This window comes from Phoca vitulina, unplaced genomic scaffold, assembly GCF_004348235.1.
Source record: "Phoca vitulina isolate PV1807 unplaced genomic scaffold, GSC_HSeal_1.0 scaffold2, whole genome shotgun sequence".
NCBI classification, from domain to species: domain Eukaryota; kingdom Metazoa; phylum Chordata; class Mammalia; order Carnivora; family Phocidae; genus Phoca; species Phoca vitulina.
This window is the reverse complement of record NW_022589705.1, coordinates 81793267-81934042: the sequence shown is the minus strand read 5'-3', so window position 1 is coordinate 81934042 and position 140776 is coordinate 81793267. Positions and strand designations below refer to the sequence as shown.

At 49.8% G+C, this 140776-nt stretch overlaps 4 protein-coding genes and 2 long non-coding RNA genes across 8 annotated transcripts; 1 reads left to right on the top strand and 5 right to left on the bottom strand.

Annotated features, from left to right (window-relative positions):
* Positions 1-16758: 16758 nt before the first annotated feature.
* Positions 16759-27097, bottom strand: LOC116640748. The gene is made up of 3 exons (XR_004301057.1): positions 27000-27097; positions 21420-21538; positions 16759-16866 (listed from the first exon to the last, which is right to left on the bottom strand). It is a non-coding gene; the product is annotated as an uncharacterized LOC116640748 (long non-coding RNA).
* Positions 27098-32919: 5822 nt separating this feature from the next.
* PAFAH2 (platelet activating factor acetylhydrolase 2) lies at positions 32920-63304 on the bottom strand. 2 transcript variants are annotated; one of them, XM_032390849.1, is made up of 11 exons: positions 63184-63304; positions 56919-57059; positions 55787-55940; positions 55120-55216; positions 50364-50432; positions 49849-49990; positions 48766-48879; positions 45232-45323; positions 43030-43200; positions 40909-41063; positions 32920-34820 (listed from the first exon to the last, which is right to left on the bottom strand). In XM_032390849.1, the coding sequence occupies exons 2-11, from the start codon at positions 57006-57008 to the stop codon at positions 34726-34728; spliced, it is 1179 nt and encodes a 392-aa protein (XP_032246740.1). In that variant the 5' UTR covers positions 57009-57059; positions 63184-63304; the 3' UTR covers positions 32920-34725. The 2 variants fall into 2 exon arrangements, with proteins under 2 accessions (XP_032246740.1, XP_032246750.1); XM_032390859.1 differs by lacking the exon at positions 50364-50432.
* A 14424-nt stretch (positions 63305-77728) lies between these two features.
* On the bottom strand, positions 77729-80479 carry LOC116623583. The gene is made up of 3 exons (XR_004297730.1): positions 80226-80479; positions 79852-79982; positions 77729-78110 (listed from the first exon to the last, which is right to left on the bottom strand). It is a non-coding gene; the product is annotated as an uncharacterized LOC116623583 (long non-coding RNA).
* Positions 80463-97723, top strand: EXTL1 (exostosin like glycosyltransferase 1). The gene is made up of 11 exons (XM_032390807.1): positions 80463-82135; positions 87536-87626; positions 87898-88005; positions 89074-89193; positions 89788-89920; positions 90120-90226; positions 91002-91091; positions 91927-92013; positions 92421-92581; positions 93822-93993; positions 94149-97723. Exons 1-11 carry the CDS (start codon positions 81363-81365, stop codon positions 94317-94319), a joined length of 2013 nt encoding a protein of 670 aa, XP_032246698.1. The 5' UTR covers positions 80463-81362; the 3' UTR covers positions 94320-97723.
* An 11-nt stretch (positions 97724-97734) lies between these two features.
* Positions 97735-104280, bottom strand: SLC30A2 (solute carrier family 30 member 2). 2 transcript variants are annotated; one of them, XM_032390820.1, is made up of 8 exons: positions 104231-104280; positions 103319-103539; positions 102471-102617; positions 101580-101733; positions 100682-100838; positions 99849-99954; positions 98385-98519; positions 97735-97899 (listed from the first exon to the last, which is right to left on the bottom strand). In XM_032390820.1, exons 1-8 carry the CDS (start codon positions 104278-104280, stop codon positions 97754-97756), a joined length of 1116 nt encoding a protein of 371 aa, XP_032246711.1. In that variant the 3' UTR covers positions 97735-97753. The 2 variants fall into 2 exon arrangements, with proteins under 2 accessions (XP_032246711.1, XP_032246721.1); XM_032390830.1 differs by lacking the exon at positions 102471-102617.
* Positions 104281-117236: 12956 nt separating this feature from the next.
* On the bottom strand, positions 117237-128950 carry TRIM63 (tripartite motif containing 63). The gene is made up of 9 exons (XM_032415033.1): positions 128600-128950; positions 127571-127743; positions 124401-124569; positions 123540-123635; positions 122116-122349; positions 121320-121342; positions 120858-120982; positions 118745-118848; positions 117237-117275 (listed from the first exon to the last, which is right to left on the bottom strand). The coding sequence occupies exons 1-9, from the start codon at positions 128756-128758 to the stop codon at positions 117237-117239; spliced, it is 1122 nt and encodes a 373-aa protein (XP_032270924.1). The 5' UTR covers positions 128759-128950.
* Positions 128951-140776: the final 11826 nt, after the last annotated feature.

Genomic DNA, 140776 nt, shown 5'->3' with positions numbered 1-140776 from the left:
AGGAAATTCTGACACAGGCTACAACATGGATGGACCTTGAGGATATTATGCTCAGTGAGATAAACCAGTCACAAAAAGATAAAAATACTGTATGATTCCACTTATATGAGATGCTTAAAGTCGTCAAAAATCATAGAGATTTAGAAAGTAGAATGATGGTTGCCGGGGCTGGAGGGAAGAGGAACTAGGGGGTTATTATTTAGTGGGTACAGAATTTCAGTTTTACAGGGTGAAAAGAGTTATGGAGATGGGTGGTGATGGTGACTGCACAACATTATGAATGTATTTAATATCCCTGAATTGAATACTTAAAAATAGTTAAGGGGGCGCTTGGGTGGCTCAGCCAATTAAACATCCAACTCTTGATTTTGGCTCAGGTCATGATCTTGGGGTCGTGGGATCGAGGTTCCCATGGGGCTCCACATGCAGCAGGGAGTCTGCTTGAGATTCTCTCTCTCTTCTTCCTCTGCCCCTGCCCCCGTTTGAACACACTCTCTCTCTAAAATAAATAAAATCTTTTTTTTTTAATTTTTTTTTAAAGATTTTATTTATTTATTTGAGAGAGAGAGAGCTCATGAGAGGGGGGAGGGTCAGAGGGAGAAGCAGACTCCCTGTTGAGCAGGGAGCCCGATGTGGGACTCGATCCCGGGACTCTAGGATCATGACCTGAGCCGAAGGCAGTCGCTTAACCAACTGAGCCACCCAGGCGCCCTAAAATAAATAAAATCTTAAAAAAATAGTTAAGATGGCAAATTTTATATGTGTATTTTTTTGTTATGTGTATTTTAATACAATAAAAATAATTGGAAAAAAATGATAATAGCTAACATACAGAATGTTTACCATGAGGCAGGCACTGGTCTAAACACTCTCCATGAGATAACTCATTTAATCCTCATAACGATCTTATGAAATATTATTAGCCTAACTATAAAGCTGAGGAAAGGAGGGTGACTAACTACCCTGTCTTGCCCAGGACTGAGGGTTTTTCTGGGAGGTAGGACTTTCAGTGCTAAAAGTAGGAAAGTCCCAGCCAAACCTTGGATGAGCTGGTCATCCTAAAGGAAACTGAGACACAGAGAGACAGTATCTTCCTTAGACGTACCAAACAGGGTCCTTGCCCTAGGCCCTGCACTTTCAAGGGCTGCACTCTGACCCTCCAGCTGTGCCACTTCTCCCAGGCAAGCTTTCCCCTGGGGCCAAGGATATGAGCCCACCTGGAACCTGGGCAACCCTTTGAAACCACACTGTAGGTATCCGGGACTCTAGAATTCCCTGTCCAAATGACCTGAGTCCACTTTCAGCATCTCCGCCAGCACCTTCCTGGTTCATCCTCCCAAGGGCAAACTTCCCTGCCTGAGTGCAGGGCTGGCTACTTGTAAGGGGTAGGGACAGAACCTGGGCATGAGGGCCAGGAAAAGGAAGTGAAGGGGGCTGGTTCTGCCACGCTCTAACCTGAAACTCCAAGGAATCCAAGAATTCTCAACTTAAAACCTGACATTCTAGCTTATTACGGAGGTATATTTCTCAAGGTAGAAGGATAAAACATATATTTTTTAAAAATAGTTTGTGAGCTTGATTTATAACTCTTACATACTTAGACCTAAGGTATGTGGGCTTCTCTTTTATCCTCCTTCCTCGAGTCTGCCAAATGTTAGCAGTAGGCCTGCAGAGATTGAATCACTAGTCCGACTAGGTTACACAGAAGTGCAGAGCTTTTGCAGCCTGGCTCCAAGTCTATGCTTTTAGCTGGCTAACTCTATTATTTTCCAGACTGGGGAGAAAGGCCCAGAGAACTTTAGACATTTGTCCAAGGTCCCACGGCTAATTCATGTCACAGCAGGAATTTGAATCCTGTGCTTTAAATGATGCTCCAGGGACTGTTCAGTTATTACTCATGTGAGCATGGGCAGACGACTTCTCCCTTTTTAGGCCTGCATTTCATCATCTGTGAAATCGGGATAATGCCCCAACTTCATAGGGTTGTCGTCAGGAACAACAACCTGGAATACGAAATGTAAAGTACCTAGCATTGTGTCTGATGTGTAATAAACCCTCAATAGGTGAGAGTTATAGTGTTAGTCATCAAGCACAGCTCTGATCGCGCCACTTTTCTGCTTGAAAATATTTGATGGATTAAACTTTGGGGCACATCATCTGAGAAACATACAAATTCCTGAAATCTAAAAAAAAAAAAAAATTTTTTTTTTGATGACTCCCTTGGATTTATAGTCCCAAGGGTCATCCTTGGCATGGCATTTGAGACCCTCCATGAGCTAACTGCAGTCTACTTCAAGATCAATTAAACCCTGAGACTCTTGGGTTCTTGATGTATTTGAAGATCTGTCATCTCAAAAAAGGATAGTTATAGGGTAGCACAGTTAAGATGCATGGAAGGAGTTAGCTAACAACAGAATGGACCTCATAAGAATGAATGAGATTCTTGCTATGGGAGGTATCCAGACAAAGATTTGTCATTCAGCTGCTGGGAATGCAAGAAGGATTCTTGCATTAGGAGGAAGGTGGACTCCCTTCATGCCTTAAGAATCTTCTTTAATGAGATGGGAAAAGGCTTGTGATATTATGCTAATGAAAGAAACAAACAAAGGCTACCCAACTGCGTGTACGATATGAACTCAAGTAAGATAAGAGCAAAATAAAAGGCACCAAAATATTTGTTTGGAGGGTAAAATAACAATTGAGTTTAGTTTTCTTCTTTGTACTATTCTGAAATTTCCAAACTTCTTAAAGTGAACATACATTATTTTTATTAATATGAAAACATTGTATTGTAAAAACAGAAAAGAATTTTATCCTCCTGGCTGATCTTAGGTACTCCTGTCTCTGGAACCCCTACCCTCCCACGACCCCCTCCAAGTCTCAGTTTTATTGCACTATTCCCAGCTCCATGAAAAGTCATGCACCTAATATGTTTCAGTGTTTTGCTGATACTAATTCTCAGCCTGGAGTCCCTTGGCTTCTGTGTCTATTGAAATCCTCTCCACCCTCAAGGTCTTGATTAATCTCTCTGACTCCTCCATATTATGCCTGGTATTGAGTCGGTCCATACACATCTCTGTCCTCCTCACTAGAGAATGAGTTTCTTGAGAGCAGGATTACATACGATTTCCTCCTCGTATCCCTACAGTGCCATGAATAGACAGACACTCAGCATATATTGAATTTTTTGGTTGATGTCTTTTTGACCACTAAACAACACTTAGGGCCACGGGTCGACAGTATAACTGAGGGCTTATCCTGGAGTCTAGTCTCCTGCAACTCAAAAAGTACCATGCCAGGGACATTTAAAAATATATATTTTGAGGGGCGCCTGGGTGGCTCAGTCGGTTAAGCGTCTGCCTTCGGCTCAGGTCATGATCCCAGGGTCCTGGGATCGAGCCCCGCATCGGGCTCCCTGCTCAGTGGGGAGTCTGCTTCTCCCTCTGCTGCTCTCTCTCTGTCAAATAAATAAATAAAATCTTTAAAATATATATATTTTTTTTTACTTGTTTTTAAGCTTTTAATTTGAAATCATTTCAGATTTCCAGAGAGTTGCAAAGATAGTACACAGAATTCTCATATACCCTTCAGCCAGCTTGCCCTAACGTTAACATCTTACATAATCATAGAACATTTATCCAAACTAAAACATTAACACTGGTACAACGAAATGGCTAGCTTTAATTGGATTCTCCATTTTCCCTTTGGATCCAGGATCCAACTTAGGATACCACCTTGTTTGTAGCATCGTGTCTCCTTACCCAGTGACCTATCTTTTAATGTGGAGCCTGAGGTGACTGCTTTCTATTGTTTCGTCCAACCAACCTTTTTCCAAATAATCAAAATGTGAGCAAGAAAGATGGTGTGGGGATGGCGAGGCTGCAGCACTCGCCCTCTCCTGGGCCTCTGGCGCTTTGGGCAAGTAAGTGGACTGTTCCTCCCAAATGGGGCTAGGGCAATGGCTTTCATTTCATAAGATCTAGTCTTTTTCTTGAATGGGCACCTGTAGGCCTAAATACAGAGGGGGTTTACAGGTTACTTTTAATTCATTAAATTTCTGGGCCATTCCATAGCCCACTTCTCCATGGCCTGGCATGAGGACATGTTCCCAGTTACTTAGAAAACTTCCCAGCAGTTGGCATTTATCAGCAATCTTAGCAATTCAGTGAGAACAGAGGTTACAGCTGTCACAGGAAGCTGAAGCCAAGCCTGCTGAAATCACACCCATTGGAATGCGGGTGAAGTATAGACTGAGTAGAATTCAAGCCAGAAGGTGCGGGGGGCTGGGGTGTCAGGAGAAGGGTGGGATGCTGAAAAAGAGCGAATACACAAGGGGAAGAAACGCTCATGTGTCACTGGAACTCGGGTTGATTTATAGGCCTTCACTGGCTTATTGCTAAGCCCTTGTATCGATTAGTAAGCATCAGCACTGCCGGGCCCTGGCAGACCCCACCACGCTCCTGGATTACCACAGCAGCCTCCTAAGTGCTCTTCTGCCCGCCCCCTCCTTCAAATCCATTGCCAGCATGGGCACCAGCCAACTCAGATCTCTGGAGAGTACGGCCCCCATCTAAGCAGGAGGGTGTGGGGTGTATTACTTTCCTGGGGCTGCCTTAACAAAGTGTCACAAGCTGGAGCTGGGTGGTGGCTTTAATGACAAGAATTTAGTGTTTTTTTGTTTTTGTTTTTTTTTAAGATTTACTTATTTATTTTAGAGAGGGGGAGAGAGAGTGGTGGGAGGGGGAGAGGGAGAGAGAGAATCCTCAAGCAGACTCCCTGCTGAATGCAGAACCCACTGTGGGGCTTGATCCCAGGACCCTGAGATCATGCATGACCTGAGCTGAAAACAAGAGTTGGACACTCAACAGACTGAGCCACCCAGGAGCCCCTGACAGAAATGTATTGGTGCACAGTTCTGGGAGTTAGAAGTCCGAAATCAAAGGTGATGGCAGGGTTGGTTCCTTCTGAGGGCTATGAGGGAGAATCTGCTATGCTTCTAGCTTCTGGTAGTCTCCAGAAGGGGAAGAAGGTGCCAGGAAGAGGAAACAGGGCAACTAAATGCCCAGAAAAGAGAGTCAGCCAAGCACAGTAGTGAACCACAAGTGGTCTCAGGTTTTGACTGGTAAGACTGGATTCAAGCCTGGGGGATGGCTGGGGCAGGAGCACAAGGGCCCTTGAAAACCCTTCAGCGGGGGGCAAGGACTTCAGGGATGCTGACCTAGAATCACAAGATCACAGGCTCTTTGAGCTGAGGGACTTGACGGGTCTTACAGTCACTCTTGAACTCCTTCCCTGCATTTTAAAAACCAAAACCAACCCCCAAAAGTACAAAGAAGACAATTACTCACATTCCCCACCATCTGGAATCAACCATTGTTTACATTTTGACATATTTTGTTCCCCAGTGTTCTCTTTATGACTCTATAGTTTTAAATTCCTTGGGCAATATATGAACGCACTGTCATTTTTTTTTAAATAAAAAATCAGAATGTTATAAGGAAAGCTCAAATTCACTTTCACCTCCACTGGCTATCCCAACTCCCTGCTCCTCTCCCCAGAGAAAGCCACTCTTATGAGATGGGAATGTATCTTTTTATTTTTTAAAAAATGCATTATATATGTTTTAATATACCACAGTTCTGTTTGATATGTTGCAAAAGTTGTATTATGCTGTATGCATTATTCTGCAACTTTCTGTCTTAATATATTTTGAGCTCTGTCCATGTCCCCGCATATATAGATCCAATTTATTCCTTCTAACTGCAATATAGTGGCCCATTATGAAAACAGACTCTTATTTATACTTTCCCTATTGATGGTCATTGAACTGTTTTCAGTGCTTTGTTATTAGATATGATCCTGCAGTGGCCAGCCTCCTTGAATATACCATCTAAATATTTCTCCAGGGTAGAAACCAAGAAATAGAATTGTCAGGGCACAGGGTATAAACCCATTTCCCCACAACCTCACCAATACCTGACATGGTCTAACTCTATTCCTCATTGCATCTTTAGAAATGAGAAGACAGGCCTAGGGCTGCTTTCTCAGTTACAGAGCAGGCTGGGGGTTCAGGGCCAAGAGTAGCCCCCACACCCCCTGGCTCCACAGGGCTCAATGTTTGTACCACACCATATGGTCACTGTCCGTTCTCCCTGGAAAATTAAGGGAAAGGCTGTGGTAGAAGGGGGTGGGTGGGGAGGGAATGGCTGAAATTCTCCAGCATGCTGATTTTACTGTGAGTGGAAATGCCTCCAAATCCTCCCAGAAAATGGCTTCACTGTGCTCCACGGATCTGCTCTCCCACCCGAGGCGGTTTCTACCTGCAGCTTTCACAGCTCCACACAGGAATGTGATTGGCTCTTCCAGCCCAGACAAGGGTGGGGACAGAAATGGCGTCTCTAAGCAGCTGATTTTTCAGTGCATCAGCCCTGCTCTGGGAGGTGGGGGAGGGCAAGCCTCTTGGGACTCGTGCAGGTGCGGAGCCCACGAAGGCCACCCTGCATCCCAGGCTCGCCCAGCCGAGCGCAGCACCCAGCACCCAGCACGAGCCCCGGCGACCCCTCCCTGCCACTTGCAGCACCTCGAGGGTGGGCTGGCTCTGCCCGGGCGCCCCCCCCCCGCAGCCAGCGCTTGAGTGGCTGGAAGGGAGCGAACGCTGTAGAGAACGGCACTAACAACAAGTCCCAAGGACCACAGGGCTGCGCCCACCGGGGCAGCTCTGAGATGCTGGAGCCCGGCCGCTCGGAGTAAGAGACACAAGGCTGGGCCAGCACTTCTCACTTCCCAGGCTCCGATCGGGTCTGCGGAGGCTCTGCGACAGGGACCCCCATGGAGGATGAAGACTAACCCTGCCTGCGCTCCTCCTCCGAGGTGCACAAGGGGAAACTGGGTGAGGTCCCAGATCCCAGCCCCTCTTAAGAGCTAGTCTTGGTGTGAGGTGCTTCTCCCCAGGGGCTGCTGGCCAGATTTCCCTTTTTTTCTTCAAGGCAGGAAAGACCAGAGGGAGAATTTGAGGGAAAGAACAAAGCTGGCACCGCCCAGCCTTCTTTTCAGAGCCTGGAAGGCTCCCTTCCCCTCACACTTGGGATTACTTGGAGGGCTGGCATTTTTTTCCTTAGCAAACTTTTCTTCTTAGGGACCACGTTTTGAGCCCTTGTTATATGTCAAGCACTGTACTATGTGCATGATCTCATCTCCTCCTCTGGACAACTCTAAGACCTTAGTCTCAGAGAGGACACGCAGTTTCCCAAGATCACACATACAGAGTGGCAAAAGTGGGATTAGGACATTTTTAAAATATGTATTTAAAAAAAAAAAAACTGTTTTAGGTTTAAAAATTAACTATTTGCTCACTTCCACTAGTCTTTCACAGATCCTTTTGAAAAAAGGATGACTGAGCACAAACCCCACAAACACCGGCATGCTATTTTTACTCAGTGGGAGGAGGGAACCGAGCGCTGGTGTTTTGCTGGCAAGAGTGTAAATAGGTAATACTTTTCTGGAAAGCAGTTTGGCCATTTGAATCGAGAGCTTTAAAAACTTTCTTTGCCCTTTAATGAGGAAATTGGCACCTTCTAAGGAGACCGCACCAGCTAGCATTATGGAAAATGCACATTTCCATGGACCCAGCGATTCCATTCAAAGGAATCTATTCTATAGATTGATGCACTAGCACAGGGTCAAAATGGTATATATGTAAGGACATTCCTTAGTGCGTAGCTCCAACAGCGAAAGATGGGAACCAACCTAAAAACATTTCAATACAATTCATTATGGCACATCCATTTAAAGAAATTCTATGCAATATTTCTAGAAAATGATGCAGTTCTTTTTATATATGGACCAATCATCAAAAAATATTAAGTGAAGAGAGAAAGTACAAAAGTATGCATCTGGTATGCTATTTCTGTATGAAAACAGGAATATATATATATGTATATATTTTTTTTTCTAAGAATGAAAACAGGAATATATATATATATATGTATATATATATTTTTTCTAAGAAAGATACACAAGAAACCAGGTAATAGTGTTGCCTTTATGGAGGAACACCACAGCTGAGGGAAAAAATACGATATAGACATTTTTTTTCATTGCGTAGTGGAATAGTACCTTTGGAATTATGTACCATGCGTGCCCATTAGCAATTCAAAGTTCCACTTAAAAAAACAGATGCACTAAAATCCTACCTCTAGACCCAGTAATTCTCCTTTTGGGAATCTAGCTTAAGGAAATTACTGGATTTCAAAGATTTATACAAAAAGATATTCACTGAGGTGTAACAGTGAAAAAGATATAGGCAATTCAAAAGTCCAACAACAGAGGAATAGCTAAGGAATTATGGTATGTACATGCAATGCTTATCATGAAATCATAAAAAGGATGCTTACAAAAACATTTTAGTGACATAGGAAAATGTGTATTATGTTAAATAAAAAAAGCTGGACAGAAATGATCTCTGCAGTATGATCTGATCACTGTAACAACAGTAGGACATAGGAAATAATTGGAAGCAAACATGCCAAAAAGTAAACAATTGTGGCAAGTGGGTGGAGGGACTGTGAGTGATTTTTTTCTCCCTACACAGCTTTCTATACTTTTCCACTTTTTTGCAATGAGCATCCATGTCTTGGATAATTAAACACACATACACACACACACACTTAAAAATAAATCCCCACAGTATTTAGAAAAACTAAAGATACAAAAACATGTTAACCTAGCAATTCTACTTCTAGAAATAAACCCTAAATAGATAGATGCACAAATGCTCAGAGCATAATATGAATAACAAAAGATTATAAACAACTCAAGTGTCTATCAGAGGAGACCACTTAATTAGTACAGAATATCCATAATGGAGAATATTAAGCAGCAGTTATGGAGAATGGGGTAGGTATATCAACGTGGAAAAATCTACAGGGTAACATATATTTTTTTAAAGATTTATTTATTTATTTGAGAGAGAGAGGGCAGAGGAGGAGGGAGAGAGAGAATCTCCAGCAGACTCCGCACTGAGCAAGGAGCCTGAGGTGAGGCTCGATCCCATGACCCCGAGATCATGACCTGAGCCAAAATCAAGAGTCGGTGCCTAACCAACTGAGCCACCCAGGCGCCCCAGGGTAACGTATTATTGTGATAGGAAAAGCAACTTGCAGAAGAATATGGATGTTATGATTGCATTTATGCTAAAGAAAGGAAAGCTGAAACTCGGTGTTTGTGTTTGTACATAAATGTATGGAGGATGTTAAACTTTACCAATAGTTGTCTTTGGGGAAGGGAATATGCTGAAAAGGAGACTTCTGCTCTGGACTCTACATTTATCTGCGGTGTTTGTTTCTCTTATAATGACAACGTATTCTCATATCATTTGTGTAATTAAAACATAATATAGGGGGAACGTATACGCATAGAGAAAGATCTAAAAAGATACATAACAAAATTATGCATGGTTTTCAGCAGGAATGAGGGATTGGGGCTTGAAGTGATGGGTCATTTTCCCAATTTACTTTATATACTTTGGCACTGACTTTTTCTTCACGCCCACACATGAACTACCTTCATAATTAAAACAGCAACATCAAAAGTCCTGGCTGATGGGTAGCAGCCTCTGGATTTCTCCAGCTCTCCACTGTCCCTGTTTTAGGGCTCTGCTCTCTTAGGTAACAAGCCTGGTCACAGGCACCACCCAGGCGTGCAAAGCCCCAGATAATACCAGGCTCATTTCTCCTCTTACCAAAGAGGAAACCGAGATGCTGAGACACAACCTTCTGGCAGCTCTGCTGGGAAAGTGGATGCAGATGACCTGGATCCCAGGCCCCTGCTCTCCCACCTTCAATTTCCAGAGATAACCCATTGGAAGGGAGAGCCAGGGACTGTTTTCCACCAGGCGAGGGAGGACAAGGCTTCAAGCCACACATTAATGATCTCAGTTAGCATCAAATGAAGGAACAATAAACCCCATCATTTGCCGAGTTCCCTCTAGGCTCAGCTTCAAGCTCCCTTCCCAGACAATGACTGGTCATATCCCCACATAGCCTCTGCCAGGTTTTCCAGAGAGACTGCGACAGAGCATGGGGCCCAACTGGCCTCTGGTGGCCAACACTCTGGGACTCACCTCCAAGGAGGGAGCTGGGGAACCCTCCCAGGGCCCAGGAGCTCAGCACTGGAAGATCTGTTTGCTCCCAAAGCTGAGCAGGAGACAATTATGGTGCCGCAGGAGGGCACTGGCCTGGAAGAAGAAAAGCAGGGTTTCAGGAGCCAGCGCTGCTGTGGCCCCTTTTGTGACCCTGGCAACTCACCAGATCCTCTGAGTCTGGGTACTGGGGTGGGGGAGGTGGGGGACAGACAGGAGCCTCTGTATCTGGGGGAGAAAGGGCGGTGTCAAGCCCCCTCCCCTTCCATGGCTCTCTCAGAATCCTAGATGTTGGTGAAGCTGCTGGTCCCTTTCCCAGCGCAGCTGCTGCCTGTCTGTCTCCATGGCAACCAGGCCAAAAGACTAATTTGCCAGGGTCCAGGCTCCGGGAGCTTACCTTGGAGCAGGGTTTTAACTTGTCTTTCTGGAAGCCAATCCATTGCCACTCCCAGGAGCCTCTGATAGCATCCCCTAGCCATTGCATGGGAAGGACACTGGGCCAGCCAGAAAAAATCCTCCGTGTGTCCTTTATAAACTCCACCCACTGAGAGAGAGGAAAGACAAACAGCCTCCTGCCCAGTGGCCTTGTCGCCACTGGTGATTTGTGTTTCAGAGACCCCCGTCTTGCTCCCTAGTTGCTCTGGGCTGCTAGGAGGGATCTGCAAGAACAGATGGCTTAGGGAACAGGTTCACTTGCAAGAAGGTCCCCCATCTTACTCGTTTGCATTCCCTCAGGTTCCTCACTGCTCTCTGCTGGCCTATGGTTGGGCCAGAAGTCCTGCTGTGGCTGTCTGGTTCTAACAAGACTGAAATCTTTTTTTTTTTTCCTTTTCTAAACAAAAAATCTTGATGATCACCTTTCTCAGAAGCTCATGGAGGGTTAGGCGGGCACTCGGAAGTTTACAGATCTCTCCCGGAGACATAGTCAAATTTGCCTAACTATATTGGCTTCCCCCAGGGCCGTTTTAAATCAAACAGCTATCTTTTTTCTATTTGTGCTCTGCTACCCTGGCTGTAACTTCCTAGAGGACAGGGATTAGACGGCTGTCTCTTCCCAGGATATGACATATTGCTTCGTACACAGCAGATGGGTTCATGAACACTTCCAAAGCACAGAAGGACCTTTATATACCAACCAAAAAAATCTGACTCGAGTCAGCGGACCTGGTTCTGGGCCTAGCCTTGCAGCTAACTTCCTGTGCAACTTTGAGCAAGTCTGTTGCCTCTTCTGGGCCCCACTCTCCCCATCTGTGAGGTAGGACTGTGATCTCTAAAGATTGCTCCCCCGCTCCAACTCTCTCTGTCCAAGACAGAAATCCACACAGCTCTCCGTAGGGGAAACTGGGTCAAGATCAGGACTGAGCAAAGAAAAAAGAAATCATGAAATGGTAACTTCGGTCCCTAATGTCCCAACTGAAAAGGGCTCACAGGATAAATAACACAGTCTATGCAGATTAAATGCCATCCCTGAGATGAATTCTGGAAAGCGAAGTTACCTTCCCTATTCACAGCTCCTTCTGAGGGAGGCGTCCTGAGTTCTCTCTGTATAAAGCTGTAGTGGACTGTGATCAAAACCAGTCATGTCTGGACCCGGGATGGGATGGCTGGTGGATGCTGGACCCAAGGGAAACCAACTCCTGCCCTGGGGGCTTGGCTGAAAACCCTGCACCCTGGGGCCAGTTATGCCAGTCAGCAGCCAACCAGTGCAACTGGCCTCTCTCTGAGGAACCACCACCACTAGGAGCTCACAGAGCCGGCGGGACCCTACAGCTCAGGCTGTAACCTGAACAGCACTGCACTGACTTGGAAGCGAGGGACCCTGAACTTGTCCGGGTAGCAGCTGGGACAGTTTAAAACAGCAACAGAAAATCTGCCCCCCTCCAGGGGACCCTCATAACAAAGTTCCGTCACCGAATTTCATTTACACAGGCTTCTTGTAACCCAGAAAGGCAACCCAATACACACAGACATACCTGCCTAAACACCCCGCAAAAAGAACTCCAGGGTGACCACGAGGCTCCATTCCGACAACAAGAAACAGCCACCACGCTTCCTCGAGCAGCCCCCGCTGCAAGCACGCTGCACCACCCACAGACTCGTGCGTGTCCTTTCCTCTCCACTCCCATCCGCAAACCTTCCTACTCATCTTCCTTCTGTGGGGCCTTCTCTGGTCCCACCCGCTGCTCACCACACCCCTTTCTAAATCCCACAGCACCTTGGGACACCTCAATGAGAGGTCTCAACTGTGGACATCATTTTAAAGTCCTCACATCTAGGTCCTGTCATTCTTTGTCTAGATCTGTCTCTTCTCCCTTTGAATTCCTCAAAGCCTGGAGATTTCCTTGGGTCCTCAGTACTGAACACAGTGTCTGGCACAGGGGAAGGATTCCGTAAGCATTTTTTCCAGCACTGAGTGAGTGCAAGAGAGAAACAATCTGAGCGCCGCCAGCCCTCATGTTTGTATGAAGATGTTCAGAATCGTGCCTGGCATTTGTTACCACGCTTTTCATACTCTCAAAACATTTCTGATGTTATTTGTCATTTTGATTCTCATCATACCCAAGAGGTAGGCAGGGAGAGGGCAGAGACTCCCCACAGTAGAGAAGGACCCCAAGACTCTGAGAAGGACAGTGACCTGCTCAAGGTCACAGGAGAGATGGCTCAGACCTCCTGCCTCTGAAGCTGGGGTTCATTCCACCCCCCACCATTGGCTTCCTCATGTCCCTGTGACCTCCCACACGAAAGGGGGCATTGAGACAAGGAAGGGAGCTTTGAGGCCACACAAATCTTCGGCCCTTTGGGGGACGCTTTCCTTCTTGGCAAAAGCCCAAATCCATGGCCCTAGGGAAGGAAGCATCTAGAACTGTGGAAGCACTGGGCTCATAGCCAGCAGAGTTGGGTTCCAGATTTGGGATTTCCACATTCTAGTGATTTCATCCTGGATAAATTGTTTACTTTCTCTGAGCCTCAGTTTCCTAAGAAGTGACAGGTATTTGCTTCACAGAGGTGTTATAGAATCTGTGGGTTTCCAGTGCTGAAAAGAATTCAGACCCTGTTAAAGTATCATATGCATGTGAGGGGAAAAACAAAAATGACAGGGCAAACAAAGCACGGTGGACAAGGCCTCAAGTCTGAACCTGCACGAGGACATGCCGTCAGATGCAGCTCTATGTGTGGGCAGAAGTCACTGGCAGGGCGACAGGGCAAACTGCCCTCTGTCATACCAGTCCCACCTCTCCTGCCACGTCCCATAGGCAACCGAAGGAAGCACAGTGGAGAGGGTTCTACTTTAACCTACACCTGCAAAAAGGCATTTTCCTAAATTCCTTGACCTCATAAAAATGATCTGCTTACTTTGCGATCACTTTATTTATTTTTAAGTAATCGCTATGCCCAACATGGGGCTCAGACTCACAACCCCCAGATCAAGAGTCACATGCTCTACCGACTGAGCCAGCCGGGCGCCCCGGCGATCTGCTTACTAGATTCACCAGGTTCTGGCCAGCAGCCTCTTCCCAAATCGCCCTTTGGCCATTTTGCTACTTATTTTCCCCCCCAAGAGGTGGGTGGGGAGCCCATACCACACCAGTTCTGACCCTGCTGGCCTTTGCTGGAGGAGGGGTTGGTATGCACAGGGCCTTAGGGACAATTACTTTTATTAAGACCCTAGAAAAGCCACACTCAACGCTTCCGTTTTTCATCACCAGACTTGCCGGGGAGAAAATGAAATCACTGGTCGCTGTGACATTTTACACCCTCTCCCCGGAAATGGCCAGTTGCTACTTGCTATTATTATGATTTTTTTTACATTTCCATTATTAAGGTCATGGGTTCAGCCTCTGTTCTCACACATATAATTTCGCCTAGAGACAGGAAGATCTATTCCACCGCCATAGACAGTGCCACTCCCAATGCGCTGCGTGGTAAATGCTTGCCTGTTCCATCCACAAGACAGTCAACTCCTCAAAGGCGAGGAATCTGCCTTATTCATGTAAGTATTTCCAGTGACCGGCACAGTGTCCAGCATACTGGAGGCATTTAGTAATTATAGCTACTGTTTGTCGCACACTGCGCTAGGCACTTTTTTATGTATCATCTCGTGTAATCCTCACAACAACATCTCAAGGTAGAAATGTTATGATTCCCATTTTACAGATGGGGAAGCTGAGGCTCAGAAAGGTGAAATAGCTTGTCCAGGGTGAACACAGCCAGGAAAGAGCAGAATCAGGACTGAACAGAGGCTGACTAGCTTCAGAGCCTGTTTCCGGCCACCCACCTCCCCTGCTGGGGAAGCTTTTCCTTCAGAGGGCCATTTCTGCAGCTGAGGCAGAGGCTGGCTCTGATCCTCCATCCTGTACTCCCGACTCTCTCTGGGGCCTTCACCCTTTGTTTTCCCAGTGACCCTCAGTTGTCCCAACAACAGAATGGGGCACTTAATCTTTTTCCTTAGACCCGATGACTTCGATGGTGGGGGCAAGGATTTCTTATCACAAGTGCTAACTGAAAAGGAAAAATTCATAATGATTAAAATAATGAGGCAGTCAAGGGACACTCCAGGCTCGTCTGTCCTCAGGGGAGCCTCACATCCTAATCTGGGCCAAGCCACTGCCTTCCCCCCCAGTGGGGCTGATTTGATGGTCTATAAAATGATGATAATAATGCTGACCCTTCTCATGGGAAGGAAAAGGAGGTACGTGGGAGGAGTTAATGCTTAGACGGGAAAAGATTAGAGATGAAAAAGCATGAGTTTCAGGCTGAATTTAGAGCATGACATCATTTCTTTTTAGAATCAAAAGTCGCTTTTAAGTCATGTTTATGAAATTGCTTTTTGTGGTTCCTTGAATCCCTCATTTTGCCAATCTTCTACCTCCTATAACAGGAGTCAAAAAAGGGGAGACGTAAGTCCAGAGGGTGCTGAGACTCAAGTCTTCACAGGACAGACTGGAGATGCAAAGGCTCACAGAGCACCCACCCCCACCAAGGAGTGAAGGACAGTGAAAACAGGAGGGGACTGCTTGGAAGGTGGCTTTGGCCAGCTCCAGGTGTGGGAGGATTTTCACGGGGAGACACACAGGTCATGGGGAGGGAAGCTCACTCTGAGCTAGGGAGGGGTCCTCCGGCCCTCGCCTGGACTGCTAAAGCAGACTGTGGTCCGAGGGCTTGTGGGCTCGCAAAGATAAAAGTGGTATTTAGCAGAAGAGAGAAAAATGTATTCAACTCCCAGCCCAGTTATGATTTAGACGCAGCCGTGGGCAGAATAGCAATGAGCTCCTTATTTTAAACAAATGGTAGAGAGATGGAAATAGATCAAGGGTGTGGAATCAGTGGAGGTTTTTGCAATCAGTGAACGGATGGCAGACCACACCCTTGTCAGGAAGGGAAAAGAAAAAAATACAAAGAATATTCCTTAAGAACAAAAAGCCTCTCTTTTTGGAGAGGAGTGTTCACATTACTGCTGCAGAGCAGCGTGCATCTAAATCATCACTAGAGAAGGTTCAGACCTCCTCTTGGTGCTGGACTCAGGAAGGGAGGAGACTCCAGCCCTTCCCCTGGGGACTCTGAATCCAAGTAAGACCCTCCTCCAAAACGAAGGGAACCTGGACTGGATGGACCCTCAGGATCATGTAGCAAAAGCTAGGACAGTGGCTCCCATTCACGTATTTGGTGCCAGACATTTTATATATTCTTTTGTTCCAATCCTACAGCATTCTCATGAAGCAGGTACTTGTATCTTCATGCTGTTAAGGGAAGAAACTAAAGCTGGGTCTAGCTAAGGTCTAGCCCAAGGCCACACAGTTAAAAGTGGAGAGTCAGGATTTGAACTTGGGCCTGTCTGGCCGCAAAACCCACATGTTCTCCACTACACCACAAGAGGCCTTTGCTCACTCGTTACTCTTCAGCGAGGCCTTCCCTGACCACCCGAAGTAAACATGCAGCGCCCCGTCCCTGGCACTCTCTATGCCCTGCCCCTATTTTCTTCCTCTGCTCAGCACCTAAAAGCCTCTGACCTACTATATTTTTACTTATTTGTTTACCATCTGTTTTCTTCCCCTAAAACCTAGACTCCACCAAGGTGAAGATTTTCAGCATACCTGTAGTGCTTAGAACAGTATGTGGAAAATCAATGAATATTCAGTGAATAAACAAATGTTGAAAAGCCTCTTGCCTGACTTTCTACTGGAAAGCTAACATTGAAATGCATACCACTTTTGATAAAAAGCAACCCAATGGTCCTTCAGAAAACCTAAAGTTAGGGACGCCTGGGTGGCTCAGTCAGTTAAGCGGCTGCCTTCAGCTCAGGTCATGATCCCAGGGTCCTGGAATCGAGCCCCGAGTACCTACTCCACAGGAAGCCTGCTTCTCCCTCTCCCACTCCCCCTGCTTGACACACTCATACTTGACAAATAAATAAATAAAATCTTAAAAAAAAGAAAAGAAAAAAGCTGTGACAGCAGCGTGATCCAGGCCACAGAAGCCAAGATGGGAAGCAAGGATGCCTTAGGGAGGATGCCCAGAGGACGTGGGGCCCTCTTAAAAAAAAAAAAAAAAAAAACAACCCTAAAGTTTCTAGACTCAGATGGTGTAAAAGGGAGAGTAAAGAGACAGCGGGCCTACCTCTCGGAAGACAGGAGAGCGGAAGATGTCATCCAAGCCGCCACAGTGGGCAAGAGGGCAAGACACAGACACAAGGCACTAGTTCACAAGCTAATTTGAGCTCACACAGGGATCTGTAAATAAGAGAATAAAACAGGTAACTAGAGATGCTGAGACAGACAGTGGAGCTCAGTCTGTAGGAAGAATCAACAAAGCCATTCCACAGCTTCACTTGGCGTGGGGTGTGGGTATACTGCTGTCAATAACGTGTTCATCATTTAGGAAGATAAAAAAGGTGGGGGGGGCAGGACCTCCCTACAGGACAGGCATCAACTGTACCCCAGAAAAGATTCACAGAGCAGTGGTTCTTCGGGGCGCCTGGGTGGCGCGGTCGGTCAATCGTCTGACTCTTGGTTTTCAGCTCAGGCCCTGATCTCAGGGTCTGGAGATCAAGCCCCGCACTGGGAGTCTGCTTAAGATTCTCTCTCTGCCCCTCCCCACCATGTTCCCTGTCTCTCTCTTTCTCTCTCTCTCAAATAAATAAATACATCTTTAAAAAAAAGAAAGAAAGAAAGCAGTGGTTCTTTAACTTGCCCAAACTGATAACTTGGGGCAAGGTTCTTGACTCAGTGGGGATAACATGAGATAATGTATGTGAAACCCTGAGTACAAGACTCTGAGTACAATACCCATTTCTGAAAATCTGATACATGTACACACCCCCTCTCCAGAAAAATGCACATTTGAATATACACTCAAAATTCTGCATACAATTTCACAGGGGCTAGGAGCCTTCCAGAACCTTCCAGGTCTACTGAATAAGGGGCTAAGAAAAAGTGCCTTAATGAGATAGAAGGGCTCCAGGGTCAACAAGATTTGACTGTAATTCACTAGAATATAATCATACACCTAAAGAAACAATGTGCTAACTGGAACAGAGGTTAATCAACCTTGGGAGCACAGAAATGGCAAATATAGGCTGTCCCCATTCATTCAAGCACTGCTAAGGGAGGGGTGCCCTGGTCCAAGAACCTACTCGTCTGTCCCTGGTGGCAATGGTCCCTCCTCCTCTGTTGACATACAGATCAGTTTCGTGTGCCCACAAGGCTTCTTGGGTGATAGCCAGGAAGCCCCAGTGTGCTGAGATCGAGAGCTCTTATTTTCTACTAGTGAGTAGAAATGAGTAGATTCTAATGAGCAATTTCTCTCATAGCAATCGACCTAAAGGAAGTAATTAGAAGTTGAGACGTATATAGGCACATACATAAGATGTCCACTACAATGGATTTCTAAAAACTTTTTGAGTTAATTTTTATTTGTTTATTTTTTAAAGATTTATTTATTTGAGAGACAGAGCACACACATGAGCAGGGGGAGGGGCAGGAGAGGGGAGAGAGAATCTCATGCAGACTCCGCGCTCAGCGCTGAGCCCAACACGGAGCTCAATCTCACTACCCTGAGATCATGACCTGAGCCGAAACCAAGAGTCCGACGCTCAACTGATGTGCCACCCAGGCACCCCTTGAGTTAATTTTTAGATTAACATGCAGTTATAAGAAGTAATATTGAGAGACTCCCTATACCCTTCACCTAGTTTTCCCCAGTGGTAACCATCTCAGTCTGTTCAGGCTGCTATAACAAAAACACCAAAAAGTGGGTGGTTTAAAAAACATACATTTATTTCTCACAGTTCTAGAGGCTGAGAAGTCCAAGCTGAAGGCACTGGCAGATTACCTGTCTGGTAAGAGCCCCTTTCCTGGTTCAGAGGTGGGCATCTTGCTGTCCTCAACATGGCAGAATGCGTGAAGAAACTCCACCCCCCTGACCTAATCACCCCAAAGGCCCCCACCTCCTAACATCATCACACTGGGGATTAAGTTTCAACATAGGAATTTTGAGGGCACACATTCGCTCGATGGCAAGAATATCTCGTATAATCATCAATCCACACAACTTATTTGGATTTCGCTGTTTTATGTGTACTCATTTGTGTGTGTATTTAGTTCTATGTAATTTTATTACATGTAGATTTGTGGGACCACCACCATAGTCAAGACACAGAAAGGTTTCATCACAGTAAAAAAGTAAAAATAATAAACCTCAGCATCCAACATTAGGAGATTGCTCACATAAATTATGGCACAGTTATAGGATAAAATATTTTTCAGTCGTTTAAAAGGGTGAATACATATATCTTATAAAATGTTTATAGAGATTGTTTAATACGGGAAAATGCTTATGAGATGCAAAGTTGCATATATGATTTTTTTAAAGTATTGAAAAAAATAAAGTATTGAGAAATACTTGAGGAAAATATGCTCGAAGTTTCTAAACACTATTTCCCTTTAGTTGGTAGGATAGGTTGTACTTTTCTTCCATTTTACTTTTTTGTATTTGTCAAAAACTTCTACAATAAGCATCTATTATGGACTGAATGTTTGTGTCCCCCTAAAATTCATACGTTGAAGCTCTACCTGGGAATGTGATGGCATTGAGAAGCGGTGCCCTTGGGAGGTAATAGGGTTTAGGTGGGATTACGAGTGTGGGGCCCTCATGATGGAATTAGTGGCTCTACAGGAAAAGAAGACAAAGAGAAAGACTGCTCTCTCTCTGCCCTGTGAGGACACAGGGAGAAGGCAGCTGTCTGCAGGCCAGGAAGAGGGACCTAGGAACCAAATCAGCTGGCACCTTCGTTTGGGGACTTCCCAGCCTCCAACACTGTGAAAAATAAATGTCTGTTGTTGAAGCACCCCAGTCTGTATTTTGTTATGGCAGCCCAAGCTAACTAGGACAGCATCTCTTACTCAAAGAATAGGGGTGGTGTGTGTGTGTGTGTGTGTGTGTGTGTCGGGGGAGGGGGGCGGGAATACAAGAGGGGAAAAAGGGAAGAGAAACGAAATTAAAACCAAAAATGTTGACTCAAGGCTGAGACCCTACCATGAGGAGGGACTGCTCCCTGGGAAGCAATTGCTCTATCTGCCCCAGGACCCCAGGGCTCCGGGGACTCTAGCCTATGGCTTTCCCAGGCACCATGGGAGTGCAGAAGGAGTCTACGGGCTCTGCAGCTCTGGTTGTGAACAGGGTGTAACAAGGAGGTGAGGGCATCCTCTGGGCCTCAGCCTTTATTTATGAAAGACAAGGAGGCTGGAGAGACTTGAAGGGCAGGGGCAGGACGTGGAAGCAGCCAGTTAGCTCACCCTTGCCTGTTCCACTGAGTGTAACCCTTCCTGATCTGAACCCAGGAGGAAGAGGAAGGGGGTGTGGGGAGCGGGATACAGGATGGGTGGAGCATCTGCTCAGGCAGTAACCCACGGGAGACAAATGAGGGCAGAGCCGGGCTGGAACCTGCCCTGTCTGGGTCTGGGCCCTCTCTGCAAGGAGACTCTGCACCATCTGATAAGAGTATTGGCCTGGGAGTCAGCTATCTGAGTCTCATTCCAACTGGGCCTCAAAGCAGGGCAGTTTGGCAAAGCCAATTCGATATGGGGGACATTTTGATAGAACTGAATCAAAACAGAAAATTGCCATTAAAAAAAATCACCAAGTAACTTCTGAAAGACCTATCCAACCCTTACTTTCTCTCAGGCCCTCCCCCTTCCCCTGACCCTCATTCTACCCCCAACCTTGACTCCATTCCTGATTTCTACCATGTCTCTGACCCCCTCTCCACTGCAGATCACTCCTGACTTTCAGAAGTGAGAGCTGGTATTGGGCGGGGCTCAGAGGGGAAGCGAGGATGTCTGCTTTACATGCACCACTTGACAGTAAAAAAAAAAGTTATAAATTTAATGATTTGGTTTTTAGGGTAGATGTCCTCATAGGAATAGTGCTGTGCCAATGCATTCCAGGGTTGAATGGCCGCTTTCAAAACTGCTAAAGGCTTTGGAAGTGATTTCTAAACAAAGCGAGAGATCTCAGGGAGGGTTCTCAGGTGAAAAAGCCAGAGGTCCCAGAAGGGAAAAAGAGACCGCTCCATCCGGAAACGAAAAACGCTAGAATCCTTATGAGGGTATGGGTGGTCTGCCTGCCTGGAATTCTGCCCTTTGCGGGGCTGCCTGCCCCTCTGCCATCCCATATGGTTCTGGTAAACAGTCACAGTGTCATGCCTGCCCCAGGCGAAAGAACTGGGCCATGGCTCAAGCCTGGCCAACTTTAGTACCTATCTCCTGTCCACAGCGACTGGTCTAAGAGGAAGGTACAGAACCCAAGCAGAGTCAGCCTCCTTCCACGGGGTCTAATAATATGATGCCTAGGAGAGAACACTCTAGGATCTTCCTCTGGGATTGTGGACTATAAAGATGATGGGAGTCTGGGGCTGCTGACAGCCATCTTGCCACCATGCAGATAGTCAGCAACCCTATTTCAAACTTCCTAAGCCAATAAATTGTTTTTGCTTAAGCGGGATCATGCCTGTTTTCTGTTCATTGCAACTAACAGGCCAGTAACATATTGTTCCACTCCTTATTTCAGAACTTCGGGGATCCCGAGATTGCCTAAAGGGAGGCTTGCTTATTGACAGGCCCTGCCCACTTCTCAGCGCCCATAGTCAGACCTTCCACGCAGGAAAGAGATCCCCTGTGGAAAAAAAACTCTCATGCTTCAGAGGAACCTACGCCAGCTATCTATCTATACTAATCAACCAAGTCCTTTATTCATAAATGTCTTTCAATCAAAAAGAGATACATACCTAGGCACATATTGGTGACGTGTCTGACCTTTGAGGATAAAAGTTGGCCTCCAGAGTTCCCAGAGATAAAGGATCAAGACTTAGATTGGCTTCAGAGCTCTTACCAACAGTACTGCACGCTGGAAGACAAAGGAGTGAGGTCTTCAAAGGTCTGTGGGATAAAAATGAATTTGTACCTAGAATTCTCTCCCCAGCCAAATCAACATACACATCTGAGGTCCTACAAGGACCCCAAGTTTCCCTGTCACACAACCTTTCAAAGCAGTATGCATACTCAAGCAAAAGGAAAAAGAAAGCCCAGAAGGAAATGGACCTGAATGGGATACAGGAAACAGAGGACTAACCCAAGAGACCTATGAAGGCAATGTTTTATAAACTACATGAGTACAAGTCTCAAATTATTGAATCCAGGTGGTGTGTTTACAAGTGTCCTTTGTACTATGATTTCGACTTTTCTCTATGTTTCAAATTTTTCATAATACAAAGTTGGAAAAAAAATAGAATCACAAGGATCAAGAACAACAACAACAACAACAAATTAACGGCACGTATCTTTTGCATCAACAAGAGAAAGGGCAGTTAAATAAATGGCAGGATAAATTAAAACATAGGTTATTTAATGCTTTGTTAACAACATAGGTGGTTCCTAATTTACTATGTTCTACCACCTAGATATTAAAACTGTGCTCCTCAAGAAACATGGGATTTTTAGATTATGCAATGTGAATGCACTTAATACCACAGAACCAGGGTGCCTGGGTGGCTCAGTTGGTTAAGCGACTGCCTTCAGCTCAGGTCATGATCCTGGAGTCCCTGGATCGAGTCCCGCATTGGGCTCCCTGCTCGGCAGGGAGTCTGTTTCTCCCTCTGACCCTCCCCCCTCTCTCTCATTCTCTCTCAAATAAATAAATAAAATCTTAAAAAAAAAAAAATACCACAGAACCATACACTTGAGGGATTAAAAGGGTAAATTTCATGTTATGTATATTTTACCACAATAAACTTTTTTAAAAGAAGTGTGATTTTGAAAAATTCAGCACTTTCATTATTTTTTTAAAACCCTAGTTGGAGCTTTTGGGGAAACAATAACTTTTGTGATGAAGAAACATTTGTGTGCCACACAAATGAAACAATTCTGTATGTGTTTTTTTGTACACGTGAGCAAGGGTTTCTTTGGGTTTGCCTAGGAGTAGACTTGCTGCTCATAGGGTATATGCATCTTCCACTCTGGAAGATATTTCCAAAGTGGTTGCACCAACTGACTGGCGTGCCACCAGAAGGGCATGAATATTCCCAATGAGTATCCCCCCCAATTCCGCGTTTTTGCTGGCATTCGTGTTTTCAGACTTCCACATTTGGGGTGTGAAATCTGAGTTTCATTTTTATAGAGTAGGGGTGAGCAGGATGTGATCTGTCAGCCTGGCTGAACAGTTGGGACAGTGCCCAACATCTGGTCCAGCAGCGACACAAGCAGGTATGATGTTGGTTGAACTGAACTGGCCAGGGACACTTGTCCTTCACGGAGTCCTTTGTGTGATGGGGGAACCAGTGTGCATGAGGACCTGGGGAGGAGAAACTAACAGCCCTGAGGAGTAGATCCCAGGCGCTGGCAGCAGACAGGGCCGAGAAGATGCTGGAGCAGCTTGTGTGAGGCTTGGAGGGTGGGTTTTTCAGAGGAGGAGAGTCCATGGCAACGCTGGAACAGAAGGGAGGAACAGAATCTGATGAAGAGAAGAGGGGAAGCGGGATAGAAGAGACTACAGCCTGTTCCAAAGCTCAAAAGCAGGAGAAAATTCTACATCATTGAAGGAAGAAGATGGGTGTGCTTGGCAGAAAAGAATTTAAAGTAGAGAATAATCAGAAATACTGATGGTGAGGTAAAATTATTAAATTGCTGCATGCCTCAGTATCCCCAATCGTAAAAGCAGGATACCGATGGCACCTATCTCATAAAAGTGTGGTGAACATTACATGAAATAATCTCTCTAAGGTGCTTGGCATAATGCCTGGAGCAAGTAAATTCACTAAGTATTAGCTCTTGTTAAATAAGTCGTCCAAGATCACATAGCTCAACTCGTGAGTGGGTGTCTAGGATTTGAAGAGTTCTCTGATTTCAAAGCCCAGACTCAACCCCTGTGCTCTACCAACTACCTACCATTTATGGAGCACAGTGCTCCATACTCTACATTAGTTATCTCATTTACTCCTTATCACATCCCTGAGCTGGGTATCACCATTTTACAGAAGAGGAAATTGGGCATCGCTTAACTTGCTTGCCCAAGTTCACACAGGTGGGACTCACTCATACCCAGGCCTGCCTGGCTCCAGGGCCCTCTCGCCACCACCACACTGGGAGTCTCCTGGCCTGGGTCCTAGTCCCAGATCTGCTACTGACTAATCTGCATCACTGAGTCTGTTTCCTCCTTTTGTAAATAACGGGGTTAGAGAATGATCTCTCTGGTCCCTTTAAGCTCCACTGTTCTGGGAAGGTGGATTTGATGAAATCAGACAGTGTTCCAGGTAGGAGAGAGGGGTATGAGTCAGACGGATCCCCATCCCCATCTGACTGCACAACATCAACCAACAGAGATCCAGAGGCGCCAAGAGAGGAGTCCAGGTCTCCAAAGCATTAGTCATTGTCTGCTCCCACCCCCCAGGGGACCAGCAGGGCTGCGGCTCCAATTATAGTGGATTGATGAGGGGCCTCTAGGATGATGAAAGGGTGGGAGAGGGCATGTCAGAGGGCACACTGGGAGATCTGAATTGCTCAGCCTGGAGAAGAGAAGGCAAGAAGAGCCACTCTTCAAGTTTCCAGTCTGGGTGGCAGGGGAGAAAGAACACGAGGGTAAGCTTCAGGGTATCTGGGACCTGGCCCTAGTCCTGGCTCTGATACTAACAAGCAGTAAGACCTTCGTTTGGCAAGTTACCTCATCTCTCTGATCTTCAATTTCCATGTCTAAAATATTAGGGAAAGAACTCTAAAGAGAAATCCCACCAATTTATACAAAAAAATGTAAAATAGTACAGCTAAAAACAACTAAAAGTGGCTCAAAACCCTGGCAATGGGGAGAACTGCTAAGCAGACCCAAACGGAAGGGTGGTGGTTGATGCGATGGAATATTAAAATGTCATTTGGGATGCTGAATGGTAACAAACGTTTATTGCACGCTATGTGTCAGGCACTGAGGAGAGGTCTTGACATGCATGACCTCATCTAGTATCCTCAAGCATCTTCTGAGCAGATAGGATTGCATTTTTCAGATGAGTTAGCTGAAGCCCTGAGAGGTTCAGTCACCCAACACGTTAATAAGTGATGACATCAGGACTCCAATTCAGAGGTCCATCTGACTCAGAAGTCCCCAGCCCTAATTTACACTCTCCTGTTGGATGGGAGGACCGTGCAGAAATAGACAAATGGATATATGAAAGTGTGAAGTGGGGGAAAAAAAAAAACTCTCGAGTGATTATGTTAATGTAAGAAAGTTGGCATCCACACTAGGTTTGGAAATTTATAAATAGGTAATTTAGGATGATGAGAAGTTACTAGGGGCTGCTAAAGTTTAGATGCTTCTGCTCCATTTTCGGTAGTAAAGATGATGAAACATAGAATACCTGAGGGGGGTGAGTGCAGACGAGGGGCCTTTCTGGTTCTACTAGTAACTTTCAAGGTGAGCAGAGAGGGAAAGTACAGCTGCACTTCTTCATCCCTGAGAAGAGATGGGAAGTCTGGTCATATAACTCTCCTGCTTCAAGCTTTTCGGTTACTTCATGTGGCCTACAGCACTAGTTTTCAACCTTGGCTGCATATTACAATCACCTAAGAAACATTTTTTTTAAAGTAGGCTCCATGCCCAATGTGGGGCTTGAACTCACAACCTCAAGATCAAGAGTCGCATGCTCCACCGACTGAGCCAGCCAGGCACCCCTCACCTGAGAAATTTTTAAAACTACTAATATCCGGGTCTACTCCCAGAGATTCGTATTTAATTGATATGGGTGTAGCTTTGGCATTGGAAATTTTAAAATCTTCTCACATGATTCCAATATGTGGAAACATCTGAAAACCCTTGCCAAATGATAAAGGCTTAACTCCTTCACTTGACATAGGCCTTGATTTCTTCAGTTAAGCTCCCCTAAATCCCCATTTTTCACCTATTTTCTCCAAACCGGTTACAATGTCCTAAATATGCTATGCCCTGCTATTTATATTTCTGCATCTTTACATGTTATTTCTTGTGCTTGGAAGGCCTTCTCCCTTGGCCATCTGGAAAACTCCATCTTCAATTCTGTGGCAGCCAGCCTCCACGATGACCCTCAGTAATCCCCACATCCTGGTGTTGACACCTTGTAGAGTCCCCTCCCCCACTGAATAGGCCTGGCCTGAATAACAGTATGATACTGTGGACACGATGGAATATGACTTCCAAGGATGGGTCATGACAGACATCGCAGCTTCCATCTTATTCTCTCTTGGATCACTTGCTTTGGGGGAAGCCAGCTGCCATGTCTTAAGCGGCAGCCCCATGGAGAGCTCCTGCCAACAGCCACGTGAGCGAGCCAGCTTGGAAGTGGATCCTCCAGTCTTAGTCAAGCCTTCAGATGACAGTAATCCCAGCTGACATCCTGACTGCAACCTCAAGAGAGATCTTAAGCCAGAACCACCCAGCTAAGCCACTCCAGAATTCCTGAGCCATAAAGTGTGAGATAATGTTTGTTGTTCTAAGCTGCTAAATTTGGGGTTATTATGCCTCGATAACTAATACAAATACCAAGCTCAAGTATATGATACTCTCTGAGAGCTTTTCTCCTCTGCTGAAGTTGAACTAATCACCCTGTACCACTTTGGAGCCTTGGACAGCCCCTATTATAGCAATCATGACATGGAGTCTAACTGTTGGCCTTTCTTGCCCTCTAGATTCAGTTCCACGAGGACAGGGCCAACCATTAGTGTAAATGAACACATGTGAGAAAGGCCATCTGAGTTGACTCTGACAGACCTTTTAGCCCAGGCTTCTTCCCTACACAAAAACTCCAAGGTATGATTGCTGGAAACCATAGATGTCATAGTGAGTGGGTCCTGAGGATTTTCTTAATAATCCAACAAAACCCTGGCATCTATGGATGCATCTAAAGCACGAGACTGGAATTCAGATCTGAATTTGATTTGATTTGATTTTAAAGTAGGCTCCATGCCCAAGATGGAGCCCAACACAGGTTTGAACTCATGACCCTGAGATCAAGACCTGAGCTGAGATCAAGAGTCAGACACTTTAACCAACTAAGCCACCCAGGCACCTTCAGATCTGGATTTTAATTCAAATCTGCCGACTACTTGCTGAACTTCTCTGAGCTTTGGTTTCCTCATGCACCAAAAGGCTCTTCCAATTCTAAAATGTAATGATTCTATATTTTCAGCTAGTACTCTTGTTCCATAAAGAAGAGAAAAATAGGCTAGTAGTGTTAAACCATAACAGGGGTTCTCAAATGAGGCTGTGTATCAGGAATACCCCCGGAGCTTATAACACACACACACACACACACACACACACACACACACACCCATGGAGCCCACCGCTATACCTTCCGAATCAGCTTCTCTGGGTCTCTGGAGACATGGCCAGGGCATCTGTATTTGTATATAGTTCCAAAGTGATTCAGATGTGTGTCTAGAGCTAAGAATCACTAATCTACAATATATAAGTCAGAGATTAAAAAAATTTTTTCTGCCAGTTGGTTGGCTCCATGGTTTATAGAGTACAGTGCTAATGGGTTTGTTCTCTCAACTGTTCGCTTTCTGTGAGGTGGACAGATGATAGATGGACTCTTGGAACCAGCCCATCTCTACTACTAGAAAAGCATTCACAGGTGCACTATCAGGACTCCATTGGATCGTCAACAAAAATGACTCTTTGTATGACCCAACTGTTGAGGGCATTTACTGGAAAGCAAATCATGGGTTATTTTCGCCTACGTAGGGTAGAGAGCTGCTTTCTTTTTGTGAGATAGGAATGAACAGAAATTAAGAGCACTGGCTTTGGAACCCAACAGCTTAAGTTCAACTCCTGGCTCCAGGACTTAATCACACGCTGGGTAACTGTGGCTGAGTGAGCACAGTTTTCTGAACCTCATTTTCCTGGGCATTGGTATGGGGAGGACATGCACTACCTTGCAGGGATGTTGTTAGGATTAAATGATACAATGTATGTGAAACACTCAGCACAGAACCTGGCACAAAACAAGTGCTCATTATGTAGCAGCACACTGGCAAAAACAAAATATGGCACTTTTGTTATTAATAGCAATATATATTTGTCTAGTGCCTTGTAAATTACAAAGCGCTCTTACATCTGACACTGAAACCCTCCCCCCACCCCCAGTCCTGAGGTGGGCATGGCAGACATTAGTGACCCCATTTTACAGAAAAAGAAAGGCTCAGAAGGGTTCACTGGCTCCAGATCAAATGGCAAAAAAGTGTGTCTGGCTTCAGACCTGGGTGTGATACCATGAAAATGAGTAATTATACACGCACACTTGGCAGGCTGAGCATGTAGGGACCATCTGGTTTCGCGGGCTGAGGAGGACTGGATTTCTGAGCAGCTTCTTTTTTTAGATGAAAGCAAGATGGGGAAACTAAGCTGGCAAACTTTCCCTCGTTTTCAATATCGGTGTGATTTGTGCTCAGTTTTGCTTTCCTTCTAACTCTCAGGCACTCCACATCCATGTTCTCTCTGTTCACTCCAGCTGCCCTGGGCTGCACCGTCACTAGCTCTGCCCTGGGCCCCACAGCTGGGGTCTGAGAAAACCAAAAGAAAGGGAAGCAGCAGGGGCAGCTGGAGCCATCAGAGGGCTAGGCGAACACCAGCTGTTCCCAAGTCTGGCTGGGGAACAAGAAGCCTGCTGATGAGGGGGACAAGCGGGGTGGGGACAGTGATCCCTGCTCCCCTGTGTCAGTCAACAGGAGGATGCTTTTCCCATGCAACAGATGGGTCTTGCTCCTGGAATAATGTAATCCATTATGGCACGAATGTGTTTCTCCTGGGGAGCAGGAGGCCAAGAGATCAAATGTTAGTTGAGTCTAATCAAGAAGGCTTTCAGAGAAGAGGAGAACTCGAAAGGGGCCTAAAGGATTAGCAGTACTTGGAAGTAGAGGAAGGAGGTTGGGAGGCTCCCCAAGCAAGAAAACATCGTGAGAAAGGGCATGCGTGTTGGTTTGGGGAATGGGTGGGCATATTAGGGGGACTGGGGAAAAAGAGTGTGTGGCAAGAAGCAGAGGACAGGAGGGGTAGGGCAAGACCAGACGGAGTGAGGGGGCGAGATGCCATCCTACAGGGAAAAGGAAGTCCTGCAGATTCCTGACAACTCCAGGCCAGAGCCCCAGAATGGCAGAACCGAAGGGGCCTCAGGGATCAGCCAATTCAACCACCACCACCCCATAGCCCAATTTATAGACAGGGAAACCGAAGTCACAAGAGGAAATGCACCTACATGAGGTCACCAAGCAAGAGAGACCATGACTGAGAGACGAGACAAGAACCCCGGGCTCCATGGGGCGCCTGGGTGGCTCAGTCGGTTAAGCATCTGCCTTCGGCTCAGGTCATGATCCCGGGGTCCCGGGATCAAGCCCCGCGTTGGGCTCCCTGCTTGGCGGGGAGCCTCTTTCTCCCTCTCCCTCTGCCTGCCACTCCCCTTGCTTGTGCTCTCTCCCCCACTATCTCTCTCTCTGTGTCAAATAAATAAATAAAGTCTTAAAAAAAAAAAAAACCCAGGCTCCAGACCAGCAGTTTGGTCCTCTTCCCATCAGACCACCTTGCCAGACTGGCATTTTGATACAAAAGTAGTGTTTTAGGAAGATTTGGCAGCAGGATGCAGGGGGAAAGAGATGAGTCCAGGGGTGAGCTGCTGATGAGACTGGCCTCAAAAGACCTGGAAACCAGCAGCAGGGGGACACAGAGGAGCTGGTGGGAAATCAGAGCTGGCAGTGAGGGGGAGAGCTGAGGTCATTCGCAGGCCCTCGTCAGGCCTGGGGGGTGTTCTCCTGAGGAGGTCATGGGGCACTTGAACCCCTTTATGCCCACCTCACAGGCAGCAGACAATCACTACTAGCCTCTACTACACACTCCCCACCCCCCAGGTCCTCCTCCCTCTGACCAACGTCTACACAGACCTCTGAGTTTCCCACTCAACATTTTAGGACCTCCAGGTTACATCCGGTGCATAGACATGTGTGCTTGGATGATCAGGAGTGAAATTAAAACCCAAACTGGAACCTAAGAGTGTAGACCCTTCCTGGTGGTGAAGAGAACCTGCCAGGCTAGAACTGCGGGGTGGGTTTTGAGTTTTGATGTGAGGAAATCACAGCCACGAGAAAGAAAAACTGTCTTTTCATCTAGCTCCACCCTCGCACAATGAGAGCAGTTGGGCGGCAGGGAGCAGGCTTCTTGTGAGGGAAATACCCGGGAAACCAGACAAGCTGCATTAAGAGCTTAGGCCAGGACCACTGGGGTCCACTCAGGGAAGGGAAAGTGATATCTGACCGTACAGGCGTGTAAGGAGGACCAAAGAACACAGTGCAGGTCACAGCTAGTGTTAAGCCCTTAGTAGAGATTGTGCAAAGTTCTTTACACACATTACTTCATCTAATTATTACAACAACTCGAAGAGGTAAATACTATCAGAATTCTTATTTTGCAAACGAGGAAACCAAAGTTCATGAACAGCATGAAGTCACAGGGCTAATAGAGGTGGAGCTGTCTGATTTCGAAGACCATCTTCTCAACCCGAGCTACTTGTCTCATGTATCAAACCAACCGAGAACCCACAGTCCTTGGTGAGGGGCACTTCCCTCCCCAACCCATCTCTCAATAATGCTGAGGGTGTCACTGAGTCTAAATACAAGTCATATAGAAATTGCTGGAGTTAGACTTTTTTTTTGGAGTTTTTTTTTTTTTTTTAAGGATTTTATTCTTTTTTTTTTTTAAGATTTTATTTATTTATTTGAGAGAGAAAGAATGAGAGACAGAGAGCGTGAGAGGGAAGAGGATCAGAAGGAGAAGCAGACTCCCCGCTGAGCAGGGAGCCCGATGCGGGACTCGATCCAGGGACTCCAGGATCATGACCTGAGCTGAAGGTAGTCGCTTAACCAACTGAGCCACCCAGGTGCCCCAAGGATTTTATTCTTAAGTGAGCTCTATACCCAATGTGGGGCTTGAACTTACAACCCCGAGATCAAGAGTCACCTACTCCCCTGACTGCGCCAGCCAGGCACCCCATGGAGTTTGGTATTTTTGATTCAATTTCTCATGAAATTACATTCTTCATATCTTGAGAGTTTAAAGAGACAGAGGAAGGTGCAAAACCAAGTATGTGTATCCAACAGTATGGCTCAGTGATTAGCTTGGATTTTGATGCCAAAATGCCAGCTTTGCCAAATTCTTGCTGTGACCTCTTGATCAAGTCACTTCTCTAATGCTCTGTTTCCTTATACGTAAAATGAAGCCAACAGCACCCGAGCTCAGGGGGTTCCTGTGAGAAGCAAGCGAGATGATGTGTGTGAAGCCCTGAGCGTAGTCCTTGACTCCCAGGAAGGGCCCAATAAACACAGGCTATGAGCATCATCATCTCCGTTCCTTTGCCATGTGGCAACGGACAGGGACACTTGGCATCTGCGTGTGGTTGTGACAGGACAGAAAGTAAGCTTCCTAATGAGGATGGGTCCTGAGTACAGAGTGCGGCCTCTCCTGTCCCTCTGTCACTCTGCAGGCCCAGGGGTAAGTGGTGCCCCAGAAGAAAAGGGGAGCAGATGTAGGTCCCCACAAGGCCCAGACATGGAGTTGGAGTCCATCGACTGACATTTTAAGAGCCTCGTAGTCCTCCTGAGGATGGGCAAGGAAGCAGCTATGTCAGGACGTACACGAGAAAGGCATCTGGGGACTGTGTTGGGGGCACAGTGAGAATCCGATTGGCCTCAGCCTGACAAGTCCGGGAAGGGGGAGGGATGAGGAATCTCATTCCAGTCTGTGTTTATTAATCTTCCCTCCTCCTGCATCATCCCATGCACAGAAGGTTTAACATGTACCACCAAGAGGCTTCCATGGGTAGTCCTAGAATGGGATGGGGAACAAGATGCAAAAGAAACCCAAGACCTCTTCTTTGCTTTTGGAAAGGATTCACTAGAAGGTAATTTACCAGCAAATGCCAAATAATATGCATAATTACCTTACTTATCTAAAGGCCCATTTAGCTGATGTCTTTCGATCCCCTGGAAGCAAACAAAAAACCAGGACAAAGGACCGAAGGTCTTGTGATATCCCTTCTGAGCAGTCAAAGGAAGGATTATAAAGTCCCAGTGCTAAAGGCAGTGCATTTTAACTCCAGGAGAGTCTCTAAAGCCCTCTCTGACTACCTAGTTTTCGTTTAGACAGTTGTAAATAAGGTGGCTGATCAGAAGTCACAAACTTGAAGTGAACAGGGAGGGCCACCAGGGGCTGGCACATTTAAGGCAATGAAGGGTGATGGCTGGCAGCCCGACTGCAAGGGAGACAGCACAAGCTCTGAAAAGCAATCAAGAGAGCTCAGAGGACAGCCACTGGGGCCACAGAGGGTCGGTGCAAACAGCTCTCCACGCCTTTCCAGACCAGAGGGCAGCGCTGCTCAGACCTCAGATCTGCCCGCAGATATGTCGGCTCTCCTGGGGTGCTGTGGGGTATTAGGTAAGGCCAGATGACTTGCTGTGACTAATGAAATGTGAATGGAAACAGTGAGTGGGTGGCACTTCTGGGAAGAAGCTTCAAGAGCTAGTGAGTGCTCCATCTTGGCAACTGGCAATGAACGGTTTCAAGAGCGGCAGCTCTGCTGGTCTGGGTCCCCAAGTAAGGATAAAGACGACACCAGGCAGAGCTTCCCCAACCAATAGAGAACAAGGACATGGGCAAGAAACACACTTGTTACTTTTGGGGGCTGCTTGTTAACTACCACATAATCTAGTTTATCTTAATAGAGACATCCTAAAAAAGTTAGACGTCAGCTCACATTAAGAAAATGGGTGCATTATCTTTTTGGTAGATTGCCATTCAAAATAGTCAATATTATATTATATTTTGTGGCTTATAGGATAATTTTCAATTATATAAAGATTCACCTACTCCAGTGTTGCCAGATAAATGAGTCATTACCAGTTCATGAACTGAAAGGAGGAGATGGATCCAGTTTCGGAGTACCTTCTTTACAAAACATAGCTGCACAGACATTGGACATATTTGCTGGGTCTCATGAGCTAATGCTGCCAGGACTGGCCCCCAGCATCTGCAGAACCAGCCCCAGGCACAGGAAGTGGCATCTACTGGTTCTGTAAGTGCGGAGGGGCTCTGGTCCCCATATGGGGGTTTGAAGGCTCTATTAAATACCGTATGCACGCTCATAGAAGGAAGTCCATAATGTGCTGCTGAGTAAAATAGCAAGCCCAAAACTTCAAAATATACAGTCTTTTAAATCATATATGGAATATTTACAAAACTGACCTTACATTGGGCCAAAAAGCAAGTTTCAACAAATCTTGAAGGATGAAGACCGTAGGGGTTATTTTCTTTGACCGCAAAGCAATAAAGCCAGAAAACAAAAGCTATAAGATAAAATCTCACATAATGAGAAAGTAGGAATCATACTTTTAAATAATCCATGGGTCACACATCCTTATGCTTAAATCCTCTTAACGATTCATGATGCAGATCCCCGTTTTAGAAATTCAGGAACTGAGAATGGAAAAAGAACACAATTTGCTCAAATTTACGCAGTTAGTAGTGGTAGAGCTGGGACTCAAAACCAGGATACAGAATTCTAGAGCCCAGTGCTTTAATGAATGATATTCTCCTTACACTCCGTCTCACCGGAATTCTTCAGATCCTCCCAAGGTCCACAGTCTCAGTGGATCTGATATTTCATGTCTTAGAAAGAATAGCTGTTGAGATGGGAGACATGGTCCCAGCCTGCTTTGGTGGCACTGACCTTGGATCTACTGTGTAGAGATGCATTTCCCTTTTGCTCCTGCCTTGTCTTGGGGTCCCCTACCTGGGCTGAGGTATGAAGTCTAGAGGAGTGGAGAGGAGAGTTTCAGGTTGATGTTCCCAGACAGCTTTGAGTTAGATTTCCAAGAAGATTTCCTTTCCTTTTAAAGTGTTTTTTTCCACATGGGCATAAGTGGTAAGCGAACAAAGAAAGACAGAAGGAAAAGTTACTTCCAGATGGCTCGCCATCTTGCTCTAATGCAGATTAAATAAAGAAAATATTCCAACATATCATTAGGCAAACATGAGTATTAATATCATTCATATTATAAATGGAACAGAATGGAAATTCAGTCTATATCTTGATATACATTTGAGGCTAGGGCCTCAGAGCCAGAAAACAATTACAGCACCCTGATTCTGAGCAAGTTGGAGACTCATGATATCTGAGGTTAAGAGGCAAGACCAAAGTGTTCCTAGACATCTCCAGGGGTGGCCACCTGAATTCTAACCAACCAAACTGCCTCCCTCCTGTCGCAAGGGCCTGTTCAAACGGCCATTTAATGGTGTTAATCTACCTTCTCTATCTCTACCAACTTGTGTTGATTCTCTTCAAGGTACATTTTTGGCAAACCTCCATGACATCCAGAGCTTCTGTGATACCACTCTGGACCTCAGCTTCTCCACCTATGCTGTGAGGACAATGCTTCTGCCCTCCTCCATGGGCTCACAAGTCTGAGTCCTAACCATGTTTCATGCAATAAGAAAATAAACAGAAAATCTGATGGTGGTCCATATCCTAGAAAGTTACCTAAAGTGCTCAGAACTTACCAAGTGGCCCTGGGGAGGGAGAAGGCTGAGAGGTATGAAGGGATAGTGCTAAGCTGGGCTAGAGGTCCTGAAGGTGGGAATTTTACTCCATCCTTTGGCTTCATTTCTTCCACGACAGAAGCCACAATGGCCCAAGGGGAGGGAGTAGGCTGCTGGGTTAATACTGTTCAGCTTGGAGCTTGAAGCAACCCCCTGCCCCCGAACTCTACCCCACTGCTTGTTCCCCACACCATCAGGGTTCGGTTCCCAGAAAGCCAGTTTGCCAATGAGTAAGTGATCCAAGTCCCAGTGTGAGATTAAGATCAACAAGTCCAAGATCAAAGTACCCAGTTATCCAATCAGCAGTGTGATTATATCCTCTCAATCTGTGAAGAAGGATCACGCCAACCACTTCTTGATAGGAGGCTACGGGTGTCCCTGGGCAGGCCCCAAATGGGAACGCAGCTCAGTGACCTTTCACAAATGACTGATTGTGCCTACAGGCTGGACAGATGGTGTGGGGCCCCTGGGGTGAGCGATGGTCCGATGCCTTCAATGAGGCTGTCCCACTGGTCATAGTCCTCTTTCAGTTCTGAGTGGGGAAAAAACAGGAATGTTAGGGAAATCTTTGTAAGGTAAGATCAAAGAATAGCTACTGTGGATTTAGTGGGTCATCCTGGAGAGGAGCACCAGGGATACTAAAAGGACTGGTTAGGTGGTTGTGATGGTGACAGCAGTATGGTAACTACTGTTCACTGAGTGCTTTTATAAATGGGCTTCATACGTGACTTGCTTACCCCATAACAACTCAATAAGGGTAATAACAACAGAAGGCAGCATTTACTGAAGAGTAATTCATCCTAGAGACTGTGCCAAACATACACTGTTTCATTTAATTCTCACAATATCCCTATGTGTTAAGTCCTGTATTAGCCCTATTTTACAGCTGAGGAAACTGAGGCTCAGAAAAGCTACCTAATTCACCCAAGGTCATTCCAGTGGAGAAGTGGTAGAGACAGAATTCAAACCTGGGTCAGAAAGAGTGAGAATATGGAAAGCCTACATCTAAGCTCAGGGAAGCTGCTGAGCAGGAAGGAAGAGATCTTCTGCACGTCAGCTGGTGGAAGCACATTCAGGGCCACCTCAGTGAAGGGTGGGAGAGAACAGGATGGCAACATCATGAGGCAGCCTAACACAGGATAGGATTCAAGAGAGGGCCCTGGGGTCACAGGCAGATGGGTCTAACACAGCAAGAGCAGTCAAAGGCTGAGGGAGCAGGGCACAGCTGAACAGGCAAATGGTACTTTTGTTCAAAACAAACAAAAGCTGGGACAGAAAGCAGGGACCACTCTCCATCTTTGGATCCCCAGTGCCCCGCCAAGAACCTGGCATGGAAGAGGTCCTCATCAAGCAAGTGTTACATATTCATTAATTCAAAAACTATTGAGCACACCCATGATGAGCCAATATGTTCTTGGTGCTAAAAATACATCCACAACACAAATAGAAACCCTTATCCTCATAGAGCTCATAATCTAATAGGCAGAGATAACAATAAACACAATAAATTATATAGGATGGGAAAAGGTGATAAGTACTATGGGAAAAAACAGAGGGCCGCATCATATGGGGCCAGCGGGACACTGGACATTGGCTTTGACTCTCAGAGAAATGGGGACCACTGGAGGATTCGGAACAGGGGCGTGAGAGATCGGACTTAGTTTCTGTCAGGATCACTCTGGCCGCTTGATTAAGAAAAGACCATGTGGGGAGGCAAGGGCAGGGAGAGATGACTTGGACAGGGTGGCAGTTGTGGGGGTGAGGACAAGGGACGAGATTCCATATGTAGCCAGAAGGTAGAGCCAAGAGGATTTTTTTTTTTTTTAAAGATTTTATTTATTTATTTGACAGAGAGAGAGATAGTGAGAGCAGGAACACAAGCAGGGGGAGTGGGAGAGGGAGAAGCAGGCTTCCTGCCAAGCAGGGAGCCCGATGTGGAACTCGATCCCAGGACCCTGGGATCATGACCTGAGCCGAAGGCAGACGCTTCATGACTGAGCCACCCAGGCGCCCGCCAAGAGGATTTCTAAGGGATTGGAAAGGCGAGCAGAGACAAGAAGGAAGATGTCAGCTTGAGTAAATCGAAATCGGGTTTTGTTGGAGATGTCCTACTGGACAGAGAAACATTGAGTGGCAGGTTATACAAATGTGATGTTCATGGGAGAGATCGAACTGGAGACATGGGGCGTTGTCAGCCATGAGAGTGGATGGATGACATCAGGGGATGCGGAGAGAGAAGAGGTCCAAGCCCTGAGCCCCGGAAGCAGTAAAGTAGACCGAGGAGGAGCAGACATCCAGACAGGAGAAAACCCACAGTGGGGTGTCCTGGAAGCGAACACAGGGTTTCTTGGAGGAGGGCGTCACCAACTCTGTCAGAAGCTGCTGGGCACCCCAGCAGATGAGGAATGAGAACTCACCACCGGATTGAGGGCTGTGAGGGTCACCGGTCACACTGACAAAAGCAGTTCTCCCAGGGAACTGGGATGCAAACGCCTGACTGGAGTGGGTTTAAGAGAGAATGCTAAGAGAAGAACCAGAGAGAGTAAAGACGGACATTCTTTTGAGGAGTTTTGCTGTTAGGAGGAACAGGGAAATGGGGTGGTAACCTGGAGGGGAAAGTGGGGTCAAGAGAGGTATTTTTTAAGAGAAATTTCAGGGTGAGGGGTGCCTGGGCGCCTCAGTCAGTTAAGCGTCTGCCTTCAGCTCAGGTCATGATCTCAGGGTCCTGGGATCGAGCCCCGCATCGGGCTCCCTGCTCAGTGGGGGGCCTGCTTCTCTCTCCCTCTGCCCCAACCCCTGCTTGTGCTGCCTCTCTCGCTCTGGCTCACTCTCTCTCTCAAATAAACAAAATCTTAAAAAAAAAAAATCACAGAAATTTCAGGGTGAAATGAACCAAGTCGAGAGGGGCAAATTGATGATCAAAGATAAGAGGAAATCACTTTGAGCCCACGGAAGAGAAGGGAAGCTGTGTGCGGGTGGAGGGCTTGGCCTTAGACAGACAACTGACTGGGAGCTAGTAACCAGATGCGGAGCTGAGTGTCTGCACAAAGGTGGGTAGATAAGGCGCTGGGATTTCGAGGAAGTACTGACTACTTTCATTTTCTCAGTGAGGTGGGAGGCGAAGTTAATCAGCGGAGAGACAGGGGAGGGGAGGGTATCAGAGGTCTGCAGAGAAAGGAGAAGGGAGAGTGGAAGAGGGAGACAGAAAGCTGCCTATAGCTCACAGGACAGAAGCACCAAGAGAAAGAACATCCCGGGGTCAGTGGCAGATGTGCTCCCAGAGGTATTTTTAGGAGCGGGGAGAGGTACAGCTCACCGCAGCCCATTTTGGTTTCCCGTGTGACATGTGGCCACCAAAATGCTTTTCTCCCTTTGCAAAGCTAATTGCCCCCAAGTGGAGAGTCTTTGCCTTTTCAGACTCTGTCTCATCTCTTCTTGCCTGGTTACACCACAGCCTTCGAGCGGGGCCCTCAGCCTCTCAGACAGGCCCATCGCCTGTCCTCCATGATGCAGCCAGACCGCACACACACGTCTAATCATGACATTCCCTTGCCAGTGGACTAAAATCCACACTCATTTCAGCAAATACACGTCTTCTACATCTGGCTTCTGCCCACTTCTCTGCCGTTATGTTCTACCAGTTCACTATCCTGAGCGCCAGATGCACTAAACACAGTTTCCCCAAACTGACCACACAAGCCTCAGTGCCTTCTGTTTAGAAGACCCCTGCCCCTTCCCTGGTGAGCCAGACTCATCTGTTAAAGACAAGCATCACTTTGTCCAGGGAGCCTCCTCTCCTGACTGTCCCGTCCCTTCTGCCAGCTAGGCGCCTGCTTTCTGTGTCTCCTCAAGACTGAGTCCATACCTTGGTCATTAAGAGTCGCTGGCAGGACAGTGTATCAGCTAAGTATGGGGGCTTTGGAATCAGACAATTTAGGCTGCATTCTGGCCTTGCCACTTAGTAACCAGATAACCTTGGACAAATTACTTAAATTTCCTAAGCTTCATATCTTCATCTATAAAATGGAATTAATAATAAAAGTACCTACTGGAGAGGGTCGTCTTCAGGATTACATATGATGGTGAATCTAAAGTACTTAGTGGAAGGCCTGGCATAAAGCAAGTTCTCGATAACGTCCCTATAGTCTAAGACTCTCCTTCCCATCTCCCCTTCTGCTGGTCTCCAGTAATGAGCATTTTAGCTCAACAGACATTGCTCCTAACTGCAGCCCAATCATGCCATGGGGGGCTCCCCTGTCATCTTTGGCTCTTTACCTAATGACACGATGCTAACAGTTACCAGGGAAAGTGGGCCGAGGACCATGTAGTCAGTCCCCACTGAAGTCTAGAGTCATGGATCCATTCCTCTCCTACGAGGTGATAGGGTGATGCCCTAAAGTCTCTATTAACCCTGCAGTCTCTATACCCAGGCTGGCATAATGGCTCACAGGAGCAAGATGAAATGAACAGGCATGTAGATATGCAAATTTAGGTTAAAAAAGTCAATACATTCATAACAGAACAAATATGTTTTAAAAGCAAACTAAGGAGGGTGCCTTAGTGGCTCAGTCATTAAGCGTCTGCCTCCGGCTCAAGTCATGATCCTAGGGTCCTGGGATCGAGCCCCGCATCAGGCTCCCTGCTCATCGGGAAGCCTGCTTCTCCCTCTCCCACTCCCCCTGCTTGTGTTCCCTCTCTCGCTGTGTCTCTCTCTGTCAAATAAAAATAAAATCTTAAAAAAAAAAAAATTAAATAAATAAATAAATAAATAAAAGCAAACTGAGGGGTGCCTGGGTGGCTCAATCAGTTAAGCATCTGCCTTCGGCTCAGGTCATGAACCCAGGGTCCTGGGATCAAGCCCTGCATTGGGCTCCCTGCTCAGCGGGGAGCCTGCTTCTCCCTCTCCCTCTGCCTGCCGCTCTGCCTATCTGTGCTCTCTCTCTGTGTCTGTCAAATAAATAAATAAATAAAATCTTAAAAAAAAAAAAAAAGCAAACTGAACTCCACACCAAATTTGTTTGGCAATTGTTGGAACTGTTAATGCACTCAAGCCATGCAACTAGACGTCTAGTGTCCAGAGCACAGAGGTGACCGTCCTGCTGTATGTACCACATCCAGCATGTCACGTTCAAGTCAGGGCACCACACATTAAAAGACACCCCGACAAACAAGTGCGTCCAAAGGGGATAATAAATTGCAACGTGGGGAGCCGCACGGGGAACAGGTGCAGGTAGCATGGACATCTAGCTTACCGAACAGAAAATGCAGAGAAGACACCACTGGGGACTTCGAGTATCTAAAGAGCTGCCATGTGCAAGAGGTCTGAGGCTTCTCTGGGTAGCCCTTGTGAGGATGACCAGGGCGAGTGGAGAGGAGTCAGAAAGGATCAGATCTTGCTCTTAGGCTAGAGTGAGGTGGCCTTGGAAACTCGGGCTGGCCTGGCTCCCTTCTGAAGGGAACTGTACTGTGCACAACACTACTGAGGGATCAGTCTGGTGCACACAGTGGTAGCCGCCTCCATTCTGGCTGGTTCAGAAAGGGACATCTGGTCAGGATAGCTCCGAGCCTGGGTGGGGCAGTGGCCTACAATGTGCTGCTAAGTAAAGATGAGCTGGGAGAATCAAGTTGTCTCTCTCGAATCTGATCGAAGAAATCCAAGAAAATACGGCAGTGAGCACTGGGAGCCACAGAGGAAAGGATGCCACAAGGCAGGGAGACCAAGCCATGAGTGGTTCGAGCCAACCGAAGCTATGAGGAACCAGTAACTATGAACAAGTAGATGCTATCAGCAAGAGAAAAACTAGAGTAGAAAGGGAGAAAAATACAGACCAGAGGCAACAGAAACAGCTGTCATGAGAGGAAGAGACAGAGAGACTGAGCCCATGAGAGAGACCAGAGAGAGAGAGGTCAGTCTGTAAGTTACCTTGGTTCCCGTAACTTTTCACTTCCCACGTGGCTGGGTGCACTTTCATAAACAAACTCTCCTTTTTTTCTCAAGGTAGATGATGGAATTTCTAGTCCTTGTAACCAAAATGAGCCTAACTAGAATATCCGTCATAAAACGGAGAAGCGGAGTGGGCTGACCCTCGTAGCAGCGCACTCTCCGTGCTGCTTGACCGTGTGGTGGGAAGAAGGAAGAGAAGATCTCCTCTGGGTGGGAGGCTGGGCCAAAGACCTCTACAGGCCTTGCCATTTAGCTGGTCTGTGATGTATGACACTGGTCGTAAGCCTTCCATGCTTTGTTTTGTTTAAAGCACTTCTACAAACTTAGCCCATTTATCATCATAACCTCCTCTGCAGTACAGATAAGGTGAGTGAGAATGAGTTAGGACACAGGTCACGGAGGAAAGAGAGAGGTGAAAGTTCCATTTACAGTGAGGAAACCAAGGCTCAGAAGTTAAATGACTAGGCCTAGGTCATCTGGGTAGTAAGAAACAGAGTCAGGGTCTCCAAACTTAACAGCTAAGTGTTCTTTCTATAACTCTGTGCAACTCTCTCCTTCACTCAGGTTTTCCTTTTGCCATAAATATTCCTGACCTGGGACATGTCAGGATAGGCCACTGGGTAGGGAAATCTAAGAGACCCCCACGGCTGCCCACAAAGCCCAGTTCTCTCCTTACCTAGGTGCTTCTGCAGGAAGGCCAACATGGCCCTCACCATAATCTCCTGACCTTCATACGGGTCCAAGCTCCCACGGGTTTGAGTGGAGAAGATTTTACCAATCCAGTTACCAGCCACAAAAGCAAAGTCAGTTTGACTCCGATGAACAGAACCACTAGAGGAAAAGAGAAACAAGTAACTGGTACGGGTCTGGGGGCGAGGGCACACAAATATTTGCTAAGCACCTACCATGTGCAAGGGGCTTTACGTGCATTAGCTCTGAGTTTTCATCACAATCTCGGAAGGGAAGCATTTTCCTTTCGACGGAATCAGAGGAAATGATCTGCCCGAGGTCACACAACCAGGAAGGGACAGAGTTAGGACTTGAACACAGGTGTGCGTGGCTTCAAAGCTGCCCTGACCCCGAGGCCACAACGTCTGACAGTGCCGGGGAAGGGTGAGTTAGGCGGAGTGGGCGGGCGCAGGGCGAGGAGGCGAGGCCTGCCATCCCTGCCATTCTGCCGTGATTATAAACTATTGCACCGTGGCTTTTCTCTGGTGACTTCTGAACAGTCACAAAACATATCAGCTCCTTCTTCATCAGAACCGTGCCACAAAGTGAACAGGAAAAGGAATCACCTGCCTTTATTGAAGTAATCAGAAAAGTAAGGGCAAACGCCTATAAAAGAGGGTTTCCGGATTAGAATTTAAGTTCCTAGCTATCAAATACATTTAATTCAAAAGTGAAATTCTCACTAGGTTCATTTTGGGCTATGACTCACAGCTAAATATTTACTAGTCAATTCAATGAGGGAAGGAAATCGAAACGCTCAACTTTGGTTGACATCATGCGGAATACCTGACTTTTTAAAAAAATGTGTTGTTTAAGGTACATGAAAAAGTGTAAAGAATAATATAATGGATACTTGAGTATCCAGCAGTCGGTTTAAGAAGTAATACATTGCCGGTAGTTAAATTGCCTTTGGGTTCCCCCTCCCAACTGCTCTCACCTCCCTTCCCTCCAGAGGTCACCATTATCCTCAAACTGACTGGCCTGGGGAAACTGTCAAGCAGTCCCCTGCTGCCATAAGACCAAAAGGAAAGGGGAGGGCTGGCCCTAAGGAAGATAGCCTACCCAAGAGGAGCAAGGGAAGAAGTACTGTTTACCAAGGGGACTCGCAGCATTCCGGCGCTTTGGATTCAGCATTTCAACTACCCGAGTGATTCCAGAAGCCTGTGACATGTAGTTACTTGTTTTGTGGAAATACGACCTGGGATCCTCGAGGCATGTGCAGTCAGGCTCTGCTAGGCTCCGAGTGCAGGGCAGAAGCAAGTCGAAGATGTGTCAGTGGGCCCTCAGCCCTGCACCTGAACTCTGGGCCACTTTTTTTTTTTAAAGATTTTATTTATTTATTCATGAGAGACAGAGAGAGAGAAGCAGAGGGAGAAGCAGGCTCCCAAGGAGCAGGGAGCCCGATGTGGGACTCGATCCCAGGACCCTGGGATCATGACCTGAGCCGAAAGCAGACGCTTAACGACTGAGCCACCCAGGCGCCCTGGGCCACTTTCGATCTACGGTATGGATCTGAAGGTCACTCAAAATTTTCTTTCTGTGATAAGTGGTTCCTGAGAGAAAACCATCTGATAGTGCTAGCAAGTAAAGTGAAGAGAATATGGTTTCTCTTGGGCAGAATATATATGGTTTATGGAAGATATATGAACTGAAGTATTCAAGGTCTCCAAAAGTCTATCTTGTGAATGTCAAGAATCTATTGTATTTACATTCTTCAAAAGACTCACTAAAATTCCCAAATGAGGCTAGACATCTCTGGAGTCCATCCAGACCCATACTCTCCCTCTCCAACTCACAATCCTGCAATACCTTTTTTCCAGAAAGCAACAGGTAAATCCTGTCAGCAAGTCATATAAACTAGTAAAGGAATTGCTGTAAGTGGAGCTAAGTGGAGGAGGACAGATAGGAAATCCTAAAGGAATTAAGACTTTGCACTTTAGGAAGTATTTAAGTATTGTATTAATGGGTAGAACTTACGGATAATTTAGAAGAAATTAAGAGAGCCACAACTAAGTAGCAAATGGAGAGGACACTGGGGATCATGATCATGACCCTGGGGCTTACTCACAGGACAGTTATGATCCTGGACTGTTCGTGCTGAGCACATATCTTCTTCATCAAGTTGACACTCTCCATTGTCTGGAATTTCTCAGCATTGATAAAGAACACAGGGCCTCGGGCTTTGGGGTAAAAGTCATGTTCCAGAGGAAACATCCAAGCATCCAGAGCCACAGCACACCTGTGACAGGACCAGACATTTGGAACTGCCATGTGGAAACCCAGGCAAGAATAGTTAGGCTGGTGGGGGAGGGGCAGGGTTCTTCCCTTCAGTGGGACAAAAGCTCAGAATGCCAGGAAGGGGATACCAGGGCCCAGACCCTTCAGTTAGGATCTTGGATAGAGATCACCTTCACCTGTCACCAAAGATCCTTCTAGATTTTATTTATTTGTTTGTTTATATTTACTTATTTTAAAGTAGGCTCCATGCCCAACATGGGGCTAGAATTCACGACCCTGAGATCAAGAGGTGGATGCTCTACTGAATGAGCCAGCCAGGCACCTCAGATCCTTCTAGATTTTAAACTCGCTGGCAGCAAGGATCAGACCTTTTCTTGGGTCTACCCTCAGGCAGCTGACCTGGGTTACTCAGAAGGCACTTCATTCATTCAACATTCATCGAGTACCTACTATGTGCTTAGCCCTGTGCTGTGGATACAGAGATAAATGACATAGTTTTTGCTCTTAAGGGGCTCCCAGTCTAGAAGGGGAGACAGAACAGACAAGGTAACAAAATGGAGCTTAGTGCCCTGACTGCACAAGGAGCTATGTGAGCCCACAGTGTGCATGGCACAGGAGTCAGGAAAAGCCTCCTTGGTGGCATAGCTCAAAGACATGGCCAGAGTGTCGAGCAGTAATCTGTCACCTGGGGCAAAATTAAGGCCCCAAGATTAGCTCCTCTCCCCTACTCAGAGTTCCTCGAGTCTTCTCCATCTCAATAAAGGACAATCATCTCCCACTCAAATTCTAAAACATATCCTGACTCAAATTCGTTTCTCTCCATCCTGCCACCTCCATCCTAATGCCAATCCCTCACCTCTGACCTTGACTCTGAAACAGCCTTCCTCTAACCAGCCTCCTGGTTTTCAGTCTTGTCCTGCTACGATCCACTCTTCATACAGTAGCCAGAGGGATCTTTCATTTTTTTATTTTTAATTTTTTTTTTTAAGTAGGCTCCATGCCTAGCATGGAGCCCAACACAGGGCTTGAACTCACGACCCTGAGATCAAGACTTGCGCTGAGATCAAGTCGGACACTTAAGCCACTGAGTCACCCAAGTCCCCCCTTGAGGGATCCTTTTTTCTTTTTTTTTAAGATTTTATTTATTTATTTGACAGAGAGAGACACAGCGAGAGAGGGAACACAAGCAGGGGGAGTGGGAGAGGGAGAAGCAGGCTTCCCGCTAAGCAGGGAGCCTGATGCGGGGCTCGATCCCAGGACCCTGGGAGATGAGCCAGAGGCAGATGCTTAATGACTGAGCCACCCAGGCGCCCCCTTTGAGGGATCTTTTAATGTGTAAATAAGATTTTTCTCGGAGTCTGGCTGGCTCAGTCAGAAGAGTATGCAACTCTTGATCTTGGAGTTGTGAGTTTGAGCCCCACACTGGGTGTAGTAATTAGTTAAATGAATAAATAAAAACTAAAAAAAAAAAAAAAAAAGATTTTTCTCTGCTTAAAACCCTTAATAATTTCCCATCATACTTGGAATAAAATCGAACTCTCTTACTCTGGCCAAAGGCCGTGTGATCTAGCCCCTTTATCTCTCTGATCGTATCTTGACCCACTTGCCCCACTCACTGTGCCCTTCCCACACTGACACTGACATGGCAAGCTTCTTTCTGCCTCAGGGCCTTTGCATTAGCTGTTCCCTCTGCCTAGAATGATCTTTCCCCTAGACCTTCATATGGTTGGCTTCTTTTTAAGTCTTGGCTCATGTCACTTTCTGAAGGACGCCTCCAATTACTCCAGCATACCAGCTTGGTTTATTTTCTTCACTACACCTGAGTGCTGGGGATTTGGCTGTTAGCTTGTTTACTCATCTGTCTCCTCCCACAATAACATAATTCCATGAAATCAGAGACCTCGTTTTCTTGTTCACCACTGAGTCCCCAGCCCCCAAACCATTGTGCCTAGCACGTAACACTTGCGTGACAAATACTTGCTGAATGAATGAATGGTGCACGGAGCTCACAGAACATCGATGGGACACTCACCGAAACTGGGTCTCCTTGGCCAAAGCCAAGACCGCCGTGGCCCCGCCAAATGAATGTCCCATCACAGCTACGCGGCTCATGTTGATGCTGCCCTGAAAGCAGAGAACTGAACCAAATCAGAAATGTGGGGCTGCTTTTTCAGGAATTCTTCAGAGGCAAGAGGCAAAGAGTGAGACAATGAGGCAGAAGCACCATACAGGGGGGTGAGCTCCCGCCTGCACGGTAAGAACCTCTTGCTCACCAGAGAGCGGCCAGTCAGGCAATTCCCAGGCCGAACAACTTTCTGTAGTCAGGAATTCTGAAAACTATGTTTTTCATCTTTGTTTTTATAATCATACCACCTGTAATACCTGGACCAGGGGAGACATCCAAATATACATGAGTAAATGATTGGGCATAAGTGATGTGATTCCACACAGATGCATCCGTGTAAGGGCACGTTAGGAACGAGAACTGTCTCCAACCTCTAGATCCCTGCCTTACAGCTGGTCCAAAGGGTGACAAGGCGCCAAGTTGAGGACAAAATGGAAAGCTCCTGCTGCCTCCGCTTCCCTCTGAAGCAAGGCATGCTCGTGCAGAAACAAACCCAGCTTCAACTGCCCCTGGATATCTGTCCTGACTTTGATCCAGCAGAGTGAGTCTGCTTGCTCTTCCATGCTCTGCAAGGATCTATTTCAAGTTGTCCCCAGAAGCCTGCAGGGCATGGTTATATAAAAAGCCACTGCAGTCGCCTTCCGAGGGGCTTGGGAAATCTCTCTAGTCTTTGCGGCCCAGCCTCTGCCCTGAACCCCTGCTCTCCTCTGCTCCCCCCAGTTTCCACCCTGAGGCTCTGTACCTAAATCCTCTCCCTTTGCTTAGTACCTTCAGACCAACAACTTGGTTGATGGCCGCTTCAGCTTTTTTTTGATAGGTTAATATATTTATATATGCTGAAAATCAGGAGCATATAGTGAAGTCACCCACGTACCACATTCCCTTTCCACACAGCTGCCCAACACCTACCCCCAAAAGGGGCCAGTTTCTTCAGTGTCTTTGGAGAGCTTACTTACGCACACATAGGTAAATGTGAATCTGTATATCCCCACTTTTTACGCAAAACTTACCTTTGTGCATAATAGTATTAGTTACATAAAGACCTTCCTTATCTTTTTAAAGCTACATCTGGTTTTCCCATGGCGTAGGCGGCTGGCTGATCACCAAATCTGTCTCTCTTCTTCCTGGACATACAGCTAGACTGTTTCCCAGCAGTTGGATGTGGCCTTGGGCCTGAGTGCTAGCCAACAGAAGGAGCGTGAAAGCTATCTCTCTACTTCCAGGCCTCGCCCATAAAGAGTGTTTCGTTCAAACCTCCACGCCCTCCCCCACTCTTGGTTTAATGCACACAGTGGAGTTGGGGTTCACAAATGGAAGAGGGTTGAGCTATAAGCTGAAAGGAGCATGGATCCCTGAGTCACCCTTTGCAAGAGGAGCACCCACTTGCAACTTTGCATGGGAGAGAAGTAAATTTCTATTGTGTTAAGCTACTGAGATCTGGGATTTAAGAGTTACAGCAATTAGCATTACCAAAACTAATACATCCATTGTCCTGTAATCTATTAAACCACTTCCCTTACTAGAGAACACTTAGGATACTACCAATCTTTTGCTATTGCAAACAATGGTGGAATGAATACCTTGTACATGTATCATGTTGCATGTGCAGATTATAGAATAAATTCCCAGAACTGGACATTGCTGGGTCAAAGAATATGCACACTTTACTGTTGATAGCTATTGCCAAACTGCCCTGCGTGGGGCAATCTGTACTCTCACGGGCAACACAGCAGCTTCCCCACAGCTTGGCCAACAAGAGTGAGTAATCAATTTTCAGAGCTTATCTGCTAGATGAAAATGTTCTTAGCTGTTTTTATTCTGTATTTCTCCAAATCATAATAATCCAACTCAACTCTAGCCTGCCCAATGCCTGTCTTAGGCTCACAGGCACGCAGCCCTGCACTTCAGTGCCTGGGACCCTGCCTGTCTGCTGGGGGCTGGCAGCACACATCACATCGTTGGAAAAGTGCTTCCGATGTCTGCCTTTCCAGCTGACCGTCCAGGTGGACACTGTGCCCTGGATGGCCTTGACTTGACCAGAGCCTTTAAAAGGCATGTTCTAACAAGGTTTTGGGGCACACAGCACAGGCTTTGGGATCAAAAAGCCCCAGTATGAAGTCTGACTCTACCACTTACTTGGCTATGTGTAGCCTCTTTGATCCTTGGTTTCTTTCTGTGTAAAGAGCTAATAATGCTTGCTGCATAAGTTTGTGTGAGGGGCTCTTATCATAGTAAGTACTCATACAGCAGTAATTGTTATTTTATACATATTTATATATATGTATTTATATACATATAAACACACACACCATTCTCATTCATGCAGTGGAATACACATGGCTATTAAAAATCATGCCATAGTCTCCCTGCTCAGCAAGGAGTCTGCTTCTCCCTCTGACCCTCCCCCCCCCTTCATGTGTTCTCTCTTCCTCTCTCATTCTCCTTCTCTCAAATAAATAAAATCTTTAAAAAAAAAATCATGCCATAGAAAAATATGAACTGGCATAAGAAGACATTCAGACTTACGCTAAGTGAAAAAAAAAAAGGCCACAAAACAGCCTGTATTAAATGATAACATTATTGTTTTTAAAAATGTATACACATACATGTGTTACGCATTTTAGAGTAACTGGAAAGATGAACGTCAACATGTAAAAAAACACTTTTTTTCTTCATGCTTTTGTGTGATTTCTTGGTTCTCTAAATAGAGCCTGAGCTACTTTTGCAATTAGGTGGGAAAGATCGGGGGGGTTGGGAATGTTATCTGCATAGGTACCAAATTCCATAGCTGGGACAGTTTCTATCCTCCCGGGAGGATTTTTGGGATTCCCTCAAAGGAAGGAATTAGCCTGCTGTAGACACAGGTTGTTTGTTGCTCAACAGACCTTCCTTTGGGGAATTAACCATTTTTCCCTTATCCATGTGGCCCCGTAGGGATGCCAATCCTGGTACTTAGGATCCCCTGACCCAGAAGTGGGTGTATAATGTAGGCAGGCCAATCAGAATACCCTGTCCCTCTGGTACAGTGCCTGGTCCGGAAGGGACATGTAACCCAAGCAGGGCCACAGCCTTCCCAGAATAGTGGAAGCCAAGAGAATCTCTTTTCCTTTTAAATGTGGAGCTGTGTTGAAATATAGGCTTGGGCTGCCAGCAACCATCTTTCCTGCCTAATGGAGAGAGAACGGTGAGAATGAAGCCCACACACACAGAGTGGAACCGAGCCAGGAGAAGGAAGAGAGAGTGCCAGAGCTTTGATGACAATGTCTGAGACCCTGGATCTCGCTATGCTAGCCTAAAGCCAGTCTGCCTTTGGACTTCCTCACTTACTTGAGTCAATAAATTCTCTTTTGGTTTAAGCGAATGAGTTAGGTTTCTGTTATTTGTAACCCCAAAAGTCCTGATGAATACATGCGCTCCAGGTCATACCAATTATTGCCGTACCTTCAAGGTCATCAGATCCAACCCATCAGGCAAGATGTTAAGGACGATCTGCCCAGCAGTGACCTCTTGCAGGATCCTCAACACCCGTGTACACTCGCTTACCCTCTGGTGTACCTGCAACAGAGACAGTCACGGTGGGGGCTGGAAGACGGCACAACTGTCCATCAAGAAACTCACTCTCCAACAGAGCCAAGGGAGGACGTAGGGAGAGTGTGGCCACCTGGATCTCAGCAAGCACTGGGGGCTCCATATCCTGAGAAAGGCTCGGCAACCTCCTAGCAGCTCACATAAGCGCCACCTAACAGTCCACTGGGGTCAGCACTGCTATTCAGACTCTACCCACCTCCCCATTGTTGGGGGGGGCGGGCAGGAGGACCCAATAAGACAACATATATGAAAGCACCTTGAACACAAAAGAAGGAAGAGTGTTTTTTTTAATCAACCCAGTACTGGACTCTACTTGCCTATTTATAGCATACATCTATTGTTTTTGTCTGCCTAGCATTTACCTGCCCCCACTTCGCCCATTACCCCTGACTTTTGAGGACTGTGACCCCCTCAAATCTATCGACCTATTTCTGATGAAAATTTCCCATTTGGATACTTCTCCCGGGCCCAGGAGCCTCCTTCCAGGATTTTTCATAGCTTGAGGCAGGTGTGACAACTGGGGGACGACCACCCAAACAGCCCTATTCTCTCAGGTGGTGAGGCCAAAAACATGTGCAAACTCAGTCCATCTAACCTTGTAAGGTAAGCCAGTTTGCAGATAAGACCAACCAGCAGAGACCGACAGAGAAAAAAATGTCTTGATGGTATTTGAGTCTGGCTCCCGTGGCCCTTCCCCTCAAACTCAGCCTGTACACGCTGGGCAATTCTCCGTTTTGCCTACCAAGATTAAATTGAGTTTCTGTCACCTGCAATTGTGAAGAGTGTTGACTAATACCCCATTTCTCTGCTGTGACAAGCTCAGACCCACTATGAGTGAGATTTCAGGACAGAAGGCTAGTTCAAAGTCTTCTTAGTGACTGTAGTAGCAGGAGGACGGGCTTATTAACTCTCCCTCCCCAACTGGCACAAGCCTACCTGGCAATTCCGGACGTGGAATTCCTTCTCCCCTTCTTCAATCTGATGGTGAGGGAGCCATTCCTCCTCCAGTGGCTCATGAGTCAGCTGGCTCTCCCCTGGGGCCTGCTTGCAGAAACAGGTGGTCGCGGCAGACCCGTCCCTGAAATACACATGCCGCCAGAGAAACTAGAGGATACCCTTGAGCTTATTTCTCCCCTTTACTAAATCCTCCATTCCCACCAAAACACTGGATCATCTTTTGGCTAGCAGGGAGAAAGATCCAGGGGCACACATAAGAGAGTAGAAAAAACACGGATTTTGAAGACTGACTTGGGTTTACCCCAACTCGGCTGTGTCACTTCTAGCAAGTGAACCTTTGAACTTTGGATTCCTCACCTTGAAAATGAGTAGAATACCTGCCTTGCATGGTCGTTGTGAAGATTAAAAATAATTTATCAATAAAGGACTAGCCTATATCCTAGCCCACTGGCAGCAACCCATCCAAGAGTTTGTTATGGCCGTCACCCCCCCACCTGTGTTCCAGGACAGCAACCACAAAACCGTGGGAGGCCAGCTCCATGCAGAAGGCTGAATACAGTGTCCTAGAGATGCAGGAAGGAACAGAGAGAAGTGGTCAAAAGAATTGCCCCCCTGCAGCTCCCATTCCAACCATGCTCTGCTAGTGACCATCTCAAAAGATTGAATGGAGGCAGTTTCATCTGTAGCAGCCCTTCCTCCTCAAGGTGCTTTCTCTGGTCAGCAGACCATTCGTCTGACCAAGGCTCCAAGAAGCATGTGTAAATCGATCCATGGTGTTTTCAACCCCACAAGAACCTTGACTCATCCATCTCCTCCACCTACCCCCAATACAGTTTGGTACATTAACAATTGCATTTTTATTATCTATATATTATTGTATATCTCCCGAATTAGTTGGCCAGATCCTTGGAGACAGGCACTCTGGCTATTTCTGTAATATGCAAATATGCACCTGTGATTTAGCATGCGAATTTGTCTGTCCTCCAACTTCCCAGAAAAAAAGGAATATGGCAGACACTGTTAACTGCCTAAACACTTATTTTTCTCTCCTCCTTAGTAGCAGAATCTGATTTTCAGCTGAAGATACAGGCATCAGTTATGACATTTCCCAGCCTCCCCTGCAGCCAGGGTTATCTATGTGATTAAGTTCCAGCCCAGCAATAGAAATATAATGCTGCCCTTGTAAGTAATTAAAATTCTCTAGTAGATACATTTTTTAAAGTAAAAAAAAAAAGGTGGAATTAATTTTAATAATATATTTTATTTAACTCAATAGAGCCAAAACATTATCATTTTAACATATAATCAAAATGTCTGAGTTAGGGGGCGCCTGGCTGGCTCAGTCCGTAGAGCATCTGACTCTTGATCTTGGGGTCGTGAGTTTGAGACCGACACTGGGTACAGAGATTACATTAAAAAAAGAAAGTTGGGCGCCTGGGTGGCTCAGTCAGTTGGGTGTCTGCCTTCGGCTCGGGTCGTGGTCCCAGGGTCCTGGGATCGAGCCCCACCCATGCCGGGCTCCCTGCTGGAGGCTGCTTCTCCCTCCCTGCCCCCCTTGTGCTCTCTCTCACTCTCTCTCAAATAAATAAATAAAATCTTTTAAAGAAATTAAATAAAAAAATAAAAAAAGAGTGTCAAATTAATGAAATATTTTATTAAGTTCTTTTTTTCCCATATGAAGTCTTTGAAATCCAGCGTGTATCTTATACTTCAGCACATCTCAGCTTAGACCAGCCACATTTGTAATGTTCAATAGCCACATGTGGCTGGAAGGACAGAACAGCTCTAGTCATTGGGACGTAAGCAATTGTGTTGTATAGAACTTTCAGGGGGGAAAAAAAATAAAAAGCTTTCAGGAGAGTTCTCCCTTCCCATTGCCCGGAATGTGGATGTAATGGCAGGACCTAAAGCAGCCCCCTGAGGTCATTAGATAGCCTTAGAAATGGAAGGCACAAGGGGCAGAGCAAGATGATAAAAGAAGTCTCTGTCTACCACTAGCGTTCTTTTATCTGAGCAAGAAATAAATTTCATACTGCTTAGGTCACTATGGTTTGGGGTTTTTCTGTTAATACAACTTGCCCGGATCCTAACTGATTCAGGAAGGTCAGGAAGGACAGACATTAAATTTCCTTTCCCCTTCTCTCATTTCTCTGAGGGAGGCAGTGAACTGGGCATAAGAACCAGAGAGATCTCTGATCCCTTCCTACTTCGGACTGTGTAACCTTGGGCAAGTCTGCCTCTCAGAGCCTGTTTGGTCATCTCTAAAATATGCACCCCCATGACCTACCTCACAGGACTGGGTGGAAACCAAAGGAACAATAACACATTGCAAGCAGGGAACATTTAAATGCACATACTCCTCCCTGGGGTGGGAATCCAGAGGTCTGGAAGGATTTCAGATCCTGAATTAACCACACATGCAACAAGAGGAAACCACGTCCCTTTCCCTCCTTGCCCTCTGGCTTGGAATTTCATTCTGGTGAATGAAGAGTATTTATAACTGGCTTACCCAGGTCAACTGAGGTGCAAAGTCTCAACACAGATTCTTAGACCAAAAAGACCAGTCTCCAAAGTCATGTGCTCACCTGCTCTCTGTATAAAATACCTGTGAGCTTAGGAGAGAATGTTTCTTACTTCTTTTTCCTGCTAGACTACAGTCCTTCTGAAGGCAGGGACTCTATCTTATTCACTACTGAGTACACAACCCCAGCACGGCCCCAGAATACGGCAGGTACTAAATTTACTGAATAAGAAAGCAACATGGAACACCATCTACTTGCCTTACTGGCCTCATCTCTGCATTTACTCTCCTGCCCCAGGCTACAGTTATGTGAGTCCATGTTCGGGCTCCCCTACTGGATGCAATTCCTTGATTTATCGCCACAGGAATCATTTTCTCATGCCATGGCGCTGGGACAGAACAGGTCCTCAACAGATATTTGCTAAATGAATGAAAACCTAGCAAAACATAGCCCTTGTATTTGCTTAAAAAATATTCACTAGGAAACTACTACTTCCAGGTATTGTCCTAGGCACTGGAAGAGATAGAAGACAGATATGGTCTCTGCCTTCATGGAGCTTACAGTCTAGCAGGAAAGACAGACAATTTAGCAGGAAAGACAGACCTTAAAGAATAATCACACATGTAATTCATTCTTTTCAATTATGTTAAGTACTGGAAAGTACAGGTATCTTACGAAAGCACATTACTGGAAAACGTCATATAATACAGGGGTCAGGATGGGTGTCTTTAAGAAAGTCACATCCAAACTAAGACCTTGAGGGTGATTTGGAATTAGCCAGGCAAAGATGAAGGGGTGGGGGGCATGGGAGGAAGAGAGGAGCAGAACAGCAAATATTCCAGGCAAAGGGAATAGCCACAAAGCACAGCACAGATAAAAACTCTGAAGCAGGGTGCCTGGGTGGCTCAGTCGGTTAAGCAACTGCCTTCGGCTCAGGTCATGATCCTGGAGTCCCAGGATCGAGTCCCGCATCGGGCTCCCTGCTCAGCGGGGAGTCTGCTTCTCCCTCTGACCCTCCTCCCTCTCATGCTCTCTGTCTCTCATTCTCTCTCTTCAAATAAATAAATAAAATCGTTAAAAAAAAAAAAAAAAAAACTCTGAAGCAGAAAATAACGTAGCACCTTTATGGAAGTGAAGGTCAGTTTGTCTAGAGAGCTGGAATGGGGCAGGTAGTAAGAAACAAGACTGGAGACTTTGGGACCTGCATCCAGGTAAGACCATGAAAGGAGCTGAAATAAGTTCAAAGGGCTATTAAAAAGACCAGGTAGGGAAGCAACATTCATTCATTTATTCAATAAATATTTATTGAGCACCTGCTATCTGCCAGGCACTGTTCTAGGTGCTGAAATGACAAGGTCATATTTGCTTTTAAAACAGATCTCCCTGGGGGTCCCTGGGTGGCTCAGTTGGTTGGCCTCAGGTCATGATTTCGGGGTCCTGGGATCGAGCCCCACTTCAGGCTCCACACTCAGCAGGGAGTCTGCTGGAGATTCTCTCTTCCTCTCCCTCTCCCCCTGCTCACTCTCTCTCTCTCTCTCTCTCAAATAAATGGATAAATCTTTAAAAAACAGAACAAAAAACAGATCTCCCTGGCTCCAGTGTGGACAATGGTTTGGGGAGTGGGGAGGCAAAAACAGACACCTTTGGGAGGTGTGACACTCTAGGACATAAACTAGACTTACATGTTGGTAATGAACATATAGTCAGAATATTCACAAATTTAAACAGGAACATATGGACTAGTTATTAAGCTGTATAACATAGCAAGGTGGAGAAATCAGGATCCCCAGGAAGAATTCTGAATTCTTTTTTTTTTTTTTTTTTTTTTTTTTAAAGATTTTATTTATTTATTTGACAGAGAGAGAACACAGCGAGAGAGGGAACACAAGCACGGGGAGTGGGAAAGAGAGAAACAGGCTTCCCGCTGAGCAGGGAGCCCGATGCGGGGCTCGATCCCAGGACCCTGGGATCATGACCTGAGCCGAAGGCAGATGCTTAACAACTGAGCCACCCAGGCGCCCCAGGAAGAATTCTGAATTCTTACAAACATCAGGCAGAGTTTCCCCAAGTCTTCCAGTTCAGCATCTCATGTTCCTGATGCAGAGGAACACAGAGCACCGTGTGTGTGCACGCTTACTAGGTGCCAGTCTAACCGAACCCTCACAACCCACGCGGAGGGAGCAGCATCCCCATCTGACAGACGACGAAATCTAGGCTCAGAGAGTTCTACAGCCGTCCCGAGCTCACACGGAGCACAGGCGGTGTGGCCTGGGAGGCTGAGCTGGGCGTGCTGGGAGTGAGCCCCACCTCACCGCTACACGCATGCCACAGAAGAGCTGTCCGTCCACGGACACTGAATGAATGACTCTGACTATAAAGCTCAAGCTCCTTCTGATACTTCTGTGCTGTTATATGGAAAGAGAGCCAGAAGTGTTTATTTTATTTATAAATGTTTACTTATTTTTAAATATAACACAAACATAAAATCAATCAGGTTTATTTATCAATGCAGGAACATGAGAAGCGAAGGATGTGAAGCCCACGCGGAAAGACCCCACCAAGTGAAAGGGGCTTGGGGAAGCCTTCACGGAGAGGTGGACCCAGCGCTCCGGAATGAAGCAGGTGGCGGAGAAGACGGCTGGGGATGGAAATGTCTGTTTCTCTGCCCTCTGAGAGCAGTTGTCACTAGTTAAGGACTAGGACACGGTCTGCGGGAGGAAGCTCTTACCTGAAGGCCCCCATGCCATGCGAGAAGATGATCAGGGGGTATCCAGAGTCCTTTGTCTTAAAGGGGCCATTCCAGCTAACAGGCAGGCGACAAGATCCTAACAGAGACAGGGGCTATAGAATCTCTGGCTGCCCCAACGCCGTAATCCCAGGGGCAGCCTGGGCAGAGGCATGGGTGGGGACATGTGCCCCTCCTCAATGGAGAAGCACCTTTTGCCCCTGGAACAGCCCAGGACAATCAATCACCTTCCCTTTACCCCTATCTTCCCTAGAAAGTACAAATATGATAGAAAATGGGAAGATAAATGCAAAGAAGTACTGAAGAACTATGGGGAAAACCCCTGAGATGCCAAGACAGTTGGCTAGAGTTCCTCATGGTGGGGCCTGCGGGGGAAGTGGATGAGTCAAGGCGACTTTACCCGGAGAGAGGAGAGCTAAGGAGGAATCAATGATAAAGTCTGGATTCGAATCCGGGACAACCTAATGCTGTAACCAAAGCTCTCGTGTATATAATCCTCTCCCGACTCTCCACACCACACTGGCTAATGCATGCCCCACTACAAGAGGGCTGGATGATGCCAGCTACACAGTACTGTGCCTGCCTAGGGATCTCCCAGGAACATAACCAAGAAGCTGGGAAAGCACCTGGGGGTGAGGCCAGCACTTACCTACAGCCAAGCTGAACAGCAACCCCCCCCAGCGCTTATTAAAGCGCAGGTAACTGGCCAGGCCGGTGCAGTACTCAGAGCGGGGAATCCACAGGGGCTGCTCCATGGTCTCCTCCACCTCTTGGCAGGGGTAGAAGAGTCGAAAGAAGCTCCCCTATAGGAAAGAAGAGAGCAACTGCTCAGAGCAAGAAGCCCAAGCTCGGTTAGGTTTCCCAACAGACACATCCGGTGGGTACGTGGGGTGCCAGCAAAGCAGGCCACCAAAATGGGGCACTTAAGCTTCAATTCATACACCTGAATTTTGCATTCAGAAAATCCAGAAAGAAGCAATTTTATTTTTAGCGTGCACGTAGGCTTATGTTATTTCAAATAGCCGACTGTATTTTAAATGACATCTGGGGGACACCAAAATATTTTCAGTGCTTGGATCAGACAGACTTAAATCTGGCCCGGAGCCCAGGCCTGTAGGAGCCCTGGGAATGCATCAGCTCACAGGCCGGATGGGGTGGCAGCCGGGGGTCCCCCAGGCCCGTTCTCAAGGCTGGCCCTTAGGAAGCAGCAGCACGCTCGTTTCACATGGGAGTAGGTAATGGGTTAACAGGAGGTATGTGCCTCTCACAAGGGAGAGGGGGAGTCCAAGGGCCAGCAGAGAAGGACCTAGGAACTGGTGGAGGCCAAGTCCAGAACCAATGCAGGAGGGAAAACGGATAAAGGTAGGGGAGGAAAAGGAGGAGCAGGTCTTCCTACCCAGGCTGGGGAGTCAAAGGCTAACTGCAAATGGTCCACTGCTCCCCCTCGCACACCTTCAAATTGGGATGAGACCAGAAACCTTTCCAGATCAGGCAGCTGCTCTTAAGACCGGGCAGGGGATTTGAGAGCTGCCCTTGGAGCTTGAGCCCCCCTTTCCTCCTAGCTGGCAAAACAACCCCTCTCTGGCTACTGAGAGGTTTCTACCCGGAAAGAGGAAGAAGGTGGTCAGGGAAGACAGACCTGGGGGCTCTATCACCAAATCCAGACCAGCTGTAACTCAGTTTCCCCCCTGCTGAGAATCACACCGTCAGACTGGCTACTGCAAAGTCAGGGTGCAGAAGCAGCAGGAGGGATGTGCGGGGACGGAGCTGGAGGCACTTACCTGGAGACCCTGGCCCTCCATCACATCACCGCAGCCTACGAGGTGGGGTCCTGTGACAGGTGGGAAGCCCACGGACTGGTTCACGCCCATCTGATCACCAGTTGAAACAAACAATGAACTGGGAAGTGCTGAACTTGATGGCTGAGGGCAGAACACAGAAGAGCCTCTTGCTGGTTTCCTCTTAGCTTCCTGTTGCTTCTGTGTTATCTGTCACCCGTGTCCACAGCTCCTTATCACCCCATCTCCCTGCCAGGGACTCGCTCCGTCTTCCACGTCATCTGCTTTGCTACACTGACTTTGCCAAGGTTTAAGGGCTGCTTTGTTGTTATTGGGAACAGGGTGAAGACAGTTGGGGAAAGAGAGCTTCCATGCTCCCCAAAACCCACTGCCAAGGGGGCGCCCAGGTGGCTCAGTCAGGTGAGGGTCCAACTCTTAGTTTCAGCTCAGGTCATGGTCTCAGGATCCTGAGATCAAGCCCCATGTCGGGCTCCACACACAGCAGGGAGTCTGCTTGAGATTCTCTCCCTCTCCCTCCCCTCCCCTTGCACGCTCTCTCTCTCAAATAAATCAATCTTAAAAAAACAAAACAAAAAAACCCACTGCAAAGTGTTCAGCACCTACCACATGCCCAGCGTGGCAGTAACCTCTGCAGAGAATGTAACCCAGACCATACCCTCATGAGGCCAGGAATAATAATAAGATGTATTATTCGCTCTGTGTCAGCACTGAACTAAGCTCCTTCCATACAGTACATCATTTCATTCTCTCCACAACTCTCTGAGGAAGGTCCTATGAAGACCCTGTTTATAGATGAGGAAACTAAGGCACAGAATAGTTGAATAACTTTCCCGAAGTTATCCTGTTTCGGGGCAGCAAAACCAGGTCTGTCTCATCCAGACCTAAGCTCTTAACCCCTATTGATCCTGCTCAGATATAGGTCTACACAAACACGGACCTAAACTACTATAAAAGTGGCACTTAGGCTAGGCCTTGAGGTATGAGGAAGATTTAGAGGCAGGGGAGAGGAAGGAAAACATTTCTACACAGGACACAAGAACAAGAAAGGGCAGAGATGGGGAAGAGTATGATGTGGCAGTAGATTGACCAGGAGCCTTCTAGATCAACCAGGAGCCTTCGACATGGCAGGCGTGCGTGTTCCTAACTAGCCAACATTCCTGTAACTTGGCTGCTCCCTAAATTGGGGCCAATGCCATTGCTCTCTATCCCTCTTCAATCTCATCATTCCCAGCAGCAGCAGCATCACGACACTTACAGAGTGCCAGGAATTACACAAAGTGCTTCAATACATTATTAATTGAAAAACTGAGATGAGGAAATTGATGCTTGACAAAGTCAGGTCATTTCCCCAAGAACATACAGCTAACAGAGCCAGAATTTGATCGTGGGCAACGTGGCTCTAACAGTGGAGAATATGGTCAAACTTCTCCATATCCAGTCTATCTTTCCCTCCTATGCCGTACCCTTTTGACTTGGGTGGGGCTGACTGTGCCCCCCCAACTTCTAGACTTGGGCCTTAATTGACCTGAACCGATCAGCCCCTGGTGTCCCCTGGTCAGTCTCTAGATGAAGAGTGGGCACATGACACAGTTGATCCATTCAGAGTAAAGCCCAGGACTTTGATGGTTGAAGATGGAAACGTTCTTTCTGGTTCTGAGGTAGAGTGATGTGCAGATAGGAAGCCCTGAAATGTTGCAGCCGCTTTGCTACGAGGATGAAGCTACCCACGGAGGATGGCAGAGCAGAGAGAATCATACATATGGAGTCATATTTGTGAAGACATTAAGAATCTCTAGATCCGACAATACCTGAAAAACCTGACCCACTTCTGGACTTTCTAGTTACAGGAGTCAATAAATCCCCTTTTTGTGAAAACCAACTGACTTTAGATTTCTATTGCCTGAACCAAAAGCATCTAAACCAATACACTGCATCCCAGTCCCACATTTTTAGTCATTACACTATGCTGCTTTCTTTAAGACACTCTGGGATGGATCAGAAAGTTTCGATCCAATCGAGTCCGGGCAAGAAGAGACATTAGAAGACATTTCTATCGATCCTTGCCACAATCATCTCTCACCCTCCCCACTACACGTAGGTCCTCAGAGGTCAAGGGAGCTGCACAACATCACAAGCAGAACTACTATTACACATAGATCTCCTGGTTGCCAACTTCCAACTGTCTGGTCCAGTGGCAAACCCCAAATAACCAATAATCTGAACATCATTCTATTTAACTTTGGAATATAACAAATGACTTTCTTTCTACTACCCTGTAGTTGTAGAACGCAGTTCTTTTTAAAAAGAAACCAAGCTTGGGGCGCCAGGGTGGCTCAGTTCGTTAAGCGTCTGTCTTTGGCTCGGGTCATGATCCCGGGGTCCTGGGATCAAGTTCAACATCGGGATCCCTGCTCGGGGGGAGGGGAGCCTGCTTCTCCTTCTCCCTCTGCCACTCCTCCCTCTTGTGCTCTCTTGCTCTCTTTTTCAAATAAATAAATAAAATCTTAAAAAAGAAAGAAAGAAAGAAAGGGAAAGAAACAAACTAAGATCCTGACGCAGTCAGCGGACTGGGTCAGGATCTTAGCCAGAGTGAAGTTGAATATGTGCTGCTTAGTCTCAAACCCTGACCCCTCGCCGCTGGGGGGCACACACATGGAAGACCTAGGGCAGGGGCGCATGATACATGTCACGCACATGACAATGAAGCAGCTCCAAGTTCTAACTGCCAAAAAAAGAGGGTCAGATAAGAGGATCAGATGCAGGAGTTCTGAGAAGCACACTTCTGTAGCTTGACAGCGGAGGGCAGAGGAAGATGGCAAAAGTTGACTTTCAAGTAGAAGAAAGTGCATGAGCTAAGGCACAGAGGTAAGAAAGCACATGTGAGAAGAGAAAGGTGTGAGAGATTTGGAGGGCAGCAATCTCTCTAGCGCTAGGCTAAGGAGCTGGAATCTACCCTGGAAACGGGCGATATTAAGTCTGAAGGAGCCAAGTTTGAGCCTAGCTCCTTTGCTGCCTAGCTCTTTAACTTTGGGCAGATCCTCTGATCTCACTGAGCCTGATTCCTCATGGGTACAATAGGAAACTATCCATCCTCGTAGGGTTGCTAGGGAGATAAAATGAAATAATGCATTTAAAGCACCTCGTGGAGTACCTGGCTCTCATGAAGTATTCAGGAAATATTTGTTGATCGAGTGAAAAAGTAGAAACAATGGGAATTGGCAAATGAGTGGATTTGGGGAGGCAAGGGAGACAGAAGAGCCAAAGATGAGTCAGGTTTCAGGATTGGGTGACCAGATGATAGTAACTTCTTATGGGAAGAGATTTCAGTCTTACCCCATATAGAGAACAGTGCTTGGGATAGGAATCAAGATGAGTGGAGTTAAAAAACTGCTAAACAGAAGGGAGTAGAACTCTCTAGTACTCCTGGAAAGTTTCTGGAAGAATCTTTAAGTTTGGAAATAAATACAAACTAAAACTAATTGGCCAGAATGAGGCATGCACAAAAATGAATCTGCATTCCCTGGGCTCACATTAACTGATGCCCAAGGAAGATGGGGAGATGGGAAAATTCAATTTTGCCTAAGAGACACACACCCAGAGTATCCAGAGTCATTTCTAATAAATGCCATAGAATTTTCCAAGGAAATCAGCCCACGTGTCTCTACCTTCTTTTGTTCACCTCATCCAAACAATTCACTGTGGTACCTGTTTAGAAGCCCCTCCATCCACGCAAGCCTGCCCCACCCATCAAGGCCCAGTGAAATCTCTGGTTCTCTGTGTTTTAACAAGTCCTTCCACCTGCCCTCCTCTCAACTATAAGCACTGTCCGCATCCCTCACCTGCTAACCAATCATGGGCTGCCTTAGGATAGCTCTTGGATAATTACCTATTCTAGCAGTTTTCAATCAGTGACTTGCCTACAAGTGGTCCAAGTAGAACCCAGTTCAGAGGCTCCTGAGTCTATTGTCACAGTCACCTGGGAAACTTTCAAAAATATACATTTTAGGGCCCTCATTCCCAGAGGTCAGTTTTTTTTTTTTTTAAGATTTTATTTATTTATTTGACAGAGAGAGACACAGGCAGAGAGGGAACACAAGCAGGGGGAGTGGGAGAGGGAGAAGCAGGCTTCCCAATGAGCAGGGAGCCTGACGCGGGGCTCCATCCCAGGACCCTGGGATCATGACCTGAGCCGAAGGCAGACGCTTAACGACTGAGCCACCCAGGCGCCCCCCAGAGGTCAGTTTTTAAAAGCTTCCCATGTTTCTCACCAGCAAGGTCTGAGAACCTCTGGTCCAGATGATACATAGGACTTTTTATTCAGAGATGCATCCATGCAACAAACATTTACTAAGTGTATACAATGTTCCAGCCCACCATTTTATAGGAATGAAATGCTAATGACTATGATTTCACTTGGTTCAATCCCCATGGCCACCTAGAAGCATGTTCCTGCCAGTCACAAGGCTTAATGTAGTGCCCTGCATAGAACTGGTCTCAATAATTAACTTATCCAATGAATCTGATTTAATTTTTACACACTTATGCCTCATTTATTTGGATATACATACCATATAAAGGCTGTGTTTTATACTTCTTTGTAGGCCGAACCATCTACCTTCATGCTTTTCTTATGTAGTAAGGACCCACGAAATGCTCCTTTACTTGGCTTTGATTTAAACCCTCTCAATTCTTTAATCTGTCTTTTTTACCCAAAAATAACACTATATGGTATAGTGTAAAAAGAAAAGGCTGTGGTGACAGTCTGAATTCCAATTCTTAATTGGCTGCGATCTTGAGCAAGTTCCTTAAATTCTAAGCCTCTGAGAATTTAACCATATGACAGAAATAATAGCACTCATGAAGTTGTCGATGAGGATTAAATGAAATAATGTATATAAAACACCTAACATGTAGAAGGCACTATAACGAGAGATGGTAGCTCTAACTACAAGTTATAGCATGACCTCTCTGAGCCTAAGTTCCTTATAAGTAAAATGAAGACACTTCAAAAGTTAAATTTAAATGAGGAAATATATAAAAATTTTAAAAAATAAGTAAATAAGAAAAGTGATATTGTCTAGGGCTTGGTACATTTTAAGTGCTCACAAAATGTCAGAAATTAATTAATAATGCTATTGCATCATACCCGGCCAAGGGGTCAAGGTCTCTTCCATTTTTTCTGTATTAACCCCTTTGACAAAATGGATTCTTTCCTCCCAGCCTTTTTGAGTCTGAAACACCGCAGCGAAAGTCACAGTGTACTAAAAAGGCCCACAAGAGACCAGGAGATGGACAGTGCCTACCATGCAGCTGTCCTATCTCCTGCCAGGGTCCTGTTTCCAGTGAGCTGAAACCAACCACCCTTTCACCAGCTGTGTGCACTTTTCATCACTGGCTATTTCAGGACAGAGTCCAAGAGAAGCACTTCTCGGGGGCTTCCTTTCAGACAAAACTCTCTGGAGACTTAAAGCTCATTAGTCTGGAGGAAGTGAGGAAATATCCTGCTCTTGGATAATGGAGACACCAAGCACTCAAGGGGCAGGCTTGAGCAACAAGGGGGCAGAGATAGAAAAGGACCCAAGATAAGAGTGTTCGAGAGCATTAATAATGATAATAAAAATAACCTCTCTCGCTTGTGGAGGCTTTACAGTTTAAAAGAGCTCTTTCATACCTATTAGCTTATTGGCTCCGCAAAAGAGCCTCATCTTAAGACTGACAGAGCAACTGCCATCTCCATTTTGTAAATGAAGAGCAGAGTCCCAGGGAGATTGCTTGATTTGCCCAAGGTCACACAGCGAGTGAGCTGCAGAGGTGGACTAGACCCTGGGTCGGCTGAGTCCGGGCTCTTCCACGGAGTGGAAAGAAGGAATGGCCACCCTTCTTCCACTAGCATGAAACAGCGGAAAGTGAAGGGAAGAGAGAAGCACACAAGAGGCGTGGTGCCTAAGAAGCCCAGCTTTCGCGGAGGTCACGTTGTGTGCTGCGGGTGGGGCTGTGGGGGGCTGGGTTCTACCACCAGAGCTCAGGGTGGGAGTCCGGGGGCGCCGGGACTGCAGGCGCGAGCTGACAGTGGGAGTGTTAAGGGTGCGGGTAGATATTGGAGGTGTCTGAATAGGAAACAGAAAAGGATGAAGGATTAATGCGGAGTTACTGGGAATGAGACGAGCAACCCCCAAACCCGGCTGGAGGATGAAAAAGTCGGCTGATAGCTCAGTTCAGAACAAGAGCTTTCTCCAAACCAACTTACCCAGTCAAGTTGACCCCTCAGAAGTAACCCAGAAGGTCAACTCCACGGAAACCAGAAACTACTGCGGTCCTCGTGGCCCTTTGGTAGGTGTAGTTTCCAGAACTCATCATTGACGCCTAAAAGCGTTCCCCTCCTCTCTGCCTGGAACTACAACTCCCTAGGTGCATCGCGCAAGATGGAGCATTGCTACCCTAAGACTACAATCCCCAGAGTTCCAAGCGGCCCTCCATTGTTGGATGAAACCGCCGAAGGCCCGGGATGCGGCGCGATTCCTCCCCCTGGTGGTCTGAGGCGTCGCCGCCACGATTACAAGGCTCGGGCGGAGGGCTATTGTTTATAGTCCCGGTTAGTAACCCTCCGCCTCACCATTCCTCAAATAATCCCCGGGCGTGCCTACAAATAGCCGTGGCTTCTTTTTATTTTCAGGGAGGTGCGGGGATTGGGGGGAAAGTCTGAGCCTTTTTTGATGACGCCCACTCGGCGCTCTGTGAGAATATGAAACTGGTCATTCAAGTTAAGCGCACATTTTCTACCAACCCATACCTGTTGACACTTGTGATTTTCCATTGTCCTTCAGAAGCTCGCCGACAGAGAACGGGGAGGAACCTGAGCGATCACTGGTCCTCCCGGCCTCCAGCCCCTCCATCCGTCATCACTTTACTGCCCCTATGCTGGTTCTTAGGGACACGGTGGTGAGCAAGATACTGTCCCTAGCCTCAAATTAAATCACAATCTAGCGGAGGATTCCGACAAATGAAGAATTACAGCACAGCGATATGCGCTCTAATAGGGGAAAAAGGGGGTTGTGGGAACCCTGAAAGGGGGCACCTGCGCAGGCTTCTGGGAAATGGGACCGTGTCAGCAAGTCTTCTTAGAGATCTTAGAGAGTTATTAAAATTGAGAATTGAGGGATAGGACTTAGCCAGGAGTACAGGGATTGTGAAGAATGTCTTATATTCAGGCTGGAGCACAGAAGGGTGAGGGATGGAATGGAGAGACACCTGAGGAGGTAGGTAGAGCCACATCCTCAAGAGTCTTGTAAGCTTCTGTAAGAAATTTGGATCATTCAAGCGATTTAAAAACTTTCAACAGCTTCCAATTACCTACTGAATGAGGTCCCAGCTTTTTCGCTATGATGCAGGCAGGCGGGGTCTGAGGACCCAAAGGGGGTCCTGCAGGACCAGCCAAGAGGGTCCTTGGCTTCATGCAGGATGGAAATCAAACTCGAGCCAGCAGGAGGTGAAAGTGGTTTATTGAGGATATAGAAACAGCAGATACAGAACATTTGGGAGACTCAGAAAGGAAAGGAGCATGAGTCTTATCTTTGCTTGGGGTCTGGGGGATTTACTGATGATCGTGGTCTGATGCACATGTCCTCTCAGGCATCCAGGAACTGGTCAGAACAAGGTCAGGGTCCAGATGTCCATCCTAAGTCTCTCACTCCTTGGAGTCACTCACTCCTTGGTCTTGGCGTTGAGATGTCTAGCGCCAGTGGTCTGGAATATGCACATGATGGCTTTGCCCAGGAGTTCCTTAGATATTATCTATTGTGCTGGAAGACTCCAAAGATATCATTAACTCTTTGTCCCTTACAAGGAGGACATACATACGATAAAGCATGTTTGTGTAGGGCGGGGGTGCAGGTCTAGCAAGAATAGAAGCCCAAAAAGGAGCAAAGGAAAAAAAAAAACAGCTTTTCCTCTCACGTGGTCTCTTTGGCTTCCCTGCCTCAGCTTGGCATTAGAGATCCTCCTCAACCTGACCCCCCACTACTTCCCCAGAAGTGTTGCTCACTCTGACAGGGATCTCCTCTCTTCTGCTCTGCCTCCAGCTCCCTTCACCTCCTCGCCAATCTCGAGATGTATCGGGTTTTTGTTGTTACCTCCAACCCTTTACTCATGCTCTTTCCTCCACTAGATGCTGCCCTGCCTGGTGGCCTGTCTAATCCTGTTCTTTCCTTAAAAGTCAGCTAGGCTCTCCTCCCCGTGAAGCTTCCCTGATTCCTCCAGTCCCAAAGGACCTCTGCCCCCTCTCAATTGCTGGGATATTTGTGTGTACCTCTCATGTGGGGGCTTACCTCACACTGCCTTGTGCCATCTCCTAGGTGGGAGGTCTTAACTCTGCAAGAAATTGTGAGCTCTCTGAGGTCAGGTGCTGAGTCCTACAGGTGATCCCCACCCAGCCCCGTCTCACATACCCTCAGATCACTGGTCCAGAGTCCCTGTTTTGGTCTTCTTTAGGCTCACCCCTGCTCCTGACACTGTCACCACCACCATCCCTCCAGGAGCCACGATAAAGTCATCAGGAAAGAGTGATGGCAGCACCAGACTGTGGTAATTAAGCCCCAGATTTAATTAAAGCTGTGGTTAGTGGCAGTGACAGCAGAATATAAAAAGCTTAGCACACATCCGAGAATGCTCTCTTTGGCACTAATTAATCGGTGCTTTGCAGCTGGCCCAGAACACCCAGGACTAACTAGAGTCCCCAGTCATGAAAGGAGCAGCTGGGGTCACTCCTCTGTCTCCTACTCCCAGACCAGCCTACGGTGGGGGTATTTGCTGGGCAACTGACTTTTAAACTTCCCAGGGACAGGGACGTCACAGCCTCCTTTACCTCCTTTGTCACTGTTAGGAAGATCCGTCTTGGGCCCAAACTCCTTTTGCAAAATAGAATGCTTGAGTTCAGTTGCATTTTCTTCCAATCTAGTCTTTTTTGGGATAAACAACCCAAATGTTTTAAGCTTTTAGCAAGCAGTTGATTTTCCAGGCTTTCATCATAGATCCTGTCCTCCCAACAGCCCAAGGTTCCCTTCCAGTTGGCTACTATCCCACTCCAGCCTTCTCCTTGTTGCTAAGTTACTAAATTGATATTTAAGTGACCAGTTTGGATCTCCTGCTCTCTCCACTACCTGCCAAAGTTGTTGGACAACACTTTTTAAAATCAAACTATAATATATATACAATAGAGTGTGTAAAGTGCACTACTAGTAAGTGGACACAGCTTAATCTTTTTTTTTTTTAGATATTTGATGTAGGTTGGGGCACCTGGGTGGCGCAGTCAGTTGGGCGTCGGATTTTTGGTTTTGGCTGAGTTCGTGATCTCAGGGTCATGAGATTGAGCCTCAAGTCGAGCTCTGCACTCAGCTCAGAGTCTGCTTGTTCCTCTCTGCCCCTTCCCCCCTCACGTGCACATGAGCTCACTCGCTCTCTCTCTCGCTCTCTCTCACTCTCTCACTCTCAAATAAATAAATAGGGGCGCCTGAGTGGCTCAGTTGGTTGAGCATCCAGCTCTTGGTTTTGGCTTGGGTCATGATCTCGGGCTCCTGGGATTGAGCCCCCGAGTAGAGTCGGGAATCTGCACTCAGTGGGGAGTCTGCTCAAGATTCTCTCTCTCCCTCTCCCTCTGCCCTTCTTTGCCCCCAAACTCTCTCTCTAAAATAAATAAATCTGTAAAAAAAAAAAAAAAAAGATGTAATCATCACTTAGTCTGAAATGTGGAACATTTCTAATACTCTGAAAGGTTGCCTCGTGTCCCTTCCCTGTTTATAACCACTCATCCCCCAGAGGGAGCCACGATTTTTCTATCATCATCAATTAGTTTTGAGTGAGCAACACTTTGTAACTTTTGACAGTGACATTTTATGTTCAACGACCCATCAATGGGTGATACCTGTGTAAATGCCCTGCAGTAAAAGACCACCAGAAACAGAGCTGTAATTGAATAAATTGGATACTCATTGCAGTGAGGGAGAGCAGACATGATCAGGAACTGTGGGCCATCTCAGAAAGAGGGTATCAGAAAAGACTAGAATTGGGGCTTTGTTAGATGATTTCAGGGAGGGTTGAAGGAAGCAGGGCTTTGCTCTGGATTGGATGCTATCCAGAAGTAGGGGTAATTCTATGACTGGGGATCTTAATTTTATCTAGAAGGAGGGAAGATTTCACTAAGGTGAAAGCTGCCATTAGTAAGAAGCAATAGTCTCTTTTATTAGCCAGGATAGGGGCTGGCTGGTGTTTTTTGTAGCTTGGACAATGTTCAATGTTCATTTTGTCTATGTTCAGAGGTGATTACGGAGTGGTCCTGTTTGCATCTTTTTTTTTTTTTTTTTTTAAGATTTTATTTATTTGACAGAGAGAGAGAGCACAAGCAGGGGGAGCAGCAGAGGGAGAGGGAGAAGCAGACTCCCCACTGAGCAGGGAGCCGGATGCGGGGCTCAATCCCAGGACCCTGGGATCATGACCCGAGCGGAAGGCAGCCATTTAACTGACTGAGCCACCCAGGCGCCCCGGTCCTGTTTGTATCTTGATCCATCACGGACATGGTGGCCTCACTGATGTTGATGTTCTGTGAAATTGTTTCTGTTCAGCTTAGGAACTCAACTGGGAGTCCCAGGCCAGCTCCTGGAGATCAGGGGCTGCTTCCTTCTTTCTTATATACCAACATATGTTAATGTCTGCTCTGGGCTGGGTTCTGGGTGTATAGAAATCACTTGCCTTCATGTCCTTGGGGACCTCATGGCTGGTAGGGAAAATGGACAAGAGAATAAATATATAACACTGGAAGGCACTTAGTGAAGGGTCTGAGCCCCAGAGATAGGCGATGAACCTTTTTTTTTTTTAGATTTATTTATTTATTTTAAAGAGAGAGCGGGGAGAAGGGGGAGAGGCAGAATCCTCAAGTAGACTCCCCACTGAGCACAGAGCCCAACAAAGGGCTCGATCTCACAACCCTGAGATCATGATCTGAGCCGAAACCAAGAATTGGATGATTAACCCACTGAGCCACCCAGTGCCCTGGCTATGAAATTTAAATCCCAATCTGCCACTGACTAACTGAGATCTTGGGCAGCTACTCTCCTCTAGGCCTAGGTTTGCTCATCTGTAAACAAGGACAACAATAGCATCTACATTATAGAGTTGACGCAAGGATCAAGCGAGCTTATCCACGGATCACTGGTTACTCAAATGGCTTGGATCTGATAGGGGGCAGGGGTGGATCCAGGTTTTGTGACGCTTGAAGCTTATACAATTTGGAGAGACTGCTTTAAAAAAAAAAAAGAATTTTTGATATCTTACTTTTTCAAACTTTGTAAAACATGTGGCCATGTGAACACATTGCTAGATCCCCTTCCAGGGCCTCGGAAGGGACTCGAAAGTTTAAACTTCATTACTCTCTCTACAACTCTGACTTTGGGAAGAGGCAAAATTATGCAGTAGTTTCATTCTTTTCAAATTGCTGCCTTCAAACAAGCTCTCCCAAAATACCCTTGTCCTGGCTGAAACCTGCTCGAGTACTCTTAGCTCTTTCTTGTCTTACAGCCTGGAAGTTAGTGGGCTGCTGTCAGAGGAGTCAAAGGGTTCTCCTCTGAATATAGCTACACCTACTATTTTCAGCATTGGGCCCCCGCTGGAGTCCAGATGAATCCAGCTAGGTCTAATGTCCTGTTAACAAATAGAGCAGATGCTTAATAAAGGTCAAGAATAGTAACTGTCCTTCTCTATTATTGCTAATATAACGATTCTTTCATTCAAAAAAATATCGAGCCCTTAGTATGTTCCAGGCACTATGCTCGACGTGGAGATCAAGTGGTGAATCGAGAAATTAATTTCCTACCCACACGGTGATTTCATTCTAGTGGAGAGAGGCAGATAAACAAACATATAACCGAGATAATCACATGCTATGTTAAGCGCTCTACAGAAAACAGACAGGATGCTTTGGTGGAGAACAATGGTCCGGGAAGGATTCTATGACGAGTTGACATTTGTGGGGAGCCCAACCATACACCCACCGTTTCTCGACTGTCTACTATGTCCAGACGTGTCGTTAGCAACTTTCAAATACTTTACTTCATTTAATCCCCCTGGGAAGTATGTCATAGTCTTTGTTTTTCAGACAAAAAAACAGAGGCTCAAAAATGTAACAGGAGCGTTGATACCTGCCTCTTTCCCCCTCATCCCTTCTCTGAGGTCCCCTGCCAGCACGCTGAGGGCCCATCCACTCAAGCTCCTCCTTCTGCCTGCTTCGGTGCCCCAAAGGCTTTCTTGGGGATCTATGAACCGGGAAGGGCGAGAGGGTGTCATGTTCTACACCCCAAGGGCAACCTTCAGCCATCAAGGAAGTGGGTGCCTCCCCATCCTGAGCCAAGATGATTCTGAGGTGCATTTTACACTGTCTCTCAGAGAGTCCCCAGGGGGACTGAACCCAGTGGCTGACGGCAGCAAGCCTCCCACAAATGGGCCCTGCCAGGATTAGCTCCTCTCCCCGACTCACCGCCTCCATGCCTTTACTTCTGCTTCTTGAAATCACCTCCCAAATAGACTACAAGCACCTAAGTCCTGGGGCCTGATTTGGAGGGGACTCAAGCTAAGACAGAGCCTGAGTGATTCGCCCAAGGCTGCCCAACCAAGTGGCAGAACTGGAATTTGAATCCAGGTTCACATGGATCACATTCCACAGTCTTAAACACTATGCCAGGGGACAGTGAGCCTGAAGATGGAGCCCAAGCCCCTTTAGGCCCACCCCACACCCTTCCCGTCCTGACCTTCCCTGCTCCTGTCGTCTCCTCATTTTCAGCCACCTCTTGCTCCCGGCAAAGCAAACTGCTTGGGGATATCACATTCTCCAATCTGGCCATGCCCTGCCACCCTCCATGCCTTGGCAAGTGCTGTGTCCCCTGTCTCAGCCACCCACTGTGGTCCATCTAATGTCTACCTTCACCCATCCCTGTGCCCTCCACCTGATGAACTCCAGCTGCAAGTGCCCAGCACTGACAAGAATCACGTCTATGCCAAGTGCTTGGCACACCCGATCTCATTCCACTGATACAATAATTCTGAGAGGTCAGTAGGGCCGTTCTCAGTTTGCAGGTCAGGAGACAGGGTTCACAGAGGCTGGGTGATTTACCCAAGGTCTTACAGTTAATGACTGGCAAAGCCGGGACCAAAACCCAGATCTAGCTCTTCTGCTACTCTACCTGGTACCTGGCTGGAGGGAATGGGGAAGCATTGGGGTCTCTGAGGTGGTTCCGACATTTCCCCTCTGTCAGACCTAACTCTACAGCTAAGGGGACAACCCCCAAGGCAGTCCCTAGAGTGCCAGCTGAGAGGCTCGGGGACTATGGAACCCAGAGGAAGGAGGCCAGGCTGAGGGGGTTTCCTGCAAAGGAAGGGGCTGGGCATCTTGCCCACCCCCACCTGGGAGGGGGAAAACTGGTGAAGGCATTACCCTTTCAATTTCCTGGCTCCTTCTATGTCTTCAGGAGTTTACTTGGCCTTGGCAATGGCCTGCTTCCCAGAATCTCTCATCAAAAATGGTTCTTGGAGGCTAGGCCAGTTCAGGGATGCCCAGAGGCCAAGGAGGTCCTGAATTCCCACTTTCAATCTTTTCTTCCTGGCCCCCAGCCTTGTTATCATCAAGCCCATCAAATGTCTGGTAAAGGCTGGCCAGCCTGCAGAACATGAGCTGGCCTGGTGGGTACCAGGTTCTTGGCAGGTTTGGGATAATGGGAGTGCGTAGGGATGGAACCCTTACTAACATAATGAATGCCACGTCAGTCCCTGCTCAAAATTCTTCTAGGTCTGCTTTCAGCCTCTGTGACTAATCCCACCATCCTCACCAAAAAGCCCAGAAGCCCTTCAAGATCTGAGTCAGCTTCCTTTAGCAAGTCAGATTCACTCTTCCTTCTCCTGCAAAGAGACTGTCTGGTCCCTAGACATGCATGTGCTCAGCCACCTCCACGTGATTTAGGCTGTTTCCATTTGTGCCTGCAGCACCATTCCCATCTGCTTCCTGTCTGGTCTTCCAAAACCCAGCAGAGATGTCACTTCCTCTGGCGGATCCTGGTTGAATCCCCCTGTGCTCTTCGGTGCTCCCCAGACACGCATCGACATCCCCGTGACGAGTCTGCCTCCCCACACGGCCATGGGCTCCTCGAGGACAAGGATGCCATCTTATTCCTCTCTGTGGGCCTAGCACAGCACCCGGCACAGTGGGTGTTGGTTAAGAGAATGAGCGAATGAGTAAGAGACACCCAGAGCAGGGGGTTTGGAAACATGAATGACTTCGTGGTCCAAGCAAGTCAAGCGAATTGTTGTAAGATGCTGGGGAGCGGGAAGGATGGTGGCAAACTGGACAGAGTGATTTGCCTAAAGGAATTTGAATTCCATGAAAGAAAATAGGAGAGGCTCAGTCGGCTGAGAGTCCAACTCTTGATTTAAGCTCAGGTCATGATTTCAAGGTTGTGAGATGGAGCCCCAGGTTGGGCCCCGCGCTCAGCGAGGAGTCTGCTTCTCTCTCTCTCTCTCCCTCTGCCCCTCCCGCCACTCGCACACTCACGCTCCCTCTCTCTCTCACTCTCTCAAATAAATAAATAAATTTTTAAAAACAAAAAAAAGAAAATTGGAGAGTGAAATTCAGCCTCTGTTAACAACAATGACAACAATAATGGCTAATTACAAACTGACTCCGCACCAGAGAATAAGGTGCAGTGGTTCAGGATGTGGACTCTGGAAATAGGCTGCCAGGTTCGTCTCAGCCCTCTTGCCTGTTAGCTGTGAGACTTGGGTCCTGTCACTTAACCTTTCTGAGCCTGTTACCTCACTTGCAAAATGGAAATAATACCACCTACCTTAGAGGCTTGTCGTGAGGATTCAAAGAGTGAGTACATGGGAAGTGTGTGAAATGGTGCCTGGCCTGTGGAAAACACCCTAGAAGCGCTTCTGTTATGATTCCGTGATGGCAAGGGTTCAGAGAGGGCCTCTCCGTGAAGGCGACATGTACACAGAGCCCTGGATGGGGGAACCCATGCTGAACCCTGGAAGAAGAATGTTCGAGGCAGAGAGAAGAGCCAAGGAAAGGTCCCAAGGTGGGAAGTGGCTTTGCTGGGTCTGAGGAGTAGCAAGCAGGCAGGGGGCTGGAGTGCAGTGAGTCCGAGGGAGGGGTGGGAGACAAGGTCCTCGGGGGGTTGGCAGCGGTGAGATCACACAGGGCCTTCTAGGCCACGGAAGGAAGTCTGAGCCTGGATTTTACTCTGTGTGATGCAAACCACTGGGGGGAGTTTGTTTTAAAAAAGGTTTTATTATTGAGGTATGGCAAGGCCAACAGATCAGGAGACAACTACGATTGAAAAGACGGTTTGTGAAACTCACAGATCCCGAGAGAAGGAGCCATCACATGTGCCAGGGGGTCACATGGGGAAGCACCAGGTCCGTCAGGAGGCAGAGGGAGCAAGCGGAAAGCCTGGGCAAGAGCCTTTATTGTGGTTTCTGTGGGAGGAATGGATAAGGTAGGGGAAGGTGGTTTAGGATTGGCTAGTATGAATAATGTCCGCAGGCTCTGAGCCAGAGGGGCAGTCCCCCGTTGTCTAGCACCTGGCCCTGGGGTGAATAGTGCGGGGGGAGAGTGGCCCTGTGTCCGAGAGCCCTCCAGGAGGTGTCTGGGGGTATGGGCTCTGGATTGATTGGCTTGCATTTGAAAGGTGAGCTCAAGAATGTCTTGTTTAGGGGCGCCTGGGTGGCTCAGTCGTTAAGCGTTTGCCTTCGACTCAGGTCATGATCCCAGGGTCCTGGCATCGAGCCCCGCATCGAGCCCCGCATCGAGCCCCGCATCGAACCCCACATCGAGCCCCGCATCGAGCCCCGCATCGAGCCCCGTGTGTCTGGCTCCCTGCTCAGCGGGAAGCCTGCTTCTCCCTCTCTCTCTTCCACTCCCCCTGCTTGTGTTCCCTCTCTCGCTGTCTCTCTCTCTGTCAAATAAAATCTTTAAAAAAGAAAAAAAGAAAAAAGAGTGTCTTGTTTATTATCTCCAGGAACGGCTAGCCTTGGGAGGGGCAGTCCCTCGGGGGTCAGCAAGCCACCCCCCCCCCGCCATGTCATAGCATCAAAATACAGAAAATTAAAAGATATGGTTAATACAGAGTTACAGCCAAGGAGGGATGGAGTTTACACTTTAACAAGATCCTCTGGCTTCCGTGAGGAAATAGTATTTTAGTGAGACGAGAGCAAAGCAGACGCCAGAGGTCAACGCAACGCTCCAGACACAAAATGATGGCGGCCTGGACTTGGGTGGGGGCAGGGGATGGGAGTCAGGCTAGCGGCAGGGTGTGTTTGGAGGTGGGGCCAACAGGACCTGAGGGACCTGATGAGGATGCTGTTGGGATTACAAGAGGCAACTTGCCAGGGGGCCGTCCTGTCCTCATTTCTGGGATTCCCGCCTGTGTTTCCTCCTCCAGTCACGGACCGTACTGTCTCACTCTTCTGATGTTAATGGCACAGTAAAGACGTTCTAGAAAATGATACTTCCAGAGTAGAGATTGAAATAAAGTGTCCGGCATGCCCAGGTGGCTCAGTCAGTTAAGCATCTGCCTTCGGCTCAGGTCATGATCCCAGAGTCCTGGGATCGAGCCCCGCATCGGGCTCCCTGCTCAGGGCCACTCTCCCCCTGCTCTCTCTTTCACTCTTTCTCTCTCTCTCAAATAAATAAATAAATCAAATCTCAAAAAAAGAAAAAAAAGAAATAAAATGTCCGACACGGTGCTTGGCACGTAGTAGGTACTCAACAGACAGTTTTTTCTTCCATAAGGGAAAGTACAAAGTCCTGCAGGTCTGATGTCGGAGAGATCATGGTTTGGTCCTGGCTCTACCACCACTAGCTGGGTGACCCTAGACAAGTGATTTCATCTCTCTGCATCCCCCTTCCCTAATCTGGAAGCAGAGATGCAAGCACCTAGCTCTTCCAGTGGTGGCAGGGATTAAATGAGGCGAGGTCTGTAAGGGGCCCAGCCCTTGCATAGGCTCCCACCAATTGCAGCCATAATTATAATGTCTTAAGGAATGTCGGTTGAGCCAGGCTTTGGAGGTGGAGCCAAGACTCCCAGAGAAATAGGACTGAGCCCCCTCTATCTCCTCCTTGAAGCCTACCTCCTGCCCCAGCTCCCACTGCTCTGCTGGGCATCTCCTCAAAGAGCCAACAGAAAGCTGTGTTTACTCTGCCAAGTGGCATCCCTAGGGAGGGAGGAGAGGGAAATAAATCTTCTTGCCTTGGCTTTGAAAAGCAGACTGTTAATTACCTGGGGTTCCAAGCAGCCTGACTGCTATGTAAACACTTGCCTAGCCGGCCTGTCGACTAACTCCTTGGCACCCAGGGCTGAGGTCGAGGAGTCTGGGTGTGGGGTGATCGGGGAGGGTCGAGGAACTTGAAGAGGTTGGGCACGACTTTGGAGCCTTCAGAGAGGGACTGATTCAAGTGAAACATATAGGAGGAGGGAACAGAATGACTCTGACTGTGGTTTGAAATTTCCTTTATTTGGCCTGTCCGGTCCTGCTATCCTCCAGCTTCCACCCTAAGACCCCTGTCCCAGGAATACAGGCCCCAAAGGAGTGGCCAGGGCTGAAAGCTCAGGCTGCAGTTTCAGGCAGGGATGGTGTCCTGTTTGTGAGAGGCTGGCCCAGCGAAGCTTGCTCACCTCAACCCCTTCTGGCTTTCTCCAGCTAAGAGACACCCACCCTATAAGAAGCAGAGATCCACCTCCCAGGGGTGGGGGACCCAGGCCCTGGGCTGTGTCTAGGTGTGGCTGGTTAGAAGGTAGCCTTGGCTGACAGTAATTACTCACATGTGCACATGCCAGTCCGGTTGGCCAAACCCTTTCCCCTGCATTGTCTCCTTCATCCAGCTCCATAATAAACCTCTGAAGCAGGAATTAGGCCCCTGAGATGCAGTGGCTCAAATCTAGGCTCTGTTACTCACTGGCTGTGTAGCCCTGAGGCAGTCACGTCACCTCTCAGGACCTTGCTAAGCTCACCTGTTCAATGGGGACAACAGATGTCCGTGGCGGCAATTTTACTCTGAGGCTTAAATGAAATCATGGATCCAAAGAGCGCCATCATGCCTGGCACTGGGGAGCAAATGTACCGGCCCCTCCTTTAAATTCCCTTGAACTCCTCTCTTGAATTTTACAGAAGAGGAAAATGAGGTTCACTGAGCTATCAAATTATAATCATCCAAGTGTTTAGAAAAAATGATCGTACCATAGCGAGCACGTGTCAAAGTTGTATTTCACTCATTCATAAGGAAACTGTCGGATGACAGAGCTGGTTCAGGGGACTCATTGAGGATGGTCCATGAAGCACAGAGAATGCTGGAACAAGATTGCTAGTCAGATTCCAACCTGGCAAATACCCTACAGGGCATGACTTACAACCTTTGGGATGATCTCTACTGGTCAGAAATCATTTGTATTGCTGCTATTAGATAAAAATCATTTGTATCTTACCTGTTTTCTACAACTTAGTGTCTTTTTTAAAAGATTTTATTTATTTGACAGAGAGAGAGAGCACAAGCAGGGGGAGCAGCAGGCAGAGGGAGAGAAGCAGGCTCCCCGCCGAGCAGGGAACCTGGTGCAGGGCTGGATCCCAGGACCCTGGGACCATGACCTGAGCTGAAGGCAGATGCTGAGCCAACTGAGCCACCCAGGCACCCCTACAACTTAGTCTTATTTCTCATACTTATAAAATGTCTGGGCCCCCAGTACGTAGGGGGTCACATGACCCTTGGGGGCTTCTTGGATGATGCCCCAGGAGAATGATGAAAGTATACACAGTCTCCTCATTGCTTCACTTCCAAGTTTTGCACATTTTTCCTGACAAAGTCAAGTGTTCATAGGATGGGAAAGGGAAGGATTGGGCTTCCAAACTGTCAGAATCGCTTCTCAGTAAGAATTCCAGATCTTTTTCCTCTAAAAAGCTAGTCTTGCTACTACGTTAGGATGATGGAGAGAAAGTGAAGGTCCAGGAAAGGGGTGTGACTGGTCCAAGGTCACACAGCTCTACCTGGGGGCGTGGCAGAGGCCAGACCTGTTCCCTGACTCTCATCCCCTGGGCCCCTGGGCTGCTTCCTGGGCCTGCCCCAGCTCTGGGTTCCAGGTGTGAGTTCTCCGCTATAGGCAGGAATCGCTCTGCATCCTGGTGGGGCCTCAGGGGGAGACTCAACTTTAGCTGGAGCTGGATTGCTATCATAGAGTCCTGTGGGGATTCACCGTGCTTTGGGGTTATCAGTGCTCAGGCAAGTGAGAGCTGAGACCCCAGAGCCTCCCATGGCCTCCAGCCCCCCACACGTGTGAATTCTGCAGCGAGACGCCCAGAAAGCTCAGAGCTGGAGGAAACAACAGCGGCGGATGAGAAGCAGCAGATGGGTTGCCATGGTGATCATCTCCTGGAGCTCCAAGTATCTTTCTTTCCGAACAGAGATGGAGATACGGTAGGAAGAACATGGGCACAGGGGAGAAAGTCCAAGGCCTAGCCCTGATCTACCCCATCTGGACAGCGTGGTGCAGGCCGGCTCACCTCTCCTGGGGTCTGAGGGGGACAGAGGATGCATTTGTTAGGTGCCGGCTTCGTGTCAGGCATGGTGTACTGAAGGTTGTCCATTCATGATCTCATTGAACCCTCTTCCCAGGAAGTCTTGGAAGAATGTGCTATTCTTGGCATTTTATAGAGAGGGAAACAGCAGCACAGACAGGTGAAGTAACTTGCACAGGAACACACAGCTTGTTAAGAGCACCTGAGCTAACGCTCCAGGCCCCTTTCTCTTGGAAGACCAGATGCATTCTTTCTAGAAATTTCAGGCCCATTCCAGAGAAGGAAAGACAGGAGGGAGGCAGAACCAGGGTGCAAAGAGGGAATACTCCGGATCAAACACAGTGGTGTTAATCCCCATTTTCCGCCTGGGCACTTGGCCAACACGATACCTGGCACCTCAGGCAGGGAGCACCCCCTTGCTCGGGCAGCCCCCCCCGCAGCGTGACACACCGTAGCCCCGAAGCAAACACTGCAGTGCTCCAGCTCCGGGATGCCATCCGGAGCACCCCCTGGTCTCCAATCCACTCAAGGTCGGCTTCGACCCTGCCCTGTGGGAAACAAGAGTGCTGCCTTCTAAGGGGGGGAAATCGGAGGGGGAGAAGAACCATGAGAGACGATGGACTCTGAAAAACAAACTGAGGGTTCTAGAGGGGAGTGGGGTGGGAGGATGGGTTAGCCTGGTGATGGGTATTGGGGAGGGCATGTTCTGCATGGAGCACTGGGTGTTATGCACAAACAATGAATCATGGAACACTATATCTAAAACTAATGATGTAATGTATGGGGATTAACATAACAATAAAAAAATTAAAAAAAAAAAAAAGAGTGCTGCCTTCTCCCAGAAGCCTCCCTTCACTGAACCAGAGCCTGAGCCTTCTCCTCCTCCTCCTCCCTGCTGTCCTTTCCTTCCTGCCCTGTCTCACCCCCCTCTCCCCAAACTGTGGGCTATCGGGCCATTGATCAGAGCCCAGGCATAGGACAGGAACTCCGGGTGGCTTTGATGAGCCCTAAGAGCTCGACAGAGGCCCCCAGAGCTTTTGGCAGAGCCCGGCGATGTATTTTTAGAATGAGCCCAGCTCAGTCCTGCCTGCCAGGATGCCCTGCCTTCTCTTCCTCCATCCAAGCCGCTGGGCAACCATGTGAATCGCAGGCCAGACAAGCCCAGGGCCCAGCTAGTCTGAGGGCCTCCCCTGCAGGGGCGAAGGTAGGAGTTGGCTTGTGCGTGTACACAAGTGTGGACAGAGGCAGGAGCCGGCCAGGGTACCCAGAGCTGGGGGAGCAGGAGTCCCCTACCAAGCCCCTGGCCCACTGGCCTTGGCCTCCTAGCCCTCCCAGCTTTGTCCACCGGTCCATTCATTCACTCATTCAACAAGTATTTGTTGGCCATTTATTACCCTAGTGCTGGGATGAGAAGGGTGAATGAGACAAAATTCCTAGCCTCAGAGCTGGACCCCTGACCTTCTCCCCTACCTCGGCTCCCCACTCAGTCTTGGCGTGGTTCGCCTGGGCCCACATGGCTCCCCGCTTCTGTCTCTGCCCGTGGCAACTTCTTCCTTGGAGTCCGAGCGGTGCCTCAAAAACAAGTCAGATCATGTCTCTCACGTTGCACGTCCACGCCACCCACCCCCAGAACCTGTGCTTCTCCCCGCCCTGCTGGAGTGACCCGACCTTGCACTGCCCCCCCCCACTCCCTCACCTCCAACGTCACCTTCTCAGGGCGCCCCTCCCCACTCGTCCCATCTAACACTGCAGCTCCCCCCACCCTTCTCCACAGCCTTTCTTGCCAAATAACACGAGATTTTTTATTTGTTTTGCTCATTGCTGCTCTCTCCTCCCTCAACATGAACTCCATAAGGGCAAGGTTTTGTCTGCTTTGTTCCCCGCCCTGAGAGCCCACCTGGCCCACACAGTACAGGCTCATGAAGGAGAGTTGTGGAATGAGGGAATGAATGACTTGTGGGGGCGAAGGTCATAAAAAAAAGCAGTCCCTGCCTCTACTCCTGCCATTTCCTGTCTGCTCCCACCTAGGCAGCCACACTGGTTCTTCTAAAAAACGTACTATGTCCTTCAAGCGTTAGGGCAGGTGTCCCTCGGTGCACTCCCATGCTCCCCGCCCCCCTCGTCCTGTGATTGCCTGGATCCTGATGTTCCTCAGAGACGGTGCCTTCTGCAAGAATGGGGGTATACCTGTCTCACTCAGGAGACAGGATGGTGTGATGGCTGAAGGAATGGACTGCCTAGGTCCAAATCCTGGCTAATCCTGTGGGAATTCAGGCAACTTACTTAAGCTGTCTGGGCCTCTCTTTTCCCGTCTATAAGATGGGGATAATAACATACCTTCCTCAGAGCCCCCCAGGAGAGGATTCAATGAGCTAATACACGTGCACTTGGAGTTGCGTGTGGAACATAGTAAGTGTAATAGGAACGTTAGCTCTTATTGTTCTTCAGTGTCATATCTCCAGGGCCTGGCACAAAACCTGGCCCATATTTAGGACTTAATAAGTACTTGTTGGATGAATGAATGAATGAATGAGTACAGGGATAGAAGGATGAAGAAGTGGCATAAGAACCTAGAGGAGGGCCCCAACCAGCCCAAGGAGAGTCAGGGAGGCTTCCTGTAGGAGGGGAGCTGATTCCTGTCGGATGAGGTGGAGTTAGCTGAGCAGGATGAATGGCAGGAGCAGGAAACAGCAAGTGCAAAGGCCTCTCTCCCCTTGGGAAAGCCTGATGTGTGCAGGGAAAGTCAGTCCATCACTTAGTGATGGACGCTGTAGGCAAAGAGGCCAGGTTTCCCCTGTGCTGGCCATTTTGAGGACATTGGGTGAATGAACTGTACTCTTCCCTAGGACATGCTGCCCATGCGATAGCAAAACATTCCCACATAGGGCAAAACATTCTCCCTGGTCAGATCAGTGGCCCTCTGAGATCAGGGGCAGGCAAGCAAGGAAAGGAGGTGGCCACTTGTTGAGGGACCCCCTGGGATAGGCCTGGATTTAATCTGAAAACCACCTCACGGTGAAGATCTTTACCTCCATCTTGAGATGAGGGGACAGAGGCCCCACATCATCCAGCTGTTCAGAGGTGGAGGCAGAGTTCGCTCTAGGTCGGCCCATTCCACATGGCCTCCCTCATCAGACTGGGGCTCCTGGCAGCCAGGGGCTGTGTCTCCCCCTTCACCTCAGCAACTCTTTAGTGGGTGACATCACCCATTCCTGACCCCCCTCTCAGAGCACAGACTAAGGAACTGAGCAGGGGAACCCCTCAATGGCCGTGGACTAATGGATAGCCAAGTTCAACGTCGGGCAGAACTTACCATATGGACTGGAGGATGAGCATCAAGATCTTCCCTCCAGAGCTCCAGGCAAGGGCAGACCTACCTGGACACCTGAGTGAGAGGTGCCAGAAGTGGGCCTGAAAAGGCTGCAGCTGGAGGTGGGGCTAATCCTGGGAATAGTTGAGAGCATCTTACCCAGTACCACCCACTCCATCCCACCCCCACCTGCCCCTCCCCTCACTTCACACCTCACTTTTCTCATCTGTTGACTGATAGACTCCCCACACTCGGACCCCCCTGCTGGGGTGACCAGTGGGAAGCTCTAAGGAGGAAGGTCAGGAGTTCAGGGTTCAAGTCCCTGCCCTGCCACATGTTAGGAAGATACCACCCTCTCTGAGCTTCACTTCTCTCACCTGTGAAAAATGGCAGTGCTAAACCTCTGCCTTGGAGCATTGATGTGTGGGTTCAGAAGCTGTGATAGCGCGAGGCATCTGTGAGGAGTGGGTCCTGCTGGTGAGGATTATTGACCATCGAGGAAACTGGTTTGGAACGGGTTAAGAGGAGACCCTGCCTCCCAGGCAGGAACGAATCAGGGCTGGCAGGGGAGGAGCCAGGCTGGGAAAGAGATCCAGTCGGGCCAGATGCTGCCCTAGAGGGAACGGGGGAGAAGACCGAGGCGCCCGGCAGGGCTGGGGGGCCATGGGACAGGAGCGTGGGGCAGGGTCCCCGGTGTCGGCACCGGGATAGCTGCAAGTCAGAGGGTGCAGGACCAGCTGAGAGGGGTGGGGGGGGAGGGGCCGAGCTGCCTGAGTGGGGGACAGCGGCGGGGTGGGAGAGGACTAGGACCCAGAGCACTCCCAGCCCCCCAGGCAGGGGGCACCGGCTGCACCCAGGCCTTGACCCCAGCCGACCCTGAGAGCGCACATGGACCGCCGAGTCTAATTTTAGCTCCAGCCGCAGGGCCCACAGCCCGGGAGTGCCCGCCAGTGGGCACAGGGGCAGCCAGGGCTACTCAGGGGCTGCTCAGGCAAGGGGAGGATTGGGGAGGCCAGCCCCCCTTCTTTCCAGCCACACACCCTGGCCAAGCCACCTCCTGTGAGAGCCCTGACGGGTCCCCCATGGCCTGGCAGACTGCCTGCCTCCCTGCTGAGGCCAAGGTCAGGGGGTGCAGCCAGGAGGGCAGAAGGACGTGGCCTTGCAGTGTGGTCAGGGGATTGCATCAGCCTGAGCAGTGCCCAGGGGCAGGGGGCCCTGCTGGCGGGGTCGGGGAGGGGGGGAGTGTCAAAGCCTGGCTTGGTTGTCCAAAAGCCAAGGAAGTAGATTCCTGACTTCAAGAAGGCAAGGCCACGAAGCCGGGTCCTACCTGGCCTCCTGGTGCCTGGCTGGTGACTTGCGGTTTGACCTCACACAGGCAGCCTGTTCTCAATGGGCCTCAGTCTTCCCATCCGTACGATGAAGGCGCTGAACTAGAAGGCAGATCCCAGCTCCAGCGACTCGCCCTCAAGCCCCTGCTCCTCCTGCTTCCCCCAGCCCTGGCTGCGGGTGGCCACATGCAGTCGTGGAGAAGAAAGTCCCTCTGGCTGGCACTGTCGGCCTCTTGGCTCCTCGTCCTTCTGAGAGTCTTCCCCCTACTCCGCCTGGTAGTGCCTGCCAGACCTTGGGTAGGGGCCCCCCAAGGCTGGCCCCGCTGGCTGGATGCAGAGCTCCTGCAGAGTTTCTCCCAGCCTGGGGAGCTCCCAGAAGATGACCCTCAACGTCCTCAAGCCCCCCGTGGTGGCAGCTGCGACTGGGGAGCTTGCTTTGATGTCTCCAAGTGCAGGGGTGGTGGTCTCAAGGTGTTCGTGTACCCGGTGGCTGGCCCGATCTCTGACACTCACCGTGGGATCCTGGCTTCCATTGAGAGCTCTCGATCCCGCTCCGTCAGCCCTGATGAGGCCTGCATCCTCCTCCTCCTCAGCCTGGAAGCCCCCGCTGGAGAGTGCAGCCCAGTGCCCCAGCAATGGAATGGGGGAAGGAACCATCTGGTCCTCAGTCTCCACTCAGCCTTCTGCCCCCAGACCTTTCAACTGGGACAGGCGATGGTGGCCAAGGCCAGCCCCACGGTGGACACCTTCCGGCCTGGCTTTGACGTGGCCCTCCCGCTTCTCCCTGAAGCCCACCCATTGCGAGGTGGGGCCCCTGGCCGGCTGGGACAGCACAGCCCCCACCCTGGGGTGCCCCTGCTAGCCCTGGCGGAGGAGAGGGGCGGGTGGCGCACAGCAGTCCCTGACTCCTCTGCCTGCCCCTGGGATGGGCGCTGTGAGCAGGACCATGGACCCGAGCAGTAAGTGGACCTTTACCCCCGGGGGGTGGGGGGGGGCTGAGTGGGAGGGATCTGCAATGGGAGTGAGCCCAGAGGCCAGGGTGGAGGGCAGGATTGAGATGGGACGAGAGAACCAGAGGCCTGGCAAACTCTGGCCTCAGTTGCAGCAAGAGGGAATCAGATTAGACAGAGAGAGACCCCACCAAGATGGTTCTTTGTCACACGGGGTGTCCAAAGGAGGTTTTGGAGTTCTCCCTCGGGGATCTGTAAAAACAAAAATATGACTCACTCCTGCTTACTCTTTTTCTCTTATTCCAATTCCTCCTTTCCTAATATTTTAACGTACACATCTATTGTGCTCACTCTGTGCTAAATTATAAATAATGGTGATAATAAAATAATATTAATTGCTATCATTTGTTTGTGTCCCAGACACTAAGCTCAGAGAGGTTTAGTAACTGGTCTGAGGCCATCCAGACAGAAGGGGCACAGCCAGTGTTGAAATGCAGAGCTGCCTGTTTCCAGAGCCTTCAGCATTAGAGTTCTGAGTTTCAACCAAGAGTGTATGATCAACCCATCAGATACCTCAGGGCCATGGAGATTAAGAACTGGTCACAGATGGAAGCTGCCCCGGTGTCTAATTTGAGGGATTAATCTCTTAAGGAAACAGCAAATATGAATGAGGTCAGACCTACAGAAGAACTTCCCACCCCCACAACTGCCTGGAGACATATAGGGGGGTGTGGTGGCCTATGGGACATGGAGAGTTGTGCAGAAACCCCTCTCTGTGGGCTAGTTGCAGTGACAGGCCTCAGGTGATAAGGCAGTTAACCCCGAAGTACCCTAACCCCTCTGCACCCCCAGGAGGCCCGTGTGTCTGAAGGCTGGTTGGGCAGGCAGGAACTCAAATCCTTTTGAAGGTTGTCCAGGGCCCAGGCAGCAGAGGGTTCCTTCTCCATCTCTGGGGCAGACCTGAGTTGGAACCTGTCACTCTTGGAGTCCTTCCCTTGCTCCTTCCCTCAGGTATCTCCCTGTTCTCTGCTAGAACAACATGGGCTATTCTCAGCAACACCTGCCCCCTAGGAATGCTTCACGTGGCCAAGCTCCCTTTTTGCCTCTGCTTCTCAGGGGCTTCTCTCAGCCAGAGGGCTCTCCTGGGAATGCACTCCCTCAAGGCACAGGGCCTCCAGGGAGCCCCACAGCCAGAGGTAGGAACGCAATTGCCTCATCAGCCCCCAGGCCCTTCTGCCCGGACCCATCCCTAGCAGGCATCCTCAGCAGTGATGGGGATCCCCCCACCCCAGGCCCCTGAAGCTCAGAGCTCAGACAGAGCTTACCTTCAGTGAACAACTTTCTCTTGTTCACCATGGCCCCGCCTGACCTTTCTGATTAGGCTCTTAGCCGTTCTTGCTTATAGGAAGTTCTTCTTTCGGCTGACTTGAGTTACTGCACTGGTGAATCTGAAAGCTATTTCAGTCTGAACTTCTTTGAGAGACTGGAAATTAGGGAGCTGCATACCATAGGTGAACTGTTGACGCACCAAATATTTACCGATTGATCCCAAATTGGCCAGAACTCGTCAAGGCTTTCTTATCTGCGTGGGCCGCCCTGTGGCTGAGTTTATTTCCAAGGTGTGATGCCTGGCAGCCTCTGACTACCCTCTGCAGTTTCACAAAGTCTGTCTTTGGCCTCAGCCCCCCTGCAGGGGACAGGCCTTGTGATCTCTGGAGTAGCGTAAGCCTCAGTTTCCCTGAGGTGTCAGGCAGCTGCCTGAAGCAGCCGGACAGTACAGGGACAGAGGGAGAAAGGGAGGCCACCAGCCCCAGGGCTGCTCCTGGAAGGTGGCCTGAATAAGCAAGTATTGGCCAGAGAAAGAGGCAATTCACAGTCCCTGCCACCATCCCACAGCCACTGTCCCACATTCCCTGGGTTGGCGAGGGTGGGAGAGGGGGAGGGGAGGAAGCGAACACATCCGGGAGAGCTTGCTCCGGGCCACTTTGCACAAGTCACGTGCCTTCAAGTACCCTGCAAGGGAGGCATTGTTATTCCCATTTCAGGGAACAGGAAACTGAGGCTCAAAGCGGTGGAGGGAGCCAGCCAAGGCCCTTCGGTGAGGAGCTCCTTGATTCACCCTGGCCTCCCTCGAGTTTGTGATGGGGCGCCTGCGGAGTTGGGCTTAAACCCGGCACTTCTGGCTCCAGAGCCATTTTTCCATCTTGGGTGAACAGTCTTCTGTTGCTTTGGAATAAGCCTCCACCCATTTAAATTGTTATTTATTTATTCTTATGAATAGGGAATTCATTCACAGGGTACAAAATTCCAAAGGCACAAAAGGGTATACAGTAAAACTCCCTCCCACCCGTGTCTCTGGCCACCCGGTTTTCCTTCCTGGAGCCAAACACCGTTTCTAGTTTCTCTCACGGCTTTTCTGAGGTATTCTGTGTGTGCACAAACAACGCGTATGTATGCTCTCCCTCACTTAGGTTTTTGTTTTTTAACATAAATTCAATGCATGTTTTAAAGTCTCCTTTGCATCTAGGAGGCGCAGTGCCTAGGACCCATGGTACTTTCAGGGACCCAGGAAAACGTTTTCATTCCTTTGAAAATCAGAAGGAAAAACCGTACTTTTAAGTAGAAGAAAATGTTTTAATATATATGTTTTTAAAGATTTTATTTGAGAGAGAGAGAGCATGAGCCGGGGGTGGGGTGGGGCGAGGGAGAAGGAGAAGCAGGCTCCTCGCTGAGCAGGGAGCCCGACAGGGAGCCCAACACCCCAGGACCCTGACACCCCAGGACCCTGAGATCATGACCTGAGCCGAAGGCAGATGCTTAACTGACTGAGCCACCCAGGTGCCCCTAATATATAATACTACTATTTTTATTTATTTTTAAGTAATCTTAAAATATGTACAACCCCGTGATCAAGAGTTGCACGCTCCACCAACTGAGCCAGCCAGGCACCCCAGTGTTTTTGTTTTTATACCAATGCAATCATCAAATGTAATTTATATATATAATATTATGGCAGAGAGACCCCAAAGGCCAAAGTACCTAGGGCACACGGAAGTCACATGTGGCCCTGCCTATAGCCAGGCTGCAAGAGAGCCCAGTGGAACCACATTGACTCCATCCTTGGGCACTGAGGCCCTGAGTCTGTGGCAAACACCTTTTATGGTCACAGAACCCTAAGACTTCATTGGCAGTTACCATGATGTCCCCTCCATAACACACACAGACACACAGACACAAAGGCAGGTGCTCATCCAGCTCTGCTTATTTACCTCTACTGATGGGGATCTCACCATCTCCCAAGGCCACCCCCTGGCTCCTGTCAGCCAGATTCATTACTAGAATTGGTGCCAAAACTGACCTTTCAGACATTTGGCCCCCTGGTCCTGGGTCCCTGCTTTATCACACGCCGGGCATCCGTTCACTGACCAGCTATTACGTGCCCAGTCTCGGCCAGGTGCTCCGCTAGGCCGTGGGGATGCTAAGATGAGGAAGGCAGGGCCCCGGCCCTCAAGTTGCTCGGTCTTGTGGGAGAGGCAGGCAGACCCCTGGTTAGGACGCACACTGTTAAGCAGAGAGATGCTGTGCAAGCTGTCTTGCTCGCTGGCTCCTCCACTTCAGAGCCGTGGGGCCTCTCTAGGCCTCCGTTCCCTCATCTGGAAAGCAGGGGACTAGCAGCACAGACCTCCGGTCTCTGAGGGAGTGCTGTGACAGGGAGGTGAGTTACCGCAGGTAAAGCACTTAGAGCAGTGCTCAGTAAAGCTCGGCGTGGTCATCACTACTGTGTGCACGCACAGGCTGTGGGAGCAGAGAGGAGCGAGCCTTCTCTGGAAAGATCAAGGAGGGCTTCCCAGAGAAGGTGAGGTTTGAGCTTAGACTTTAAGATCGAGTAGGAGGAGGGGCGTCTGGGTGGCTCAGTCGGTTAAGCGTCTCCCTTCAGCCCGGGTCATGATCCCAGGGTCCTGGGATCGAGCCCCACGTCGGGCAAGGAGCCTGCTTCTCCCTCTCCCTCTGCTGCTCCCCCTGCTTGTGTTCTCTCTCCCACTCTCTCTCTCAGATAAAAAATAAAATCTTAAAGCAAAAAAATGTATAAAAAAAAAAAAGATCAAGTAGGAGGAATTCCTTGGGCTATAAGGCAGAGAAGGCAGAGACACAGAGGAGGGAACGGTGGAGGTTAGTGAGGACTGAGGAGTACAGTTTATTCAGAAAGCTCTTTGTCTCTGGGTTCTCGGAAGCCTGGAACTTAGGGCTTCTCAGTCCCTTAGGGCTTTGTTGGGGAGGGGAGGAGGGCTGTAGCTGGCTGGTGCTGCGGCACCAATGAGTTAGAGAATGTTCTGTTGTTTAACGTGTGGCTTCTTCCAGGAGAAGCCTGGTGGCCACCTGAGCAGGAGAGACAGAGGCGGGAGGCAGAGCCCCTGGGAGACCCCTAAGCCGCAGCTCCAGGGTAGTTCAAATAACCCAGGGGCAGGAGTTAGCCTATTTGGTTCTAGTTCCAGCTCTGCCTTAACCCTTTCTGAGACCCTAAGCTAGTCCTTGGGTCTCTCTGAGACTCAGTCTCCCCATCTGTTCAATGGTTCAGACTCAGGCCAGACAGGCTGTAGCTGAGGAGGGTCCTGGGACCTCTGAGCTCTATTCATCAGTCCCACTCTGAGCAGGCCTGTGAAGCCAGGAGTCCTGCCCCCTCCACGCCCTCCCTGCACCTCCCAGCAGCTAGGTCATGGGCACCGCTTCCCTGGGTGGGCAGTCCCAGGGAGGCGGCTCCGAGGAGGCTGCGACTCAAGCCCCTCCCCCCACAAACAAACACAGCCCGAGTGTGGCCCTGGGGTTGGGAGGAACAGAGGAGGCCTGTCCTCTGGGCGAGGGGGCCTCTGGGCAGCAGCTTCCTGTGCGGTTCCAGGCTGGGGGCCCAGCCCACCTCCTGACAGAGGAGCCTTTCATGGGCCTGGGCTCTTGGGATGGGGGGAAGGCAGGGCATGGAGGCCACTCAGGTGAGGGCTGCCCGAGAATCTGCGTGTGGCAGAGCAGTGGGAGTGTGCCTTGGTTTCAGACCAGGCCTTGGAAACCGCTGGTCCTGCCACCTCCCATTTTGCAAATGAGGAAACTGAGGTCCAGAGAAGGGGGGAGATGCCTGAGCCCACCAAGGGCAGAGGCAGAACTAGAACCCAGGGCTCCTGCCTCCCAGCCCACCATGGGTGAGGGGCAGGTGTGAAGCTTGTTTGTGTCAGTGTTCCGTGTGTGGTTGTACGTGTGCGTGAGTGTTCGTTAACATATGAAGCACAGATGATGGATTTACACATTGTGAATTTGGGAGTATTGGTGTGGGGAGTTGGGGGGACGTCAAGGGAGCCAGGTGGGGCGAGGGGCGGCTATCTCAGACCTCATATGTGTGGGACCCCTCCTGTACTTCCTTAGGACCCACCCTGGGGCAACACTACCCAATGCCACCTTCTGCCTCATCCCGGGCCACCGTCCTGATGCCTTGCACTTCCTCCAAGCCCTGCAGGTACAACCCCAACCTAGGCATCCCCTGGCCCTGTCCCCCCACACTCCTGAGCTGGCGGGCTCTCTGGGCCCAGGCCGATGGGAAGGGACAGTGAGCTGCCCGCACCCACGCTCACCACACCCTCTGTAGAACAACCCACTGCCCAAAAAACCACCTTTCTCTCCTCTTTCCCCCTTGCCCCCAACGGAAGCAGCTGCTAATTTGGAACTGGGGGAGGGGAAGTGTGTGTAGGATAAGACTGGGCTCCCCAGTGCCTCCCCTTTCCCTCCAGGCTGGCTGCATCCCTGTGCTTCTCAGCCCTCGGTGGGAGCTGCCCTTCTCCGAGGTCATCGATTGGACCAAGGCGGCCATCGTAGCTGACGAGAGGCTCCCATTTCAGGTAGCTCAGGGTGCTGCCCACAGGGTGGGACTGGACCCAGGACATGGGAGGAGCCCGGGATCTCAGCCCCCAGGCTGATCTCAGTCCTCATTCCTATTCCCCATATGTGTATATTCATGATTTTGCTCCAAGCCCCAAGCCTCTGGGGCTCCCATAGGATCATAGAGAGGCAGAGACTCCTGAGGGTTCTGAGAGCAAGTCCTGAGCCTTTTCCAGCCTCAGTTTCCCCATCTCTACAATGGGATAAGTTAGACCGGATGATCTCCATGGGCCCAGCCCATGACTCGACCAATTTAAGGGAAAGCCACAAAAAATCTAAAATCTGAGTGCCTCCATGGAGGCTGGGGTAGGCAAGCAAAATGCAGTGATTTTTCCAGCTGATGAAACTGATTTTGCCTGACTATGAAAACCCTGCATAAGCCTTGAATCCCCTGAGAAGTGAGAATGGTATGGTAGTTAATAATAATAGCTACAAGCCACTGAGCCTCTACCATATGCTAAGCACTTAATGTATATTATCTAATGTATTTATTTATTTTTAAGATCTTTTTATTTATTTGAGAGAGAGAGAGAGAGAGTGTGCACAAGCAGGGGGAGGGGGAGGGGCAGAGGCAGAGGGAGAAGCAGACTCCCAGCTGAGCAGGAAGCCTGAGGCAGGACTCGATCCCAGGACCTCAGGATAATGCCCTTGAGCCAAAGGCAAACCACTTAACCGACTGAGCCCCCCAGGTGCCGCTGTATTAATCTAATTTCATCCCCACAGCCACCCTATGAGGCAGGTACTATTATTATCCCCATTTTACAGATGAGGACACAGACTCAGAGAGGTTGAGTAGTTTGTCCATAGTCACACAGTTACTAAGTGGCATTTAGGCCCAACTCTGTGTGATCCTTGAACTCTTGATTGTTACCTGGGACTTGGCCAAAGGTGGCTGCTCTAACCCACTTGGAAAACCATGCGGAGAAGGCTTCTGGTTCCCAGACCGCCAACCTGGGCGGTCCCACCTCAGAGTCGGTCAGAGCCTGACAAGGCGCCATGCCTTCTCCTTTCCTCCCTCTGTGCCTCAGGTCCTTGCCGCCCTCCAGGAGATGCCCCCCACGCGGGTCCTTGCCCTGCGTCAGCAGACCCAGTTTCTATGGGATGCCTACTTCTCCTCAGTGGAGAAGGTCATCCATACCACTCTGGAGGTGAGGGGGACTTCCATGATGGGGGCCGTGGGGCTTGGCTCCGGCCTCATCCCTGTTCCCTCTCCACACCCCTCTCTCTGGACACCTCTTCTACCCTGCTGTTTGGACTTCCCCCTTGAAGAGGCTTCTGGGATGAATCTGAGACTTGGCCCTGAGCTCTTGGACAAGTTCCTTCTCCAGTCTTGGCCTCAGTTTCCCCATCTGTAGAGGGACAGCTCTGGCCAATAGATCTCAAAGCAAGTGCCAAGATGTCAGCCCGGGTGATGGGCAGCGGCTGCCTGGGGTGCTGTGTTAAAGGGGATTCTGGGCCCGGAAAGAATGTTGCGACTTGTTGGCAACGTCTGCCATGAGTGAGGAAGGAGAGGGAGGCAGCAAACTCACCATCATCAGCCATCTCTGGACACCATCACTGAGTGCCCCCTACTCTGGACTTCTGCACCTGAACCCTTTGGACAGTGATGCAGCTGCTGCCCTCCCAGGAGCCTGAAGGGGGGCTGCGGGGGGGGGGGGTGCTAGGCCAGGTCCGCACTTCCCCAGACCCTGCCCCCGACCACACCGTCCACTCCCTCAGCACAGCCCTCTCTCATTTCACAGATTATTCAGGACCGGATCTTTGGAGCATCTGCTCACCCCTCGCTACTGTGGAACAGCCCCCCAGGCGCCCTCCTGGCCCTGCCCACTTTTTCCACAAGCCCCTTGGACTTCCCCTTCTACCACCTACAACGGGGTATGCCCTGGGGATGGGGCAACTTGAAGTCCCCTCACCAGCTCTTCCCAAGTCTGTCCCAGCCTCAACCATAGAGCCCTGCCAAGCCCTTCCCTGATTCTCCCACATCTCTCCTGGCTCCTGGAGGGCCCGGCTCAGGTCACTCTTCAGGAGGTTCTGTCTCCTCCCACCCTAACAGCCTGTGTCTCGTTCCCCTCAGGCTCTCGGCCTGTGGGCAGGTTCAGCGCCCTGATCTGGGTGGGGGCCCCAGGCCAGCCCCCCCTGAAGCTCATCCAGGCGGTGGCAGCCTCCAAGCACTGTGCCCAGGTCTGTTCCCCTTGCCAGCTGGGGTCCTGGGATCCAGGGTGGGGGCAAGGGAAAGGGCAGGGCTCTTGAAGACGTCTAGACCCCAAGCGTAACCACACATTCCAGGGGGGAGGCACGGGAGGGGTTTCCAAGTGCCACCAGTGCCCTCCTCTTTAAGTCCCAACATTCTTGTTCCTTTCCTCCCCAACCCCTCCCTCCCTCATGGAAACTGATGAAATCATGTAAAAAGCAGGTACCCCTTGGGGGGGGCTGGAGAGGTAAACAGACGTGCGTTCACGCGTGTGCTCACCCATCCGTCATTTTCTCAGTGCGAGGCCGTGGGCTTGATGCTGATGGAGAGAAAAAGCAGGAAAGGATTCAGCCCCGGATTCCCATTCAGTTAGCATTTCCTGGCACACGCTGTCAAATCTCACTTCCAGAGAAGCCACGTAGACTCTTGAGAGAACTCACAGGGGAGGGAAGCTCAGCCGGGGACAGACAGAGCAGCTCCACAGATGGGACATCTGAGCAGAAGGAGCGGAAGAGAATGAAAGCCTTTGAGAGAAGATGGGCATGGGGCGAGGGGCCAGGGCCCAGGCGAGGGGCTACCACCACTGACTCCCTCCAGTTCTAATGGTATAGGTAGCTTCCTTCGCGACACCGGAATTCCCGCCTTCCTGAAGCCCAGAGGCAAAAACAGGGCAGCGAGGAAAGGACCCTGGCTCCAACTAAACTCTCCCAAACTCACAAATACAGTTGCTCTCCCAGACTTCAGGAACACCCCTTTTCCTCCTAGATCTTGGTTCTCTGGAGCAGTGAGAAGCCACCCCCACCCAGGTGGCCCAAGACGACAGTGCCCTTGACAGTCCTGGAGGGGCAGAGGAAGGTGAGGAGTGGGGGGGGGGTGGGGCTCACGGGAGGGAGGGCTCCAGCCCCTGCATGCAGGGAACCCAGGAGGGCACACACAGGGTGCTTTGCTGGAGCCTGAGCCTGAGCCAGATCTGGATTTCCAGTCAGGCCTGAAGCTGGTCAGGAAGTCCCTCCTCCCCCGTCACTCAAGGATCTCCCCGGGGGGACTGCTTGCACCGTGTGGGTGTGGCAGAGCTTCCTGGAGTGGATGGTGGGCTGTCTGACGTGGGTCTCAGCTGCGGGCCCCACAGAGATGATCCTCTTCCATCCCTGGCCCTTGTGGATTGTGCTTCCAGAGAACTGGGGTTTTGTGTGATGAGGGAAGGCAGAGGGCGTATGTGGGCTGCCTTGGATGAGCCAGAGGAAAAACGTGGGATCTTGAGGAAATGAGAACAGATTGCAGCACATGGAGCCGGAGGAGGGTGGCTTCTGAGAAGCCGGGATGGTGGGAGCCACCTGCGTGCTGTGTGGCTCTGGGCAAGTCCCTTCATCTCTCTGGAGCTGTTTCTTTCAAAGGATGTCTGACAGCCCCTCCCAGGGTTGAGGTGAGCGTGTAATGTGACAAGAGGAATCCAGAGGCATCGAGACTAGAAGGACCCCTAGATACCCTCTGCCCGTTTTACCAAAGGGGAAATGGAAGTGCGGAGAGTCACAGTGAGCTCCGGGTCCCAGTTCCAGGCAGCCTGGCTGGTGTCATCGGCCTGCCTTCTATACCCGTGCGCGGGGGCTCCCGCTTCGAGGCTACTTAGTCACTGTGGGAGCCTGGGGAGGGTTCCCACGGCTGAGTTGGCCTCACCTCCCTCCCACTACAGGTCAGTGACCGCTTCTTCCCGCACAGAGCCATCAGCACTGATGCCGTCCTCAGCCTCGACGCCCAGAGCAGTCTTACCACAAGTGAGGTGAGGACGGGGCCCAAGATGAGCCCGGGGTGGGTGGGGGGGGGCAGAGCCAGAGGGGCCGGGGGCAGCCCCTCAGATTCCCAGAGCAGAGAGGAGCAGAGGACCAGCGCGGAGGTGCAGCCCCTGCTTTCGAAACCACCCCTGCGAGCCAATCAGCCTCCTCCTTAGCAATCTGGTAGAACCTTCCAGCAGACTCCTGAAAACAGTTTTCGGCTCCCAGCTGAAAAAGCATTGTTTCTACCTCCCAGGTGGGACCCTACCCCCACCCCAGCACTCCTGGAAACTTTCACGCGCCCATCTCCTCTCCCCGGAGTCCCCGCGGCCAGGCAAGCCTTGCCTCCGTATCTCTGGATGTCCCCAGCTGGTCGGGACGTCCCTCCTCATACCTCACTTAAATATCTCCCCAGGTGGACTTCGCTTTTGTGGTGTGGCAGAACTTCCCTGAGCGGATGGTGGGCTTCCTGACATGGAGCCACTTCTGGGACGAGGCCCGGGGTGGCTGGGGTTACACTGCCGAGAGGGCCAACGAGTTTTCCATGGTTCTCACATCAGCTGCCTTGTACCACAGGTACAGAGGGCCGGCCTGGCACTGGGAGCAGAGGGTCAGAGACTCCTCCTTTGAACCATGAGCAGGGTGGTGTGGGAGCGAACACAGCAGTCAACCTAGAACCCCCAGAGATCCAGGTTCCAGGCCCGGATCTGCCACATCCCAGTTGTGTGATGGGCAAGTCTTTTCTTGTGAGGCTCAGTTTCCTTATCTGGAGAACGTTTTCACCTCCCAGGGCTGACATGATAATCAGATGAGAAAACCACACAGACGGTCAACAAATGGTAGCTAGTGTTATTTTAAATAGAGTTAGGTAGAGGGTAGGGATTTGGATTTGGTGATGGTGGAGACAAGAGAATGGCCCTAAAGCTTTATAAATGTGTGTGTGATGGGCTGGGGACTGTCCCAGGCCTTTCAGAAGTCGATGGAAGCACTCATCTTTGGGGTAGGGACTGAATTTTGGAAGGCCCCTTTAGAGGGGTTCCTTAGACATACTTAAACCAAATATGTGTAACGTGGAACCTCTAGTAGGTTTACCCAGGAGCTCTGCGGGGGATTCTCAGCAGAGTGAAGAATGCCCCTAAGGTCTGCAGGGTGCACCTAGGTTGTTCTATAGGAGGGCTGCGTGAAACAAGGCTCACCTGGAGCATCATTGTCTGGTTAATCCACAGCCTTCCTGAAGCCGGTCTTTGGGGCTGCCATGTTTTGTTTTGTTTTGTTTTGTTTTTTAAAGATTTTATTTATTTATTTGACAGAGAGAGCGAGAGAGCACAAGCAGGGGGAGGAGTAGAAGGAGAGGGAGAAGCAGGCTCCCCGCTGAGCAAGGAGCCCGATGCGGGGCTCGATCCCAGGACCCTGGGATCATGCACTGAGCCGAAGGCAGACGCTTAACCATCTGAGCCACCCAGGCGCCCCTGGGGCTGCCATGTTTAATGGCCTTGGAGCCAGCTGATCCCCCACCTCATTCTGGCTGAGGTCAGACCTCAGAGCCCAGGGGTGGGGCCCCCAGGGAGCTGTAAGGGAGGGGGCAGGGAGGACACCGTTTGTTGCAGATGACCCACAGAGCACCGAACAGTAGAGAGAGGTTTGTATGTCTGGTGTGAGCTCTCTGAGGCGGCCTGGGCTGAGAGGGGGAGCAGGGGTTTCTAAAGAGGCGTGGGGATTGAAGTCAAAGGGAGAGTGAGGTCAGGAGGGAGGAGAATGGGGCCTGGCAGGGAGGGGTGGTGGGTGAATTGGGCTGCTGTCATCCCACCTTGCCCAGGTATTACCACACCCTCTTCACCCACGCCCTGCCCAAGGCTCTGAGAGCCCTGGCGGATGAAGCACCCACCTGTGTGGACATCCTCATGAACTTCCTAGTAGCAGCAGTCACCAAGCTGCCCCCTCTCAAGGTGCCCTACGGGAAGCAGCATCTGGAGGCCAGACCTCCACTGGTGAGGATCCAGGGAGGCAGGTCGGCACTGGGAGGGCGCTGCTGGGGAAGGGATTCCCTCTGTCTAACCCCAATCCTGTTTTGTTGCAGGGTTCGGGGGCATGGGGGTGGGTTCAGAAGGACAGAGCCCTCCAACGCGTTTCTCCTCCCCCTTAGGCGCCTGGGGGCCCCGAGTCGCAGCTGCCAGCCCAGAACTGCATCAGTCGGATGGCGGCGGAGTTTGGCTACATGCCCCTGGTCTCCTCTCGCCTCCGTCTGGACCCAGTACTCTTCAAGGACCCCGTGTCCGTGCTGCGCAAGAAGTATCGCAGCCTGGAGAAGCCCTAGGAAGGACCAACAGAGCCCCAGCCCTGCTCCCAGGGGGCACTGCACCTGCGGGGGAGGAGGGGGGGGGGTCATCCCCCTCCCTTGGGACATCTGGAGAGCCAATCAAGGCTGACAGCCAACATGTCAGATCCCTATTAGCCAACCAGCCCAACGCCCCGGAACTGCGGGGCCTCGCCCCACCCTCCAGTCCCATGGCTAGTGGCGGGTCACAGGTGCCAGGCACTTGCTCTGCGACTGTGCCCTCACCCATCGCTGATCCTTTGCCTGGAATGCCTTTCTCGGCTTCTCTGCGGGAGCTGAGTTCCACCTGTCTTTCAGATCTCCGCCTCCTCCACGGACTTGCCTGACCCCCATCCCTGACCCAGGTCCTCTGCGCTTTCACAGCTGGGTGTTTCCCACACTGTTCATGCTGCTTTGCGAGGTACAGGGTCAGGCCCCAGGACCAGCCAGGAAGCCCTGGGAGGGCAGGGCCATGTCCTCTTCTCTCTGGCCTGGCAGGTGCTTCACAAGTATTTGACAGAAGACATCAACTGCGTGCCTGGCCCTGTGCGGTAGTCGGGATTGTGGACAGTGTGCCAAGTGAGACAAAACTCCGTCCCCCACCTCCGGTTCCTAGTCCGGCGGTAAGGCAGCTACCCGCAGACGCCTGGGTTGCCAGGCGCGATCTTCGCACAAAGAGGGGTTGAGAAGCCAGTTTCGGGGCTTCCTGCCCGATCTGGCAGAGGAGGGGCCGGGGGAGAAAGAGGATGAGAACGCTGGGGGTCCGTGCCGGCCCAGCTCAGCGCTCTGCATTACCAGCCACGACCACTAGAGGTCAGCGCCGCACTGTGCTCCCTCTTCCCGGAAAGGGAATGGCGTTCTAAGCGACCCCTTCGGTCAACGGGTGACCGGGCAAGGGGATGTGGAGTGCTGGTGGGCTGCAGCCCGAGGTCTAAAAACTGGGGGGAAGAATTTGAAAGAACAGCCCCACTCCTTTGGCCCACATACTCAGGACTAAGAAGCCATTTCTAGATGGGCTGGGTGGGAGATGGGGCTGTCGGGAGCACCCTGGCCATGGCAGTGGAGTGGGGGAAGGGCTGCTGGGTTCTCCAGGGTTCATCCACCTGTAACTGGAATTATCACTTCCGAAATAAAGTGCGTGTCCTTGCCCCCTCATGCTCGGGCTATAAATACCCCTACAGCAGCTGCGCAGGGGGAATGGGGTGACCCTAGAGAGGTGTGGGTGATGGGTCCAGCTCAGGTCCAGGGTGTCAGGTGTTTTCCTGCTTTGATGGCCTTGCCACTTTGGAAACTCTCGTGACTAGCTCACCCTGGCCGGCCAGAACATGCTGTCCCCCAGGCCTTCTCCAAGGCCTCCCGCCCCATCCTCCAGCTTGACCTCTGGCCCCTGGATGACTCAGGTCCTCCCTGGAACCAGTCACAGCTGGGGTGCAGAGAGGGCTCTCCCTTGGAAGGCATGGGGCTGCTAGATTATTGAGGTGGAGGGGGGCCTGGGAATTTAAAAGGAGGGAAGGCATTCTGGCCCAGGATCAAGAACAGTTGAAGGTGGGTGAGGAAGCACACAGCTGTGGCCCAGGCAGCCTTCCCAGGGTAGGGAGGGTTCTAAGTGCCAGGCCCAGCCAAGAGAAAGAGGCACTCTTCCCCTTCACTTCGGCACCCAGACACTGAACTGTCTTGGCATGGCCTTACCAATGGAGGGCACTGCCAGGCCCAAGGGCTCACACTGTACCAACATGCAGCCCAGAAGGTTTTCAGCTCCTGCTGTAGAGGGAGGCCTGGGTGACTGAGGCAGAAACCCCAGACCTGCTTCACAGTGGCTGTGTGACTTCATAGACTCAACCTCTCTGAGCTTTGGTTTTCTCATCTGTGAAAGCAGAGTCTCTTGAGAGGGGTGTAAGGACTTGGATCCAGGATCCTGGGGCCTGGAGGGGAGAAGGGGTTTGATTCCCCAGAGAGTGAAGTGGAGTAGAACACAGCCACCAGCAGTCCCCCGCCTCAGACTTCCAGGCCACGTGACTTCCGGCAGATTTTGAGGGGCTGAAGAACCCACTGACCTAGATCACAGGTAAGCCTGGATGACAATGCTTGAACCGCATCAAGAGCTTATTCCATAGATGGGAAGAAAGTAGTTCACAGGGGAAGGCGAGTGACCAACCCTTCCTCAGAGTCCTGCCACGAAATCAGGGCAGAGTCAAGACAAAGTCAGTGCTGCCCCTGGGGGGGCTAGGAAGCCCACCTGGCTCTTCGGCAAGGTGGCCTCAGGGGGCATCTTTCCAGCATGATGATCAAAGTACGCATTCTTGAAGCAACACTAGGTGCTTAACAAACTTTGGCTCCAGTCCTCACAACAACCCTGTGAGGTAGGTTCATTCTTAGTCTCTTCTTCTCTGATGAGACCTAAGGGCCACCTAATGAGTGGGGGCACTGCCTTCTCTGTGAGACCAGGGATAAGTGTCCCCTCTGCATCCTGTAAACACAAGCTGCCCCTAATTCGGGAATCTACATACACCTCAGGAAGCCAACGTCTCCCATCGTTGTACAACCAACCCCTCTTTGTCCTCCATCCTCAAGTTCTGAGCAGGCCAGGCCACACGAGCCACAGCGCTGGCCCAATCACATCGGATGGCAGGCTCTGAGATCCCTGAGACTCTATCAGGACAAGAGAAGGGGGCAGGGGCTGTGGGGCCATGAGGGCAGGACCCATGCTGAAAGCCCTGCCCCCACCACCACCATCTGGGGCAAGGGAATCAGTGTTGGCACAGGGTTCCTGGGCTGGGGGAATAAGGAAAGAAGAAACCAGCCAGGTCCTGACGCGGTCAGAAGCCTCCTCCCTCCAGGAAAGGGAAACGTGGCTCAGAACTGAAGTGACTAAGGCACGGGCAGGCCTCAGAGGCCTGCTGGTTTCCCACCTCAGAGGGACAGGTCGGAGAGTGCAGGGTCCTCACAACCCCCAACCCCCAAGGCCTCCTTACACCATATTGTTAGAGGCAGAGGGAGAAGGACTTCTTCATAGATTCATAAGGCAAAGGCCAGACTGAAATGAGGAAAAAGGTAGGTGGGAAAGGGGACGTTGGAGCCGGTCTCCCCTCTGTCAGCCCTCACTGTGCCTCCCTGCCTTTCTGGAGGCTGGTGGTAGGAAGGCATTCGCTGAGGATTAGACCCAGACCCAGCCCCGCCAGGCACCAACCCAGAAGCTGGAGGAGCGGGGTCATACTAGCTTTACACTTGCCATGTCTCCATCCTTAAACTGGCTATCTAGTCAGATGGGGGAGGCAGGGGACAGTTCCTTCACCACTCAACACAGAGCAGAGGTCAGGAGAGGGACCCGCTTTATAACACGGCCAGGGAGCCCGAGTCCTGGCTGGGCCTGGCGGACACTCAGCCCCACCAGCGGCAGGTCCGGTCCATGCCTCAGTTGACACCTGGCCAGGCAGTCAGTCGGAGGGCCCTTGGCACGCCTGACAGTCCTTCATGTCCTCAGAGTAGTCTTCGATCTGGATGGTCATGGTGTGGAAGTGGAACTTGCCCTGCAGGCGGGTGCTGGCTGCCTTCAGCACAGCCTGGCCATCTGCATTCTGAGCTAGGGGCCGAGAGGACACACCAGGAGAGGCACCAGACAACGATTTACTCACTCGGGCCCTGAGGAAGGATCGGGAGCCCAGCTCATTCCCTACCCCCCAGCACGACAGGGTACGGGCATCAGGAAGGCCCCCCACCGATCCCACCCCTGCACCGGGCCACCTTCGGGTTCCCATACTTGGCACAATCCCGGAGAGCAGGGGCAGCCGTGGCTTTAAGGCTGGGAATCTACGCGCTGCCACCTAGGCGCTGGCAAAGCCTGGGCAACTGACGTGACCGCCCCACCCCAGCCCCAGCCTCAGTTTCTTCATCTATAAATGGGATTGTGATGACCAAACGAACTAAGGTCTCTAAAGTGCTCAGCGTGGGGCCAGGTTCAAAGCAGCGGCGCTGCAGACGTGTGAGGTCATCGGGGGCTTCGGGGCTGGCCCCAGGCCTCCGGCGGTCTCTGTCCCTCACCCCGCCCTGAGGACCCTGGCCACTCACCGATGGCGATGTGGACCGACAGCACGGGCTGGGCCACGGTCAAGGCCCAAATGTGCAGGCTGTGCAAGGCTTCCACGCCTTCCACCGACAGCAGCAGATCCCGAACGGCTGTGAAGTCCACACCCTTGGGGGTCCCTGAGGGGCGCGGGGACAGGGGCTTAAGGAGCCTGCTCCCTCCCGCCCCTGCCGGTTCCTGCTGTTCAAATGCTGCCTCCTCACAGAAGAGCGCCCTGGCCAGCAGATCTGATGCTGCCCCCACCCCCCAAATGATCTCCATCATATCGCCCTTTTGTGTTTTCCTCCTCACGCCTGACACTGTCTGAAATGACCCCGTCAGTCTCTTGCCCGTGTCCCCTTCTAAAACGGAAATTCGGTGGCGCCTGCGTGGCTCAGTCGTTAAGCGTCTGCCTTCGGCTCGGGTCATGATCCCAGGGTCCTGGGATCGAGCCCCACATCGGGCTCCCTGCTCGGCTGGAAGCCTGCTTCTCCCTCTCCCACTCCCCCCGCTTGTGTTCCCTCTCTCACTGTGTCTCTCTCTGTCAAATAAATAAAAACAAAATCTTTAAAAAAAAAAAAAAAAAAAAACGGAAATTCCACAAGCGCGGGACAGTCTCCTTTGTTGACCACCATATCCTCAGTGCCTAGAACAGTGCCTGGCCCAGAGCAGGTGCCCAGTGACTATTCTTTGGAAGGAAAGAAGGGAACCTGGGGACCCCTGCACCCACATGGGGCATCAACATCGTCACTTGTAGCTGGGTTGGTCACACTCCTGGGGAAAATGCTCCCACCTGCAGCCACACACTCCCGCTAACTCCAAAGCAGCACCCAACTGCGGACTGACCCTGGCCGCACAGAGCCCCATGACCCCGCCACCCTGGGCCACAAGGAAGCTGGTGAACGTGGTAACTCAGGGCGGACCATTTGCCAGCGCTGAGGAAGCCCCCGGAGCCCAGCCACGTGCTCCCCGAGGCGGAGGCCTCAGAAAGGAAGGCACTGAGCTGGAGGGCATTTGGGAGGCTTGTCCAACCCCCACCATCTTGTTTTCTGAGCCTCAGTCTGCTTCCTGTGCCACAGGAAGCAGAATCCTGTCCCTCCCTCTGCCCCAGCAAAGGCAGATGGAGACTGAGGAGGTATATGGGGGAGGGGTGGAGCATCCGGGGCTACAGACACCAGACACCACCTAGAAGTTACCTGACTAGGCAGGGAGGACACACCCCAGCAGGGAGGGGACACCAAGCGGCTAGAGGGAAGGGAAGGTTCGGTCCAGGGGACATTTCTAGGAACAGCCACACCTGAGGGCTCAGCTCGATGCCAAGACCGGCCTGGGGCCCCAGGAGGTTTCCCAGCCTGTGCCAGGCTCCAGACCATGGCTCCCTGCCAATGTGCTGGGACTCCCCTGCCCCCCCCAAAACTTGTTAGTGCTGGAGAGCCCAGAGCAAAAGGAGAGCCCCAAGCCCAGGTTACCTTCCATCAGCACTAGGATCACATCTCTCAGGATGGTCAAGGTTGTCCCCAAGACCAGGATGGAGAAGAGGAAGGTGCAGATGGGGTCTACATACTTGTACTCTGGCTACAGAAAAAGGGGAAGGCAGAGCTGCGGCTCACCACCCAACACCTCAGCCTCTCTCCCCCTGCCCACCCAGTGCTGAGTCGGGGAGAGGGGCTCTCTGCGGGGTGGGCACAAGCCTTCCCCTGGCTCTGTCTACCAGTTCTCTACCTTTGCTCCTGTGTCCACAAGAACAGGCAGGGCAGATCACAGCTCAGGATGAGGCACAGTCCCTTCCCACCCCTCCTTGCCCAAGGGACAGAAGTGTGAACAAAACTAAAAGGAATCTTAGACACCAATAGTCCAACATCTCATTTTATAGATGGAGAAACTGAGGATCAGTGGGCGCAAAAGACTATATATCACACGGGTAGCAAGGGGTGGAGCCAGGCTTGAACCCCAACAACTACTACACCACTCTCCCTCTGTGTGATCTGCCCCAAGCAGCGGCAGCCCACAGGCCTGGGGGTTTGAATCTGGCTCCACAATATCCCTGCTGTGTGATACCATCCAGGTCACTGAACCTTTCTGAGCTGCAGAAAACACCACCAGCTGCTCTTCAGGATTGTTGTGAAGATCAGAGGTGCTGACACTTGGTGGGCATTGGGTAAATGTTCCTTCCCTCTCCACACACAGCTGGGAGGGAGCTAGAACCTGGAAAGGGCCATGTGTAGAGAGGAGCCCCCAGATGATCTATATCTCCCGCCCACACCCACCCCCGAGCCTGCCTCCCTCTGTCCCCAGCTCTGACCTTGAAGTATAAAATATAGGCTGCCACCAAGACGCCTATGCTCTGCAGAAAGTCTCCAATCACATGGATAAAGGCAGCTCGGACACTGGGATTCTCCTGCTGCTGGCCGGTGTCGTGGCTGTGCCCGTGGCCAGACTGGTGAAGAGTCAACCCCATTCTGCAGAAGCAGAGACAAAGCCAAGGGCTCGCTGATGTAGCAGGTAGAGTCCCCCCAGTAGGGCTGGCCTGCCTGTGGGACAGAAATCCTAATCCCCAAGCTGCCTGTTCCCTTTGCCTGGTGAGGATTCCAACCCACCTGGCCTTGGTTCAGAGAACCACAGGAGAACGGGCTCAGCTCCAACGCCAGGCTAATCTGGGCACAAAGATGCCAAATCTCAGAACAGGAGGGCACCATGGAGGTCATCTAGTTCCCCCCACCCTTTCACAGAAGGGGAAGCTGAGGCCTAGAGAGGGAAGTGACTTGCCCAAGACCACTGAGCAAGGGAGAGGAAGCCCAAACAAGACAGCCATGTTCCACAGACCCTGCCTCTCACTGACACCAATTTCAGGCACACCAGCTTGAAAAAGAACTTGGGATTCTGCCCCTAGGGACATCTGCTCCTGTAAGAGCTAGACTCATGCCTTCCCATTTCAGGTATGAAGGCTCCCGGTTTATTCACACACACACATGGGGGGAGGGGTTGGCGGTAGAGTTGGTGCTGGCCCAGACTCCCAGCTCTCAATGGCCTCAGCCTAGGCCTACGGCAGGACTGAGGTGCTCCAGGAACCAGAGCTCAGGCCACTAGGGAAATTCTGGTCCTGCGGCCTGTGCATGGCCTCCTTCCACTGAGAACAGGCATGCAAATGTTCGTGTGAAAAGTGGGAGGGAGGACTCACAGGGAACGGAGGCCACACTCACATGATATTCACGGCCACAGCGCAGCCCGACGTGATCAGCATGGTCCCCCCTTCAATCTCATAGTCCCCAGAGATAAGCCGCTCCACCGCCAGGAACACCAGCACTCCAGTCACGACCCAGATGGACAGTACAGAAAGCAGGGCTCCCAGGATCTCTGAGGAAGAACCCAACCCCCAACACCCATCTTAGCATGGGGCCCTAAAACTGAGGACTCCCCATCCCTCCACGATCTCCCTGCCCCCTCCCTGCACAGTCAGGGCCTGGATCCACCTGGGCTCTGCTGAAGGTATGGCTGGCATGGTCACGCCTTACCTCACCACTCATCTGTCAGAGTACGTCAGAGCTAGAAGGAACTGAAGAAGTCACCTGGGTCAACCCTTTTTGTTTTACATGTAAAGAAACTGACTTACTAAAATAGATACCTATTGCTCAGCTGACAAACTGAGGCTTCTGAGGAGAGACTGGGCCATCTCCCACCACAAGGAAAATGACCGTGCAGCCCAGAAATGAACTAAAGGGGCCTTAAAGCCTCTATCTTCCAGAAGGCTTTGCTGACCTTTCCCTGCCCGGGAAATTATTCCACATGGAATTATGTGCAGAGTTAATGCCACACATAGTCATTTCTTCTTGAAGTCTGGCCATTTCATTTCTTAGGAAGGGGAACTCTCCTTCCCTGCAGACTGGAAGTTCCCAGAGGACAGGGGACCAGGGCTCCCCCATCAGACTGGGAGCTACCAGAGGACAGAAGCCAAAACGGACATCCTCTTCCCCAACCCAAGTCACCCTCCTGGTCTCACTCAGGGATCCACCTGTTGCAGCCACCAAAGAACACCAAAAGTCTTGACCCGCCCCCTCTTCCAGCCCCATTCCCACCCCAACCAGGGTCCTCACCGGCTCGCTGCCAGCCGAAGTTCATAGTCTTGGTGGCTGGTCGGGAGGACATCCAGAGAGAAAAGAGGCTGACGAGCATGCTGGCAAAGTCAGTGAGCAAGTGGGCTGCATCGGTCATGACTGCCAAGCTGTGAGCTAGGTACCCACCTGCAGGGGCAGGACCAGGGAGATGGGGGGGGCCTTATCAGCTCCCCATGGAGCCAACTTCCCAGACTGCATGTGCAGCAGGGAAACCAGAGGCTCTGGAGAAAGACCATGGATTTGGGACCTCTCCACCCATTAGCTGGGTAACCATGGGCAAGAGACTAACTTTCTCTGAGCCTCAACTTCTGTGAAATGGGACTGACACTATCTACTTAGAGGGTGACTGTGAAAATCAAGTTCAAATAGGGCCTGGAAAGCATAGGAGGCACTCAGGAAATGCTCTTTCCTTCTAGGCATTCAGGCCATCCCCTACGCACTGGTTGTGCATGATCTTGGGCAGATTACTTAACCCTAATGTGCCTTAGTTTCATCATCTGTAAAAGAAGAATAACAACACCCACACGACAGTACAGGCTTGTCATGAGGACTGGATGCGATAACCTGTATGTAAAAGACTCAGCATACTGAATGTTCAAGAAGTGCGGCTATTAGTAGTTTCTTTTTAATTAAGTAGGCTCCACACCCAGTGTGGGGCTTGAACTCACGACCCTGAGATCAAGCGGTGCATGCTCTACCAACTGAGCCAGACAGATGCCCGGAGGCGATTAGTATTAATATTACTGGGCACATCCTGGAGAAAAGCCTTTTGGATCATGAGACTATCCATGCACCCAATTTCATTTAATTAGCACAAAGGTTCTTACCAACGACTTCCCCAATCATGAACACCAGGCAGATGGCAGAGGCCACATAAAGCTGTCGCCGGGCCCGCTCCTTCTTGGGGTCGAAGTGACTGCCAGGACCCTTCTGGGCATGACAGTAATGATTATTCTCAGTGACTAGCTCAATGGCCTGCAAGTCCAGGCCAGATGGTGGCAGTGGGATCCAGCCAGTCCCCTCCTGCCACAGAGATCCAGTGTAAGACCTGGCCAGAGAGGATGGGAGAAGGCAGACTCAGCTCTGAGTTGGGGGCAAGGAGGGCTGACTCCAGTCCTATCTCTCTATGGGGCCTTGGCAAACGTTCCCACGTGTCCAATTCAAAGAATAGCTAAGGGCACTCCAAGCTCGACAGTCCCTGTGGAGTAACCAGAAACTCGTGTCGGGAGTGGGGTGCTGGGGAAATGACCAGTCCAGGAGTCTTGGGGTCTTAGCCCAGGGTGTTCCCTCCTCCCCCACCCCACCCGTGGCAAAGCCGGAGGAGGCAAAGACCTTGGGACGTGGCCAAGGGGCAAGGCCAGTGCAGCCAAGCACGGAGAAGGAACAGAGCTCAGGCTCAGGGAGAAGGGCAGATGCCCCTCTTGTGCACTTGGGGACACAGGGCCTCCCAGGGCGGGGCTGCCCGGGGGCAAAGTGTCGGGCCAAGGGCGGGGCTCCAGGCATGCGACTGCCCACTAGCGGGCAGGGGTCAGGATCTGTGCTCAGCCTCGAGGGGACGGGGTGGGGGGGGGAGTGATTTCCCCTGCCCAAGCTCGATTTCCCCTTTCTCTCCCCTCCCTCCGCCCCCTCCGTGTGGTCCCGGTTCAAGCCGCCGGCAAAACCGTCCACGGTAAACCGCAAACCAGGAGATGCGTCCGGTGCCGCTCAAATCCCCGCCGCTCCGCAGGCTCTCGCCTTACCGGGCTCCGGGCCTGGCGTCCACCAGACGCTGCTTCTCGGTGGGCTCCATGCGGCCCCGCCCGCCCCGCGCTGGGTCCGGGAAGCCGCGCGCGGCCGCCGCGCCCACTGCGCCCTGGAAGTTGCGCGCGGGACGCTGCGCAGCGCGCGCCCACCCGCCCGAGGGCCCCGCGCGCCGCCCCCGCCGCCCCTGCGCCCGCGCCTCTCGCCCGCCGGCCGCTTCGCGACGCAGCTCCCGCCCGGGCCGCGCTGGAGCCGTCCCGCCGCCGCTCCGGCCGCTCCGGCCGCTCCAGCCCGTCCGCGCCGGCCGCTGCGCCCCGCGCCCGCCCGCTTTATCCGGCCCCGGCCACCCCGTGTGAAGCGGCTCGCTGCGCGTCGTGTGCAAAAGCCGCGGGGAAGGGGGAGGGGAGGCCGGCGCTGCCCCCGAGCACCCCGTCTCCGGCGCCCCTGGGGCCCGACGAGCCGACCCCGCGTGACCTGGGACTGGGCGACGGCTGCGCGCACTCTGCCCCGCGCGCGGCTGGCCGCATCCCGCCGAGGCGTTCTCGGACCTGGGTTTGTGGAAATCCGCTTTGGGTGCCCTGAGAGCAGGACTGTGGCTCCCGAGGCCAGGTGTGTCTTCCCCTCAGGCTGGAGACTCCCGAGGTTGGCTGCGTTCTTCCGCTCAGGCGAGGGGGTTTCCTGGGGGTGGGCTATGCGTGCCCTCGGGCTGGGGCAGGAGCCCTCCTTAGGCCTGGCTGGGACCGATGGACCCCTCCTAGCCACCGAAGCGGCGCCCGTTCCTGCCCTCCGCGCGCTCCGATCACTATCTGGAGTAGCTTTATCTCCACCCCTACTAGCGCAGTGTGGCCCTTCAGCAGCAGTCACCATCTGCGAAGAACAGACACCACCACCACCCTCCCTTCCCTGCCCTGCAGCAGCTCACGGAAGCCCCAGGAAGGTGCTGGACGTGGTGTTCCACGGGAGAAGCTGGCCTGTCTGTGTTGGCTTGGTGCCCCACCCACTTTAAGCTGCGTCTTCTCACAGCGGTTCCGTTCCCGGGCAGGGGGTGGGGGGTGTCAGGACCTTATGGTCTAGCCTTATGGATGGACCCTGATAGGGGCCCATTATATAGAAAGAACTTTGGACTGCTGACCTCTCTGCCCAGTCGCTCCATCATCCCCAATGCCCTTGGTCTAGGGGACCATGGCCTGGCTATGTCCCTTCACATAGACAAGTGTCTCAGGTGCAAGCCACTTGCCCACACCACTGGGGATCAAGAGGGTTCCTTCAGTCTCTCCCGGACAAGAGTCATTTTATTTGGAGACCAGTGCAAGGAGGGAGGGTGACAGCACCATGCCTACCTAGACTGGGTACCCACTGAGTGCCTTTCCACCCCCTCTGGACACTAGGTGTGAAAAACGTTTACCTTAAGCTTTGTGCTTTTCCTGGTATAGTCTAAGAACCAGTAGATCCAGCAGTACCTGGAAAAGGTGTTAAAATGCAGGTTCCCAAAACGCTGCATCAAACCAACTCAATCAGAATCTTATAACATGGGGTGCCTGGGTAGCTCAGTCGGTTAAGGATCTGACTTCGGCTGGGGTCATGATCCCAGGGTCCTGGGATCCAGCGTCCCATTGAGGGGTCTGTTTGTCCCTCTCCCTCTGCTCCCCCCCCTTACGCACTCTGTCTCGCAAATAAATAAATAAAATCTTTTTTAAAAAAGAATCTTATAACTTATTTGATGGAAAAATGTTTATGCTTTAAAAAGCATATTTTTATGTCCCTCGTTTCCTTCGATGCAGGGCACATTGTAAATTCTCGATAAATGCAGATTTACAAATTGGATTCAGATGTATATATTCATTTTATAAAAAAAAAAATTTGTCAGATTTCCTTTAAATTAATACTTTCCAAGATGCACTTTAATTGATTTGCAAGAGTTTGACCAGTCAAGACTTTGATATAGTGAAAAAGCGCTAGGTCCATTTATATTATTATATACCTGGCTCCCGAGATTGCCAGAAGGTCTATAGGAATGACCTAGCAGTTCTCAGACCTCAACCTGAGCAATTTTTTTTTTTTTTGAAAGATTTTATTTATTTGACAGAGAGACACAGCGAGAGAGGGAACACAAGCAGGGGGGGTGGGAGAGGGAGAAGCAGGCTTCCCGCCGAGCAGGGAGCCCGATGCGGGGCTCGATCCCAGGACCCTGGGATCATGACCTGAGCCGAAGGCAGACGCTTAACGACTGAGCCACCCAGGCGCCCCCTGAGGAATTTTATTTTAAAAATATAGTTTCCAGGGGCGCCTGGGTGGCTCGGTCTACTAAGCATCTGACTCTTGATTTCTGCTGGGGTCATGATCTCAAGGTTGTAGGATCCGGCCCGGTGTTGGGCTCCACGCTCAGCATGGTCTGCTTGAGATTCCCTCTCCCCCTCTCCCTTTGCCCCTCCTCCCACTCCAGCGCATGCTCTCTCTCAAATAAATAAATATACCTTTTTTAAAAATAAGAGTACTTTATCTAAAGTGTTGAAGGATAAAATGATATGATATCTGGGATTTGTCCCCGAATAATCCCAGTGCTGGGACTGGGGAATGATAGAGAAGAAACAAATGTGTCAAAACCTGTTGAAACTGACTGATGGGTACATTATACTATTCCCTTTACCTTTCCATATGTTTGAAATTTTCCTGAATTAGAGGTTTAGGGAAAAATAAACCTTTTCTGGTGATTCTAATGCAGCAGGCTATGAAACCATATTGAGGATTCATTGGAATAACCCCTTTGAAGCTTTCCTCCCTACAGCGTGATCTTTTAAGTTTTTGATCAAGAACCCTCCATACTACCCTTAAGTGTTCGGTTTGCGAGGACAAGCAGAGCCCTTTGTGTGGCAAAGTAGAGATCCTCCCATTTGCAATCAAGACATACCTCCCCGGAATTAAAACTTGACTAGCTTTGACTGCCTTCCCTCTTCTCTGTGATAAGTGACAAGATAGTGGACTGATAGGCCTGTTTCTTATGTTATCAGCAACCCGCAGAAGAAATCTGGAGGCAGAATGTGGACAGGTTGTAATACTCTTGTGATTTCAAAATGATGAACACCTCTCTCTTTCTGGCTGCAAATGCCTTCGGTCTTCTATAGGAAGATACTTCAGGACTATAAAGAAAAGCAAGTGTGTGATTATCAAAAAGGGACACGATAATGGCTACCTCCCAGGAGGGGGTCACATGGGGCTTCCAGGGGCTGGCAGTGTTCTTTTTCTTGCCTTTGCACAGTAGCAACACAGAACTTCATTATGCAGCAGTTTCTTTCTTTCTTTCTTTTTTTTACGCAGCAGTTTCTTAAACTCTACAGCTTGTTTTGTTTACTTGTGTGTAATATGTTACACAATTTGTGTAGAGGCTGCTTTTAGGCAAACAGGCTTGAGCGATGGAATGTAGAAAGGGCTCGCAGCAACCCCCTGGCTGAATACAGACAGGCCCATCAGGCGACCCACCTCAAAATGTCCATAGGCCTGAACTAGCCAATGGGCTACTTACAACGAGACACAGCTACCAAAAAGGGGGAAGATTCCATACATCACCACATCCTCATCTCCCCCTTTATAAACAGCTGCCACCCACTGCCCCCTTGCAGACAGCCTCACCTCTGCTCCCTTGTATTCAGTATTCAGCAAACTTCCATCTCCTTTGTTCTGCTGCAGGTGAATTCTTGTCATCGCCTGTGCCACCAGCTACCCCCCCATCAGTCGCCCCAAATTTGGGGACTCTCATCTGATCAGGAGAGACATCCCGTTTAGATACCACATTTGGTGGCCCATTTGGGGAGACTTGGTGGCCTCCCCACCCAACACACATCTGGGGGAACCCTGCATGAGGAGCCTTTGCCGGTCTGGGACTCTCCCCGGATTCTCCGGGAATCTCTCAGGACTTTCCCTCGGTAGACCAACTCTAGCACTCCTTGGGGAACTGAACTTGTTTCCGAAGTTCCTGCTTACGGAGATCCAAAGCCCTGAGGGGGAACCAGCTGGACCACCCGTGCCCTGAAGCATGAGAGATTGCCCCTTCTGCCCTTGGGAGAGACCCTTCTCTCCCTCTCCTTTCTCTTTTCAGGCCCGCTTCAGTCTAACCCTGGTACCTCCCAGATAACTGAAGGCCTGCGGCCAGGACGGCTCCCTGGCGTGGTCTGAAGGTCTGAGGTCGAACAGGTCAGACTGTTGGGCCTGTGAGGAAGGACCCCTTTCCTCTGCTTTCTCACTCCCTCCCGAGGTCCGCTCCCAAAGTCCAGCACAATTGGCTGCTCCCCCAGAGAACCCCCCCAAGTTAGGGACTTGGTTGGGACCCTTTCCTGATGCTGGCTGGCTCTAGGCCACCTCACCTCTTTCAGCCTCTGCCCCTTTCTCTCTGTTTGCTAGGGCCCAGCCGCCATCTTGATCAGTGGGCAAACGTGTTCCCACGCATCTGAGTGGTCAGTCCTCCCCCTCCTTTTTCCCACCCGGTCTGGCCAAACAGCATGAGGCTCTACCTGCTGCCAGGGGACACAGCCACAGGAAGTGCCATGCCATTTACCGCTACCCCTTTCTGTGGTAGGACACCACCAACCGGGAGGATCGGTTGCCTCATATAGGTCTGGTCCATTCTCAGCTCAGCAGAGCTCCTGAATGAAATGGTGACCACGAGTGGGATCTCCATTCTCTTTGGCGAGGGCACCCCTTCGGGGATCGGCAACCAGTCTTTCTCACAATGGGACCCCCCTCTCTTCCTCTGGACTCACCCTTGGGCTGTGTTCTTAAAAGCTGGAACAAATTTGACAAACTCCCAGATCAAGAGATATGACCCTCCCACGGACCTCTTTCTTATAATACTATTTTCCAGCTTGACCTCCTTTGCTGAACTTAAATGGTGGGAAGTCCCATATAGGTCTTGCTGGGTTTCATAGCCCTAAATCAGGACCTTGACCTAAGAGCCTCTTACAGAACGTGTTTGACTGCTAACCAGCCACCTCCTGACATATTGGATGCTGACTCTTCTCACTGTTCCTCCTCCCAGTAGACCCAGGTTCCTCTTGCTGTCTGTGGGGGCTTCTCCCTCATTCACTTCCTGGGTTAATGGCTATAATAATTGGAGCCAACTATGGTTAGTCTACCTCCGAACAGGGACTTTAAGGAATATTCCCAAGCAGCTGCCAAAACTCCTTTTGTTTCAGGGATGCTTCCTGTCTTCTCTGGCCTGACAGGGACTGCCTATTCCCTCTTGTTGGTGAAAAAACATGGCGTTTGCTCATCTGTCCGAACCGGTAGGCTTTAGAACCAGGAACCCTCTTTTTCTGCCCTCTGGCAGCACTTCATCTCTTCTACCTCCCTATCCTCCTGTTTCAGCACTACGTTGGGCGCAGCTTGCATAACTGGTTCCTACACCGTCCATTGGCTCCTCCTTCTACCCTTGCTTCAAGGAGGGAAGAGCACCCCCTCAGACTTACCCACACCGCCCACTTCAGATTTCCCCACCAGTGCCCCAGTTAAAAACTGGCAATGGGAGGGCGCCTGGGTGGCTCAGTTGGTTGACCCACTGCCTTCGGCTCAGGTCATGATCCTGGAGTCCCAGGATCGAGTCCCGCATCGGGCTCCCTGCTCAGCGGGGAGCCTGCTTCGCTCTCTGACCCTCCCCCCCCCATGCTCTCTCTCTCTCTCTCATTCTCTCTCTCAAATAAATAAATAAAATCTTAAAAAAAAAAAAACCGATACTGGGGAACAAATTGATGGACTTTTAAGTGAACCCAAATGGAACATAAGTCGGTATTTAAATTAATTGGAACTTTTATCCTACCAAGTTTTGCTGAAGGTCAAATAAGCTTGTTATCTCTGTTGCGATTTGTCAGCAAAATGATGACTTAAAATGATGGTTAATTTTTCTGTCTCAAAGTTTTCATGGGTAATTGTTAAGATAGTCTTTGGTAACCTGAAACTTTAAAGTTTTGATTGGATGATACATTGGATTGAATTCATCGGACATCTAGGTCTTTTCCAAATAGAATGGAGTGCTAAAGCATTGATTACTGAATGTAGGTTTGTGGTTTTGACTTCTTATTGCAGAGGAACTAAGGATATTTGAAGAACAGGCTTTGTGCTTAATTGATTCATAAATTTGCCATCTAAAGAATTCTGGTGTAGCAGTTCACAATTGGCTACTACTTAGCTTTCGCTGGAGACTAAGGATCCTAACAGTTCAAAATTCTGCTAAATGTAATTAAGACTGATGGAAATAAGGGAAGCAACTCTGTAAGCAGGAAAGTAAGAGATGTGTAAGAAAGATGTAGGGAACAGAAATACATTTTTGTTGAAGGAAAAAAGAAAGTAATTTTGTCCTAAAATGAAACTGGTTGTTTGGAGAGAAATGTCTTGGGACAAAATCTGAATGCAAAAGAAAGTTGTGGAAGGTTTATGAAGGGAAATCTTTGGAAAGGAATTTTATGTGTGGTCAGGACAAACTAAGATTGAAATGAATGAATTTTATTTTATTTTTTTAAAGATTTTATTTACTTATTAGACAGAGAGAGACACAGCGAGAGAGGGAACACAAGCAGGGGGAGTGGGAGAGGGAGAAGCAGGCTTCCCACGGAGCAGGGAGCCCAATGGGGGGCTTGATCCCAAGACCCCAGGATCATTACCTGAGCCGAAGGCAGACGCTTAACGACTGAGCCACCCAGGCGCCCCGAAATGAATGAATTTTAAAAGTACACTGGTATAAGATTGAAATTCTGCTTTCTCTCTTTTAAAGAGACTAAGTTTTCTTGGATTGTTGGTCTGTTCTTGATAAGAAAATGTAAACAAAGTTGTTTTTTCTTTCCTTTGTCTGCCCAGAAAAACCAGTTTCTATGTTTTGTCTCTAGCAGGTTTTGATGATCTGAAATCCTATTTAGGCAGGTGCTTTGAAACTTTCTAAAGTTTTTAACAAACTTCACTGAGATTTGATGTGTCACAGAAATAACTGAATTTCCTCGTCAATTGCATCATAATGAACTCTCATATCAGATCATTAACAATGTCCATTTCTGAGTTCTTTGTCATTTATAGTTATTGTTCTGATGCTTTTGCGAAATGTGTTTCATCTTCAAGGAGATTCATAAAAAGGGCTTTTGACAAATACAGGTATTTGATATCTTTAAGATCATAAAATTGAAATGGGTAAGAATTTCCAGAACTAAAAAGCTGCATTCAAACTGAACAAAAATTAGTAACATAGAACTAAATGAACTGAGGAAAATGATTATAGTTTTTGTGACTCCTCTTTAAAATATTGCTGGCTCGGAGGCGCCTGGGTGGCTCAGTCATTAAGCATCTGCCTTTGGCTCAGGTCATGAGCCCAGGGTCCTGGGATCGAGCCCCACATCAGGCTCTCTGCTCAGCGGGAAGCCTGCTTCTCCCTCTCCCACTCCCCCTGCTTGTGTTCCCTCTCTCGCTGTGTCTCTCTCTGTCAAATAAATAAATAAAATCTTTTAAAAAAAATTAAAATATTGCTGGCTCTCTTGGGGCACCTGGGTGGCTCAGTAGGGTTAAGTGTCTGCCTTCGGCTCAGGTCATGATCCCAGGGTCCTGGGATTGAGCCCCTGAGTAGGGCTCCCTGCTCAGTGCAGTCAGCTTGTCTCCCTCTCCCTCTGCCCCTCCCCCTGCTCATGCTCTCTCCCTCTCTCTCAAATAAATAAGATCTTGAAAAAAAAAAAAAAAAACATTGCTGGCTCTCTAATGTTTGCTCTTCCAGATTAAGGAAACTTTCTCCTAAGATATTTAAATTTTGTTTGTTTTTTTAGATAGAGAAAGTGCACATGCACGCATACACACACACACGCACACATGCAAGCAGGGGGTGGGGGGCAGAGGGAGAGAATCATAAGCAGACCTGATCTGATGCAGGGCTCGATCTCACGTCCCCAAGATCATGACCTGAGCTGAAATCAAGAGTCAGAAGCTCAACCGACTGAGCCACCGGGTGCCCTGAAGCATTTAACTTCTCTATCTGAACCTTCTGAAATTCAAAAAGTCTCAGTGAGTATTCTTTCGTTCATGGCAATCATAGTTATTTTCCTAAGTTCAATAAAAATCTGTTCTCCTTGTAACAGGACACCATTGGGAACATTGGTTATTTTACAAAGGCGTTAACTGGAGTGTCATTTTTGAGAGAGACCTGAATAGACTCAGATATCACCAGACAGCTCTAAGGAAGTAAGGCTGACTTTATGAAACATGAAGCCAATAAAACCCCTTGAAAATTTGACCTGATACCTGCTTACAGGGTTCTCAGAAACCTTAACAGGTGAGTAAAGAATGTCACTTTCTGGTAGGTGCAGGAACCTCAGGATATTTTGGGGACCTCGAGAAGAGGAATTTGCCCAAATCCACAGGTATTGCAAGCATGACTGATGGCAAGTATTTGGTCTTGGCTTCTGGCCTAGAGAGGCTACTAAAAGTTCAACTGAGATTCCTTATAAAGAGTTCCAGCAAAGCAAATTTTAAAAGATCTAAATGATCAATCACTATTCTTGCTAAGCTTCTGTAAATGATTAGGTCAAGTTTGTTAAAATTGGACTTGTTTTTCAAATGAGTTATTCTTGATTTGCTTATCTCTGGAAATAAGGGTGATTTCAGAGAGAAAAATTATGATTCCATAACACACCTTTGTGGATGTTAAATTCTAGTTCTGCTTGTCTTTGAATGTTTGTTGTTTGCCTGAGCTAGACAACTTGAGGTAAACTTCAGAGAAATTGCCACAATAGCTCATGTATAGACAACCTTTGTGCTTGTTATCCTGTGGGGATAATAACAGGACCCCATGGACATATGATTATTTGAACAACTGGAAAATGGAATGGATTCCCCAACAATTGTATAACTCAAATAGCACCTTGACCAATTCTGTGTGGCTCAAATTGGGGGGCGCCTGGGTGGCTCAGATGTTAAGTGTCTGCCTTCGGCTCAGGTCATGATCCCAGGGTCCTGGGATCGAGCCCTGCATCGGGCTCCCTGCTCAGCGGGAAGCCTGCTTCTCCTTCTGCCTCTGCCCCTGCTTGTGTTCTTGCTCTCTCTATCTCTCTCTTTGTCAAATAAATAAAAATCTTTAAAAAAAAAATACTCAAATTGGTGCTTTAAAAGATCTCTCTCGGGGCGCCTGGGTGGCTCAGTCGTTAAGCGTCTGCCTTCAGCTCAGGTCATGATCCCAGGGTCCTGGGATCGAGCCCCGCATCGGGCTCCCTGCTCGGCGGGAAGCCTGCTTCTCCCTCTCCCACTCCCCCTGCTTGTGTTCCCTCTCTCGCTGTCTCTCTCTCTGTCAAATAAATAAATAAAATCTTTAAAAAAAAAAAAAATCTCTCTCTCCTTTAATGATTGGTTAAATTACTGGACTGGAGGAAGATTTTTCTCAACTATCAAAGGACTCTTATTTGGGCTTCTTTTTCTTTTTGTTATTCTAATTACACAGTATGTTATATCCCTAGGGCAAACTGTCTCTGCCATTAATGACCATCAAAACCAGTACACTCCAAAACCTGACCCCTCTTTCTCAGGTAACATACATCCAAAACTTACTTCCAGGGATTGACTGTACATACCTTAACACTCTTTGCAGGACAAAAAGCCACTTGAACCTGTCTGGGCCTGGCCCCATCAAGTTCACTTGACCACTCTAATAGCGGAAAAACGTCACGGCTTCTCCCCGTGGATCCATCTTTCCAGAATCAAGACTGCTCCAGCCCCGGATAAGGAGCCCTCCTCTAAGTACGCTGTTGGAGATCTACACCTGTTATTCAAACGACATACCTAGAGGCTTAGAGACCCATGAATCCGGCCCATTGCTAATCCCTACTCTCTTCCATTCAATCATTCTATGATATTGTCTTAGAAAACTTCCTAAATACTTTCCTCCTGAAACTCTCACCATTTCTCCTTTCCAATTCCAAGACTTTATTCTTGACCTTTTTCCCTCAGGGTGACCTCTCCCAAATTTACTTGGTCAGAAATCATAACTTACCTGGAGCTGTCCCCCCGCCTTGATGTCCTGCTCTCACAATACAGTCCTCAGCCCTTTGGGGGCTAAGCTTTGTCTTTCTCATCATAACCTTCTTTTGGTTTCCTCCTTCTGGGACCATGCAACGCGAGGATGGTTTTCCTGGAAAGAAACCTCCTCATGACTATCCTAACTCCTTCCCTTCTTAGGACCCCTGGCCTCAATACCCCTACTCCTAATTATTGGTCCCCCTCTCTTTAATCTCTTTGTTAAATTTGTCTCTTCTAGAATCCAACAATTCTCCCGTTGATGGCTCAACAGGGATTCCAACCCATACCATAGGAGGGTCCCCTCCCCAAATCTCATGGACCCGGCCGCCAAGGAATTTCACTCAAATCGCCTATCAGCACATTAATATAATACCATGCTCTGGTATATAACTGCACAGAACCCCTGATGGACTGACAAGTTTAGGTAAGGACATCTCTATGCCCCTCATTCAGCAGGAAGAAGCTACTGAAGATGAGACGTCCACCCAAATGCCAAAGATTTGTCATTGTCCATCTGTCGGGGTGGGGGGTGGAGGTAGAGGCCACTTTTAGGCAAACAGGCTTGAGCGATGGAATGTAGAAAGGGCTCACAGCAACCACCTGGCTGAGTACAGACAGGCCCATCAGGCGACCCACCTCAAAATATCCACAGGCCCGAACTAGCCAATGGGCTACTTACAACGAGACACAGCTACCAAAAAGGGGGAAGATTCCATACATCACCACATCCTCATCTCCCCCTTTATAAACAGCTACCACCCACTGCCCCCTTGCAGACAGCCTCACCTCTGCTCCCTTGTATTCAGTATTCAGTAAACTTCTAGCTCCGTTGTTCTGCTGCAGGTGAATTTTTTTTTTTTTTAAGTAAGCTCCGTGCCCAACGTGGGGCTTGAACTCACAACCCTGAGATCAAGAGTAGCATGCTCAGGGTGCCTGGGTGGTTTAGTCAGTTAAGAGTCTGTATTCAGGGGCGCCTGGGTGGCTCAGTCGTTAAGCATCTGCCTTCGGCTCAGGTCATGATCCCAGGGTCTTGGGATGGAGCCCCACATCAGGCTCCCTGCTCTGTGGGAAGCCTGCTTCTCCTTCTCCCACTCCCCCTGCTTGTGTTCCCTCTCTCGCTGTGTCTCTCTCTGTCAAATAAATAAATAGAATCTTTAAAAAAAAAAAAAAAAAGAAAATTCAAAGTTAGGGACTGAGGTAGCCTTGGAAAAACTCCCAGAAGTGAAAATGGGCAGAGGCGTGATGGGTTGAAAGCACTTTCATAAAGGGAGCTCCATAGGACACTAGTTCTGGACGATGTCTCATGAACGAGTAAGCTGGGAAATGCTGGGTTAAATACTCAATCCAGCAGGAAATATCAAGAGGCAGCATTTCAAACACCATGAACTAGATGTTCCGATCATTGTCTAAGGTTAAACAGGTTTCTTTATGGCAGGACTGCTCAGAGCCCTTACCTTGCTGAATGTCAGAAATGTGGGGCAGACTGCGATGTTCCTCAAATGCGTAAGTTGCAGTGTCTCAGACCCAGTAATGTGCCTCCTCGGGTCCGCTCAGCCTCACCTCTCTGCTGGCCCCTTGGCTCCTTGTTCACGGAGACCCTGGATGCTACTTCGGCCTTGGTCGTGGCCTCATCCATCCCCTAGCTCTGGCGGCTGACTTGGCGTTCCCTGCATTAAGTCTGGGCTCCCGCCGAGCCACTGTCGCGCCCCCTTTGGTGGTAGCAGCAAAAGCTCCAGCACCCACGTCCAACCTAACTGGGCCCCGGAGCTCTGCTCCCTCCACCGCCTGCAGTCAGGTGGGCCTTCGAGCCTCCCCCCTCTCCCCCTGCAGCTGCCCCAAGGGGTCAGGTGGTGCCACCTGGCAGGTGCAAGGGAATTAACACTCTGGGAGGCCGACTTCGATCCTGAGACAGAGACGAAATCCCCTCCCCCCTTCCCTCTGATGCACTGCTTTGAGCCGTGCTGTGTTCTTTATGACCTGCTAGAAACATCTCACGTGACTCAGCGAGCCGCGGGGCGGGGGAGGCTCTTGGTGAAGCCGCCGCCAGCTCAGTAATGCCCCACATCGCATGTGCTTCACTCCTTTCCTATCCCGCTGCCACTTCCCTTCACTCTGGCTGCCCTGGGGTCGCACCGAGGCTTCAGCATTGAGGCTTTGCTTCAGTCTCAGTGTTCTGGAGAACCAGAGAATAAGGCATTGAACCAGCTTCTTGGGGACCCCCTCTCAGGGCCAGTTTTCCACGGCGATCCCATTGGGAAATGCTAGTTTAAAGAATTTCTTCTTTGATGGGATGGAAACAGACGGAGCCTGCAGCACACATCCGGTCAGGCCCTCTGTCCTGGCCTCCCCCGGTCATGTCCCCCACCCCCACCCCGCCCCATGCTGAGCTCTTCTCTCCAAAACAACAGGCTGAATGAAACCCCAGCTCTTTTGGTAATAACAGAAAGAGAGCGCTGTGCATTTATTGAAACAACATGTAACACAAACTCAGTTGCCATCCACTATGTCAGGGATGGGCTTGACACAGTACAGTACTTTCTAGGCCTGTCAGTGCTACCCAGCTCTCCCTCCCGGGAAAGGAAGAGGGCAGCTTTGTCAGCCTGGCTTCCCTCCCCTCTTTCTAACACCAGCCGGTCACCCAATGACCAGGCATTATCATACAAAAGTTCCTTTACAAAAAGCACCAATTGGCATACATATACAAGTATATACAAAAAAAATCACATTTAAAAAATGTACAAAATATTCCATTTTGCACCAACGTAGAAAAGTGTCCTGTGTGGTTGTTTCAAGCATGTTTCCAATTCTGGTTCAGTGGCTGCTGGACACAGCAGTGGGGGTCCTACTACTAGTCCCTGCTCTCTGAGCAGAGAGAAGACACGCCTTCCCATTGCCCCTCCTGGGGCCCCGACCCCTCCCACCCTGGGCCTGTCATCAAGGCAGCTGGGCCCATCCCCACCCTCCCCAGTCTCTCTGCATTCAGAAGGTCTCTCCCTCATCCACCTCCTTACTGTCGTCCTGCAAGAAAAAGACAAAGAAACACAAGGTGAGACAGGGCCCGGGGGGAGGGCAGGAGTGGAATCCAGGGCTTACCAAGCCCCAGTGACAAAATTATCAGACTCCAGTTCCTGCCTGGCCTCTAGAATTTAGTTGTCACAACACCATGGATTGCACATCCAACACAAAACTCCGAAAAAGTATCCTGTATTTTTCAACTGGATTGGAATTTAGTTCCAATAGTAACTTGGCTTGAAAAATGATATTAGCAAACATGTGCTGATTAGCAAACACGTCCTTTCTATGAGCTGCTGTGTTAAATGATGATCTCATTTACTCTTCCCTAGAATCCTTTGAGGTCAGTAATATCATGCCCCCATGGACAGATGAGCAGCCCCAGACTCAGAAAAGTTGTGAACAGCCCAAGATTATACCATTCGTCTGTGGGAAAGCTGCGATTCAGAACCCAGGCTCTTAACCAGGCTCTGCAGCTCAGAGAGTTTTCTAAATGACTTGCCCAAGGGCACGTGGGTGATCAGATGCCCCCAGGGGCCCGCGGAGGCCGGGACTGAGTAAAGCCGGCAGGCTGACAGCGGTGGGCGGAGCAAACTGGCAGAGGGGGGCGGCCCCTGCCCGGCGCCAGCTCTCTGGGATTAGGGAGGGGTGCAAGCATTGTTAGTTCTTCCCAGATTTTCACAAGAAGGTGGAAATCCAGATTCTTAGTTGAAATTTCCTTTAAAAAAAAACAAAAAACCAGGGGCGCCTGGGTGGTGCAGCCGGTTAAGCCTCCAACTCTTTTTTTTTTTTTTTAAAGATTTTATTTATTTATTTGAGAGAGAGAATGAGAGAGAGAGAGCACAGGAGAGGGGGGAGGGTCAGAGGGAGAAGCAGACTCCCTGTCCAGCAGGGAGCCTGATGTGGGACTCGATCTCGAGACTCCAGGATCATGACCCGAGCTGAAGGCAGTCGCTTAACCAACTGAGCCACCCAGGTGCCCCAAGCCTCCAACTCTTGATCTTGGCTCAGGTTGTGATCTCAGGGTCGTGAGACGGGGCCTGGAGCCTGCTTGGGATTCTCTCTCTCTCTCTTTTCCTCTCTTAAAAAAAACAAAAAACCTGCCCCCCCATCTCCTAATTTTTAAAATGTTGGCAGCTAATTTCAAAAATTTTAAACGTTGTGTTGGCCAAACAAAAGTTCTCAGTCGGCCAAGCCTGGCTCCTAAGTCCCTTGTCTTTTATGTCTGTTATACTGTATTTTGCTTGCCACTCAGGAAGGTCATTTAGATATAAAATGAGAGCTTTTTATTATGAATAGTTTGGGTTTTGTTTTGTTTTGTTTTCTCTAAAGATAAAGGGAACAGGACTTTACCTTCAAAAGGTATAAAACACATATTAGGACCATCACCACAGATCGGCATCATCCCCACAGTCCAGCACAGGACTTTGCCCACAGTCAGGATTTCATGTTGTTGAATGACTGAACGAACGAACAGACGAATGAAGGTAGATGAATTTCTTACCTTCTGCCTTTCTCTCTGTGGACTCTTCCTCTTCCTGATCTTCTTCTTCTTCAATGAACTCTTCCTCTTCCTCATCTGTGTGACAAAGAACAACTGTGTTAGGATGGGGCCAGTTCCTCAGAGGAGCTGCTCCAAGGGGCACCAGGCTGGAGACAGCACTTATCCAAATGCCTTCCCACACCCAGTTGGGACTACACGGCCATGTGGTGACATCTGCGGCCCGGGAGGTGACGAGCTTGCCATACCTAAGCTGCACAGAGGCCCTCTCCCTCCTCCCCCTGGCCTCCTCCTTCCTTCCCACACCCCTCCAAGGGAGGGAGGTTCAACACACCCATTTGTTCTAGTAGCAACAGCAGTTCCTATCACTTGACTTGCCAGTGACCAGAGGGGACTTTGGGGAAAGCACACCTGGTGCTGCCGCATGTCCCCCATTAGGCAGAGACACATCACCTGGGGAGAAAGGACTCCCTGGTTCTCAGGGATCAGAGTCCTTGTCTTGAAGGAATTTGCTGAGCCTTTGAAATCTGCTTGCCTAGCACTCCTTGTCCAGTTTTCCTCATTCCACAGCCTACAAAGGGGTGGCTGTGGGGTGGGGGCCGCTCCTGGGGCCATCTCCTCGATAGCTCTCTGAAGCTGAGCCCCAGACAGACGGCGACCTGTGTCCTCACCTTCCCATCCTGGGACATCGCCTTCAAGCTCCACTAACAGGGAACTTGTCTGTTCTCCACCACCCCCCACCCTCTCCCAAGCCTCTTCCTTAATGCTTTGGGCCCCTGAGGGGGTCACCAGAGAGCCAGGGTATTTGTCAAGAGTGTGTAGGGAGAGGTTTGAAAGAGTTCATGCCTCCAAAATGTCAGCCCAATTTCCAGCTACATAGCTGGGACCTGTGCATAACCCAGGGCTTTTTGTTGTTGTTGTTTATTATCACAATTATACCCAACGCTGGATGGGGCCCTTGGTGGGGTCCGCGTGGGCTACTTACTAGCTGTGTGGCCTCCAGCAAATTACTGACCCTCTCTTGGCTTTACTTCCGTAACTACAAAATGGAGACGACGATAGAAACTACCTCATGAAGTTAAATGACAGAATATAACGAGCGGGGTATTTTGGAGCTCTGAGCATAGCTTCAACACCAGATTCTGAAAGCTTGTGGGACACAACACAAGACGTGCCAGTTCTGTCTTTCTCAGCTGGTCCTCGGAGCATCTCCTCTCAAAGCAACACAACACTTAGCAAAACTGGATCTGCTCTCTCTTTCTCTGTTGCTAAATAGCTACCTTGCAACCGTGTGCCCTCGAGCAAATTATTAAATCTTTGCTCTTCATCTGGTTTCCTCATTTCCCCTTATTACTTTTCCCTTATTATTGTTACGGTTGTGTTGTGATAATTATTATAGGTACTCTATGATAGAGTAATTAGAAACAGAAATGAGGACATGATACAGGTAAATTAAGGTGCCCGAGTATCAGAGATGGCATCATTCAGAAGCTGAAGCTAAGACCAGCCTGAGGCAATAGCTAGTTATTGTCTAGTACCTGACAAACTCCTCTGCATCGCTCTCTTACTTGTTGCCAGAGCACCATGATGTGGTCATTATTAATAGGACCACCTCTAATTTTTAAAGGTAGAAAATGCAGTGCAGGGGTGCCTGGCTGACTCAGGCAGAGGAGCATGCGACTCTCGATCTCAGGGTCATGAGTTCGAGCCCCATGTTGGGTGTAGAGATTACTTAAAATAAATAAAAATTACAAAAGAAAAAGAAAATGCAGCTCAGAGAGGGAGAGGGGCTCACCAAGGGTCACACAGATAACAAGTGGTAGAGCCAATATTTGAACTCAATCTGCCTGACTCCAGTTGCCATATGCTCTGTTGCCCCGTGCCTCCCTGCAGTGGATCCATACATAATCTACTGAGCAACAATTATGTGCCAGGTACTGTGCGGGCTCTGGGCTCATGCAGAAGTTGCCTATATGAGTCTGGCTGTTTGCTAGTGTACCTGCCTCCAGGTGGGGCTCGGCGGCAGGGAAGCAGATTGCCAGGGCTGAGGCAGGGAAACAGACGTATGCCACCACCACCTCCTTTACCTGTCCCAAAGTCGATGGCCCTCAGGGCGTCCGCTATGTGCTCTAAGTCCAAAGTAAAGTAGTCCATGTTTTCAAAGCCCTGTTCTGTCTTCCCCAGCTGGCAACCCTTGGAAGCTTCCACAATGCTGTGGGGGAGAAAGAGAGAAAGAGGGGGGCAGGATGAGATTTCTGGTCCTCAGTGAAAGAAGGGGGTGTCTTAGCTCCAATTCACATCAGTGCACGTATGTGTGCCCACGCCCATGCCTTGCACCCTAGATGCTCCCCTGGAGGGTGGGGTATTGTCTCTCCAGTCACAAGCAGAATGGGGGGGCCAAGAAGGCAGGGGATGCAAAGGCCAGGAAAGCTAGCCTGGGCTAAGACCCTCCCAGCCAACCTAATGCAAAGGGGGAGGCGCACCGGACAGAGATCAGAGGCCCTGGTGGGAGCTGGGGCCTTGGATCATAGTCCTGGAGAGACACTGACCTTTTGATGAGTTGCTTAGCACTCTGTGGGGAGAAAGAGAGAGAGCAAAGGGTTAGCAGTGCAGAAGAAGTGGCCCCAAGAAATCGGCAAAACCAGTGATGGTGGCACAGATGGGCCTTGGTGCCATTCCCTAGCCTCGTTGGGACCTGCTCCCTGCCCTGAGTTGAACAGCACTTGGGTCTCTTCCTTCTGTTCATGGACTGCACGGGTTTTGGGCATCACTCTAGGACCCTTCTTCCATTGTCATGGCAGGATGCTTGGATTTTCCGGGTATCATTCTAAACACTCTTAAACCCCCAAATCTCCAAGATGAGAATCATACCCTAATCACCTTTTTATACCCAGTGTCTAGCCCAAAGCCTGGTCCACAGTATATGCTTAGGAAATTTTTATTGAGCTGTGAAATCTTATCGTTGATCCTTTTATGTACCCACCCCCCGCCCCCCGCCCCAACAAGCTTTTCTAGGGCAGGGCTGTGTCTCATTCATCTCTGTTGTCTCTGCCTCTGTGGCTGACCTATAGAATGTGCTCGGTGAATAGTCTCTATGTGGACACTGTATTTTGCACCTTACAATGCCATTTCACAAACATCTCTTATTTGATCCTCACAAAATCAGTTAAGAGGAAAGAAGGGAGTAATCATTGCATGCCCATTTTACAGATGAGGACACTGAGGCTTAGAGCTTTAAATGGCTTGCCCAGGGGCACATGGGTGACCAGCGATGGAGCATGACTTGCACTTTAGTCAGAGCCGGTGAGTTGAAGTGACCGTCCACAGCCTCCTCGTCCTGCTCACCATGAGGAAGATGGCCCCGCCAGGCTCGTCCAGGGACTGGATGGCCGTCTCCACCAGCTTAGTGGACTTGTCCAGTTGTTCCCGGTACTGCAGGATGAGGGCCTCGATGAAGCTGAGCTTCTCCTCCTGCTCTCGTGTGATCCGCTGCAGCAGCTCACTCTTTTTCTCGTCCAAAATGGCATACAGTACATCAAACTTCTGGCTCAGCTCTTCCTTCACCTGGTGACTGTTCTCCTGGGGACAGAAATCAAAGAGTCACACCCTGTGGGGTCCTTCTCCCTATATCCCTGGGTGTGCTAGGAATCACAGGTCTGAAGCTGGAAGCGATCTTACTACACCTCCATTTTACAGAAGACAAGATGAAGGCTTAGCAAAAAGAAAACACTTGCCGAGGTCTCATAGCCACTTAGCAGACCAGTAACGTTTGGAGGCTGGTGTCATGGAGAAAGCTAGCCCCTTCCTCAAAATTAGAGACTCCAGGGTCAGATGGGATGATCGATTCTGGGCCCCCTGTGTGCTCCCAAGTCACTCTGTCCCTCCCCCCGGCCCCCATTTTAGGATCAAGATTGGATTCAGGAAGCTCTGCCTCAGTTGGTCCTAGCAGGGGTGGAAAAACAGCCCCTCCTCCACTGGCTTCCTCGTTGAGGCCCCTTCTCTCCAACAGAGATGCTACATCTCAGTTTCCTTACCTATAGAATAGGCATAATAATAGTATCTCATCAGACTGGTGGCATCTCATGAGTAGTAACTATGCATCCCTCCTTCCTTTGAAACCATCCTTCACACAACTCTTTATCCACCGGGAGTATGATGATCCTTTCCCCCCAATCTCATCTCCAGGCCCCACCCCAAGTGGAGATGGAAAATCATGGATGCTCTTGCAGAGATAGAAAAGTTTCCTTCTGCCTCTACAGTCTTTCTACTCACAGTGTGGGCCCTGGACCGGCAAGCTGGGCAAATCCCGGGAGTTTGTTAGAAAGAAATGCAGAACCTTATGCCTCCCTCCAGACCTACTGAATCAGAACTTGAATTTTAACAGGATCCCAGGGTGATCTGAATGCACTTTAAAGTTTGAAAAGCTTTAGTCTACCACACACTGAAGACAATGCTCTGAAAACTACTAGTGCTGAAGAAATACTGAGAATTATTGCTGGGATGCTCCCTGAAGTCAGGGATCAGGTCTGTCTTGGTCACCACCCCATCGCCAGAGCCTTTGACGGGGCTTGACACACAGCTGTGTTTCAGAAGCATTTGGTGAATGAGTGGATGAATGGATTAGTTGGTCCGCACTCCACCATCCCCGCTTGAACACCCCAGCCTCCAGGCCCCAACCAGTAGCTACAACCCCCAGGTGAGCCTTCACCCCAGAGACCAGGCTGCACTGAGAGACTTCGGACCCCAGACAGAGCTCTTTTCCCCCTCACCTTGGTCACTCGACAGGAGTCCTCCAGCTGAGTGATGATGGTCTGCACACGGTCGTTCCCCGCCACCAGCATGGAGATACAGTTACTTAGCTCAGTCTAGATGGCGGGGGTGGAGGGGTGGGGGTGGGAGGGTGGATCAGGAGAGGAGAAACAGAAATAGTCTCAGGGCCTGTCTTCTCGGGAGTGGCACCCTCCTTCCCCTCTCTGCTAGAAAGAGCCTCTTTCTGAGGTGCTCCTCAGGTCCAGAGCAGAGAACAGCAGAGAGATACTGCATCCCTGATATTACAAATGAGGCCCAGAAAAGCAGACATGAGCAAAATACAACAGCAACGTACTGTCAGAGGAGGGGTTTGTTTCTAGGAAAGAAGGGATGCAGAAAAGAAATAGAGTTGGAGAGTTCTAGAAGAGAGAGATCAAGAGAAGAGTGGGAGGCAGGGAAAAAGTGTACCGAAAGAGGGGCTGCAGCTTACTGCATGGGCAGGATGATGGGACTCCCACAGGCCTGGGGGCCCCGGGGGAAGGTTCTCGGCCACTTTCTGCCGCAGGAGAGGTAATCAGCACAGGAAGAGGTATCTGGGGCCCAAAGCACGCTGGGATTTAGAAGTCGTGGCCTGAGAGGACCCTGGTGGCCTGATCCAGGGGTCTGTTCTCTCCCCTGTGGCCACACCCAGGTGCTCTCAAGTGGCTCTAAGTATAACCCATGAGCTCAGCCACCTCCCGCTGCGGCCTGGGAAGTCCCTCCAGAGGGACTATTCCTGAAAGGCCGGCTCAGCAGAGGGACAGGGATCAAATCCACATCCTGAATCATCTGGCCGTGCCCCACAGGCCCAGGCTGGGGGTAGAGGTGGCACTGGTCAGTACCTTCTGTCCCTGGAAGACGCTCTGCAGCGGGGCCACCTCACAGGCCTGGTGAGCCCCAAACACCTTGCACATGGAGCACGTGGGCATCTCACACGTGAGGCAGTAGATGTTGATTTTCTCATCTTCGTGCTCCTTGCACATGGGGTGGCTGCCCTTCTGCAGGGGCCGACTGCAGTGGAGAAGAATCGCAAATCAGACCGGGGTGGGGGGCGGTCCAGAGTCCCTGTCTCCTCCCCAGCTCCAGGGTGCCACCCCAGATCTAGGACCTGAGCCCTCAGTGACTGGCTTCCCCAGTCCTTTTCATTTTCTGGAGACCCAGAAGCAGGAAAGCCAGCGATGCCACGGCTGTCCTCATATCCTCGGACTCCAAGGCCAGTGACGGAGTTGGCCTTAGGCCCCACCAGTGCCGAACATGGGAAAGCTTATAGAATCCCAGGGTCGGGACGGGAGACTTTTTGAGAAGAGGAAACTGCACCCCAGAAAGGTGAATTGACTTGCCCAAGGCCACCCATCAAGTCAGGGCAGGGGGGGCAAGAGTGCACTTGCGCTAATTATAGTCCCCGTAGCGCTTGGTTACTGCAGGCCGGACTCTGAGCAAAGCGGTTTATACTCATGGCCTCACTGAGTTCTATATTTAATCCACCAGACTGTAACCGCCATCGAAACAGGGAAACTTGCCGGTTCTTCTCATCTCTGCTGTGTATGCGTGGCAGGGAGGAGGTGGTGATTCAGGGCAGGTGGAGAGAATACATCAGTAAGCACGCCGTGAGAGCGGCCCCAGGCTCCGAGAAGGAAGAAATGTGTGGGCCCCAAGTCACACGACCAGAACCCGGGCAGCCCAGGGATGGCTAACAGCTCAGCCTAAGCTTTGACTTAAAGTCCAGAAGGTTTTTTTTTCCTTCCCAAACACACATTCTTAGAATGCTTTTCTCCCTCGGTCACGTTCTCTACTTAGGGACTCTGGTATGTTATTTGTTTCTCTCGGGGCATCAGTTACTTCCTATCTGAGGCTCAGTTTTGGGGGGCTAAGTCCTCCCTCTCCATACACTCGTTTAGAGCCAGCCCCATGTCTACACCGCTGCTGCTTTCCCAGCCCCTAACCCAGCAAGCATCTCACAAATGTCAGATGGTGACTGTCCCCTGTCCACGTCAACGCCTCACCTCTGAACAGCCTTGCACAATTGGTCACACCCCAGGCATTATTACCTCCCCAGGTTCTTAAATAGTCCCTTTCCAGACTTATCTTTCTTTCGTCTTTGAGCCCAGGGCCCCCCCTGCTGGCAAGGGGTCTCCCTTTGCCACCTGGTTCTACCCCCGCCCGGGGAGGGGAGCTCCGGAATGGCAGTAGCTGCAGAGGTGAGGTAAGATCCTGAGGGTCCGGTGCCCGTGCCCACTGCCATCCCCGATGCCCATTCTCCCAAGCCCAGGCATCAGCACCTGGGTTCAAATCCAGACTGTTCTGCCCCTCACTCATTCTGTGACCTTGGGCAAGTGATTTCACCTCTCTGAGCCTTGGTTTTATCCCAGAGCTACTGGGATGTATGCAGAGCCTAGCACAGAGCAGACCCTCCAAAAAGGGCAGCTCTCCCTGCCACTGGACTATGAGGAAAGGCCCCGAAGGGTTCCGACATAACATGCTCTTCATAGGTCGACACTTCAGGGCAGGGGGCTGCCATACTTAGGGGCCATATTGATTTTATTATTATGAGAATGATCAGGGTGCCTGGGTGGCTCAGTTGTTGGGCGTCCGCCTTCGGCTCAGGTCATGATCCCAGGGTCCTGGGATCGAGCCCCGCATCGGGCTCTCTGCTCAGCGGGAAGCCTGCTTCTCCCTCTCCCACTCCCCCTGCTTGTGTTCCCTCTCTCGCTGTGTCTCTCTCTGTCAAATAAATAAATAAAATCTTAAAAAAAAAAAAAAAGAATGATCAGCACTCTATCTGCCCTTTTGTAGTTTGAACTCCAGCAACACAGAGGTAATACCAGTTCGGAACGTTCGCCGTGGAGTAGTTAGACAGGCTCCCTCCCTGCTTCACCGCTTGCTGAGTAGCCCTGGGCAAACCTCTGACCCTCTCTGAGCCTCCATTTCCTCACTGGAAAATGAGGGTAAGAATGCCGAATGGATTACCGTGAGAATTAAACAGGGGTCATGCACGGAAAATGCTTAGTACGGCGCTGAGACACAGGAGGTTCTCCATAAATATCTGATACATTTAACATTTCCCATCAAAACCCTATTTGAGAGTCACAATAACAAACCTTACCATCCTCTTCTGCAGACAGGGAGAATGAAGGCCAAAGACTCACCCAAGTTCCCACCGTGCCTTAGTGACAGTCGGACTCGCCAACGGTTCGCCCGGTGAGGGCTTTTTCTCCCTAAGACTGGTCTGTCCCCTGTGCTTGGGCAGGACACGGCCTGCAGGCAGCACTGGGTGACAGTTTGGGACCAAAGGGCCTGAGGGCAGGAGCCTGGAAGTCTTGCCCGGATTAGTAAAGAGCCCCCTGATGGCCGTGTCTCTCCCCGGGTTGAGGCCACACACTGCACAAACTCCGATCCCACAAATTCTACCCAGGACAGAGCTGCTATTTCACAAACAGGGAGGCTTGGGGCCAGATCTCTGAGGCTGTTCTCGGCCATTTCTCTTCCCGGCTGGGAAAGCTTGGGCAATTGACGTCACCTCTTTGAGCCTCAGCTTCCTCATCCGTGAAATGGGGATGATGAAATTCGTGCCTGGTCCACAGGATTGCTGTGGATCAGCAGGAGGAAGCTTCCCCAGGGCCCGTGATGACAGCTGTTACCTTCACTATAGAGAGACCGGCTGTGTTCTCTCTGGGCGTTTTTCTCTGCTTGTCACGGCCACTTAGCTGGTCCCAGTGCATCCCTCTCCCTGTCACATCTCGCCCTTCCCCTGGTTCCTGTCTCAGTCTCTCCTAAGAGGGCAACCTAATGTGTGGGCTCTTCCCGTTCACTGAGTGACCCCAAGAGCCCGTGTTGGGGGATAGAGATGAGCCTCTGCTCTGCCGGAGGAAGAGAGAGATGGCTCTCTGGACTGGGGAGTGTAGCTCTTGCAGCCAGGCCACTGGATCCCCGGCAGATGGGAAGGAGCCTGGGAGAGCCAGGCCCAGACCGGCTGGGGAGGAAGGAGGGGCTCCTGACAGCTGGGCGGACTGACCTGGAGCACTCCTGCTTGTAGATATCAATGATGTTCTCCACCAGCAGATTCCTCTGCAGGCCGTACACTCCGTGACGATCCATGATCACCTCGTGACGGCAGGAGGGGCAGCGGAAACGGCCTCCAGACATGGACACGGAGCCAACCCGGTTAGTCCAGAAGGGATTTGCGGCCTGCAGGTGGCAAGGGCAGAGGTGAGGCCTGGGACAATCTCCAATTGTCCTTCTTCCTGCTTCCCCCAACCATTCATGTCAAACCATTTGACCTGGAGCTCCCCATCCTGAGATGAGAGCGAGCCCACTTATAACGGGGAGCCCCTGAGAAACACCTAAGCAAGTTTGGGAGTCAGCAGACCTAGGTTCAAGTCACGGTTATCCTCTGAATGACCTTGTCGCCCCAAGCCTCCAACCCATTCACTCAACAGGCATTATCATTAGACCTAGCTCAGAGGGCTGCTAATTCAAAGATAAAATTGTGAGACAACATTTTGTAAAGTGCTTCTGGGAACCTTGAGTCCTGCCTCCCTGCCAAGACACTCCTCCCATTCCTTTGTTAAGGAGATGGATCCCCTCCAGCCCCATATTAGAGGGAAGATGCCCCTTCTGCCCAGTGTCTCCTGGCCACCCTCCTCTTCCTAAAGCTCTGGGCCCCCTGCCACCAGGGAGCTGGCTCCAGCCCCAGGGGTCTGGTTTCTCTCTCCTCTCCGCCTGCCTCTCCCACTTATCGCCTGAGGCATTTGACTCCTGATTGGAGAGTCGACTGCGGGCTCAGGGCAGCGGTGGGGGAGCTGTGGGGGAGCTGTGGGCAGGGTGGGAACGGGAAACAGGCGTCCTGGAGGAGGAATGGGGCAGCCAGAGCCGCCGCCGCCGCCCAGCCCCCTTCAGCCCAGAAGCCTCTGCTGGGGCTTCGCTCTGGACGGGAGAAAGCCAGCTCTGGTTTAGAAGTCCTGGACTAAGAGAAAATGGCTTTCACCGCAGGAATACTCAGCGGCCGCCTGGGGCCCAGGACCCGGCGCTGCCCAGCACTGACCTGGAAGATGTCATTGGCACACTTCCGGCAGAGGTTGTGCTGACAAGGCAAGATGACCACCGGCTTGGTAAACATCTCCAGGCAGATAGGACAGATCAGCTGCTTCTCCAGGTTCTCCATGGGGTTCCCATCCTGGATCAGGCTTGATTTATAATCCATATTGTCAGGAGGTATGGGGGTTCACCTGGCTGCCTCCTTCACCTGCCTCGCTCTACGTAGACCTGGGGTCTTGCCTTTGTCACAAAATACCCACCCAGCCTCTTTGTCTTCTCCTGGTGCCCGAATTCTGTCTTGGTCTGAGGCCCCTCTGATATTTATAGCTGGGTCCTGGTCACATGAGCCCCAGGAGGGGACCAGCTGAACATTCCGATGCCAAGTGGCTGGCTGGGGCTTGAGTTTCCTCCAGGCCTGAAAGACCGGCCCTCTCAAATCACATGTAGGGATGAGCAATTGCTGTTCTCCCGGGAGGAGGGTCGTAAACAAGAACAGCCTGTTCGTGGGCAGGCGTGGGGGGGAGGACAGGGTACCCGAGTTTCCTCCAGAAACTAGTCTCCCATACCAGGCTGGTAAGCCAGCAAGGGGACACAAGAGTGGGCCAGTAGGATTTGCAGGATTAATAGGCCGTGATCCCTCGCTGACCTAAACCCCCTCCTCTAGAGTACCGAGTAGCTCCCAAGAAGATGGGTCAGGGCAACCCCTCTCTCTGAGCCCGTCCCTGAGCACAGAATATTGCTAGAGACCTTGAGACCCCACCCCAGCTAGCCCATCCCCCCTGCATCCACTGGCCACTAAGTTCACTCTAACGTTGAAAGGGCTTCCTTGAGACATAGTCCTTGTTTTATAGATTTTGACCCTGAGGTCCAGAGAAGGAAAGGACCTTATTCAAAGTCACTTAGAAAGCCAGTGGCAGAGCCAGGAATCTTTTTCATTCATTGGACATTTCTCTGAGTACTAACCACACGTCAGGCACCAGGGGGACCGGTAAGGGAGGAATCCTTTTCCCTGCCCTGAGAAGCTCACAGCCCAGGGAGGGAGGCAGACAGAAATAGCTCTTATGGGGTGCCATGAAGCCCTATCTGGACACTTAGAGGTTTTCCAGATGTTCCCCTCTGCTCTCTGCACAAATTTAAATGTTTCTCTATGTTCTTCTGGACATCTTCTGTGTTGGCAGGTGGAAGTCACTAGAGTAGTTCTGATGGCTATTTTTAAGGTAGAACCTCATGCAAAAGGTTATAGGGTCCAGCCACTGTCAGGTGCTGGGGCAAGAGTGGGAGCAGTGACAGCAGGCCTCAAGGATGAGCCTAAGAGACTGTGGAACATACAAGAGTGTCCAGGGTCTCACGAAAGAAGAGCTGTAGGAGAGGAGGTTAGATCACCTCAGCCTGAAGAAGAGATGATAGTTAAAGCCCTGAGACAAGACCTAGTGAGTAAGGGGTGAGGGGAGGAAATGGGAGCAAAAACTAGTCACAGAAAGAGGAGAAGGCCCAGAGGACAAGAGGCTGGGGAATTTTTTTTTTTTTTAAGATTTTATTTTTAGGTAACCTCTACACCCATTGTGGGGCTCAAACTCACAACCCCGAGATCAAGAGTCGCACGCTCTTCCAACTGAGCCAGCCAGGTGCCCCATGAGGCTGGGGAACTTTAAGGAGAGGGTGGTCCCCACCAAAATGTTAATGGCTAGTTTTTGCTGAGCACTTACCCAGTGCCAGGCACTGTGCTAAGCGCTTCGTACGAGTTATTTCATTTTATCACCGCAGCAGCCAACAACGTAAGAACTGTTCTATCCCCATTCCACAGATGAGGAAACTCCAGTACAGAGCATAAAATAACTGGCATGAAGTAACACAGCTTGCAAGAAATGGCTCTAGGACATGAACCCAGCCTTGCTTGACTCAGGAGCCCAAGCTCCTTTTTTTTTTTTAAATAAAGATTTATTTATTTATTTTTAGAGAGAGAGAGAGCCTGTGAGCAGGGTGAGGGGCAGAAGGAGAAGGAGAGAGAGAGGAACAGACTCCCTGCTGAGCACAGAGCCCAGTGAGATGTGGGGCTCCACCCCACAACACCGAGATCATGATCAAGCCGAAATCAAGAGTCTGAAGCTCAACCCACTGAACCACCCCGGTGTCCCCCAAGCCCTTTCTATCTCTACTGAACTGCAGGTCAACACTGCCAGGCCAGCTAAGGGTTGGAAGAGGGGGAGTGTTGAAAAGAGGCCATCCCTTCTTCCTTGCTCGCACCTCGGTTTTGTTCAGGTATCAGACAGCACCGTTCTCCAGGCAGGTGGACCTCTCCAAGGCCACACAAGACTAAAGCTTAAACCTATCATGGTAATCCCATCGCCCTTTGCCTAAGTGATATAGGTATGGCCTAGGAGACCAAGGGTTCATGGAAGTGGGCTAAAGATAAAGGATTTCCTCCCTCATAAAAAGTGAAGTGCAAAAGGAAAGCTTCATTCTTGCCTTTGAATGGGGCTGTGAGAGGGTGGGGCAGCTAGCTTGCAGCCGAGGGGGGACAAGTCTCAGGGAGACATCCCCTCCCTGAAAACAGCAAGGAGAGACTGTAGAAAGCACAGGTGACATCGATGCAGTCACTGTGCTGCCAGTTTCCCTGGACCTGCCCCCCTCCTGACTATTTAAGATCTGAGATAACAAAGGTCATCATAGTGTAATGATCTGTTACTTGCAGCAGAGAACACTCTGTATACATTCAAGACTCCACCTCCTATATGCCAACGATCCTCACAGCTCTAATTCCAGTTTACCTCTCTCTCCCTTAAGCCAAAGATCTGTTGGAGATCTCTCCTGGGATGTCCCAACAGCACCTCGAACTCCTCATACCCCCAAACAGAATGCACCATCTTCCCCCAACACCTAGCTCCTCCTTGCATTTTCCTTGCCTCGTGTCTCAGCGAACACCACCCCCATTCACCCATTTTGCACAGACCAAAAAGCTGAGAGCTCGCCTTGGGCTCCCCGTTCCCCCCCCGCCCATTGCACACCTGGTCAATCTCTGCGTCAAACATGGGTCCATCTTGGCTTCCCACCTATCATCTTACCATCATCTGTTTGTGCGTCTGATTCTCCCTTTGGACTTTGAGGGTAAAGACTGTCTCTGTTGATTCTGTACCCCCAGTACCTGGCACACAGTAAGCCCTCAACAAATACTTCTTAAATGAGTGGACTAGTGAATGAGGGAGCAACAGGGTCACTGTCAGACTTGGGAAAGATTAAGGTACCTGAGCGAGTTTGTTTTGGCTGACATGTTGGAGAGAAAGTACGGGAAGATTGGAAGAGGGGTGATGGAGTGAACGATTCAGCCTCAAAAAGGAGAAGGACACTCTATGTCTTGAGTTGGGAGGACAGGAAAGAGGAGAGGATGGAGGTGAGAATCAGGTGCTGGGAAGTGGAGAGAAAGGTTGATGACCTCGGTCGAGAGGGAGTTGAGGCCAACTTCTGAGGCTCAGCAGGGGGACGGGGAGCATGAGTGGGCGGACCAGCCGGTGCAGGAGGAAGGGCCCTAGAGAGGGCTGGAAGGGCTGTGCCCTTCACTGGTGTTTCATAACCATAGCCTTCTATTTGCGAGGGGCCATTCACATGGTTGTGTTGACTTTGTCCAGCCACACTTGGCAGGCCAGGTGCAAAAGCCACGCAAATGGACAGTGGGATCCGCTCCAGCCTGGGCCTCAGCCAGGCCAGCGCTGCTGAAAGTCAAGAGGTGAGGAAGGGGGAATTCCCACGTGGGCCATGCTGGGCATCAAAACATGTCTTGTCACTTAATCCTCCCCACAGCTCTGCGAGGGCGGTATTATGATCTCCGTTTTTCCCAGGGGGAAACAAGATTCAGAGAGTTAATTGGCCTGGCCAAAGTCACACAGCCCAAGCCACAGAGCAGAGCTGGGGTTCACATCCAAGGTGGCCTGCCTCCTAACCTGGTGCTCCTCACGCTGAAGCATTTATTGAGTGCTTATTGCGGGCCAGGCATCGTGCTAAGCCCTTCCCATCCATCCTCCCCTGTTCAGTCCTCAAAATAACTCAGTGAGGCACGGGTCATGATTTTCCCTGTTTTGCAGCTGAGCAAAGAGGCTCAGAGAGGTTAAGTCACTTGGCAAAGTACCCCAGCCAGTGAGTGGCAGAGCCAGGATCAGAACCAGGAAGTTATGAACTAGTATCATTACCAGTTGCTGGAACATACTAGAAAGCTATGGACTGACAGATGAAGAGACAAACAAGGAGTATCAGTGATGCATCTGGTCCCGACCTTTTGACTACTACATTTTACTGTTTCCCTCTTTGCACTTCTCCTTGCTTATTTATTTATTTTTAAGCTTTAATTTATTTATTTGAGAGAGAGAGTGAGTGAATGAGAGAGAGAGAGCATGAGCAGGGCAAGGGGCAGAGGAAGAGAGAGAACCTCCCTCTGAGCAGGGAGCCCAACGTGGGGCTCAATCCCAGGACCCTGGGATCATGACCTGAGCTGAAGGCAGACGCTTAATCGACTGAGCCACCCAGCTGCCCCAATATTTACTGGGTTTTTTAAATTTTTTAAAATTTTTACTCTTTATTAATGAAAATTTCAAACACCCAGAAGTAGAGAGAATAGTATAATGAACTCATGTAACCAAACCGAGCTTCAACTGTTACCAACAGTTCCCCAATCTTACTTCATCTACACCCTCACACACTTCTTTTGTCTGAAATATTTTTTTAAACATTTTACTTATTTATTTGACAGAGAGATACAGAGAACCAGAGAGCACAAGCAGGGGAAATGGCAGAGAGAGAGAGAGAGAGAAGCAGACTCCCCTCTGAGCAGGGAGCCCAATGTGGGGCTCAATCCCAGGACCCTGGGATCATGACCTGAGTTGAAGGCAGACACAACTGACTGAGCCCCCCAGGCGCCCCTTGTCTGAAATAACTTAAAGCAAATCTTAGACATCAAGTAATTTCATCCATAAATACTTCAGTAAGCATTTCTAACCGATAAGGATTTTTTTTTTTGTACATAATCACAATGCCACTATCATAGATCTAAAAAAAATAACAAGAATTTCTTAATGTTACCTAGTTTCCAAACCATTTTCAGGGGATGCAGATGACCTCAAATGTCTTTTTACAGTTCGTTTGTACAAATGAGATCCAATAAGGTCTTATACATGGCATTTTAGTGAATTTATCTCATTGATCACTTTTAATCTATAGTAATTGCCTTCCCTCCCATTCTTCTGTGCCATTGATTTGTCAGAGAATGATTCGGGGTGTTATGATTCTCATTTGGACATATCAGGAACTGAAGTTCAGAGAAATCAAGTGACTTGCAGAATATCACCCAGCTGAGAGACAGACCTCATTTGGGACTGCCCGCAAAGTCTGTTACTCACAGGAGGAGGTTAATGCCCAAGGGGGTCCCAGCTGGGTAGGGGCTAGGCAAGGCGGTGGGGGCAATGGGCTGGGCCTGGCGAGGAAAAGGAGAGGTGAAAGATAATAATAATTATAGCACTATTATTTTTGATTGATTGCTTGCAAGTGGCTGGGCCTCTACTAAGAGCTTCATGGCACTATTTCATTCAGTCCTCACAACAACCATCAGTAGGTCATACTTATCCCCATTTTACAGATGAGGAAAACTGACGCACGGATTGGCATATGGAGTTGCTACAAGTCCCACAGCTAGTGTAGACAGAGCTGAAAGTTGCCGATTTAACTCCACATTCTATCCTGTTTTTGATTGTCACCAGAGAGGGGACTTTTTGGAAACCTGAGATTTTGAGGACTGTTGGTTGGAGAAAACTCTGCCAGAGACTAGCAATGTGATGCCCAGCCAGCCACCCCCACCTTCGGTTTCTTGTTTGCCAGCTGGAGCGACCATTAAGAAATGCTCCCCGAGGGGCGCCTGGGTGGGTCAGTTGGTTAAGCGACTGCCTTTGGCTCAGGTCATGATCCTGGAGTCCCGGGATCGAGTCCCACATTGGGCTCCCTGCTCAGCAGGGAGTCTGCTTCTCCCTCTGACCCTCCTCCCTCTCATGCTCTCTGTCTCTCATTCTCTCTCTCGCAAATAAATAAAATCTTTAAAAAAAAAAAAAGAAATGCTCCCCGAGGGTCCCTCTGCGTCCCCAGTGGCTGGGTTCTCAGAGGAGCTCTTCCAGGGATGGATGACTGGCTGACGCAGGCCTGGGAGCAGTGATGCTGGAGCGGAAACCACCCTCCATCTCCCCTTTCATTTCCGCATAGTTTGGGGCTTGCTTAAATGTTTCCTTGGTACATCGTGGATCGGATCCCCTCCACGTGTGTGTTGTTCTCGCCCCGGCCCCCATGACCTTCCCAGGAGGGTGGGGCTGCCCTGCCTCTTCCCGTGGATTTCCCCGCGAGGCTCTGTGGTGCCTGAGCACCCTCAGAAGAGGATGGGGGGAGGACAAAGACTGTTTTTCTTACAGCTTGAGATCTCTGTCACATGCTTCAGTGTCATCCTCAACAAAGAATCATCCCAAATCACAGGCTCAAACTGATAGGTCCTTCATCCAGAGGCTAAAGACAGAACAGTTGGCAGAAGCAGGTCAGTGGGGTCTGGGGTGTGATGCAGTGCCCAGGTGCCAGGCACTGGGCCTGGCAGAGTGTTCTGGGCTCTCACCACTCAGGGCCGGGAGCCCCACACACCTCTTCCACTGGCGTCGGGTCCAGACCACCACTGTGGGCAGCTATGAGGGCTCTGGGGTGTGGATGGCCTTTAGAGAAATGGACTGCCCCAGGGGATAGGGACACCGAGAGGGTCTGCAGGGGGCTCTGCACTGATGATCCCAAAATAAAGTATTGAAAGTGCTTTATACACTGTGAGATGCAATCGTCCCTAATTATAAGGCCCTTGAGAGCAGAGCAACTACAGAGAGGCTGCCCAGGCACCAGTGGATCTGAGTTCAAGTTCAGGCTCCTCTATATATCAGCTCTGTCACCTTGAGTGGATTACATAACAAACTGTGTCTCAGTTTGCTCGACTGTAAAATGAGAGTTGGGTCAAGTAATGATATCTTTAGTCTTTTAACCCCAAGAGTCTAGGATTCTGGGTGACTGTCTGCCCCCCACACTCTATGGCTTGCTGAAAATGGATGGCACAGAGGTAGGAGTCCACTCGCCAGCATGTGGCGCATATTTGGCACATGACAGACACTTGAAAAACACTGTTGCTAATATTTTCACAGTCAGGGGAATAATATGGGCTGGCATTTACCGAACAGTTACTATGAATAAGCCCATGGTCTGTGTATTATTTATTGCTGCAGAACAGATTTTCCCAAAACTTAGCAGCTTAAAACAATACTAAATGTTGATTATCTCAAATAGTTTCTGTGGGTCAGGAATTCAAGAGCAGCTAAGCCGGGTGGTTGTGGCTCAGCGCCTGTAAGGAGGTGGTAGTGAGGATGTTGGCTGGGGCGACAGTGCAGTTTATCTTAAGACTTGCCTGGAGCTAGAGGGTCCACTCCCAAGATGGCTCACTCACATGGTTGGCAAGTTGGTGCGAAGCCTCAGTTCCTTAGCACAGGTACCTCTCCACCAGGTTGCTTGAGCATCCTCCGAGCATGGTGGCCGCCTTCCCCCAGACAGAGAGATCCAAAAGAGCAAACAGTCTTTTATGACCTAGCCCCAGACATCACACACTATCATTTCCACTATATTCTATTGGTCACCCAGACCAACCATGACAGGGTGTGGGAGGGGACCACACAGGGGCATGAATACCAGGAGGCAAGAATTATTGGGAGCCATCTTGGAGGCTGACTATCGCGGTCCGCTGTAAGTGTTTTATAGCTATTCATTTATTTATTAATTCACGAAGTTGATACTATTATCGTTCCTATTTCATAGAAAAGGAAATTGAGTCACGGAGAGATTTAGGTAACTTGCCTGAGGTTATACTTCTAGGAAATGGCTTGGGGCATTGTTGTGGACTTAATGTCAGTGTCTCTCCAAAATTCATATATTGAAGTGCTAACCCCCATGGTGACGGTATTTGGAGATGAGGCCTTTGGGAGGTGAGGATTGGTGCCCTTAGGGACACAAGAGAGCCTGCGCCCTATCTGTCTCCTCACGCACACGCCCTGAGGAAAGGCCCTGTGAGCACGCAGCAAGCTAACAGCTGTCTACAAGCCAAGGGAAGAGGCCTCAGAATGAAGCCCACCTTGCCCGCACCTCTTTCTAGGACTTCCAGCCTCCAGAACCATGAGAAACAAATTGCTGTTGTGTAAGCCCCCTAGCCTGTGGTATTTTGTTAGGGCAGCGTGAGCAGACGAGTTTGAACTCAGAGAGGTGGGCTGCTCAGCTCTTGCTCTCGAACTTTCCCTCCCTCTACTACCCAGTAATAGTAGTTAACACGGGCCCTGACTCGCCCTGCTCCCTGCCTGGTCCCTGGGCTTGTGGAGAGAGTCTCCCCTGACAGTGGGGTCCAGACGGTGCTGGGAAGACTTGCAAGGGGACTGGAGGAAGCCTCAGGGCAAACTCAAGGTCTGGGGCTCAGTGCTGGCCTGGAGGTTTTGGCGCTTGTACCCTCAGAGAGACAGTCCTGGGGGCCAGCTGCCCACCCGACCTGGCCCGCTCCCCTACCTGCCACCAGCTCGAACCTGGGGTTTGCCACCCACACCCTCGGGGCCATCCAGATCATAAACAGTAAGCAGGAGGAAAACAAACTATATTTAAACCGGCAGTTGCTCCATAAACAAAACTAAAAGACAAGTGACCGTTGGGAACAGTAGAAACACATGGAAACACCAAGTGTCAATGCCCCTAATACACTAAAGTTTTAGAAACAAGCAAAGACAAAAAAGCAATTCATGGAACAATAAGTGTCATTGCCCCTCCCCTAAAACAAAAACAAACAAGAGGCTTATCCTCACTAATTTTTTAAAATCTCATTAAAACCACAATAAAATCTGATTTTAACTCTATCAAATTGGCAAAAAACTCTTAAAGACTAATAATATACAAGTTTGGTGGACATGTAAGGCAATGGACACTGCCACTTCCCTTGACCTTGGGGGCGGGCATACAGTTTTACAAAATCAAAATGTGAAATATGTATACATGTGACTCAGCAGTTATATTCTGAGGCATCTATCTTATCCAAAAACTAGAAAGATAACAACCAAAAGATTTATTTAGCTGTAGCTAGAGACAGAGAAATAGATAATCAGCTATATAAATCCATTTAAATACAAAGATGTTTTTTGCAATCTGGCTTATAGTAGCAAAACTTTGGAAACAACCCGATGACCATCAATGGAACAAATAAATAAATTGTTGTCCGGTCATATAATGAATACCGCACAGCAGCAACACTGAACAACGATATAGAGGAAACTTAAAGACTTGAGCAAAAGAGCACATACAGCCTGATTCTGGCTTTATAAAGTTCCAAAAAGCCCAAACTAATCTAAGCTGTTGCTCGGTCTGGCTGGGGGGGTGGGGGGGTGGGGGGGGATGTTGGTGGCCTAGATGGGGCATAAGCCAGGCTCTGGGCATTCTGGCCAGGGTCAGGTTGATCTGCGTGTGGGTTATTCAAGCACACTCCCTTTGTGAGGGTGCTCTGAACTGTACCTTTGTGGACTGTGCCCTTTTCTGAATGCATATTAAAGGAAAAGTTTATTTAAAAATAAAACAAAGCAGGGGCACCTGGGTGACTCAGTCGATTAAGTGTCAGGCTCTTGATTTTGCCTCAGGTCATGATCTCAGGGTTGTGGAATCCAGCCCCGCATTGGGCTCCGTGCTGGGCATGGAGTCTGCCTAAGATTCTCTCTCCCTCTCCCTCTGCCCCGCCCCCCTCTCTCCCTCTCTAAAAAACAAAACAAAACAAGCATATCTTATGTATACATATGTAAGCATTCCTCCAGTTTAAAAAATGACATTGAACTTTCTATATTGAATACCAGTATGAAAAGATGTCAGCAATATATTGTTAGCTACAAAGCAGAAAAACAGATACCATTTATATGTACTCTGATTCTATTCTGTTAACATTATATATATGTTTATGTAAATAAACTTACATATGAGAAATGTTGTACAGGCATAGAAAATGGCTGGAAAGAAATCCCCCTGTTAAAAAGTCACTGTTGCTATGGATTAGGTCTCAAAGAGCTGGGGCTTCTTACTGAGGCCCTCTGAGGAGGCCCAGCAGGAAATCTGAGCTGCAGCTGAGTGAGCTGGGCCCTTACCTCTGTCAGAACTGGGCCCTGGCCAGCAGGGCCAGAAGGGACTTAGGAATAGGGTTTCTGGAAGCACTGTAAGAGGTGGACAGCCTGGAACCCCTGGAACAGCCAGATCAAGGCCTGGGAGAGAGCATTTAAGGGCCCCTGCTGGCCAGGGGGAGGACAGGAGAACCAGCCCTGCCCAAGGGGCCCTAGTAGTTGTGGGGGAGGGGAAGAAAGGAGGAGACCCCATTTAATCATCACAACCCTATGAAGTATGTATGACTATCTCCATTTCTAGATTAGGATGCCAAGGCTTAGTACCTTGCCTAAGGTCATGCAGGTAGTAAATGGAATAGCCAGGCCTTGAACCCAGATCTGTCTAAAGCCGGAGTTAGAGGCTGTGCACTGGCCTGGGGAGGGAGGGGCCCAAGACAGCCGAGATGAGCAGGCTGCCTTCAGCAAAGACTCAGAACCCTAGCCCACAGGTCTTTGCAGGGGTCACCTATGAGGAATTACAAAAGCAGGTTCTGCCCCGTGGCTGCAGCCACGCCACGCATCTGGGGTCGGGGCTCCACCACTAATTCTGGCCCCAGGGGCCTCTCTGTTAACTCAGGGCCGATACCTCCAGCTCCAGGTGCCAGCAGCCTAGAGGCGGGTCCCACCCAAACAGATCCCACGTGTGAGAGTGTGGTGAGTGCCCCGCGCGTCTGTGCGCAGCTGCCCCTCCCCCCGCCCCCTTCTGCCCCTTCTGCCCCCTCCTCTGCCCCTACTCTTGGGAAGAAACAAGGTTGGGGCAGTGGGGCAGTGGTGACTGGAGCAGCCTGGGGCCTGGATTCAAGTCCCTGAAGTTTGAGTCCAATGCCACCTGCCTAATTGTCCTAAGCAGCTTAGAACAAGGTAATTTACTGATTGTTGGGGGTAGGGGATGAGAGACAACAGCAACGGGTTGGGAGCCTACTACGTACCAGTTTTACTCCTTACCACTGCGAGAGGTAAGTATTAGTATCTCCATTTTACAGATAAAGAAACCTGAGGCTCAGAGGGGAAGCAGTTTGCCCAAGGTCACCCACAGCTTTGGCTCTGGAACCAAGAGACACCTAGACTTTGAGCCTGGATCTGCTACTTGGTGGTCTTGAGCAAGTTACTTGACCTCTCTGAGCCTCAATTGCCTCATTTATAAATATGATATTAAAGTAATACCCAACTTATAAAATTATTGTAAGGATTTTTAAAAAGTAATGTTAAAAAATTAAAAAATAAAAAGTAATGTTAAAATTCTTAGCATGGTATCTATACAGAGAAGGTCCTCAGTCAACATTATTATGATTAATTCAATTATCTGACCAATGCAAGGTTTCACTCCCCAAGAATATCACTACTCTAGGGCTAGGGGAAATTTTTAACCTTCCCGATCAATCCAAGAGGTCTTCCTGAGAGAAGCAGCGGTTTTGTCCCAGTTTACCCCGACACCACAAGTTCGCTGGGTGTGGGTGTGGTTGTGGTGGGGTTAGGGGTGGGGGTATTCGGGAGGAGGTGGAAGAGCTGAGGTAGAGAGAATTACCTCAGTCTGGTGTGTGAGGGTCAGGTCAGGTCTAAACATGGGCAGGTCACCAGACCTCATTCTCGGAGGATGTCCCAACAGCCTGCTTGGGCACCTTGGATGATAAACAGGTTGTCACCCTCCGAGTCCCAAGTGAACCTGATAAATCCTGGCAGAGCTGAGGGGAAGAGTGGAGGCCCATCTATAAATACTCCATGACTCAGGCTCAGCGTCCTGTTAAAAGAGCCGCATATGTTTATGGCTCTGTTGCTCTGGGGAGGCGTTCCAGCCCAGGGAGGAAGGTCTAGGCCACCCTGAGGTCTTAGACCACCCATTTTGCTCTGCTGGGGCAGATACCGGTCTGCGGCTTAGTGTCCAGTCCATTACAGGATTCGGAAAATCTCTCACCCCTGGGCCGCCTTTTCTTTCTTTCTTTCTTTCTTTCTTTCTTTCTTTCTTTCTTTCT

Coding starts and splice junctions, on each gene's coding strand:
- PAFAH2 (XM_032390849.1), bottom strand. CDS start 57,008: ATGGGCGTGAACCAGTCCGTGGGCTTCCCACCTGTCACAGGACCCCAC. Junction 41,064..43,029: donor TCCAGGATCATAACTGTCCT/GTGAGTAAGCCC, acceptor CTTTTCCTCTAG/TGGTTCTGTTCATCGGAGTC. Junction 34,821..40,908: donor CTTCCTGCAGAAGCACCTAG/GTAAGGAGAGAA, acceptor TTCCCCACTCAG/AACTGAAAGAGGACTATGAC.
- EXTL1 (XM_032390807.1), top strand. CDS start 81,363: ATGCAGTCGTGGAGAAGAAAGTCCCTCTGGCTGGCACTGTCGGCCTCT. Junction 82,136..87,535: donor CAGGACCATGGACCCGAGCA/GTAAGTGGACCT, acceptor GTACTTCCTTAG/GACCCACCCTGGGGCAACAC. Junction 91,092..91,926: donor TCCTGGAGGGGCAGAGGAAG/GTGAGGAGTGGG, acceptor CTCCCACTACAG/GTCAGTGACCGCTTCTTCCC.
- SLC30A2 (XM_032390820.1), bottom strand. CDS start 104,280: ATGGAGCCCACCGAGAAGCAGCGTCTGGTGGACGCCAGGCCCGGAGCC. Junction 103,540..104,230: donor GACGCCAGGCCCGGAGCCCG/GTAAGGCGAGAG, acceptor CTCTCTGGCCAG/GTCTTACACTGGATCTCTGT. Junction 100,839..101,579: donor GCTGTGGCCGTGAATATCAT/GTGAGTGTGGCC, acceptor CTGCTTCTGCAG/AATGGGGTTGACTCTTCACC.
- TRIM63 (XM_032415033.1), bottom strand. CDS start 128,758: ATGGATTATAAATCAAGCCTGATCCAGGATGGGAACCCCATGGAGAAC. Junction 127,744..128,599: donor GTGCCAATGACATCTTCCAG/GTCAGTGCTGGG, acceptor TGCCACCTGCAG/GCCGCAAATCCCTTCTGGAC. Junction 124,570..127,570: donor TACAAGCAGGAGTGCTCCAG/GTCAGTCCGCCC, acceptor TCTCCACTGCAG/TCGGCCCCTGCAGAAGGGCA.